This window comes from Tenrec ecaudatus, chromosome 17, assembly GCF_050624435.1.
Source record: "Tenrec ecaudatus isolate mTenEca1 chromosome 17, mTenEca1.hap1, whole genome shotgun sequence".
Taxonomy (NCBI): Eukaryota; Metazoa; Chordata; class Mammalia; order Afrosoricida; family Tenrecidae; genus Tenrec; species Tenrec ecaudatus.
This window is the reverse complement of record NC_134546.1, coordinates 59,059,630-59,203,808: the sequence shown is the minus strand read 5'-3', so window position 1 is coordinate 59,203,808 and position 144,179 is coordinate 59,059,630. Positions and strand designations below refer to the sequence as shown.

At 46.0% G+C, this 144,179-nt stretch overlaps 1 protein-coding gene across 1 annotated transcript; it reads right to left on the bottom strand.

Moving 5' to 3' along the window:
- Nucleotides 1–41,147: 41,147 nt before the first annotated feature.
- Nucleotides 41,148–142,539, bottom strand: UACA (uveal autoantigen with coiled-coil domains and ankyrin repeats). Its single transcript, XM_075535987.1, has 19 exons — nt 142,318–142,539; nt 90,893–91,026; nt 81,196–81,284; nt 76,980–77,044; nt 76,138–76,195; nt 70,697–70,767; nt 70,498–70,604; nt 69,353–69,534; nt 67,866–67,903; nt 64,167–64,235; nt 62,110–62,217; nt 61,229–61,261; nt 60,661–60,759; nt 57,771–57,807; nt 56,681–56,733; nt 52,343–55,015; nt 50,256–50,408; nt 45,645–45,710; nt 41,148–41,348 (listed from the first exon to the last, which is right to left on the bottom strand). Exons 1-19 carry the CDS (start codon nt 142,396–142,398, stop codon nt 41,277–41,279), a joined length of 4,188 nt encoding a protein of 1,395 aa, XP_075392102.1. The 5' UTR covers nt 142,399–142,539; the 3' UTR covers nt 41,148–41,276.
- Between the last annotated feature and the right edge of the window lie 1,640 nt (nt 142,540–144,179).

Sequence of the window (144,179 nt, the reverse complement as noted above, 5' to 3'; positions counted from 1 at the left end):
CGGTTGGCAGTTTGAAACCACCAGCAGTTTCCTGAAAGACAGACTGGGCTTATTACTCCCATAAAAGTGACAGTTTTGGAAACTCACAGGGGGTCGCTGCGAGGCAGCCTGGACTGGAGGGCAGTGAGTTTGCGTTGGTTTGAGATCAACAGACATCCCACCCAACTTTCTTCTGGAAGTGACCACTGAGCGGGTTAGGTGTCGTCGAGTCAGCTCCGACCCATAGCAACCCTGTGCACCACAAAACCAAACACTGCAAATTCCCTCACAATTGTTGCTGTGTCTGAGCCCATTGGTCACGCCACAGACACACAACCCCTCTTGGCTACAAACCTAAAGGTTGGCGGTTTGACTCCACCCAGCTGTGCCTCAGAAGAAAGACCCATCCATTGCCTTCTCAGACACCAGCCACCGAAAGCCCTGTGGGGCTCAGCTCTGCTCCAAGACCCGGGGAAGTGTCTCCTAACAGCGATGGGACATCAGGAGCATCACAAGGGCTCTAGCTGCAGGTCACCTGACCAGGGTAGGGCCCCTGCACCCATGGCTTTTTATCCGACTGAGGTAGGTGGAAGGAGTTCCGGGGTGGCAGTGTCGAAGGACTCCACTGCTAACAGAAAAATAAATACATTTTAAAAGTTGGTTCGAATGCACCAGCTGCTCCGAGGGCGAACGCTGCGGAGTCTGCTTCCATCAGGATTACAGCCTGAGAAGCCCCGTGACTGGCTTTCTCCTCTCTCCGAGGGCTTGCGATGAGTCTGAGTCAGCGTCCTGGCCAAAGGGTGAAGGCAGAGGAGCAAATCCAGGGCAAGTGGGAGGTGACCTTGGGCCTGAGGTAAGAACCCTGGCGGTCTGCGGCCACTGTGCCCTGGCCATTTAGAATACTCTGCAGTGATGTTGTGATTGATTGAGGGCTTCTCTCCCTCCGTGGACAACATGAAAATAAGCAGATGACTAATGAGTTTGGGAGGATAGGGGCCCTCGGAGGCAGCTCCCACAGCAGGAATTAGACGCTGGGCATCCTCCTGGAGCGGCGCAGGGTCATGGCCGGCTCTCCAGAAGGCTGAGCCTCATTTACTTCTTTGGCAGCAAGTGGCTTCTCTCTGCAGACTCAGGGAGGCGTAGGGGGCTGGCGTCTCCCTGTTCCAGAAGTGGCGATGAGATGAGTGTGAACGGACTTAGGGATGACATCCTGGGGAAGAAGGGTCACATTGAACCCTGTGGTGGCTGGCAAGAAAGCCACCCCCACCCCCACCCCCCGGCCAAGGCTTTCTCATGCGTGGGCAGCCGCCCTCCCAGGTCAAGGAGACCCAGCACTCTGCTGTTGAATAGCAAACAGGTCCCACACTGACAGGTCCAGAGCCTCCCTGACCCCCTCGTCCGTGGGTGTGGCCTGTGGCTGGTACAAATGTTTGGCACATTTGGCTGCCAACCAAATGGCTGGAGGTTTGAGTCCCTGCAGAGGAGCTTTGAATGAAAGGCCTGACCATGGGCTTCTGGGAAAGCGGCCCTTGAGTACTGTTTCTTTCTGACGCCCACTGAGTCGCCATGTGGCAGAGGGGAATCACCAGCAGGCGGGATAACCAGGACTAGATGGCTCAGAATTTGGGCGGCCCGACAAGGGCAGCGTGTCCCTGCTCCTCCTTGTGTTGGTGAAGGCTGAAGAGTACTGGGGCTGCCAGGGGACAGGATCAGATGTGGATCAGACGGGGTGGCATTGCCAGGGAGGGTATTGCCCAAAGGACTCTCTATTAAATTGGGGGGGCAGTGTTTCTGGATAAATGTACTCCTTTCTATTTTTGAAAAATCCCTGTTATCAGTTATAACCACACACACACAAAAACCATTTCCCGTAAGCTCAGCTACGTGTATCGATAGACTGAGGAGGCTAACACTCCATGAGAATTGACTTTCTGAGCTTTGGCCGGCGCGCAGCTCCAGCGCTCATTACCACCCAATGGCAGGATGCGCGGCCTCGCGAGGTTCTGTCTGCACGTTTGACAAGCACTTGGCTGTTTCCACTGCTGCCCTTGCGTTTATGGTGGGGGATTTTGTCAAACCGGTTGGAGCTTGAGCTACAATATTGTGATTAATTAGTTTTTCTGAGCCTGTATATGTAACGGCTCTGAGAATAAAGGCATGGAGTTGCAATTCCAGGAGAAGAAGAAGAAAATTGTTCAAGGCTCTGCTTAGTGACCAGGAATGTAGCTCACTGTAGGAAGGCTTTACAGTGGGGAGAGGGAAGGGTTCTTGCTTAGGGGACATTGAGTTCATTTCAATGGTGATGGAACCCTTTGGAGAGGGACATCAATAATGTCTGTACAAAATCAATGGCACTGAATTATACCTGTAGAAATGGTTGAATTGGGGGGCAGTGGGGAGGGAGGGAGAAAATCAGCAGCAGATATTAAGGGCTCAAGTAGAAAGAAAATGTTTTGAAAATGATGATGGCAACAAATGTACAAATGTGCTTGACACAATGGATGGATGGATGGGTGGATTGTGACAAGAATTGTATGAGCCCCCAATAAAATGATTAAAAATAATAATAATAAATAATGTACCAAACTTATATAAAAAAAGAAATTGTTGAATTGGACACTGCTGTGGTGTATATTTTTGCCACAATTAAAAATAATAATTACATAAATAACAATGAGGACGAGGAAGAAGAAATGGTTCTGAAATTGATTGTGGTGATGGTCGGACAACCCTTCTTGATATAAATGTACCACTGAATTGTATGATATACGGATGAAGTGCCGATAAAACTGGTTTTTAAAAGAAAGACTTCACAAGACAACTCTTGTGGTTAGTGTTTATACAATGGAAGAGACATTCCATCTAAGCAATGACCATATTGATCACATATTATCCCATCATGAAAATTCATGATAAACAGTAGTAAGGATTCTGTATGATCCAAGGGAAGTTGGGTGACGCCATGGTCACCACACTAGGTGGCACCAGCCCTTGTGACCTCTCTGCCATAGGAGCCTAGATGGTTTCTCTCACGTGCCTGGGGCTGTGGTGCCATCTGTCAGCAGGGGAGCCTCCACTCTCCTCCTCCTGACTTCTGTGTCCACCAGGCCTCTAGAGCAGTGGCCAGAGCTTCAGCCTCTACACGTCTCCTTCAACAAGACAACTTCATGCATGCGGCAGCTGCGTTTCCGGACCCCAAATGCAAACCACGGGCCTTTTAACTTTGGGCTCAGAATTCACAGGAAGTCCCTTCCCTGAGTTCTCTTGGCCTATGCAAGTTTCCCAGCCAGCTCAGCATCAAGAGGTGAAGTAAGAGCAGTACCTGCAGAGGGGCCATAGCAAAGTCACTGCCAAGATGGCGCAAGAGGGTGTGCTTCACTGAGCAGGAGACAGACTAAGGGAGCTCGGTGACTGTGGAACCTGGGAGGGAAGCAAGAGTGGGCACAGGGAGCTGAGTGAGTCGCAGAGAGACCAGAGAAGCTGTGACCCTAGAACAGTCCCTTAGAGTTTTCCCCAGGTGAGCCAAGATGGTCATACCTATGCACCTGCAACAAAAGATGTGGGCTCTCTGGGAAGGGGACTTGGCCTTGGGTTTTCAACAGCTGAACTTTTGCAAGTAACTTCCCAGAACTTTCTATGGAAGCATCTCCAGGCAAACTCAAACCTCCGACCCTTTGGAGGGTAATTCAAGCACACGAACTGTTCGCTAGCTGTTCAGCCAAGTCCAACCCCTGAGTAGCTCCCTCACCATCTGCCCACCTTCTTCCCCTCCCTGACCTCACCTGGTGTCACTCTGATGTGGGTGACTCAGAGAACCCACTGACCCCCTCTTGCTCTCTCTGCCTTCAGAATGCATGGTCCCAGACAGCCCCGGTGATCATCCTGAAACAGAAATGGTCCAAAAATGGTCTCCTACTTAAAGCCTGTGGTAAACCAGGTTGACTAGAGAAACAAATCCACTGACACCCATCTATGTGTAAGAAAGAGCTTCATGTCAAAGAGTAAGTGGACAGCAAGAAGACATGCCAGCCCAGTTCAGATCAAGACCGTAAGTCCAGTGACGGTCCATAAGTCCAGTACTGGTCCAAAAGCCCCTCTCCAGCCTCCCCCAGGCACATGCAGTGATGCAGGATGCAGGGAGTTGTGTGGATCCAGCAGAGGGCTCTTGCAGGTCTCCCAGTGGCTCTGAGTGACAGCAGGAAGGGAAAGCAGAAAGAGAGGGGGGGGGAATTTCCAGGATCCTCCTTGAGAAGGCCACGCCCACAAGGAGGCACCATCAGGCTGTGCCCTGTAGACAAGCTAGACTCCACCCCTGCACTTATTTATCAGGTTGCCCTGAAATTATGTAACTACCACAAAGCCTTTCTCTGATGCCCCATCGCCCCAGGACCAGATCCCAGTTTCTCAAACAAGCTTCCAAGTCCAAGTGCCCTGTGGCAGCAGCACACGATCCCTTCACATCCCTCCCCCTGGGGCTTCGGCATGTCCTCACTTCTGAGCTGCCGCCCTAGCTGCTCCAGCTCCCCGTCCACGTCTTTCTCTTTCCTGCCTCTCCAGTTCTCCCCACTCACCTGCATCTAGCTTCCACACCAGGTGGCCCTTCCGCCATATCCCCAGATGCCTGGTGGTGTCATCCATCCACTACCTGGAGGTGAGCTCCACAGAGGCCGAGGCACACCAGCCGTGTCCTCTGTGCCCAGCACGTGGGTCACACAGAGCCCTGTACTCTACAAGTGGGTCCCGTGTTCTTCTACTAAGTTGCTCAACTAATCCTAGGAGTAGAGACAAGAAGAAAGGAAGAGAGGCCTACAGTGCGAGGTCGTGAATAAGACTGACAAGCCTCAGGGACTGAATGTTCTCCCCAGGGAAGCCGGGCCTGGTCTGCCAGCTATACTCCACTTCAGAGTGCAGAGGTGGGAAGTTAGAGGATGCCCAGCAAAAACAGACAGCTTGTGGAAGGCACTGCCGCCCTTTAAAACAGCGGTTCTCAACCTGTGGGTTGAGGGGAAGCGAACGGCCCTCTTACAAGGGTCGCCTAGGACCATCGGAACACACATAAACATTTCAGAATATATAATTACATATTGTTTCATGATTAATCACGGTGCTTTAATTATGTTCAATTTTGACAGTGAAAATACATCCTGCGTGTCAGATATTTACATTACGATTTCTAGCAGTAGAAAAATTACAGTTATGAAGTAGCAACAAAAATAATTTTATGGCTGGGGGCCACCACAACATGAGGAACTGTATGAAAGGGTGGCTGCATTAGGAAGGCTGAGAACGCTGCTTTAAACAATATCCAGATTCGTACACCGTGCTGGCTTTCTGTGTTGGCACAGTCTTACCCTGGGATAAAATTCACAGTCTCTCTCTCCTCTCTCTCTCCAAAAAATTCTGCCAACCCCCAGCACAGTGGGATTGCCCATCAAGAATTAAGTAAGCCATTGCTATGAACCACGCCCTGCCCAATGCGCCATCCTGGGATGGCATCTCTGTTTTCCAGGTTAAGAAACAAAGGTTGAGGGACGTTCAATGGCTCCCCCAAAGTCACACAATCAGAGAGCTGCAAATGGAGGAGAGGGGGTATCACAAAGCTTCTGTTTCAAGCCCTTGCAATTCACAGTTCCCCCTGCAAACGGGGCATGTACGAGATTTTTTTTTTTATTGCATTTACAGAGTTGTGCATTCTCTCCATAATTCAGTGGGAGAACATTTCCATCATGCCCAAGAGTCCCCATGTGTGTTTGCAGTCCATCCTCATTGCCACCCGCAGCCCCAGGCAACCACCAACCTGCTTTCTGTCTCTGTAAATCCGCCATTTCCCGGCATGGCATATAAATGGGATCATACAAAACACGGTCTCTTGCCTCCGGCGCCTTTCACAGTGTGTAATGAATTTGAGGTTCATCATGCGGTAGCATGAGTCAGTAGTTTGTTCCTTTTCATTGGTCAGATGTGTTTGTAAAAGACTATGCTGGCTAGAGAATGAAAGACAGAAGGAAGTGAGACTAGAGAGAACAGAGCAGCTAGAGGTCATGCTGGCTTCCAGGCTGAAGGCAAGCAACGTCTGAGCTGGTTGAGTGGCAGGAGGGGTGGAAAGGGAGGGGAAGGACTGGTCCAAGGGCTGAAGGCACAGGGGACTCCAGAGACTTTCCAGAGCTCCTGAGTAGTGCAAATGTTAAAGCACTGGGCTGCTATCTGGAAAGTTGGAAGTTCAAGTTCACTGAGAGGCACTTCAGAAGAGAGGTCTGATGATCTCCTTCTGAGAAAACTCAAACCTTGAAAACCCAATGCTACAAAGGCATGACGTGAGCTGAGAGCACACCTGGGTGGATTCAGACCTGGTTGATGGGGCTCAGTATGAGACAGGACACGCCGGTGGCCTGCTGGTTCCTTTGGTCATTGCAATGAAGACGTTGAGGATGTGTTTGCCAGCTGTGTTGATGTCATAAAGCTGTGTGGGGCATTAAATTTGGGATGGCAAAATTAAAATGCAAGAGGCGTGGCCGTCTTGAATGATGGGCCTTGGCAGCAACCTAGACAATCGCATGATGGTCGGACTGAAAACTGTCCGTGCACTGTGATGTCCTAGAGGCTTGCCAGCCCTCCTAGGATGCTAGGGGGATGCGGGCACTGTTTGCAGAAGGTCATGCTAGCTGCTTACCCTAGAGGCCAGAGCCAGCTCTTCTCAGGAGCCCATAGGGCCAAACTGAAGTGCACAGTAACGATCATCCAAAGAACATGCAAGGACTATATAGAGTCACTGTGTCTGAAAGAATTGGGCCACATCCCGCCCTTTCAGGAATTAATTCTCATATGATTAAGAACTGATGATATTTAAGGGAGGAGTCAAAGTTCAAAAACAAGCAATCAAATTGACGTGAAGGAGCACAGGCAAAGTGGAGACCCAAAATCCCCCTGTAAGACAATTGGACAGTCCCGCACAGAAGGGCCACATGGAAGGGATGATATGTTCATGGTGCAGCATAGCTTTGATGAACCATAACTACCCTCTAGTTCTTTAATATTTTCTCCCCTTATTATTATGACCTTTGTTTTACCTCATTAATCTTGTTAGGCCTGTGTATGTTCATTTGTATAATTAAGAGCATTCAATGTATGAAATCCAGGATAGATAAGCACTTCAGAAAAAGTAATGATTCCCTGAGGGTACAGAAATGGGGGAACAGATTGATAGCAACCATTACTATATAACCCCTCCTCGGGGGGAACGAATACCAGAATGGTCAGTGAATGGCTATATTGGATGGTGTAAGATATGGCAAATAATAATAATAATATACTTATTATGATGATGATATAATAACAAAAGTTTCTGGGGGCAGGGTGGAGGAGAAGAGGTAATAAAGGGAGACTGACCTCAAAGAGTTCAAGAAGAAAGAAATTGTTTTGAAACTGATGGTGGCAGCAATTGTACAATTATGCTTGATCTAATTGAACTATGGATTGTTATAATATCTGGAAGAGCTCCCAATACAATGGAGGAAACAGTAAAAAAATATTTTAATTAAAAAAATAAAAGCTATTGGTGGGGAAAGAAATGGACTCCAGGGGTTGATGGAGCACCAATCGCAATGTTTCATTAAACTGATGCATTCATTCGTCTATGCCAAGAAATTTGGAAGACGGTTGCCTGGCCAACTGACTGGAGGAGATCCATATTGGTGTCCATTCCAAAGGAAGGCGACCCAACAGAATGAGGAAACTATTGAATAGCATCATCAATATTTCATGCAAGTAAATGTTCATTGATGATACTGGTTGCAGAAAAACATTGACAGTGTACTTCCAGAAAGTGAAGCTGGATTCAGAAGAGAACATAGATAAGGGATAACAGATCGATCTTGGATGAAAGCAGAAAATACCAGAAAAATATACCTGTGTTTTACTGAAAGATATCTGACTGTGTAGCTCATAACTAATTATGAATAACACTGTGAGAAATGGGGATCCTGGACCACTCATTGCTCATGCAGAATCTGTACATACAACAAGAGACAGTCAATTGAACAAAGCAAGAGTATCCAGCATGGTTTAAAATGACAAAATGTGTACATCAGAGTTGTATCCTGTCACCATGTTTTTTTCAAATCTGTATGCTGAGCAAATAATTCAAGAAGCTGGACTCGATGGGGACAGCCATGGCATTGTAATCAGGACAAGTCTTATTAAAGCCTGCGATCTGCATATGACATCGCCCTGTTTGCTGAAAGTAAGGACTTGAAGCACTTCACTGACAAAAATCAAAGACTGCAGCCTTCAGTATGGATGACAACTCAACACACGGAAAACAAAACCCCAATACTTGGACCAAAAAACAACATTATGATAAACGAAGAAAAAGCTGATGTTATCAAGGGTTCTAGTTTACTTTGACCCACAATAAGTGCCCGTAAAAGCTGCAGTCAAGAAAGCAAATCACGTATTGGGCAAATCTGCTGCAAAAGATTAAACACATAACTATCCTCCAGTTCTTTAATATCCGCCCCCCCCCCACTATTGTGGCCTTAGTTTTGTCTCACTAATCTCGCTAGACCTGCGTAGACTTGCACCATCAAGATCTTTTGATGCACAGATAGATAAACCCCTCAGAAACAGTAATGGGAGTAACGATTCCCTGAGGGCCCGGGAAGAGGAGGGAAGGGGGAACTGAAAGCAACAAAGACTGTATAACCCCACTCAAGGGGAACAAACAACAGAATTGTAGGTATATGGATATATTGGATGGTGTAAGATATGGCAATAATAATAATATATATTCTATTAAGGGTCCATGGGGGTGGTAGGGTGGGTGGAGAGGATAGAGGGGAGTCGATACCAAAAAGTTCAAGAAGAAAGAAATTGTATTGAAAATGGTAATGGCAGCAATTGTATAATTATGCTTGATCTAATGGGACTATGGATCATAATATTTGTAAGAGCTCCTAATGAAATGTTAAAAAAAAAAAGAGGTCACTTGAGGACTGAGGCACACTTGACCCAAGCCATGGTCTTTTCAACTGCCACGTGCATGTGCAATCTGGTCAATAAATAAGGAACGCCCACAAATTTACACTGTGGCATTTGGAAAGACTACTGAATGGGCTTCCATGTACTTCTACTTCTCGTGTACTTTGGACATGTTATCAGGATGGACCAATCCCTGGGGAAAGACACCGGGATCTTCTACTTTACCGAGTATTACATCATTTTCCAGAAACTAGTCTCTCCTGATAACGTGTCCAAAGTTCATGAGTAGGTGGGGGCTCAGTGACAACAAGGAAAACCTGCAAGGAGCTGGATGGATCCAGCGGCTGCAATACTCGGCTCAAGAATAACAATTGTGAGGATGCTTCAGGCATTGTTTTGTTCTGCTGTCCGTGAGGGTCACTATGAGTCACAATGGACTTAACAGCCCCAAGGGACAATATCGGAAGGGACCCAAAATTCCACTACTCCAGGATGAGGGGACACATGTCTCCACAGCACCTCACATTAGCTCAGGGGCTTTCTTGGTCCACTCTTCCAAAGAGGACCCTTCGTTGGAAAACCAAACTGGCAGTGTGGCCACTCTTGCGTGTCTGTGCTTACTACACTTTAGAGATGGGTCTATTAGTCTCCTGGGACTCAAAACTCCCAGCCATTGAGTCAACTTCAAGTCACAGTGCCCCTGTAGAACCGAGAAGAACTACCCCACAGGGTTTGCAAGACTAACACTTCACACAGCAGACGGCCTCGTCTTCCTGCAGTGGAGAGAAACAGCTAGTGAGTGGCTTTGAATTGTCAACCTGTGGTTAGCTGTCCAACACTTAATCCCCTGCACCACCAGAGCTCCTTATCAGTCTCCTAGAGCTACCATCATAAAATTTGAACTATCGTGTTGGCAAGGAATATTGAAAGTGTCATTGACAACCAAAAGAACAATCATCGGTCAGGAATAGAGTCAGAATGCTCCTTAGAGGCAAAAGTGGTGAGACTTGGTCTCATGTACTTCAGATGTGTTATCCAGAGAGACCAATGGTGGCTGTGGGTCACAATTGACTCAGTGACATGCAACAGCTAATAGTCTACTGGTATTGTGTTTTGTTTTGTTTTTTGAGAACCCTGACAAATACCCCTGGAAATTACATTTTTCTCCTTCTGCCCTTGCTCCTAAGATAAGTGCTAGTTGCCTACTAGGCCATGCACTGAGCTGCTAACCAGCAGGTCAGTGGTTCAAATCCACCAGCCACTCTGCCAGAGGAAGATGAGGTTTCTGCTCCTATGAAGAGTTACAGTCTAGGATACCCAAAGGGTATTCTACCCTGACCTGTAAGGTCACTATGAACAAAATTAACTCGATGGCAGTGGGGCTTTATATTTTGTTTTGGTTGGTTGTTGTTTTGTTTTGTGTTTAACCTTGAAACCTCCGATCTCTCCCTGGTCCTCATGTTGTAGGATGAGGTAGTTAGTTTATTGTGCCAACCTGGCTGATAAACACATGCAGGGTTACTTGAAGGGCGGAGGGATAAATGGCTCAGTGAACCTCACCTTTCTAGTTCTCGGGTCTCTTGCTTTGTGATAGTCGGACTAGGGTGCAACTGCCTTAGCCAGTTCCCTGCTTTAGCTGGCAATACTCACTTCCTGCAAGACATCCCCAAGGAGAAGCCACATGGACCTACCCCGATGCATCCCTGGGTGCTGGAGCAACCGTGTGGAGACCCCTGCCAGTGCTGAGATGCTTACATGTTCACTGATTCAGCTTTCCTACTGCAGTTGGCATCATTGCGTGTGTTTTGTGGGATGGAGGGGGATTTTGTGGATTGGTGTTGTAATATGGGTTAATGGGTTAATGGACTTGTGGGTTTGGCTATTCCGTATGAGTTGGAATCAGAGGGCTTGACGTTGGAATAGACCCAGTGCTGTGCTCACTGGAGCAGAGAGTACATCTATAGAACCTCCTCGCTGCCATCGAGGTAATCCTGACTCTATAGGACAGTGTACAACTGCCCCTGGGAGCTTCCGAGACTAACTCTCCATGGGACTAGAAAGCTCATCTTTCTTCCGAGGTGGGTTTGAACTATTACTGTTAGCAGCCGGAAGGAAACATAACCACGATGCCACCAGGGATATGAATGGGCTTAGCAGATAGTTATGAAGTCCAAATGCTAGGCAAGGCTCTGGGAATGGTTCTAATAGTGTCTGATGGTTTTTAATTCGGTGGTATCCCATGCAAAATAAAGTTGTCATACCAGAAAATCCTTCATATACTGTTGAAAAAGGAATACCAAGACTTGGGAATACTGGAATGGGTTTATAAGGCCCACCCCCCTGTGTTAAACCTAAGAAGTCCCAGAAAGTGCATTCACTGCAAAGACAGAAATACATTGATGGATGAAAGATAGGCCAGAATTTTGATAAGTGCTTTCAAGATGTTACTAGCCTGGACAAGACAGTCAGATATTTTGATTAAAAGGGTTTTCATTGTTATTAGCACTTCCTCTCCCCCAACCTCCCCGCCAGACCCCCAACAAACCATTAATCCATGAGTTAGTTTATTGTGTCAACCTGGTCAATAAACACATGTGGGGTTAATTGAAGGGCGGGGAGATAAATGGCTCGCTGAGCCTCGCCTTTCTAGTTCTCGGGTCTCTTGCTTTCTGATGGTCGGAACAGGGTGCAGCTGCCTTCGCCAGTTCCCTGCTTCAGCTGGCAAGGCTCACTTCCTGCAAGACATCCCAGAGGAGAAGCTGCATGGACCCACCCCGATGCAGCCCTGGGTGCTGGAGCAGCCGTGTGAATACCCCTGCCAGCACTGAGATGTTTACACACTCACTGATTCGGCTTTCCTCCTGCAGTCGGCATCATTGCGTCTGTTTTATGAGATGGAGGAGGACTTTGTGGCTTGGTGTCAGACATATGGGTTCATGTTGGACTTGTGGGCTTGGGCAGTACTGTGTTGGGATTTTTCTTGATGTGCACTTAACCTTTATATAAAACGCTCTCTTACACATATGAGTTTCTGTGGATCTATTTCTGTAAAGGACCCAGACGAACACAATCTAGTTACTGTCTTTGCAGCGCATCCTTTTCATTATCGTGAGTCTTCCCATTAACCTTTCTCAAATGGAACCAGGATAACTTAGCATCATGACTTCACCGAGGAAAGGGAGATGCCCAGGACTTTGGAAATTATTGGACTAGACTCTGTGTTAATATGAATTCCTGGAAGCCCAGAAAGCCACAAGGTGAAAAGTCAAAATAAGCAAAAAGGGGAGGTTTGATCCCAGGTGAGTTAGTTAGTTTATTGTGCCAACCTGGCCAATTAACACCTGTGGGGTTAATTGAAGGGCAGAGAGATAAATGACTCGGGAGCCTCACCTTTCTAGTTCTCCGGTCTCTTGCTTTGTGATGGTTGGACAGGGTGCAGCTGCCTGAGCCAGTTCCCTGCTTTAGCTTTCAAGACTGAATTCCTGTAAGACATCCCTGAGGAGAAACCACATGGATCTACCCCGATGCAGCCCTGGGTACTGGAGCAGCCATGTGGAGACCCCTGCCAGCACTGAGATGTTTACACGTTCACTGATTTGGCTTTCCTCCTGCAGTCGGCATCAGTGCGTCTGTTTTGTGAGATGGAGGAGAACTTTGTGGATTGGTGTCAGACATATGGGTTCATGTTGGACTTGTGGGCTTGGGCAGCACTGGGTTGGGATGTTTTCTTGATGCACACTTAACCTTTATAGAAAACTCTCTCTTATCCATGAGTTTCTGTGGATTTGTTTCTCTAAAGTACCCAGACAAACACATAGGTCTACCTTATGGTTGGCTCAGTGAGCCCTGAATCGGGGTTTCCTCTTGTATGTCTGCTACCATAAAGTCCTGCCATAAGTGAGTGTCCCCCCACCACACACACACAAGGAAACCTTCAAATGAACCACATTGTTTAATTGTGAAGCAAATTGAATAACCGGGTTGAGACTGATGTGGGTTCTCAGGTTCGACTTCATCCGGGTTCTGCTGCCATCTGGTGCCATTTGGGGCAGGTGTCAGCGCTGACTCAAACATCCAGATAGCGAGTCTGCCTTCTGTAGCAGGCAGGGATTCCAGAACAGCTCTCGTGGTTCTAGCATGCTCCTGTTGGGCTCCTGTTTCCCTGTGTTGATGTGGGGTGGATACCAGAGCTGTACGGCCATGCCCTTGACCTTCCATTGAGCGCTACCTGTTGCTGCCCTCCCTGACTTCATCCTCTGCCCACAGCCTTCAGTCCTGGTGCAGAAGACAAGAAAGCAAGCCTGTCTGAGGACAGGGCCCAGTCAGAGGAGAGAAAATGACTCATTGTGTTATCTTCAGGTTAGCATGGTGACCCCGGATGCTATTATAGGGTTTCTTGGTACCAGCAACCTTCCTCCCATCCACCCTCACCTTTAGAAACAGGACATAACAGTAAACCTCCCTCCCAACCCTCTTAGTTAAAAAGCACATTTATCCATCCCCTAAACAGGTTCCCACAGTATTCGCTAAGTACCGTCACCAAGGCCAAGTCTTTGGTGATGCCCAACCGGCCTCTGGTTTCATCACTGTTTTATTTCCCCTCAAAATCCAGCCACCAGAAGCCTGCATTGTAAAGTCAGCTATCTCAAGAGCAGGGAAACCTGGGATGGCAAAGACATGGGCAAACACTTACTAATCTACCCAGAAAGGAGGGAAACGTGGACCACTGCTCAAGCGAGTCTGTCTTTGCAACAAGATCCCAGGCTGGAATCAGTACTGTTTTTCCTGTATAATTTTCAAAATTCTCCTCATCTGCAGCAGGTAGAAGGCTGCTATTTGCTAGCCAGGGAACATGACCCACACCTTCATTTCCAAGGGAGCTGGGCTCTTAATGACCCTTCTCTGTGGGCCTGCTTTCTATCAGTGGGGTGCTGAAGCTGAGCAGGATGGATTACTAGATTTTCAGCCACTCGTTCAAAATGCCACTAATCGAAATGAACTTATATAAACTTATAGTTAAATAAGTTATATTAAAAATAAAAGTAATGAATGCACAGCACATAATACTTCCTAATTATTTTGTTATTACCTTTCTCTTTGCGATGACTTACATCTCTCGCATCTGTACAAACCCAACCCAACCCACTGCCATTGAGTCCATTCCCACAAATGGTGACCCTGCAGGACAGAGTGGAACTGTTCCTTTGGGCTTCCATGACTAAATCTTTACAGGAGCAGACAGCCTCATCTTTCTCCCAGAGTGGTTGGTGGGTTTGAATCGCTGGTCTTACAGCTAGCTGTCCAATCCTTTACCTGTGTAACCCCTGGGGATTCTTTGTATCCATATAGAGCTATAGACAAGGAGTCAATTCGGACTCAGAGAGAACTCATAGGACAGAACAGAGCTGCTTCTTTGGGTTTCTGAGGCTATAAATCTTTATGGGCTCAGATTGCCTCAAATTTCTCCTGTGGAGTGGCTGGGGGGTTTGAACCTCAGACTCTGTGGCTAGCAGTCCAGCACGTACCCAACAGAGCCACTGGGTCTCCTTTGTATGTGTAAAGCAGCAGAGGGAAGAGTGGTTACCATTCAGTCAATGGGTCCATGTGTGTCAGAGTAGAACTGTGGTCCAGGGGCTTCTGAATGGCCTATTTTCAGAAGTAGATCAGCAGACCAACTTCTAAGGCACCTTTGAATGGATTTGACCTGCCAATCCTTTGGGTCAGGAGTTACTTGACCATCTGTGCCACCCAGGGGATCCTGTATCATGCCATGCTACTCTGCAGCCTTTTCTAGTTGCACGTTCAATGGCATCCCATTGGTAGCTTGGCATTATTCCTGGTGAGAGCAATCAGGAAACACATATGGTGTCGGACTCTTCCTTAGTTCTGTAGCTTAAGTTTTCAATAGGGAATTGGTCCTTCTATTAGGCAAGTCGCAGTTGCCTCGGGGTGATTGGGTACACACTAAAGCCAATGAATGAAGCCCATTGACCCACTGTGTTATTTTGCAGAAAAATAGGTTCCCTAGAAGGAAGATTGTATGTGCCAAAGGTGAACCCACAGATGATTATGCTGGTGGAAGAATTATGGGTACGGGAAGCCAGCCTAAATTTGTCTCTGCGAGAACGAAGTAGCCTCCTCTCCATGTGGTGCTATAGGAAATCAGATCAGGCTTTGCTGCCAGCAAGTCGCACATTTCACAGTGGTGGTGGCAGGTCAGCTGTAGCGAAGGGAAATTAATTGCGGAGCGCATGCATGTCTCAATTACTGCCACCATGGCCACTTGGTCTGCAGCCCAGTAAGTAAGCGCTGAGCTGGTGGCAAAAGAGGCTGGCCGACGTCCAGAGTGTGTGCCATATTATTCTCTTGAGTTCCAGATGTTGAAGGGGCTCTTCCATAGGGGACGTTGGGGGAGAGCGCTCACACGGGACACCGATATCCTCACATGCCAGTCCCGTTTCAAACGCCTCCTTCCACCTTGTCCTTGATGGAGTTCCTTTTCATTTCCTCACCTGACACACCGGATTCTGCCAGGGAGTCAGTGTAAGTCCTTACCTAGGGCCATTGTTCCTTCCAAAGAGGATAAGGACATGTTCTACTGTAACTCCTTCTCATTGCCCATACCGCTCACGTGGGCCTTCAGAACTCGCTCTGACCCAGTCATAGATACCATTCCTACATGATGATGTCATTCGTATGACCGTGTCTAAGATCCTCTAGCACCAGATCATAATGGTACACAGTTTATTGGTGCCCCATGGTCGGGCGATCAGCCTTTCCAGGGCATAACAGCAAACTACTCTCAAGAGACCATAGTCACTTGCAAAGGGAACTTGCTTTCTTCAGAACTCTACTAGTCTTTGCCATGATTCATCTGTTGGATGATGTAATAGACTCCACTGGCCAAATATAGAGTTAGATACAGATATAAGAGTAATCTAGCAAACCCATGAATGGTGGTACTAATCTCTAAGAGTCCTTAGCACTAGGGCATTGTTTAAACATTTTTTAAAATTAGCTATTTTGATGAGAAGGTAAGTGCCTACAGATTTCCAAAAACCCCTTCCTGCCACAAAGCTACTCCTATATGGATGAGGGGCCAATGTGAGGGCTGACGGGTTATGACTATATCTACTCCAGGATTGCACTTCAGAGGAGTAAATCTGGGACTTCAGGAGCTATTTGTCTTCTGTTGGATTTTTTGGTTTCCCAGAGCTTGAGCCCATTTATATCATTGGGGAATTCCCACCTGAGGAGCCTTTGGATGAGACTGGGCTGAAGTGCCAGTCCTCACTTTGCAGCCTCCCCTTGGATCAGAATAGAAGCCACCTGGCCTCCTGGGGCAGCCAAGGCAGCATGCATGCCCTGGGCCTGGTGTTCGTTGAAGGCTCGGCGACACTGCTACTGGCTCAATTTTGTGACGAGGTTTGGCCCCAGACCATTCAAACCCCATCTTCCCATCTGCCCAGCATTTCCACAGGCTGCTGGACATGTATTTTTTCTTTGTAAAGAATCCTTGGCACATAATCCACATATCTATCATAACAAGCCAATAGTTCAATTATATCATCACTGCGATCAGTTTTACGACATCTTCCTTGTACTCCTGGTTCTTCACGCCCCCTTGCCTCCCAACCTCTCCTGCCAGACCCCCCAAAAACCATCCAGTTACTGTCTCTATATCTCATATAATTTCAATAAATCACTTTCTTCTTAAGTCAGACAGTGGTTCTTTTATCTTTTTTTAACTGCTTTTATAGTTTAAAACTTTAGATGGTAACTAGATAAGTTGTTACGAAGGGTAAATAAGAATTTCATTTCAATTTTTGGTCATGCGACTTAGGATGACTCACGACGAGACACGGTGAGTACTGGGTCCAACCTGTGGGCCTAATATAATGAGTCCGTTTAAGCCACTATGGGATCCATTTGCTTTTTCCACCTCCAGAGAGCTCTTCAAACTCTCTGCCTTTAATCTCTCCTTCTTTGCAACTCTTTCTCCAGCTCCTACTGTGGAGGCAGGAGAGGAGCGCTGTGTACATGCATCGCTTCCTGATCCCCCTCTGCTTTCCCTCTTGTTGGGGACACCTACACAGCATGAGCGCTGAGGGGCTCACGGGCATGCGCGTAATCACACGGGCACCTCAACTAACCTCCTGTTGGAGAAAAGGCAGTTTAGAAATTCCTATTTCAGAGGCTACAATAAGAACTTCACTGACCCAAATGTCAAGTCAAACCATAAAGCCTGTGGGCGAAGAAGTGCATATGTATTCATCCAAGGATCTATCTCTCTTTTCACTTGGGCCTAGAGATTGGGGTTCAGCTCCCTGCCCAAGGTCACACTGATCATTAAGAGCATACCCAGGAGCCAGAAACAAGTGTCGCCTATATCTTTACAGGTCACAAAGCTTTACCAATCGCCACCCTTCAATTTTTCCTGGGAGAATTCAAAGATATTATTTAATCCTAGTCTAATCTAACACACACACACACACACACACACACACACTCAATCCAGAGAGTAAGTGACTTTCTAGAGCAGTGGTTCTCAACCTGTGGGCTGCAGCCCCTTTGGGGGTCTAACAACACCTTCACAAGGGTCACCCAATTCATAAGAGTAGAAAAATGACAGTCATGAAATAGCAACGAAAATAATTTTATGGTTGGGGGAGGTCACCACACCATGAGGAACTGTATGAAAGGATTGCAGAATTAGGAAGGTTGAGAACAACTGCTCTAGAGAAAGCTAAAAGTCCTCATTTCCAACTCAGCCCAGCAATCATCAGAAGACTCTTCCCATGTGACTCAAAGTGACGTAAAGTTAATTTCTTCCCCAATACAGTACTCACTTCTCCCACAAAGTGCCACAGTGGATGGCTCTCAGCAAGTCTTCGGCTTCAGAAACTTGACTGCACTATTTCCTCACAATGGGCCTGGCTTTCCCTGTGGGCCATCAAAGCCAAAGCATGCAAGAGGCAAGTCTAGCTCTCAAAGACATCCAGATCCCTTTGGTATTGGTTTGGTTGGATTTGGTGGTTGGGTTGGGTTGGGTTCGGTTGGGTTGGGTAGGGTTGGGTTGGGTTGGGTTGGGTTGGGTAGGGTTGGGTTGGGTTGGGTAGGTTTGGGTTGGATTAGGTTGGGTTGGGTTGGGTTGGGTTAGGTTGGGTTGGGTTGGGTTTGTGATCCAAGCACAGATGAGAAAGGCTTGAGGTGGGCAGCTGCTTGGTGTTTTCATTGTAAAACAAAAGCAATTTGTTCACTTAAGACCTAAAGCTGCCGTCCTGTGGATTTGAAGAGAAGCCTGGGGAATCTAGAACACCTTTTCTTTGGTCTCTAGAAAGCTCAGGATCAAAGCTGAGGCCCAAGTTTAGTTATGATCTGAGAGCTATATTGCCGGCTTTATCATAATTCCCTGATTTCCTAGTGTAACTATGTTGAGTTGATTCAGCCCTATAGGACAGAGTTGATTCAGCCCTGGAGGACAGAACTGCTCCCTACCGTTTTCGAGGCTGTCAGTCTTCCAGGGAACAGACTGGCTTGTCTTTCTCCTGAAAAATGCTTGGTGGTTTCAAACTGCTGACCTACTGGTTTGCTGTCAAGGGCCGCCAGGGCTCCTTGCTAATGATGCCTACTATGTCATGCACACAGAGTACCACCTACTGAGAGCCAGCAATGATGTGAGGTAGAAACCTACCAGAGAGGGAAATTGCAAGTATTTCAAAGAAAGTTGTAGAAAAATGGTAAGACCACCCTGTTGGAGATGGAAAACTTGAAGACCCAGAAACACAAGACAGTCTGGCCATGTGACTGAGCCCACAACTCTCACTGTGTGTTAGTCTGGGTACTTCAGAGAAACAAATCCACAGAAACTCATGGATAAGAGAGAGTTTTATATAAAGGTTAAGTGTGCATCAAGAAAACATCCCAACCCAGTGCTGCCCAAGCCCACAAGTCCAACATGAACCCATTAACCCTTGTGTCCAACACCAATCCACAAAGTCCTCCTCCATCTCACAAAACAGACACAATGATGCCAACTGTAGGAGGAAAGCTGAGTCAGTGAATGTGTAAGCATCTCAGCACTGGCAGGGGTCTCCACACAGCTGCTCCAGCACCCAGGGCTGCATCGGGGTAGGTCCGTGTGGCTTCTCCTCGGGGATGTCTTACAGGAAGTGAGCCTTGCCAGCTACAGCAGGAAAGTGGCTAAGGTAGCTGCACCCTGGTCCAATCATCAGAAAGCAAGAGACCCGAGAACTAGAAAGGCGGGGCTCACCGAGCCATTTATCTCTCTGGACTTCAATTAACCCCACATGTGTTTATTGGCCAGGTTGGCACACTGCTTTCCTGCTTGTTACTACGTATTCTTCTGAAGCATAACATGAGTTTTGTTTGTTTTAAAATGTTATTTTGAAATAACTACAAGCCCACACAGGAGGTTGCAAAGGTAATAGTGTGGTCCTATGTACCAATCATCTAGTTCTCCCCCTCAGTTCCATCTCCCATAACTACAGAACGATACCTATGCCAGGAAGCACATTCTAGTATAATGTGGGCGCATAGCCCTATTATTTTATCATGTGTTATGTCTTAGATTGAATTGGGTCTCCCTAAAATGTGCTCCAATTTGAGATGCAACACCCTTAATCCTGTCACAGCCTTAATCCCATGTGAGGCATGTCTCTCTTTCTATAAAAGATGAAAGGAGAGGGAAGCAGTGAGCAAAGATCAGAGGGACCTACCACCACCAAGAAAGAAGAGCAACCTTTGGACCAGGAGTCCTGTGCTCAGAACCTCCTAGACCCAGGGGAGACTGATGCCAAGACACCTGGAGATCTTCAAGGAATGCCGGACCCACAGAAGCTGAAAGACAAGGAATTTCCTCCTAACTGGTGAGCCACCAGAGAGAGAAAAAGGGTTCCTCAGAGGCAGCACCCTGAATTTGGACTTCAAGCCTCTTAAACTGAGAGAATAAATTTGTTTGTTCAAGTCATCCATTTGGGGCATTTCTGTTGTATCAGCAAGTAATAACCAAGGCACTGAAGCTTCCACTGCAATTAAAATACAAAGCTGTTCCATCCCCATCAAACAGCCCTTCATGCTATCCCATTGTAATCACACCCACACCCCCACCACCACCCTGAACCCCTGCCAAACATGACAGGAAACCGCTCTTTTGCATCCCTATCATTTTCTCATTTTAAGGAATGGAATCCTATAGCATGTGAGAGATAGATATGTTTAAATACATTTACTTATTCACTCATCACTTATACTCTAGATCATTTTCATTTACTATTTATAGTCACACTTTCTTCCTTTCAAATGGAAGAGTCTGAGCTGGGCTAGGCCTGCTGGAGGTCTTTGACATTTGCTGTGACCCCCCTGCATTGCCTAGAAGCGTATCCTTCAGTTTGGAGGGTAAAAACCACGGTATACCAGCATGGTAGGCTAAGTGCTTCACGCATTACTGAAGCATGGGGTGCATCATTGCTCCACAACAAGAAGGGCAGTGGCTTCTGACATATGAAAGCCACTCAAGTAATGTCCTTTGAACTTCAGTGGGTTCAGAATAAAAGGGGAAATGTTTCCAGAAGGAAACTCTAGGAAGGCTTCTTGGAAGTAGGCTTTTTGCTGCTCCTTCAATAGTCCATGTAACTAAGGTAGGAGAGAATAAATTGAGAGGTCTTACAAGTAATAAGAATAAGATGTGCAACCCACAGAGCTAGGAAAGCCCTGGCTTGTGGGTGCAGGGCCATGAGACCAGTTTGGCGAGTGAGAAGAGCATCCTCCCTGGGGAGCAGTGGGAGAAGCACTGGTGTGGGAATGCATCGGCTCCTTCTTTATCGGTCCATGCATGCATGGGAACCAGCGGCATCCGGCCAGTGCAGCGAATCCCCAATTTGGGAAACATCTACCGATGGTTATTCTAAGGACTAAGCACAAGCTGCGGAGAAATCCCACCTGGCTCCCTGTAAATCCCTGGCCGAGCACTCATCATGGTCTCCGTTACCATTCTGTGTTGGTCACAAATCCATGCATCAGCCAGCTCAGTGCGCATGCTAACTCACACAGCAAATGGATGCACACACCATCCGTCTTCAAGGTCTTCAACACCCACTCTCCTCCGCGTGTCCACGCAGAACAAGGCAGTCAGTGTAGACAGTTCCCAGGTATGTATGGAGGAGATCGTGACCCGAAGTGTGTCTTAAAGAATGTTTAGGTCAGTCAGAACAGGCACGTTAGCCTTTAGTGCAAGAAAAGCCGTGATTACAAAGCTGCACAGGCAGCCATGAAGGCGCTCAAGAATGTGTGGCAAGTAGGAGGTGGCCCAATGGTTTCAAATCAGGGACGATTTTCATACCATTTAAAGGGCAACTACAAGGTGTCTGTAAATCACAGGTTCTGGATGTGGAGAACCTGGGACTTGCCTTTTCTACTCAGGCTGTGTTAATATCAACACAGGGACAGCATCAGGATCATTAGTGTGTCTGATGTTGAGGATGCAAAGTCTCGACAGGCCTTGTGAATTCTCAAAGGGAAATTACATTCAATAGAGTTGCTTATTGAACCGGAATTGTCCATTGATCTGACCATTCGAGTCCCTGTGTACATTCAAGAGAGCGTGTCCAGGATGGCAATCCCCAACTGCCAGTCTCCAAAAATTCTTTATTGCACAATACCACAAAATGAAGTCCAATAATAATACTGCAAAACACTAGATAAACTATAAATGCATAGGTTGGAAATAACACGCATGATATGACACCAATGCCTAAACCACAAAAAAAAGAGAAATGACAAAGTTGCCTAGATAAAAAACTTTAAACTTCTGAAAGAATGAAATAAAGCAAAGTTAAAGAACAAATAGCAAAACCGGGAGGAGAGATACATTGCAACATATGGTGAAAAACACATGAAAAAATCATTTTATTGGGAGCTCTAACAGATATTATAACCATTCATAATTCAATTAGATCAAGCATAGTTATACAATTGATACCACCATCAATTTCAAAACTTTTTGTTTCTTCTTGAACTTCCCTTTATCCCCTTCCTCCCCTGCCTTTCCCCCTGGAGCCCTGATTATTATATATTATAATTGTTATTGTTGTTTTGTTTTTGTTTTTTTTAGCCATAGCTTACACCATCCAATGTATCCATTCACCTGGAATTCTGTTGTTCATTCCCCTCATGTGGGGTTAGACGGTCATCTTTGCTATCAGTTCCCCCATCCCCCCTCCCTCTTCTCAGGGAATCATTACTTCTGTTACTGTTTCTAAAGGGTTGTCTATCTTGGTTTTCATGCATTGAACAATCTTAATTATACAAATGGACCTACACAGGTCTAACAAGATTAATGAGGCAAAACAAAGATCATAATGGTAAGGGGACGAAATATTAAAGAACTAGAGGATAGTTATGTATTTTGTCAGTTCTATACTGGGCCCTAGATATATCATCCCTTATGTGTGGCCCATTTGCGAGGGACTGTCCAATTATCTTACAAATGGGTTTTGGGTCTCCACTTTGTCGATGCTCCTTCACGTCAATTTTTTCCCTTGTTTTTGAACTTCTGCTTCTTTTTCTTTTCTTTTTTTAGGATATCATTTTATTGGGGGCTCTTACAGCTTTCATAACAATCTAAACATCAATTGGATCAAGCACATGTATATTACATATGTTGCCATCATCATTTTCAAAACATTTTCTTTCTACTTGAGTCCTGGGCATCAGCTCCTCCCTCCCCATCCTCCCACCCTCATGAACCCTTAATAAATTATAAATTATTATTTTCATATCTTACACCATCCACTGTCTCCCTTTACACATGTTTCTGTTGCTCATCCCCCTGATTGGGTGGGGGGTTGTTACATCAATCATGTGATCAGTTCTCCCCTTCTCCCCCCACCTTCCCTCTACCTTCATTGTATCCTTACTCCCATTACTGTTTCTGAGTGGCTTGTCTGTCATGGATTCCATGTGTCAAGAGCTCTTATCTGTACCAGTGTACATGCTCTGGTCTAGCCGGATTTGTAAGGTAGAACTGGGGTCATGATAGTGGGGGTGAAGTGGAGGGAGCATTAAAGAATGAGAGAAATGTTGTGTGTTTCCTTGGTGCTATACTCAGCTCTTCCTTATGAGGGGACGACCAATTGTCTGCGGGTGGCCTTTGGGTCTCCACTCTGCTCTCCCCCTCATTCACATCAATATGATTTTTTATTCTGGGTCTTCTGTCAACACCTCATGATCACACAGGCTGGCGTGCTTCTTCCATATGGACTTTGTTGCTTCCGCTAGAAGGCCATTTGTTTAACTTCAAGGCTCTAAGACCCCAGACACTATATCCTCTAAAAGCTGGACACCATCAGCTTTCTTTACCATATGTGCTTATGCACCTGCTTTGTCTTCACCAATCGTGTCAGGAAGGTGAGCATCACAGAATGCCAGGTTATTAGAACAAAGTGTTCTTGTATTGACCGAGGACTTCGTAGAAACCTAATGCCCATCTTTGTACATAGACCTATATCCCTAAATTATATATTAATATATTTAAATATATACATGCCTATATTTATACCTCTATAAATGTCTTTTGCCTCCTAGTTCTTTCCTCTATTTCCTTTTACTTTCCTCCTGTCCAACTATCATGTTCTGCCTTCATTCGGCTTTCAGTAATTCCTCTCAGCTACATTACTCTTGATCAAACCCCATAAGGCATTCTACCCCTTACTCACCTTCGATTTTAGATCTCTTGTTGTTCCCTTGTCCCTTAGTTTATTGGCTCTCCCCCACCCCCCACTCCATTTCCCCGACCTCCACCTCCCCAGTGTCCCCTGGGAATCACCAGTCTCATTTTCTCCTCGGGTTTGTAAACACTCCTGCCTATCTTATATAGATAGGCATGGTGGGGGTGGGGGGGCTATAAATAGTTCCAGGTCTGTCTGCAGACCCTTATGAATGTTTTCTGATAGGGTGTAATGAGGTGAAGTCTTTTTTCAGGCTTCCTTGGGGGCTTCATTGCTTTGCTGCCCTGCTGCTCTGTTGTGCTCCATTCATGTTTTGTCCCCATGTGGGGGGTCAGACTGGACACGATCATACACTGTGTCTCCAGTACTGGTCCCCATAGCACTATGGGTTATTGAGGGGACATTGTGTTTCATGGGCGGAGGGAATAGCCCTACAGTCCTCTCTGTACTGTGCATTGGCTGCTCCAATTCGGAATGTCATCCTAGAGGCTTGGTGGACCCTGATGAGGTTCTCATTCTCTCTCTCTCTCTCTCTCTCTCTCTCTCTCTCTCTCTCTCTCTCTCTCCCTCCCTCCCTCCCTCTCTCTCTCTCTCCCTCCCTCCCTCTTACTTTGCTTCCATGTGGTCAGGGTAGAACGGCCAACCTCCCTGGGCTATATCTTCAGTGCTGTGCTCTGTAGTGCATTCTTCGGGGGAGGGAGCCAAGGCAGCTGGGAGTGGGGCTGGCTCTGCAGTCCTGTTAGTTTGCTGCTCCATGCCATTATATTGTCCTCAAAGTTTGGCACACTGGGATGAGGTCTGGTCCACGTAGGTGGGTTAGTATCCTGTTCCCCCACTACCCTCATCTTTTTTGTTTTCTTTTCTTTTCCCCGCCTTTTTAGTTAGCTGTCATATGCAACCCTGGGTTGGGTCTGACCCCGGCCAGCACGCCTGGACCTCACCCTGAGAATTTATGTATTTAGTAGCATTTCTCCTTTGCCCAATGTATGCTTACCTCAGTGGACGCATGTTGTACTTGGCCTTTTGTGCTTGGCTTCCTTCACTTAGCATAGTTTCCTCCAACTCTTCCCAATGACACAATGTGCTTCTTGCGTTCACCACTGCTTTTTTAGAGATGCATAGTACTCCATTGTATGTAGATACCAGAGTTTTAAATCCATTGATGGAAATTTAGGTTGTTTCCAACTCATTGTGGTTGTGAACTATGCTGTGACAAACATTGAAGGCCAAATGTTTGGTCCTGGTCTGTTTCTTACTTCTTCTGGATATGTGCCCAGTAGGGGGATTGCTGGGTTGTATGGTAGCTAGATTTCCATTTGTTTTAGGTATCACCAAATCGATTTCCATAATGATTGCACATACCTACAGGTCCACCAGCAGTGGATGAGAGTTCCTATCTCACCACACCTCCGCCAACACCTGTTGCTTTCTGATTTTTTTAACTTGGCTATCTTTCTGGGTGTCGGGTGGTATCTCATAGTTGTTTTGATTTGCATTTCCCTATGGTTGATGATGGGAAACATTTTCTCATATGTTTATTGGCCATTCTCCCTTGTGAAACTTCTGTTCAGGGCTTTTGCCCACCTCCTCAATGAGCTATTTGGTTTTTTTCCTATTGTAGACTAGCAAAGTATTTTAGAATTTAGTAATAAGGCTTTTGTCTAATGCGTCATTGTTAAAGATGTTCCTCCAGTCTGTGGGCTTTCTTAATACTCTCTTGCTGAAGTCTTTCGGTGTACACAGGTGTTTTATCTTCAGTATATCCCACTTGTCAATTTGTGCCTCCTCTGTGTTTGTGTCCTTCCTTATTTCTGATAGCCTATGCATTCTGTGTGCCAGTTCTTAGGTTTGTCCCAATTCCCTCATTAATGTCCCTAATAGTAAGGGGTTTTACATCAAGGTCAGTGATCCACCTTTAATTTATTCTTGTGCATGGAGTGAGGTAAGAGTCTTGCTTAATTTTTCTGCAAGTAGATATCCATTTTTTTCCTGCACCATTTGGGCCCTTATTGAAGATTAGTTGTCTGTGTGCTCATGATTTCATTTCTGGCTTTTCAGTTCTTTTCCATTGGCCTGAGAATCTGTCGTTATACCAGTACCATGCTGTTTTGGCCACTGTGGCTTTATAATAGGTGCTAAAGTCAGGTAAAGCAAGCCCTCTGACTCTGTCCTGCGTAACGAGTTCACTGGTAATTCTGGACTTCTTCCCTCTCCATATGGAGTTGGTAGTCAGTTTTTCCAGTTCCTTGAAGAAAGATGTTGGTATTTGTGTTAAACATATAGTGCAATGGGTAGGACTGACATCTTTACTATATTAAGTCTTCTGATCCACAAGCATGGGACTGTCTTCCATTGTCACTTTTGGTTTCTTGTAGTAGTGTTCTGTAGTTTTCCTCATACAAATCTTTTGGTTTTTTGCTTAAGTGCCATATGTACTCGAGTATAAGTCGACCTGAATATCAGCCTAGGCACCTAATTTTACCACAAAAACAGCATTAAAAATGTGCTGAAAGCTTGGCTTATACATGAGTATATACGGTACAGCTGTAGATATTTCCATTTGTGTTGGCTATTGTGAAGGATACTACCTTTGGGTCTCCTCTTCCATGGTCTTGTCCAATGTATATAGCAACCCGATAGGCTTCTGCCTGTTGATCTCGTATTCTTCCACTCTGCCATATTCCTCTATTGCTTCCAGGACTCCCCTTGTGGATATTTTAGGGTTTTCCATATATCAAATCATATCATCTGCAAATAACGATAATTTCACCTCTTCTTTTCCCAGATGAAGACCTTTTTTGTCTTTCATTTGCCTTATACTGTTAGCTAGGACCTCCATTACAATGTGAAATAAAAGTAGGAACAAGAGGCAACCTTGTCTGGTTCCATTTTTCAGTAGGGTTGTTTTTACATTTTCTCCTTTGACTACCACGTTGGCTGTTGGTGTTTCAGATATAGTTTGTTTTATATTGAAGAATTGTCCTTCCACTCCTATCTTCTTGAGCATCTTAAACAGGAATGGCGTTGGATGTTGCCAAATGCTATTTCTGCATCTATCGATAGTATCATGTGGTTCTTATCAGTTTTCTTGTCAATGTGGCGAACAATGTTGATGGACTTTGGGATGCTGAACCATCCCTGCATTCCTAGGATGAATCCCATTTGGTCGTGGTGAATTATTTGTTTTATATACTTTTGCATTCTATTGGCCAGTATTTTGCTAAGGACTTTTGCATTTATGTTCATTAGAGATATTGGTCTGTATTTCTCAATTCTTGGAGGATCCTTGCCCACTTTAGGTATCAGTGTCACACTATTTTCATAGAATGAGTTCGGAGTTTGCCGTCTTTTTGTATGCTCTGGAAGAGTTTGTGTAGGATTGGTGTCAGTTCTTCCCTGAATGCTTCGTAGAATTCTCCTGTGAAGCCGTCTGGCCCAGGGGCATTGTTAGTTGGCATCCCCTTGATAACCTTGTCTATTGATTTTATTTCTATGGGTCTGTTGTGGTTCTTGACGTCCATCTGGAACAGTCGGGGGAGGGATTGTTTTTCCAAGTATTTGTCCATGTCTTCCAAAGTTGTTGACTTCATTGAATTTATCGGCATACAGGCCTTCTAATTTCATTAGGTTCCATTGTACTATCCCCTGTATCATCCCTCATCCTGGCTATTAATATTTGTTTCTTCCTTTCTTGGGTTAGGTTTGTCAATGGTCTATTGAGTCTACTAATCCTTTCAAATAACCAGCTTTTGGCCCCTGGATTTTTTGCATTTATTTCTTGTTTTCTCTCTCATTTATCTCAGCCCTGATTTTTATTATTTCTTTTATTTTGCGATTAGTAGGATTTTCCTGGTGATTCTGCTTTAATTGATGGAGGATTTGTGTCATTGTATCAGTCATAGAAACTCATATGTATAAGACAGAGTTTTATATAAAGGGTAAGTGCACATCAAGAAAACATCCCAACCCAGTGCTGCCCAAGCCCACAAGTCAATCATTAACCCATTAACCTATATGTCCGACACCAATCCATAAAGTCCTCCTCCATCTCACAAAACACACACTATCATGCCGACTGCAGGAGGAAAGCTGAGTCAGTGAATGCGCAAGGATCTCCACACAGCTGCTTCAGCACCCAGGGCTACATCGGGGTAGGTCCATGTGCCTTCTCCTTGGGGATGTTTAGCAGGAAGTGAGCCTTGCAAGCTGAAGCAGGGAACTGGCTAAGGTAGGTGCGCCCTGGTCTGACCATCGCAAAGCAAGAGACCCGAGAACTCAAAAGGCGAGGTTCATGGAGCCATTTATCCCTCCACCCTTCAATTAACCCAACATGTGTTTATTGGCCAGGTTGGCACAATAAGCAAACTCAATCCACCCCTTGCCAACTTGGCACCTGTACATAATTCTTTAACCTCACAATTACAATTTAGTAACACCTACACCTTAATCGTATGAATATGTTGCCCCACCTATGAAAGTTTGTAAGCCAACCACTTCATGCCTTTATCCCCCCAATTTGGGTATCCAATTTACCTTGTTTGACTGTCTTTCCCATTTGTTGAAGTCTGTCTGGTTGTCCTCGAGATAACTGGTATGGCTCCCCACTTCTAGTCTGTTGGTGAAGTCTGTTAACTTGTTATTTGCTTTTGTTGCCCCGTCCTTTAACTCTTGTATTTCCTTTTGGTGTGTAGCCTTTATCTCTTCTATCATTTTTTCCTGTTTCTTTCTTGCTTCCCTCATATCCTGTTTGACTGCAAGTAGCATTCTGAAGATATCTTTCTGTGGGATATCAACTGCTACTTCTTTTATGCAGGTCCAGGACGTCCTCCGACATTGTTTTTTCTCCTGTTTTATTCATTGAGGTTGTTGTGGCAGGTTGCTGTCTGCCTGTTGTTTGAGGAGCTCAGTGCCATTTTCTGGGGAGTCAAAGCACCCTGGGCTCTCTTTGGGGGGGGTGCTGGTGAGAATGCTTCTGCAGGCTCCCTGTAGCCAACTGAATGGGGGAGGAGCATGTCAGCAAATTGCTTTATCCCACTTGGGGTTTCCGCTCACTCTAGTCTACTAAGATAAACTGTTTGGAGGCCAGATAGTATGGCCCTCTTGGGTAAGGTAACCAGATTTTCACATTGGTAAAGTGGGACACCAGTGGGACACCGTTGATAAAACTCATATCCTGGCAAAATAGCCACATGGCAGCCAAAAACCATATACCCTAGCTTGTCATACATTCTTTCCAAAAATTGGACTTTTAAAAAATGCCGCAGGAAGTGGGCAAAATTGTTAAAAAGCAGGACGTCCGGTCACCTTACTCTGGGGGACACTGCTTGTATGGTTTCAGGCCATGAGGTTGGTTGGCGCTAAGGACCCTGAATGGGCAAGGAGCCACAGTGGTTTCGTGGAGTGCCTTGGGAGGTGGATTGAGGCCAGCAGCAATCAGTAGACCGCTGGTCTGGTCTGGGGAGGGCTGACTGTGTAGCTGTTCGTCCAGAGGCTGCCTGGTGGAGGCGCCACGAGGCCTGGGGTATCCCTGCATGAAAGGTGCAGTGCTGGAGCAGTCCCATGGAGGAACCGCCATATCATGGACCACCCAGCGGGGCAGCCACGGAGCTGGGGCAGGCCTGAAGGTGAGTCAAAGGTTTAGGTGTGGCCTATGGTGGGGGTGGTGGTGCAGGTCTGGGTTGGGCAGGCAGTGGTTTTACAGGACCCATATGGACCTTTGCGGGGAGCTACAGGACTTGTTGTGGCATGGTGAAATGTGGGTGGAGAAGCTGGAGACATGTGGGTGGCCCAGCAGAGGAGCCACCCAACCAGGACAGTAGTCCAGGGGAGCTGTTGGGCTGGGATAAGCCTGGTACGGGAGACTCAAGGCCAAGGCAGTCCCTCAGTGGAGTCTCAGAGCCAGAGGGAAACTGCAGGAGAATGGAAGGCTCATGGAGGGCTGGCAGGGGTGCTGGAAGATACTGGTTGGTCCAGCGGGGCGGGGGGTTTGACTCATTTCCAGGGTGATCTTGCAGTGGGGTTGCAGAGCCAGGTGCAACTGTATTAGAAAGACCGTGCACTGGAAACGAACTAGTTCCAGCCGCTATTAACAGTCTTCTAATGATTCTTTGTCAAGTCCCAAACTGGTCTGCAGCTTTTAGCACCTGTTGGCTTTCCTACTTAATTATGAGAAGCTATGTTAATAAAACAGCTTTGTGGTGGTTTGCATCCAAAGGAACAAAGTATTGGAATGAAAGTAATTTTTAAGGTTTATTTTTTGTTTTTTAAAGGGGTTTGTAGTGTGTCCTGGTATTAGGGCTGTGCCGCTCTGTCCCCCAGGGACAGGGGACCGGATTGGTTGGTTGGTTTGGGGTCCCACTGGATCTGAATTATCCCAGTTGACCTCCTGTATCACTCCTGGTTCTCTCCTGCACAGCTCTATAGGCTGTGCCCCAGGGATCTGTCTTCTGCCTGTTTTGTTTTGTTTTGTTAAAGTTATGTTAATGGACCAGGTTTCTGGTGGCTTACATCAAAGTTACAAAGGAACACAGCCTTGCATTGAAAGTGTTAAGTTTTTGTTTGTTTGTTTTTATAATGGGTTTGTAGGGTACCCTGTTAATGGGGCTGCCCTGCGCTGTCCCAAAGGGAACAGGGGCCAGATAAGCCTTGTGGGTTTGGGGCTCACTGGATCCAAATTTTCCCGGCTACCCTACTGTGTCACTCCTGGCTCTCTTCTGCGCAGCTCCAGGGATCTGCTTTCTGTCACAGATAAATATCCTAGGAGCTCTTCAATTACAGCAAATTTGTGCCTAATTACCTGTCATTACCCACTCTGGCAGGTACGGAGCTGGGCAGAGGGGGAAAGGGGATGGCCACTCTAGTTTGCTCCTGGCCAGGTGGAGGAGATGCAATGCCTGACACTGCAGGAGAAGGGAGGGCAGCAGAGAAGGGACCTTTGGTGTGGGCTCTTGTGGCTAGTTCTTGGAGCTAGTTCTTTAGAGAGCAGTCTGGGGTAATTATATACACACACAAATACACCTATCTTTATATTTTTACATATATACATGTGTACATTAATACCTATATATAATTTTTACTTGTTTCCCCTTTTTCTTTTTTCTTTCATTCTGCCCCACCATCGCTCACCTATCAGTAATTCCTCTTGGATTTGTTTCAATAAATCAGGAATGCTACACCCTCCCCACTGTCAATTTTAGTATCCTGCTGTTCCCATCCCTGTTGTTATTGGCTCACTGCTCCCCTTCCCCTGCCCGCCCCCACGTACCATGTCCCCCCCACTTCAGGATTGTTGACCCCATCACTGTCCCCTGGGCTTGCTTTTTCTGCCTATCTTAAATAGATAAGACACCAAAAGATTAAAAGATCATAGAAATAGTTCCAAGTCTGTTCTCTTGACTCAGAGTAGATGGGTATCTCTCTGTTAGGTAGAGAGAAGGATATGGTTTAAACCATCACTTCAGTCCCCATTTCACTCAGGGTTCCATATCCTGGGACCCGCTTACCCAATAGCATTTACACTCTCTTAGTCCTCAACATTCATGACTGAAAGGTGCACATCCTACTGGTCCCCATTGCTCTTCCTGCAGTCAAGGATGGAGTAGTCTAATGCCTCACCTCTACCCCATTATGCTTTGATTTTCTCTGTGGCCCCCTGTGAGAACCCTCCAGCCAGTTCAGATGAGGTGCCAAGTGCTGCCCATCCCCCGAGTCAGAAGTCTACAGTCAAGATTCCTCAGGGACTTCGTGGATTTGCTCCCATGGCTTATCTGTTGCACTCCCCTCTTGGTTTGGCCCCATGTGAGCAGTCAGACCGGCCATTCTCCCCGAACTCTGTCTTTGGTACTATCCTCTGTAGCGCTGTCATCTAGGGAGGGGGCAGCATGTTTCAAGCTGAGGCTGACCCTGCAGTCCACTCTGTGAATGAACTGCTCTAAGCAAGGACATCGCCCTCAAGGATTGGCGTACCAGAAGGAGCTCTACTCTCTGTCCCATTCCTGTGGGGACATAAACATAACCCTACCCTTGGTTGTCCTTGTCCTCCATTGCTATCTTTTTTCCCCTTCTTCCCCCGCCCCGCCATGGGCCTTGAAGGCATATGGGGGGGGGGGGTGGCGGAAATCACTTTTCAGCACAGGTGCTGTCTGCATTTCTCTTTTTGTCCCCCCGACATCTTTCTGTACATGATTTTGAAGTCCGCTAAAGGGCAACCTCTTTAATTTTTTTCTTCTTATGCCTCTTGTGAATTAAGTAAGCAGTCTTATAAAGACCCTTTCTTGGGTTCTGTATTAGGTTCGTTGGGCAAAGAAAGCCGGCCCATGGCATCCTGTCCACGGGATTCTCCTACCAGACAGGCTCTCTTGGAATGTACTCATCCAATAGTTTTGGAAAAGCCAACCAGCGAAGAGTTGATCCTGACTCTCTGTGACCCTACCCAGGGTTTCCGAGACTGTCCATCTTGACAGGGGTGGGCAGCCTCAATTTTATGCCTTGGAATAGCTCGTGGGTTAGAACCAACATCCTTGGCTTAGCGGTTGACTCCATAGCACTATCAGGGTCCCTCTTACTCCCTGTCATCCATTTGATTCTGACTCGTTCATGACCCTATCCAACAGGGTAGAACTGCCCCTATGAGTTCCTGAGACTAACTCTGGAAGGAAGTGGAATGCCTCACCTGTCTCTCACAGAGCTGGCAGGTGGTTTTGAATTGATGACCTTGCGTTAGCAGCCTAGCTCACAAGTTTTAATAACACCAGGGCTCCTGCCAGGGTCCCCAGTATTGGAAAAGACACACACTAACAATGATTCCCTCTGTATTCAGTGTAATATCCCCCACTGTTTTCTCTGATAGTTAAGGTTTACTGTGCCAACCTGGCCGATAAACACGTGGGATTAATTGAAGGGCAGAGTGATAAATGGATTGGTGAGCCTCGCCTTTCTTGTCCCCTGGTTTCTTGCTCTGATGATCAGACCAGGGTGCAGCTGCCTTAGCTAGTTCTTTGCCTCAGCTGGCAAGGCTCACTTCCTGTGAGACATCCCTGAGGGGAAGCCACGTGGTCCCACCTGCCCTGATGCAGCCCTGGGTGCTGGCAATGTGATGTGGAGACCCCTGCCAGCACTGAGATGCTTTACACACTCACTGATTTAGCTTTCCTCCTACATTCGGCATTATTGTGTGTGTTTTGTGAGTTTAAGGACTTTGTAGATTGGTGTCAGACATATGGGCTAATGCCAGACTTATGGGCTTGGACTGGACTGGGTTGGGATGCTTTCTTAATGTACACTTACCTTTTATATAAAATTCTCTCTTATAAACAGGCGTTTCTGAGGATTTGTTTCTCTAGTCTACCCAGACTAACACATTTTCTAAATGTAATATATTTCATTTTTAGGTTGTGTGAGTGGGTGGGGGCCGAGGGGAGGGGTTGTTTCTATCAGCCTAGTTTCTTAATTGTAAGCCATTGAAACCAACTCTGGATGTTTTAAGCAGCAGATACGGGCTTTATTAAAAATGTATTGAGCCACTCACTGAATTATAGAGAGGGCGAAAAATAAGACTGGAGAGTGAGGAGACAGAAATGCAAGCTTCCAAATCATGCCCCTGAATCTGTGTCTGGTAGGAAAACACAAACATTCAGTGCTGACCTTTGGGCCACCTCCATCTCTGCTCCAGGAACTTGACCTTGGAGTAACTCCAACTCAACTCTCCCTGCCATCAAACAAAAGACCCAAACCACCCGTCTCTGGCTGATGGGCCTGGCTGGGTGAGCCCTTCTCCTGCCGGGGAGGAGTAAGCACTGGGAATGTCCAGCTTTTAAAGCAAGCCGGCGTCTCCTTTGTTTCTTCGTAAGAGCATTCCATAAATTTAGAAAGGCAGTTCATAAACTGGGCAGCTGAGAAGAACAGTAAGGGTCCGTTACGTAATCCTCTAAAAAAGAGATTATTATTTTTAAAACTGTAGAGGAAGGGAAAAGTTGATGAAAAACAACTTTGAAAGGTTGGGAAGAAAGAAATGGGTACAATTCAGGTAGGGGTTCTATGCCTCTACTTGGTGAAAATGGGCTTCCTCTCCTCTTTAAATAAGGACCCCCCACTTCATTTTTTCTTCTTCTCCCCCAAGATTATCTGACAATGAATAGATGACTGGGAATTAAGTATCCTTTTATTTTAAAAATGAAAATGTGTTTGCGATGGCTAATATGTTGTCTGTTATTGTTGAATTAACTTTAGTCTCTGTTTTAACTCCTGCCAGTGGCGACGGCCACCCTGACTCCTCTCTGTGGGTGGCGATGCGGGACAGGGCTGCCAAGGGGAACAGCAGCATTTGGGGCCCAGGGCTGGCCTGGCTACGGAGCTACCAAATGGACAGAGCAGAGGGCTCACAGGAGGCTTAGAGTGAGGGATGCAGGCAAGGACAATGGGGCAGGAAGGCAGGCAGAAAATAGACAAGACAGACGTGTCCTGTGTCCTTGCACATCGTTGCTTGAAATACCTGTGGGCCCCCGGGGGAGGCAAGACGGGAAAAACAGAAGGTTTTTCCTCATGGACGATTATTGTGGTTCAGCTACATCTTAGGGTACAAATTACTCCAACCTTTAAAAAAATCTATTGAAGAATAAATTCATTGTTCTTTTCTTAATGATCAGATCTGGAGCCCTGGTGTCAGTGGTTACATAACGGGCAGTTCAAAACCGCCAGCCGCTCCTCCAGAGAAGGACAGGGCTTTCTACTTCTATAACCAGTTACATCCTCAGAAACTCTTGGAGGCAGTTCTACCCTGCGGGGAAAACGCTGTTTGTTCCTTTGGCAAATGAGACAGGACCACCACCTTTCATGGCCCAAGGTCATGGGAGGATGCTACCAGCTCATCCTGGGGAGCTGGTTGAAATGGCTGTTGGTCTGTCTGTCTGCTTGAAAAATACAGCCATTTTGTCTCCTACACTCTGGCAACAGCTGCAGAAATTAGACACCCACAAACTTATCAGGTTTCTCATGTTCTCAAAGCCTCATCCTCTCATGTCTTTGAAGAGCCTGAACTAGTGCGCGAATACTTCTTTGTGCACCTCTAGTGACCTAGACTATATACGCCTGCCCCCAATCAAGCTGTCGGCTCTGGAGAGCCTATGTTTCAGGGACCCCCATGCCCTAACTTTTGTCTGTCTCCTTTGTATAGGTTTCGTCATTGCAGAGCAAACCCCTCTTGAACTCATTGTACTGTCAGATAAGAGCTGGTCTCAGCATTAGCTTACACTGCCCTGCCCTGAAGAGTCCGTACTGACCCAATGGCAATTGAGTTTGTTTTCTTAACATCCAGTCTGGGGGAAGCACTTTAGGAAAATGGACCATGCTCCTAAAGGCGTGAGTCCTCACTCCTGTGGGGAGCTGAACAAAGCACTCACTAGGCCCGTGGGCAGACAAGCATCAGGACCAGACCTCTCACGTGATGCTGTCACCCTTGCGTGGGCCTGCCAGGAAGTTCAGTGAAAGCAGACTGACTCTAGATGGCCAGCGAGATAATTCAGGGGACGACGAATTACACATTGAGCTGCTACCCACCGGGCTAGCTCTTCGGAACCACCAGCAGCTCCTTGGGAGAAAGGCAGAGACGGGCTCTCTGTTCCCCAGTCAGTCTTGGAAACTCACAGGGCCAGTTCTACCCAGTCCCACCGCATGGCTATGCATGGGCGTCAACTCAATGGCAGTGTTTGGATTAATTTTTTTGGATGGCATGTTTACTGGATCCCAAACTGCTGTTTGCTTTCCTTGCCCCTTTAGTGTCCACCATCTCCCTCCTCCTTGCCCATTTTAAGGGGAAACAAAATCTGCAAGCTGCCCTAAATCCTTTTTTTGTAGTGAGGTAGGGCGAAAATAATAAATATGCATACTGACATTTGCCGGGGAGCCCAGAATGTAAATTCGAGGCACTTGCTCTTTATTCTGGTGAGCCGTCAGATCACAATGAAATCTTCCTCAAATTCTCTGTTGTCCTGGTAACTGCTCTCCACTTGGAGAGCGTGGTGGGTGAGATCGCCCAACTGGGTCTGGAAGCAGAGTGGGCGCTTGGTGACGGCTTCTCTGCTGTGCGCCACCACCCAGCAAGCGGTGCCGGCGCCAGGTTGGAGGAGAGCCGCCTTCGTGGCACCCTAATCGCTGTGATGTATTTTAGGTTGCGCCGCGGTTAAGTGGCTACGTGCATTTGACTAACACGATTGGCTCCGGCACACCAAAAATATTGACAATAAATAGCATTGGGGATGATCAGACTGCAAATCCTCTTAGAAGCATTTTGACTCTCGCAGATACGTTCAAGCTTAGCTCATCGGTAGCCGCCTCTTTTTCTCTTTAAATCGTCACTTGGTGTGAACGAATAAAGATGATTTTTATGAAGTCGTGGGGCTTAGGGATTGAGGCCCACGGCCTAGAACAATGCACTTTAAACAAGGAGGTAAGGGGTGGAAACCTCCCCACTCGGGGCAGGTAGCTCACACCTATCTGATGACGGCAGACACTTTCATCCCCCCACCCCGCCTGATGGACACACTTTCATCCTCCCGACTGACTTCCATGGGCGGCCCAGGGACAGTTCACCTCTTCTCTCCCCGTTGGCTCTGAGAAGAGTGACTTTTAATTGTGCGTTAATGAGACCTTGCAACTCCCAGAAGAAGCGAGGCAATATTTTTTTTTCAAGGCAGCAAACAACAGAGAGGAGGGGGGAAGTTAAAAAAAAAAAGCAAGAAAAAAGAAATAGCAGTCATTTTTTATTTGGGCTTTAACAGATTTCAGCAGAAAAGGCTCTGAATATGAATCAGCTTCATTTTTAAATCCTGAAGAGAATTTCTGAAGCAGCCCACGAGGTGCCACTTCAGCGAGAGGCAGCTCAGAGCAGCCTGGCAAAGGAAGGGGGGGAAGCACACTTGTTTGGACATCGTAGAGCGGGTAGGACACATGGCAAATGCTATTAGCACCATTCCCACACTCTCTTTATTTGCTTCCAGACACCTACCATCCAAGCCTTTGTGGAGGACGGGATGGGGCAGGAGGTAGTGTAAATAGCAAGCAATGTTTATACACATTAGGATATTGCTTGTCATGCTTGAAATCCAACAATGCAAAGCGCATCAGGAGAATTTAACCAGGGCCATGCGGGAGGGCCTCCTCTCCACCGGCAGGTGACCAATTTCAAGGGCCACGTTCCAGTCCCGCGCCGATAATCTGGGCATGACTCGAACAGGTAGCCTGTTAGTATCAGAAGCTTCTCTCTGGGACTTCTTCAAGAAGGCATTTCCACACTTAAATTCTTCTCAAAAGACTGAGACTCTAAATATGCTATAAACTACTAGCAATGCGGCTGCTGGAGGTGAACCAGCAAGAGAGAGCACACAGCTGCTTGGACCTGCTGGAGGTACCCCCTTTAAAGGGGCCCCCACCACCTCCTTCCGGCCCGTAAGAATGCTACTTAATGATGCATGAAACTAATTACTCTAAAATAAGACTGGAGCTGTATGGCAGCTAGTCACAATGTGGAAAATCACACTTTTTCATGGCCTATTTTCTTTTAAAATGTGTGCCCTTTCTCCATCTTTAATGTGCTCTGTACATATAAAATAAATATTCTTCGCAGCAGGACCCTGGCTTGGAGGCCTTAAAATCCAATAAAAGAGTCCTGTAGTTTAATGGTCCTTAAATGCTCAACATCTTTTTCACTTAATGTAAAATCCATCTGATCTAATAGCTGTGACTGAATTATAGATATATAATTTTTTTCTATTAAATGTTAATCTTCTGACTTGGCAGAGCAATAGAAGCTCTAAATTATTAAGAAGGCAATAACCTCCCTAAACTCTTTCCAGAATTCTGAATATTCCCAAGACTACTCTTGGTGGGGGGGAGGTGAAAAAAATTGCAAACCTGCCTGAAATATAAACTAAAACTCGGACCCATTAAGTACAACAATTTGGTTCAAAATATTAATTATAAGAGGTGCTTTTCTTATTGCTGTTGTTTGCATTGTTTTATTTCACTCTAATGGAATCTCACACACACACACGTGTGTGTGGTCCTCACAGTTCTTGCTTTTCCATTCCTGTAGGACATTTTGTAAACCCCCCCCTTCCAGCTGAATGCATTCATCATCGATGTTTGTTCATGCGGGCATAACTAATGAAATATGAAAATGCCCTGATAGAAAAGTGATGCCGGAGCCCAATTATGCAGAACACGAGCACTCCTGCTGCCTGGGGAGGCCGGCTGGGATGTCATCCGGCTGCAGGCTCTAGCTTCTCTTTGTCCGTCTCTCTGACCCACTGGAACCAAGCGCCCACACATGCAGCGTGGCCCCAAGACGCCGTGCTAGGAAGCAGGTTGACATTTGCCTGGAGAGGCTGTGCTAGACAGTCCTGATGCAGAAGCACTGAACAAAACCGGGTTCATTCCTTCTACTGATTCACGGCAGCCCTGTGTGCGTCAGAGTAAAACTCTACTGCACAGCATTTTCAATGGCTGGCTTTTCAGAAGTAGCTCGCCAGGACCTTTCTTCCGAGGTACCCTGGGTGGATTTGAACCAGTCACCTCTGGTTAGCAGCTGAGTGCTTAAAGGTTGGCATCGCCCAGGCACTCCTGAGTTAAGCAGCTGGCTAGGGATACAAACTTAGGGAAACCATGGAAGCCCTGACAAGGAAGTCTCCGGTCCCGCTGGGTGGAGAACCTCGCTGAATGAAAGGAGAGCCCACTGGACTTATTATTTTGTTTTGTATCAGCGCAAACTCGGTTGCAGTTTGCCCGTGGCTTATTTCCCCCTGTGGAAAACGAGTAATATTCAGTGACTGGGAGTGAGCGCTAGCTCTCTCACCCCAGGTGTGCGCAGCCACGTTTCACGTGCGTGTCACAATTCCCCTCCCATGCGTATTTGAAGACCACCACAGGGGTGAAAAGGAAGCCAAAGGGGAAGAGAGTAGTTCCTGTCCTTCCGCCACAAGGAAGCAGCAGTGAAGGAAAGCTTGTAACGGCTGCGACCTGGCATTTGTGTGAGCAGGCTCTTTCAGTACAGAGAGGTCATCGGGGCCCGCCAAACTCACGTCGACCCTCTTGCCACTGCGGCTTTGAAACTAGAGGGCCAGGGATGCTGAGCCAGGCAGGGCACACGTGGGTGAGGGCAGGTTCGTCAAGGTCCTTGTTAGAGGGCTAATTGGTAACACTGGGAGAAAAAGTTTTCAGAGCAGTGATGAGTCAGCAAACACATCTATCACCATGGGAACATTTTAACTAAAAGATCTCGTTCGAGGCAAGAGAAATAAATGGTTTGGAGAAAAGCAAGCATGACAAGGGCGGAGGCAAGCTCACCTGGGTTTTCAGAGCAGAACGGGCGCAGCTAAACGTGACTCACTGCCGCGGGGTGGGGTCTCACTCACCGTGATCCACGAGAGGCCTTCCGAAGCTGCAAATCTTTACCGGAGCACCCAGCCTCAGCTGTCTCCCGAGGGGCGCCTGGTGGGCTCGAACCACCGACCTTTCTGTTAGCTTCACCGGCAGTGCCAAGGCTCAGTCACTGTAAGGTGTTCATTGCTTACATGTGTGACCTTAGATTAGTAGACAATTATTCATAACGCTGACCCTACTGGAATGGGAACATCATCCTGCCTCAGGTTTTATAATCTGTGAGACCAGCACGGCCTGCTGGCAACGTGCTACATGCTCATTAACTTTGAGTGCCGTGTGCACGCTGGCCTTTGAAATCAGGTGAGTTGAACAAAACAATGGATCGATTCCAGGAGGTTACTCGGTGTGTCCCTCAAACCAGCCACATCAAGCAGAATTCTCACAGTCGGTATTGGTGCTTTGGAGCCCTGCCTCCTCTACCCCAGTCTTGGAAGGTGGTACGTGCATTGGCTTAACTTGCAAATCCTGTTTTCACAAGGACATTCGAAATAACACTTCACAGAGCACATTTTATTGATGGTTGAAGACACAGTCAACGACTACAAAGGGCTCCCTTTACCACCCCACCAGGGAAAGACAGCACCGAGCTGTCGGGATTCAGCACTGTACAGAACGTGGTCTCCCCAACGCTGTGACAGGTCACCCAAGACTTGTGAGCAGAACTCCGGCTGACGAACAGCACGTGGAACCCCGAAAGGCACTAAACCCACAGGCCCTTTCACAGTTTGTTCAACACTGAAGAAGCCTGATGACTTGTTCTTTCATAGGAAGAGCGACTTTGAAGGCCCTTTGTCCTTGTGATTGTACAAAAACGGGATTGGAATCTGATTCAAGAGGCCCAGGGCAGATTGCTAAGGCACATTTTGCAATTTAGGTAAACTTGACTTCGTTTTAGAAAACTTGAACAAAAGATCATTTGTCAGTTTATTCGCTGGCAAATTGGCAATTTCTAATCTGCGTAAACATATTAATAAAAAGAACAGAAATAAATATATATGTGTATCCAACTCATTAAAGAAAGTTTATATAAACAGGTTTATATATAAAATTTCTTTAATGAGATGTAGTTAATAAAAATGGTGGGTTAATTAGCATACTTAGTATAAATGACTGAGTTTGTTCATTTCTTGCTATCTGTATTCTTGCCATTTACTGTGTTATTACATTTTGTCTAAAATCTTAGATCTGTTTTCTAAAATACTCTAATGCTCATCTTGCAAGAAAAGTGCATTTCACATTATTAATCTCATTAGTGCAATTTTCCTATAAGTAGGCAGGAAACATTTGGAGGATGCATGTGGAATGAGTGCCTGGTTACTATAGTAGCAAATGTCAACGCAATCCCTAAAAAGGAAAAAAAAAAAAGTCGATGATTTTTGACACTTGGAGAAACCGAGCAAACCATTTATCGGCGTTTTGGAAGAGGGTGGCAAAAAGTCACCACAAGTGAAAACGATACTGCCGTGCGGATAAGGAGACGATGGCATTATACATCCTCGATAATCCCTCCCTGGCTGTGCTTCATCTAAATGTGACTTAGTACGGCAAACCATTTGGGAGGAGAAATGCATGGAAGGAAAACAAGAGAGGGACACAAAAGTCAGGCGTGCTAAGGAGGAGGAGAAACTCTCCAAAGCCAACTCAGTAAGTGACTGCGAGCCAGAGGGCGGGTGGCCAGCCAAGTCCAGGGAACTTCTGGAAACCAACGCGAATGTCACGGCCAAAGGGGATCTGAGAGGTCTCGTTGATCCCCTTGAACATGGCCACCCAGCCAATTACATTCTCTCAGAAGAACCTTCAAGCAACTCGAGCAGCCCGGAGCGTCTTCATCACCAACCTGTTCTGTGCTATTGGGAACTTAAACAATAGCTGAAAATAGTATTGTCAAGTCAAGGCAAAGGGTTATGCTGTTTGCAAACTACAACCTTTGCGTATTTCAAATGTAAGATTTGAACCGATACTGAAAAACTCAGTAGCATACTCATCTAAGTAAAAAAAACAAACAAACCCTACTGATGGAACAAAACATACTTTATTTTCCCATGGGGAGCACACAAGGAGGCCCGGCAGACAGGGCTGTGGATTGCTCACTGAATGTGCAGCACCGGCAGACAGGCAGACGGGGCTGGTCGGCCGGAACTGCTAGCAAACCAGCCCCTGGCGCATCTGTATGATCTGGAGTAAGGCTGCCTGGACGTCTTCATCCATGTGACCCTGGGGAGAGAAGAGAAGGGGACATAGTGATTGTCACCAGCACTCACACAGCACGCTAAAGACAAGGCTGAATACTAAGCATAATCAGCGGCTGTGATTGGTCAAAGGCTAGAGTCTCCCCATCAAGGAGATCTTCTACAGGAACGCTTGCTAAGGGAGGTGCACTCCACAGTGCACACTGAGAAAGTCGGTTTCAACGTCGCTCTTAACACGTCCCATCCGAAAAGATGATGGATAGACAGACTTCGCTCTTCTAATAAAGGCCCTAGTTGGCAGGGTTAGGTCGCCTAAGTCATATATAAGCTGGGTAGACTACAGGGAAACTGGTTTTCTTTTATGTTTATTTGTTTTTTTCCCATTTTGAAAAATAATTAGACAAGTAACTTGTGTGTGTGTGTGGGGGGAAATTCTCTGATGGCGCTCTCAGGTAAGCATTGGCCTGCCCAGAGTCAGATTAGCGACCCCCTGCCCCCAGCTGCTCCTCATGAGCAGGATAAGGCTGGAAGACTGACAGTCTCCAACGCCCCACGTGGGGTGCATGTGCGCTGGAACTGACTCGCAGGCAGTAGGTTAAGTGGGTACATTTTTATATAAGCAAACACGAAACCATGCAGTTGAGTAGATTCCGACCCTTAGCAGTCCTACTAGACAAACAGAGATGTTTCCGAGGGTGTCAGGCACTAGAAGCCTCCTCTTTTTCCCGTGGAACAGCTTGTGGGTTTGAATCGCTGACTTTACGATCAGCAACCTGATGTGTCTTTCACGGCGCCACCAGAGCGGCTCCTATTTTGGTATGAATAGGATCATGTAACATACATACCGCATATACTCGAGTATAAGCCGGCCCGAGTATCAGCCGAGGCACCACATCTGACCACAAAAACTGCACTAAAAAACGTGCTGGAAAAACTCATATATACACGAGTATATACGGTAATGTTTCTGCAACGAGCTTTTTCACTAACTGTCACACAATTTTGCTATATAATAATTTTCACACAATTTTGCTAATAATTTTCAGCTACTGTACAAGATAGTATGGCTGTGTCATCTTTTCTTTTCCCGTTCCCTGGACGACGGTGGACATTCCGAGTGCTTCTGAGTTTTATAGACAGGTGCCTACAAAAGGAATTGCTGGATCCGAAAGTGGGCTCAGCTTTTAACTTCAAACCAATGAAGAGGCCTGGTGAGGCAGGGGGCTGGCACCGGACTGCCAGACAAAAGGCCAGCGGTTCGAACCCACCAGTCTTTCTGCAAGGGAAACACGTGCCATCAGTTGCCCTGAAGATTACAGCCTTGGAAACCACCTGGGGGAAGTCCTGTTTTGTCTTATGAAGTCACTAGGAGCCAGAAATCGACTTGACTGCAGCAGAATTACTACAAAATGATACCAATGTACTCTCCAACCAACATCCACTTCCTGCATTACTCAGGCCAACAGGTTGACTATTTGCCAGCCCCACAGGTGAAAAAGGACCTGCTTGCTTGCTCATCACTGGTGAGGCTGAGCAAGATGACTTCAGCCCACAGCCGCCCTACATAGGGTTTCTGAGCCTGTAAATTTTCACTATAGCAGACAGCCTCATATTTCTCCCATGGATCAGCCAGTGGGTTTGAACCACTGACCCTGGGGTTACTAGTCCAATCTTAGGGTTTTCAAAGCTATGACCTTTGGGAAGCAGATCACCTTTCCAACTTTACTGGGCTCCCTTCGCATGCACCTTGAGCCATGTATATTTAGAAAGAAACATTTTAAACTTTAAGAGAGATGACTAGATGTCGATGAAAGGAAAGATGTCAATATGGTGAGCTTATAAACATCCTTTCTACCCACCTACCCACCCCCTTTTTTGGCTTGAGCATTTGAAATTTTTTTTTTTTTTATGAATAGAAGTTTTGCTTCTAAAATCCCCTTCTTTAAGAGGAGGATGCTTAAATTTCAAACACTAGCCACTGTGACCAAACTGAATTTCTCAGTTACCTTTCTGATGTCAGAGGGCAAGAGTACTTCGGACGCCTCTGGCTCCTGTTAGGTTTCACCAGGCAACAGTGGAGTGGCTTGTTAGTGTGCACTCCCTCCAGTGGCCAATGCCAGGCCCCAGGGAGGCCCTGCGGTCTCATGAAGATCTCTGCTTTCATACTGCTTCCCCTCCTCCACTCCCCATAGGCGTCTGTGTGAGGCACATGAGTAAGCACAGGACTAGGAGCTGAAAGGCTGTCACCTGAAGGTGACTTGGAAGAAAGTCCTGGCGATCTGCTGCCAGTGTCACAGCCTTGAGAACCCCATGGCACGGCTCTACCCGGCCCGCCAGGAGCATCCACTCGCAACAACACGCAAGCTCGCCATGCTGGTGTCCGCCACGGTTTCTCTAAAGGCTACAACAGTCCTCCAAATCCCAGCGCCATTCCATCGACTGATTCCCAACACAGCAGCCATCACACCAGCCATCCTGTCTCATCAGTTCCCGCTCTGATTTCTTCAGAAAAGGCAGGCTTTCTGATGTGAAGATTTTGATGTCATAATATCTTCCTATTTATAATTTTGCCTAGTTGGTTTTTTTAAAAATAAACTTTCTTTGAAGCTTTCTCTCAACCGCTGTCTGTGCCCAACTTGGTTTGGCAGTGTGGCTGTACACTTGGTGTTTTGCCATACTGTAAGAATTTCTACTAAGCCCACATGGAAGAAGCACACCAGCCTGCGTGATCACGAGGTGCCGAAGGGATCGGTTATCAGGCATCAAAGAACAAAAATTCATCATTGTGTGTTCACCTCCATGATCCGATTGCTGAAGACAAATGGGTGCATAAGCAAATGTGGTGAAGAAACCAGATGGTGGCCAGCTATCAAAAGATATAGCATCTAGGGTCTTCAAGGCCTGAAGGTAAACAAGCAGCCATCTAGCTCAGAAGCAACAAAACCCACATGGAAGAAGCACACCAGCCTGTGTCTAAGGGTCTAAGGGATCATGTATCAGGGCATCATCAGAACAAAAAATCTTACCATAGTGAATGAGGGGGTTGGGAGTGTGAAGTGGAGACCCAAGGCCCATTTGTAGGCCACTGGACACCCCATTGCAGAAGGGTCTTGGGGAGGGGACAAGCCAGTCAGGGTGTGATGTAGCAATGATGAAACATACAATTTGCCTCTAGTTCTTTAATGCCTCCCCCCCCCCCCACCACTATCATGATCCCAATTCTACCTTACAAATCTGGCTAGACCAGAGGATGTACACTGGTACAGATAGAAACTGGAAACAGGGAATCCAGGGCAAGATAATCCCTTCAGGACCAGTGGTGAGAGTGGTGATACCGGGAGGGTGGATTGGAAAGGGGCAAGCGATTACAAGGATCTACATATACCCTCCTCCCTGGGGGACAGACAACAGAAAAGTAGGTGAAGGGAAACGTCAGACAGTGCAAGATATGACAAAATAATAATTTATAAATTATCGAGGGTTTATGAAGGAGGGGGGAGCAGGGAGGGATGGGAAAAAATGAGGAGCTGATGCCAGGGGCTTGGGTGGAGAGCGGATGTTTTGAGAATGATGAGGGCAACAAATGTACAAATGCGCTTTACACAATTGATGTATGTCTGGATTGTGATAACAGTTGTATGAGTCCCTAATAAAATGATTTTTTTTAAAAAGAACTTCTACTATGTCATGCCGACTGCTGCAGCATCTGACCCTCTGGTGCATCTTGCTGAAAAATCTATTCCGAGACTTCTGCAGGAGGAAGCCAGAGAGGATCATAGTAACCTCCTCTGCGTATGATGATTTTTAGTGTGAGTGTGTGTCTATTTCTGGTAATAGCTTTCTAACGCACACCCCTGTAGAAGGGGCTTCTCAAGATCCCCACAGAACTGACACTTCCCTCAATTATTACAAGTCCATGCGCATCCTCCTTGTCAGCTTTGGACTTTCAAAGTGCCCTATGTCATCTCACGGACAGAGTCCCGAGTCACCAGGCAACATCAGAAGTCCTCTCTGTCCCCCTCTCGGCTGACAGCCCTGGTGGAAGTCGGGGTGCCGGGCCCTCGGGCAGCGCGTGCTGCCATCAAGCCATCTGCAGTCTGAGTGACAAGCAGATGGAGACAGCACTGGGTGTGTGCCGCTGCCTTGCTGCAGAGCTTTGTGAATTTCTCGGGGAGCTACGCCATCGCGGTGGGAAGGAGTGAAGTTATTTTTAAGTAAGCATATGGGGTACAGTTACTTTAAATATCCATTGGTCTCACATACATTTACTAGGGGGTGGATTGCTAGAATGGTTCTTTCCGCAAGAGGACCCGATCTTTACCTGTGCAGCGCTAAGAAGGTGCGTCCGGTAGATGGCAATCACTTCTTGGTGCTGCCTGTCAGCATCCTGGAAATGAGAAAGGCGAGGCAGGTCAGAACACCAGCACGCTCACCACAACATGAGGAGGCTGAGACGGTGCCATCCCAGCACTGTCACCCAAGGACTCTCACAGCCAACCACTGGGCCCCACCACGAGCAGATTTCCCTCAGACGGCAAGGGAACCCAATTTTTCCAGTGGCTGCACGGGGCCTCCATGGTAAAGCCAATATAATCTGCTCTCCGCACCATGAGATTAGTGCCTCAGGGTTTCATCCAACGGTGAATGCCTGGCACAAGCCCTTCCAAATTTCACTGGGAATGTCACACATGTCCTATTTTATTTCCTCATCGGTAGATTTGACTCCCTCCTATGCTCCCCCGGGAGTCACTCTGGCTCAGAAACCTTGAGCTCCAGGAGTGGCCATCTGATCTGCCTTTTCCTGATGTGGGCCTGCCACAAGCTCACCTCTGGGCGCCCCCTGCAGTGCTGTCTTGTGCCTGGAAGAGCCGATGTTTTCTTTCCGCCACATGTCGGTGGCACTATGGGTTCGCCACCGGGCCACTAGCCGCAAGGTCGGTGCTTCCGACCCACCAACTGCTCTGTGAGAACAATGAGGCGGTCGACGCCCAGACGATGCCCAGTCCTGGAACTGCTACCTCGGGTCGCTATGAGTTGGCATCAACTCGGTGGCAGCGGCTTTGGTTTCACCATATCATCTTCTATCTTGCAAGTTCAGGTTAGATACTCTATTCCTTCTGAGATAAGCTCCCAATATCTGAGGCCCTTCTCCTCCTGGGATCGCATAGCCCTTACGACGACCTGGTCCTACGATCTTGATTCTGCCCGACATCTGTCCTCTCTCCGTACTTTTCAGAGATCCGATTTGGCCTCTCTCACCACCTCCAACTCCTGGGGGCGAAGCACTGTACCCTCTACTTAACCCTGTCACGCTTCGCCCGGGGTCACAAACGTAGATATTTTTAAGTCGGCATTCCTAAATATCAACGGGATATCACACCCTTGGGGTAAAATCCAAATCAGCAAGCTGTCCCCATTCATCTGCAGCCTAGCAGGGCTAAAAACGGAATTATTTTAACAAGTAACTTTCTTCTGTTCGAAAATCAATTCTTACAGCATAGAAAAACACTAGCCACAATGTACTTGTGCTTGAAGCTAAATTTTACTCAGCACATGAAGGCATCCTTTAACAGAAACAGCGCACAAACAAACGCACCATCAGTTCTGACTACCCTGCTGGACAGATGAGGAAGCCGAGGCCCCCAAGTGAAGGGCCGAGCGCTGCCTGTCACTGTCGGTGCTCGGTCAGGCTCGGTACTGACCTCTGAATCCACAGGCTGGCCCTGGACACCACACGTCCAAGGGCAAAGGGCGTTCAGATCACAGAAATGCCTAGTTTTATTCACTAGAGAAACAAACTTCTCCGAAAGCTCCCTTTGTTTAGTGGACCAGTATTGGAGAAGGTGCTGCAGTGGGAAGACGAACCCGGTCCAGGTGTGACTCCCATCCCGAAGATCCCAGACACCGGTATTTGAATGTTGTTGTTTTTTAAGAAGAACAAAACAGAACAGGGAAAGGCTGAAGATCAGGAAATGGGATGAACTTAGACTGGGATGAAGAAAAGAGGACTCAGAGAGACCTTATTACAGGAGAGTAGACCCGCCCTCAGGCTCTGCTGGGCTGTACTCTCCAGGAAGACAGCTGTCACCTCTCCTTCCAAGCAGCTTGTGCGTTCCAGCCAGTAACCTTGCAGTGAGCAGCTGAGTGCTTAATCAATGCACCACCAGGACTTTTGGCATTCAGGGTGTATCTGTGGCCAGGAGCTTCTCGTGGCAGCTACTGCGTCAACCCGTTTCTTTGAGGGCCCTTTGCTGGACATCAGTTTCTCCCGATAACGAGTCCAAAGGACGTGAGACAGTCTTGCCATTCTCACCTCTACGGAGCATTCTGACTGTCCTTCGTCCAAGACAGATTTGCTGGTTCTTCGAGCAGTTCACGATGCCCTCGGTATTCCTGTCCACCTGTCACTTGCATAGGAAGTGACTGAAAACGCCATGGTGTTGGTCAGGCACAGCTTGGTACGCAAAGTGACTTTTTTTGCTCTTTAACATTTTAAAAGGCCTCATGCAGGTGATCTGCCCAATGCAATGCATCATTTGAATTTCTGACTGCTGCTTCCATGAGCACTGGGTATAAATCCCAGTAAAATGAAATACCTGACAACTTCCATCTTTTCTCTGCCTATCGGATTTATCGGTCAGCGGTGGGGATTTCTGTTGTCTTTTCTGAAATGCACTTGTATGTCACAAAAGAACCCACGCCCATTCCAACTGATGCCTCTTCTTTTCACAGGCGCTCAGGCCGGCTTGGGCCTGATGGGCAAGTAGTGGGGAGGGGTTCTAAGGCTATGCCCCTTTTCTCTTAAAATTGTTATAGATATATATCTCCTTTTAGGTGCAATCATTAACAAAGAAAACCATAGTCCCTGTGGCTGCCCTTGCTGCCACCACGGCCGTAACGGTGCCCAGGCCGCCACACTGTAGAGGAGGCCCTTCTTATTTATTTGTCCATTTCTCACTCTGCCTCCACAGGTCCCTGTCCCTCCCCTCTCACCCGCACACCTGCCCCATCCCTGCCCTCATTCTTGTCTCTAAAGTCTGATCTTTTGGCGTGAAAACGATTTTTCTTTTTATTACCCATTATAATAATGGCGTCGTAAAATATTCATCTTTATGAGATCGAGTAACTTTGCTAAGCATAATGTTCTCTAATCTCATCCATTTCTTAAGGTGCTTGACAAGACTCGTCACTATTTTCAAAGACGCATCGTATTCCACTGTATGAACGCAGGCAGTTTGTTTATTCACTCCTCTATGGTAGGAATGTTTTGTTTTTTCCATCTTTTTGCTGTTATAGAAATTGCTGCAATAAACATAGGTGTGTATAGGTCTGCTCATGTTTTGCTCTTCATTTCTTTAGGATGTAATATATCACGTAGAGAGATCGATAATGCGCTGTTGGTATTTGCATTTGCTTAAGGAAGTTTTCCACAGTGGTTGCACAATTCTACAATCCCACCAGCAATATGTGCGCACTCCAATCTCTCCACACCCACTCCAGTGTTTTAATTTGCATTTCTCTTATTGCTAATAAACGCAAACATTTCTCCTTAGCACTGTTGACTGCCTAGTTGTCATCTTTAGTAAGTTGTCTATTCATGTCTTAGGTCCACTGGATTGTGTCTTTCTTTATAAGGTACTGTAGTTTTCTATAGTTTTAAAATCAGTTCTTTATCTGATATATCATTGCTGGGTCTCTATTGCCAATCAGTGGGCTCTTGGGTTCCCTACACTGCGTTGTGACCCACCCCGAAGGCTGCAGACGTTCATCTTCATCAGCAAGCGCTTCACGTCTTCCTGACGCTCAGCAAGGAAGGCTGTGTCATCTGCGTATTGAAAACTGCTAGGAAACCTTCCCCCAATCCCGGTGCTTCATCCTTTTTTATATAGTCCAGCTTCTTGGATGATTTGCTCAGCATCCAGATCAAGTAAGCATGGTGAGAGGATACAACCCTGACACACACCTTTCCTGATTCTCAACCTTGCCTTGTTCAAATGATTGCCCCCTTGGTCTCTGTGCAGGTTCCGCCATAAACATAACGAAGTGTTCTGAAACTATGCATGGTGAGTGATGATCCATCCACACAGCTGAGTGGCTTTGCAGAGTCCACAAAGAACAATTAAGGATCTTTCTGGGATTCTCTGCTTCTAGCCACATCTATGTCCTCTGCTGAATCCAGCTGGAATTTCTAGCAGCCCCTGCGAATGTACTGCTACCGCTGTTGCTGAATCTTCAGCAAAATTTCACTTGCACGCGATATTCGTGAGACTGTTTGATATTTGGTTGGGTCACCTCTCTTTGGAATGAGCACAAGTATGAATCTCTTCCAAGTGGTTGGCCAGTAGCTGTCTTCCAGAGTTCTTGGCTTCACCGGCTTGTTGAAACAGTCTGATTGGCAGTCTGTCAATTCCTGGAACCTATTTTTGTCCCGTGTCTTCAGTATAGCTTGGATTTCTTCCTTCAGGACTATTAGTTCTTGATCCTGAGCGACCCCTTGAAATGGTTGGGCACTGACCCCCGGTGCGGTGCAGTGACTTTCTGTATTCTGTCCATCCTCTTTTGATGCCTCTGACATATTTCAATATTTTGCCCAAAGGACCTATCTTGAAGTACAATGCTATCTGTGATGGGATAATATCTATCTACCTAAAGGGAAGTCTAATTAATACAATAATTCAAATGTACACACCAACTAATTAGGCTAGCCATGAGGAAATTGATGAATCCTACCAATTTCTTCAGTCTGAATCTGATCACACATGCAACCAAGGTGCACTGACAATCACTGACTGACTGGCATACAGCTGACACCAGACGAATGACATTACTCTACCACTACTCTGAGCGCTTTCCGGACGCAGGCACAGGTCAAATCCACGTGTAATAAGCTTTCACGGAGGGAACCACACAGAGAAGGGAACTGGTGACTTACAGCCAGCTGCTGCTGCAGGCATTTCACTTGGTGCTGCAGAGCCTCAATCAGTTGACTCGGTCTCTTGGCGGGACTCCCACTCAGGTAGGTGAGTTGTGAAATGCCGTTGAGGGCCTGTTTGAGTCTTTCCACATCATTCAGCAGCTCCGTTATCTTATTTAAAAAAAAAAAGAAGAAGAAAAAAATCAGAGAAACACATTATTTACTTCTGCGTTTATATGGAACATCTCTACAGAGAAGTCCTTTTCATGGGCCAGAAACTGAGCTATGCATAATCTCAAGATGGCTACAGTGATACATACAACATACACCTCAGCATCTGTCAATCCCTTATAAAGGTATTCCCGCATTAAGAATAAGTATCATTTATGCCCTAAGATTTAAATCTGGCAAGAGTCTTCTTGATTTCGGGGAGACCGTACGTGCCTATGAGGTATATCAACTATCTTCTACATCAGGGCTGGGGCACAGGAGAGTGCACGCACCGTCACGCTTGAAAAGACCTTGGACGGTGTGCGTGCCGCGTCAGCTTCCGTGCTCTGTTCCTTTAAACCTAAGTGCTGCTTTAAACGACCTCGTCTGAAGAGAAATCAGAGAGGCTCTTTCGAGTTGTGGGAGAAGCAGAAGCGTTGAGCGCGCACCAATCTGACATTAGTTGTGCGAATGGGGCTAACGGCTTGGCTTTCTTCAGCCTTTGTTCATGAGTGGAAAGGGCACAACTTTTCCAGTGAAGGTTATCATAGTGCAGGCTCAGTCAACCACAATGGTTGTAAGTAGATATTGTCGTTGGTAGCTCTTGTTATGGTTAGTCGATTCTGATGCTTGGGGATAAGCGTAGAGTCCTGAACTGCTGCACGGTATTTTTAGGTTGTGATTGTTCAGAAGCAGAATGCCAGGTGTCTCTGCCAGAGCCTTTTGGGGAGATTTGAACCACTGACCTTGGAGGTAGTAGCTGAGCAGTCAATCACGGGTACCACCCCGGAACTCCGAGTAGGTAAGAGTATCTAGCTGTTATCATCCGACACTATCCTCTCCACAACCACCTTCCACACAAGCTAAGCACAGTTACATTCTGGGACATAGGACAAGTCAGACTTTGCACCCTCCACGAAGAAGCGCCGAGGATGGGGCTGGCTCTATTCATCACCGTGTCATCTACCTGCCTTATAGGACACATTTAATAATTACGCAACAACAATTTGTACGCTCTTTCATAGTATACACTTTCTATAACTACATGTAAATACTGCAACTATGAAAAACATTGTTGATGCTGCACCAATTCTCTGCTGTAAAGTCGCTTGGGCACTGAGTTTCTGCTGATGGTGGTGGAGTCATGGGGAGCAGACGGTGGTGATGGCTACACAGTATGGTGGATGGAACCAATGCTCCTGAATCGCCTGTGTGCACAGTGTTGAACTGCTTTGTTGTATTTATATAGGTAGAGTGTTGCCACAATAAAAACAATTATTAAAAAAAACAGCTGGGCAAGTAGATCACAGAGATCTAACAGAGTGACACCAATGTTTTCTGTAGATGGCAAAGTCCAAAGTGAGCCACTCATTACATACTTTAGAAGGGGAGCCACTTGCTGTACTTCTCCCATTCATTTAGAAAGCAAGAGAAAGCTTGAGCCTCTCCATCTTTCCTGAATCCGACTGTGCCCGCAGAGGGGGCAGACAAAAGAACATCACTGATTGTGGTATGTGTAAGTTTACAATTATTGTTGTGCACCAGTATCCAAACGGGAAAGGCGGCATTTGGTGGTTTCTGCTAGTACTTTTGAAAACTGCAGTACCGTGGGAAAAGAGCCAAGCCCTGGAGTCAATGCCATCTCCGAGACCATACGGGACGGAGGACTGCCTCATGGTGGTGACAAGGCTATCATCTCTACAGAAGCCAACGGTCACGCCTCCCTCTCACAAAGGGACGGGTGGTTTGGAACCTTTGGGTTAGCTATCCAGCACATCAACAGTGAGTGCTGCCAGGTGCCTTAATATTCTAACAGAGTCCTTTTGCCCTTCTACCGGGCCGTTTGGCTTTGGGTTTCCCAACCCCTGGCCAAGCAGACTACAAAGGTACCTTACCTTATTATCTTTCGCTTCGATCTGTTTCGCGGACTCCTGTATCCTCCTCTGTAACTCTGTGATCGTGGTCAGGGACTTATCGCATCGCTCTTTCTGGTCTTTGATTTCTTGCTCGATGCTAAAACGGCGCGGTTCCTTCTCTTTGGCAGGGGCGTCCCTCTTGGCGTGCAGAACCTCCTCGCACGCGTCCTCGTACTTCCGAGTCAGCGTGGCCAGTTTTTCATTTAAGTTGGAAATCTGCGTCTCCAGGTCGCTTTTCATGGCTTTGAATTTGCACACATCAACCACCTCTCTGGCCTCGAGCTTCTGGAGTGCTTGCTTGGTGCTGCGAACCTCCGACTGGAGTCGGGAGACCTCTGAGCTCCTGTGCTGGCTCTCCGCTTCCTTGTCTTTCAGCCCGGCTCTCAGCAGCGCCGCTTCTTTCTCCAGGGCCTCCTTCATCTGCACATGCTCCCCCAGGGGCACGGAGGAGTTCTTTTGGTTCTGCAACCTCTGCTGCAGCTGAGCCACCGTCTGCTGCTCCGCCTCGTGACACCTTTGCTTCGTCTTCAGCTCCGCCTGTAGCTGCTCAATGGTGCCTTGCAGAGAGCTCTTCAGCGCCTCCACCTGCTCCAGGGGGACAGGCTGCTTCTGCAAAAGCGTTTGTGCTGCGAGGACCTCGGCAGCCCGTTGGGCCTTTTCTTGGGCGAGCTGCTCTTTCTGCTGCCTCACCTCTGCGTGCTTCCGTGCCAGGTCCTGCAGCTCTCTGTCCAGGTCATCGGCTCTCCTGCCGGACGTTCGCGCCACTTCCTGAGCATTCTCCAGGAGAACGGCCTTCTCCTTCAGGTCTTTCTGCAAGGAGAGGATCTCCTTCTGCAGCCTGGCAATCTCTTGCTTGCTGCTCTTGGCCTCTTCTTCCTGGACACTCTCCCTCCGGGTCTGCTCCGACAGCCGCTCCTTCAGCTCCCTCTCCACGGCCTTCCGCCGCCGCTCGCTCTCTTCAAGGCTGGCCATCGGAGCGTACTGTTGCTTAATGCACTCCTGGATGGTGTCCAGTTCCTTCCTCTGGGCTCCGATTTCCGCGTGCAGCCTCGCGATCTCTTCCTGGCCCGCCCGGGAGTTGGCCAGCAGCTTCTCCTCGTGCGCTTGCAGGCTGATGTGCTCGGTGCGCATCCGGAGCTGCGTGCTCTCCAGATCGCGCCTCAGCGCCTCGTTCTCGCGCGTGACCTTCAGCAAGTCCTGCGCCTTGTCTTCCAGTCTCTTCTTGGCGTCTGACAACTCGCGGTTCGTCTTGTCCAGCGTGCTGCTCAGGGCGGTTTTCACCTCCTCGTGGGTTTTCACTGGCACGTACTGATGGCTGAGGGTCTTCTTCAAGTTTGCGTTCTCGGACACGAGCGCGTGCACTTGGTCTCGGTCTTCACCGCATTTCTTGTTGAGCCCCGAAAGCTGTTTCTCCAGTTGGGCGACGGTGGATTTCAGCGCCGCCGTCTCCTTTTCATGTTTCTCAGGAGGAATGCACGCGGACTCCAGGCGGCCGACGTGCTTAGTGAGGCGGTGGTTCTCCACCTGCAACTGCTCCGCCTCCAGCTTCTTGTCGGAATACTGCTGTGTCATCTCCGAAAGCCTTTTGTTCAAATCGTCCACGAGGGCGCCGTGCGCCCTCTGCATGTCCTCACTTGCTTTTAAGGGCACATAGTGGCTTTTCATTTCCAGGGTTAAGTTGTGCACTTGCTGGGCCAGGAGCTTCTTGTCCAGCAGCGCCTTCTCCATTTCCTTCTGCAGGGCCTGATTGCTCAAGGTCAAGTCGGCGACCCTCTTCCCCAGCTCCTCTGACCTCTGCTCTAGCCTGCTCTTGACCGCCTCGTGCTCCTCGGGCGACACCTGCTGAGCCAGCTGGGCCTTCAGGTGCTCACGCTCTCGCTTCAGCTGCCGCACGTCGCCGCGGGATTTCTCCGAGTCTCTCTCCATCTCGGCGAGTTTCTTGGCTTTCTCGTTCACTTCGTTCGCAAAAACGCTCTTCATGGTTTCGAACCGCTCCGTGGGAACAGAGAGGGCGAGCTGTGCTGCCAGCTCTCTGAGCTGCCCCTCCAGCTCCGTGACCTTGCTGCCTTTCTTCTCTCGCTCCCCTTCAGACAGGCTGTGCTCCTTCTGCAGCCGCCGGTTTTCTTCCCGCAGCTTGCCTTCTGCCCTCTTCGACTCCTCCACCAACATCTCGCTTTGCTTCATTTGGTTCCTTAATTGGCCCACTTCCGCGGACGCGCCTTCGTATTTCGCTTTCATGTCTTTCAGCTGGTCCTTCAGCTCCTCGGCCAGCCTGGCACTGCCCGCCGCCGCCGCCTCCCCTGCCAGGTGCTCCTTGAGGGCGAGGAAATGGGTCTGCATCTGCTTCACTTTGCCCTCGGACTCAAACATTCGCTTCTGCACATCCTTCAAGGCGTCCTCCAGCTGCTGGATCTGCTCGTCCGAGTCCTCCTTGACCCGCTCACACTCCAGCGCCAAGGCCTGGCACTCGGCCGCCTTGTGAGCCAGTTCGTGTTGGAGCTGGAGCCTGTCTTGCTTGGCGGACTCACAGAAGGTTCGCAGGGCGTCCAGCTCCTGCTTTAAGAGCTCACTCTCCGCGCGGGAGGGCTGTGTGGGCTGGGAGAACTCCAGCGGCCTCCACATGGATCTGCTCTGCCCAGGGGCCGGAGGACCCTGAGAAGGGAAGAAGAAATGGGCACAAGTCACAAGAGCCTCGCGGGACGCACCGAGACACACTCATGTTCCAAACCTATGGCAGGTCCCACACACTCTGTAGCTACCGAAGCGTCTGATGCACGTCGCAGAAAGACACAGAATAAAACAGACCGGGCTCCGTTTGCTTTCACATGCTCTAAGTGATGCGATTTTGAGAGTTCTGTTCATTTAAGTCCATTTCTAACAGAACCAAGAAAGGAAGTATCTGTCACCATCGGTCACAATTTCCACCCCAGTCGTAATTCCTACCCACATATGGACATCACATCTTATGAAAGCATGCTGATTATCTGTTGTATGGCACATAGGTACTTAACAGTGTGAATTCTGAAGGAAGCGATTAGAACACTGAGTAAAAGCAAGGCCTGCCATTTTAAACTCCTCACCATCTTCACAGACTAGATCTTTTCACTGCTCTAAAGTGTCGGACTTGTATGGGCACCCTCAGTGTTAACCCCAATGAGATGCGAGTTCACTGATAAAAAACGCCACGACATTAAACACAGCTGGGAGGAGAGGTGTCAACAGAAGCTTACTCAGCTCATACAGGAGACAAGATGTTTTTCGCCCAAGTAGGAAGAGGAGTGAGCAGTTAACTCATGATCTTAGTATATGATTTGGTTAACATTTTTTTCCTGTTAAGTTCCAACAGCAACAAAGAGAAATATGATTAAACTTCTCAGTGAAATGGTTTCCCCAAATCTGAAAGTCCAGTCATAAGAGACAAAGTTGAACTATTGTTGATTTCCCCCCAAATTGCCTGTTTAAGAAGAAGGGTCTTTAGAATGACGAGCTCACCGATAAAGCCACCTGTGCGGTGAGTGCCCGATCGTCCTGCTGAATAAGCACGCTTCCTGTTGTCCCTTAGATCTGAACTGCCTTGCACTGGTTCAAGAGCTATAACACTGGCAGCACATCGATCTTTCCAAGCCTCAGTCTGCTTCTAAATTACCGCTCCTCTTATCAATTGTCTTTACATTAAGACTACCACCATTCGCCAACATAGGATTGTCTTGCTTTCCAGTGCCAACGCTTCTTTTGTTGCAGTCAACTACTGTACAGTTACTACCTGGTCTCTCAATTTTGAATCTTAAGATGTTGCCATCTTGAAGAGCTCTCAGACTGCCATCTGGATTAACTCAACCTTCCTAAAGATGAGGGTATGTAAAAGAGCCCTGAGCAAGTCAACTATTTATCAATTAACAACTAAAGGCAAAGAGCAGGAAAAAAATGGGGAACCAAATCAGCCAATCGCCTACCTTGTGGAGGACTTGTTCATTCTGAGGTGAAGGTCCCAGACTCTGAATACGTAGGTCTTTAAGGCCAGGACAAAGTACATGTCAAAGCCCCAAGCAATTACTTTTCTATTACTCATGCCTGTGTTTCCAGCTATGGGAGAGTATCAAGGGTTAACGGAGTGCCGTCAAGGAAACAACTCAAAGACTACGGAAGAAGCGAAGAGCCAGTCTCTTCTTTAGCCACTGTTCTGATTCAGCAGTCGAGCAGCCGTTATGCTTTGATACGAAAACCTCACTAAATGCATCTGCACTTGATGAATACACAGCGCTGTTTACATCTTCATATTAAGACACACGCTTAGAAAACCTAACTTGAAGGGATTACCTGTGAGTCTGCCACATATACTTGACCTTGTTTCAGCAGCGCGTCTTCTTTACCTGCGTGGACACAAATACATGGCGTTCCACACGGACATCTCTACCCCGATAGGCTACACTTCGCTCTGGTTTATTACCGCTCCGTTAGCACACAGACCAAAGCCAAGGCTGATTTACAGAAGAAAAAGGCTTTGCTCTGTGGCTGTGGGGTGTTGTCCAGTTGATTCCCGCTCCCTGTGGCCCGTATGACAGTGTAGAGCCACCCCAGGGGCTTTTCCAGGCTGGAATCCGTATGGGGACAGATTGCCAGGTTTGTCTGCCACCACTGGGTGGGACTGGACTGCCCATTTTGAGATAGGGAAATGCATCAGGGCACCTTATGCCTGCTGTAAAATACTCGCATTTTTCCTTGTTATTTCGATAAACCTAAGGAATGCATCTCAAATCTACTGGGTATTAGGTGCTGAGTTGTTTTTAAAACTGTCAGACTGCCAGGGTACGTACTTGGCTATTATAGGGAATGTATGTTACAGACAAAGTAAAGCTCGTATTCCTTGTAATGTATAAGCCCCATCTTTCTACTATACTTAGAGGATTAAACAGTGGGAAGGGAAGTAACGATTTTCGGTACCAACTGTTTTAAATTGGAGAACAATACACAAAAATAAAGCTTAATCATGTACAGTTTCTAAATAATTAGTAAATAATTGTTTAAGGAGTCTCTACATTTTAAATGCTCACTTGCATCGAGAATGGTCTCACTCAGAAAATTGTGCTAATAGTTTTTTTACACCCCCCCCCCACACAAAAAACAGGTCCCAGGTATCACAAGATAAATGTCTATGAATACAGGCAAATTTGGTCATTGATAGCATATGCAATATAAAAATAAAGGTTGTTAAGAAAAAAGGAGAGCCTCCTTGATGGCCAGATTAATTTATGTCGGAGGCTACAGTACTCATGTTCACCAGCACCTAGCTCATCGCCCAGGTACAGCCGGCATGTCATCTACAATTAGACAAAATCAAAAACCATGGATGGACATTCTTCTCTGCTAGAACTGGCTGAACCACAATGACCGGTACTTTTATACTTACGGCTACTGAAGTGGCTTCCTGATGCTAAATGATCACTCTGAAATCAGAAGGATAAATGAAGACCCATCAGGGAAGGCTGCTCCGTTGGGCACTTTTGTGTCTATTTTAGCTCTCAAAGATCCAGTCATCAGGAGTGTATCTTTGACCGCCCCTCACTCCTCTGAAGGATTATTCCACTTGAACCCACAAGAGATGATTGGAGAGATCAGTTGGGCATAACTGCTCACTACGCAGTTTAATAAAAGTAACCAAGTGCTTCAAGGAAACACTTTACTGCTCAAACGAATGTGCGCACGCGCACATGCGTGTGTGTGCTTGTGTGTGTGTGTGTGTGTAAAGACCCCCAAAGGAACGGAAATCACTTTGAAAACACAATGTGTGCCGCTCTTTACCGCTCTCAGAAGTCAGCGCCACATTCCCATCAAGGAGTCGTTTGCACTTTACCACTGCTGGGAGTGAGAACCCTCCCACACGACGATGAGACATCAGTACCCGCCCTCCTTCACAATTTCTCAAACAGCCATTGTGCTTTAAGCCAAGGGAGATAAAAAGAAAGGCTCGGTAAAGCCGAAGCAAGGACATATTCAGAGTTATTAATAAATCCATTCATCTATCAGTTAGGCAAGGGAGAAGGAACAGTCGAGAAAAAGTTCAGATTTCTGAATAGACTTGGATTACTCCTTTCCCCAAGTTACGTCCAGGCAACATATGGAACCCCCACATTCTAATATCATACCAGGGGGCTTCGCAAAGTGCGTGGGAACACGTGATGGAAAGTTAGTGGGAGTCTCTGCCGCTTTCTTGACACCTACTTCAAGAGGAAGGAGCTATGCATCTCTCTCGGTTGTGTTTGTATATTTGTGTACATCACACTCTGTTCTTTAACTAAATGACTGCTACCGCCACTGATCCTTCCCGTCCCAAGGGCCTGGGCGATGCCTGTAAACATAGCCACGCTCACCTTTGTTCTCTGCACTATCTACATGGGCTCAAATAGGCACATACATGAGAGGGACTGCCCCACCCAGTCCCCTGGTTAGGAGCACAAGGGAGCCACACTGCCGGGGTCAAGTCCGATCTCTGCCACGATGTGGGAAACACCTGTCTGTCTTTGTTCTGTCTTAAAATACTTCCCTTTGCCTCACTTTCCTCACACATGAAGCGGAGACAATAATAAAACCCACAATATTCGGTTGATGTGTTTATGAAATGCTAGGGGGTTTGTTACTCTTAGTTTCTATATGAAGCTTTAAACAAGCTTCCAGTGTGGAAAAGGTAGAAGCCTCTAGACTCCATTATTCGTTAGCACATAAAATGTCATTTTTTTATAATGCTGGCCCTAGAAGTAGGTCTACAGATGTATAGACATGCATTTGGGTGGGGGAGAGGGGGGGGCTTTATTTAAGAAAATGGATCAGGGCATAACTCATCTGAACCTAAAGTATCACCAATATCCAATGCCAAGTTCACCACATTTTAGCTTCTGTGGACCTGGCTACTCACAGCTCAAATCAGAATAGAGGACGGTTCTGACACCCCCACAAGCTTTGTCACGGCCTCCTTGTCCGCCCTCTCATCGCAGCAGGGCCTCTGTTCGTATCTCTACCGCGGTGGGCTAGTTTTGCCTGTTTGGAGGCAGCGTGGGTTCTGTAGCCAGTTGCTAATCCCAGGTAGAAACCACCAGCCACTCTGTGGGAGAAAAGTGAGGCTTTCTACTCCCATAAAGAGTGACAGCCTTGGAAACCCACAGGGCCAGTTCTACTCTGTCCTACAGGGCCACCAGGAGTCAATCCGAATTGATGGCAGCGAGGGAGAGGCACTGCATAACAACGGACTCCCGACAGCAACTATGCCCTGTTCATTTGCATTTTTAAGTTACTTTACAGAATCGTATATGTTTTTATTTACAACAACAGAATTACTTTTGTTATGCACTTTGGGATTGTGCACCCCAGTGGAGATAAAAGATTCACATTGAATTCACCCACCACCCTTCCAGCAACTTCCTAGTGGTGGCCCACCACCCACTGCCGCTGTGTTGGTTCCGACTCATTCGGACCCGGACCATGCAGAACTGCTTCGTTTCCCCGTGGAGAGGAGCAGCCACTGGGTTTGAATTGCCAACCTTGTGGTTGGGAGCCCATCACTTAAAGCACGGTGTCACCAGCCCTCCCCGCATGGCACGTGTAAAATGTTCACGCCTAGCAACATGACCCTCAGTCCTGAGAGTAACCCAGGTGTAGGAAGGTGAGGGTGGGGTGACGGTGACCCAGGCTTCTGGGTACCAGTAATGTTCTGTTTCTTGCTCTGGGTGGGACTGGAATTATAGAAAGTGACTAGCACAATTAAACGCATATGGCTTAGTTTTTTTTTTTTTAAAAAAGGACATTACGTCTCATTGGGGAGGGGTAAGAAACTAATTGACCTAGCCAAACAGTGAGGATTTCATCTGGGGTTTGTTACCGCGAACCCCTCTGGTCCAGTGAAGCTCCTGGGCACGCCCAGCCCTGCAGTGCCCTGTGCACCCACTCCTATGGTGCTTCCCTCAACACTCTGGTGGCCGGCCGCCCTCACAGGTGCACAGCCATGAAGTGGTACCAAGGGAGAGAGGGACAAAGATAAAGGTGGGGGCCGAGAGCTCTTGTGGAACTAAATGTCAGTCGCATGTGACTACATTTCAATAGTCTCGTTTGCCCTTTCCAACACGTCAGTGGGGGGAAAGTGACCATCACCCCAACTAGGTTGCTCGGGCCATAAGCTCAGACTTCAAATAGAAGACCTGGGGCCACGTTACACAGGAAAGCACCAGCAGTCACCCTCCTCCAGCCCCCAGCCCATGCCCACTGCCCACTCCGAGCTACAGGAAATCACTTAACGACGTTTTCTCTACCTCGAAATATTTAAATCTGTTTTTCAGAGCTTCGATCGTTCTTAAGCTTTCCTCGTGTTGCTTTTCTTTAGTTACCAAGAGCGACTTCAGCTTTTCTTTCTAGAATGGGAAGAAATCACAGCAAAATCAGCCCACTTAAAAATTTGGGTTAGTTGTACATTTTAGAGAATGTGAACTGGAAGTAGTTTAAGGATTAGAATTAACAATGAATTCCCTCGCCTTGTTGGTAGGGTTAACAACGTCTACCAAGAGATCGGTAAAACTACAATATATATAACAGGTCATGAAAATTTTAATGTTTCTGTTGTTTGAAATTGCCTTCTTTTCAGACTAATTCTTGTCATGTTCAGCAGTTCATCTATTTTCATGAAAAGATTCATGGAAAAAGAAATCATTCAAAAGCCTTCGACAACCCCATTGCACTACACTTAGAAAGATCCTTTGCTGCCGTGTAGCTGTCATGTAGAAGGTTTACTTTCCTTAACCAGACACAAAGCACTGCTTTCACCTCGACCCGGATCTGAAAACCTTTGACAAGTCAATGTATAAAACAGAATGAGGATCCTACCTCACTTTCCAGATCATCAGCAACCATGACTTCCTGAATTGAAAAACGAGAAAGGCCTTTTAATTCTGGGAGGTTTATTTGGAAAGGCCCATGCCTGTACAGCTAAGAGCAAAGATGTGAGAAGAAAACGAGGTCTGCGTACTCCCACACCTGCTGGCTGAGTTGTTGGGGCCCTTGTCACCAGCCGGCCTCAGAAGTCCCTCTGCTTCCTCGGGGCACCCGCCCGCCACCCAGTCCCCGCTGTGCCTCTAGACACCCACCACCGACTCGCTCCTCACCGCTTCCCGAGCCCCACATAGAATTCAGGGCTTGCTTCTCGTCACGCCCCTCAAATGCTGACACACCCCTACATCTTGCTGACTAACCTTCTGACTTTAACATGACTACATATGCAGGGGCTCCAAAATGTTCACGGGAAAACTGCATGGAAAGATCACAGAATGTGTCCATGAACTTGTTGAAGGCCCTCACTTGAAACATTGTATTGAACGAGTCATGTAATGTAATGACCCGCGGCGCTACTAACCTTATGTACTGGAAGGGAATGCATACTCTGTCTCTCTAATCCAGGGTTAAGTATACATGATTTTAGAATGGAATCATTAATTTTGTTGTTCAATTGATTGGTCATGAGCCCCCCACCCCCCAATTTGTCTCGGTGTACAAAGTCCTGGTCCCGAGTAAGACAGAGCTTCTCAAAGTGCGATACAACTGCCTGCTCTCACCCAGCTGACCTCCTTCAGCACCCAGGACCACGGGCTGGCCGGGACCCATCCTGCTGCTGCGGGTTTATTGCCACTGCCAGCACACTGCGCCATCCCGATCGACCGGGGTGCCGGCGGGAAACCAGCTTGTAGCTCTTTGGCCTACGGTGCATTTACCTCATTCAGCTGTAGTTGTAAACCATTGACTTTGTCCACCAATATCCTTTGCTCCTGTTGGATCTTTCTCAACCTCTCTTTCAAATCTTCATTTTCAATCTCCAGGTCCTTAAAAACGAAAGATCACATGTACTAGGTCCATCCAAAGGTAGTTTTCTGTCACATGTTGATAGATGCACATATAAAACGTTTTTTTTCGAAAATCAGGCACAATAAAAAACATTCACATAATTGAAAATCTAGAGATCAGAAACAGTTGAGAAAATTCCTGTTGTAATAGATTTTTTGTTGTTGTTGGGTGCCACTGAGACAGCGTCTCCCCCTTGGGCCCCCACAACCCGAGGACTGGCATACCTGCACCCAGGGGCTTCTCCGGGTTCTACCCTTCATAGGAGCACATTGACAGGTTTGGCTTGTTTGTTTCACAAAGGGGCAGTGAAGTACTGTGTTTCCCCGAAAGTAAGACAGCCCCCGAAAATAAGACCTACTCACAGTTTTGCCTCTCGCTGAAATATAAGGCATCCCCGAAAATAAGACCTCCCCAATAATAAGGGCCCCCGATGCCACCATAACTCTGGACTCTGGACCATAGCGGTGGGTGCCACCGTGCAGAACTGTTGGCCACAGCACAGCCAGAACGCGCGAGTAAATGCACCATCGATTGTGAGTAAATGTACCATAGATTGTTGTACATGGAAATGATGGTAGTAACAAGAAATTCTTGATACTGTAGGATTCACAGTTTTTCTGGTTATGCTGGTTTGTGATGACAACTACTACCGTACCATATACAGGTAATACATTTCCTTTTTGGTTGTTCAACACTAAATGTATACCGTATTACTCTTCATGGAAAAATAAGATATGCCCTGAAAATAAGACCTAGTGCATCTTTGGGAGCAAAAATTAATATAAGACACTGTCTTATTTTCGGGGAAACGGGGTAGTTAACTAGTGCTCCATCAAGGTTTTTTCTATAATATCTAGTAAGTACAATCATGACCGGGAGAACAAATCATGATGCATCCAACAAATAAAAATACAAGTCTCATCTGGGAATAGGAAACTCTCAGAATGCATCGTTTTAAACTTGGCTCAAAACTTTGAGATCCTTGCTTAATACACCTTCCACATGGATGGGCCGATTAGAGCTGTGTCAGAGCGATGGGCATGCCAGTGCCGATAGGACACTGGAGACAACACAGGACGGTGCTATCTTCATTCCCTGAACTCCCCGGCAAGCTGGGGCCCAAGCATGAAAAGGGACTTAAATGCTTTTGCCCTGTCACATGGAAAGCAGCCATTGGATTTTTATTTCATGGGTGCTTCCGTCGTAAAATTTCATTTTGTATCTTCTTCAACACAAGCCACCTAATTACGAGTTCTTTTGACAACTTGGACCAGCACGAAAGGTAAACACTACTGTGTGGTTAACGTACAGATTAGTTTTCTTAATCAAAATAAATACTTCAATAAAAAGTTCAGATTGCATGTATAGGCACTAATTGGACAGGCTTTCAGGGAGCCCTGGCGGATGGGGAAGGGCGGCTAGGTGCACGGCCAGCAGGTCAAACCAGCAGCTCTCCTGCGGCAGGAAGACCTGGGGGGGTGGGGGTGGCTGCAGCCCAGGGGGCCACACGGCCCCGACTACGCTGTCCTATAGGCTCTCTATGAGCTGGGAATGGGTGGACAACACTCAACAGCAAACCTTCGCTTTTACTACCATGACTAATAATTTCCCCACACAAACACGTGGTTTCCATCATAAAACAGACACAGCTAGAGGTGTGAACGCTGACGTGTCGTTTAACTTGCATTCTTTATTTCCAAGGCATGTTTGACAGCCCGGGGCCAACGCTACCTGTATCGCATATTGACTCCAGTGTTTACATTAAAAACCAGCTCCTTACGGAAGGCGCCGGTCAAGACAACAAGATCTCAAGTCGTAGCAACGTGCTCCCCTTTCCCCATCCAGCTCCCCAACTGCTTCACTCCCGCCTCCTCCTCTCCCTGCCCAGGCAGTCACCACCGCCCTCCTTTAGGCTTCCCCTTTGTACCTGCAAGGTCTGGTGCTCCCTCTGATGTGACTTTGTGCTGACTTCTTCTTGCAGCTGTGTCACATGCCACTTGGGGAAACCAGAGGAAACGCAGGTTAGCAACAACAAGCAGTGGTTTTCTGCTGAGCTGATACGAGTGCTGCTGCAGGGACCACAAGGTGGCAGCACTGCCTTTCAAACACCAAGTGCAAAGCGTCTTCGAGTAGGTGGCATCTGACTAATCAAGCATAATTTATGCTTAAATAATAAATGAGAACAAGTGGAAAATACTGATTGTTGAGGATTTATTTTTTTAACTAAACTCACTAGGTTGTAAAAAGGAGAATTCGTCCTAGACGCAAATTTCACTATAAAGCGTCACGACCGACTCCAAAGCAGCTGGTGGGAGACAGAGAGTTAAATGAGTGTTGAAAGAAACAGAGAAACGGTTTACTTCTCTGAGCACAGCTGAACCGAAATATGCAGGGGAGTGGCGAGGGAGCTGAACAGCAGGCCCCAGTCTCTTGGCTGGGTGTGTAAGGGTAAGTGACAGAGGATGGCTACGGGAGGGCCTCGGGAGAAAAAGAAGGCTTTCTGCTCCGGCCAAGATTTGGGGCAGTTCTACTCTGTCCTATAAGGCTGCCGTGAGTCACAGCCAACTCCACGGCAGTGCGGCACTGAGTGAGTGCGTGCGTGCGTGCGTGCGTGCATGAGTGAGTGAGTGAGTGAATGAGTGGGTGGGTGCGTGCGTGGGTGGGTGGGTGGGTGGGTGGGTGAGTGAGTGAGTGCGTGCGTGAGTGAGTGGGTGCATGCGTGCGTGCGGGAGTGAGTAGTGGGTGGGTGGGTGAGTGAGTGAGTGAGTGAGTGAGTGAGTGGGTGAGTGGGTGAGTGAGTGGGTGGGTGAGTGAGTGGGTTGTGGGTGGGTGAGTGAGTGAGTGCAGTGTGTGAGTGACCAGGGGTCCAGTCCACACATGAAGAGTCTAAACGTGTCTCTGTAATCGGTGGATGGCTGCAGACAAGTTCTCCCAGCCTCCTTCGGGCGCCTTCCAAGGGGCCCAATCCAGGCAGTGGTTTTGAGGAGCCGTGCTGGGCTAGTGCAGCCAAGGTCAGCCCAGACGGTTATGGCAACTGTTGTTTAATATTTTCAGGATTCCCAAGGGCTCTTCTTGCTCAATTTTTTTTTTCAAAGGCACAAGATGATCACGGGGAGGTTATAAGGGGGAAGGCTGAAGAAAATGGAAAACAGAATAATGGAAACAAGGCCAGGAAAACCGCACTAAGGAAATGTTTCCCCGTCATGACAATTCTCTAGGCGTGGTGAGGGCCGGCGCATGAGAACTTCATGAGGAAACCTTACCCAATCCACCCTTCATCTTTAGGCCTCATCCTAAATCCATCAGTCCTTTAAACACCCATCTTTTGGATGAAGCTTCAGTTCGCTACCACCGTCTCTTCTGCCCCTTCGGAATCCGTGTAGCGGTGATGACTTGATATCCGCCCGTCTCCTACTACTAATTCTCCTCGGATGTGCCTGTAGAGGCCTTAGCACACAAGGCCCCCCGCAATCTGCCAGTTACTTCCGCTGACACCACCTGCTGGGCACACCCACTCCTGCCACTCTGGGCTTCCCCTGCCCTGTGGACAGGCATCCTCATCAGAGGCTCGGCACTGCCCCCATCTTTCCCTTAAGGCTTCTTCCACACAGCCCCCGGTTCCCTGACTCCCTGCAGACGTCTACTCATTGGTCACTTCTGCAGAGCAGTCCTGGCTAACTGATCAACCCAAAGTAGCCTCTCACCTCTACTCCCCTGCCTCCCAACTCCGCATCCCCTACTCTTAGCTTTTTTGTGCAGCATCTGCTGAGAAGCTGAATATTCATGTGCTTACTATACATCCCTGTCTGCGACTGGAGGCCCCATGAGGGCAAGGGCTGCCTTGTGTACAACAGGCTACCCTCAGCACTTAGAACACCAAGTGGTGTCTACAGGAGCACAATAGGTGAAGGTTAAACAAATCACCCAGTAAGTCTCATTTCCATGACAACACTGGGCCTCTTGATAACAGGAAGCTATGTCCCTTCGGTTAAGAACAAACGCTAAAAGATTCTCAATACCGATATGCAGTGGGCAATGGGGACAACAGAATGGAAAGCCACGAGTCTCGCTTCTGAGTAGGTTACCCACTCCTTGTGTGCATGCAGATACTTCCTACCAGGCTGAGCACAGGGCCCTTCCTCTGTCAATATTCAAGAGGAATTAATTTCCATGATCTCTGTAGCTCTAAACGCCTTTCTCTCTGAGCCCATGAGACAGTGGTCGCAGATCCAACAGTGTCTGCTTCATTTCGGGCCCCAGCCCAGGGCCCTGAGGAAGGCGGGAGACACTGGGGCAGGTGCTGCGCACCGAGACCTGACAGCAGGCAGACGACATGCGTGAATGTGCTACTTCATTCGGACGGATGAGGAAGGAAAGCATGCTTTCATGCAGCTGGCGGCTGCAGGTGCAGCAGAGAAATGACACGGGATGGTGGTCCGATGGCTCAGAAGGTACCTGATTGCTCTCTCTCCAGGGTGTGGAAGGGCTTGGGGTCCTCTCACTAGAGAAAAGACGAGCGCCTGGAAGGGAACAGCCAGCAGAAGAGGCGAGCTGCCGAAAACTAGCTTTTGCGCAAGACGGAAAGAGTGCTGGAGCCCCCCGCCCCCCCAACAAGAGAGCATTCCATCCGCGGGGTTGGAAACCCAGGTCCAACTATGATTTGACAAAAAGGTCCCAACAGCGGGCTATGAGTGACTTCCTGTAACATGTTGCTTTCATGTCAAGTCCTCAGTGGGGTACAGCAATCCCCAGATTAAGAGCAAGCTCCATTCCTAAGCCTGTCTTCAAGTAGCATTTACACATAAGTGAGGCACGGTTTGTATTTTACGATACGGAATTGTAATCCGTTGGTCATAGATTTGTCCTTGTATGTAGTGTGGCCTTCTATGCATTAAAAAACCCTAAAAATATTGCTAGAAAAACCGAAACATCTTTCAAATAATAATACAGTTATAATACTAATATTCTGATGCATAACACAAAGTACCGTCCATTTGTTATTAACAGCCACTGGGTATTTCTCAACATTTTAATACTCTAGGCTTACAGGATTTGTGTATAACTATGGTGTGTCCATAAGTCAGATAGATATTCGTCAGCCAGGGACTGCCTACTCCTACCATTTAACCAGTCAGTATACACGTACACACACGTACACACACACACGAAATAACAATGTTACGTGGCACTGCAATCATAATGCGCAATCCGTGTTTAAACGGTCTTTTTATTTTGCCTGCTGCTGGAAGCACTCCCACTCATGGCAAACATTGGACTCTCAGTATTACAGACTAGGGCGAAGCAATCGATGTCTGACACACGACAGCCCATCATTTAAGAATCTCGATGACACATAACATCTGATACTCGAGGATTAGATGGAGGGTCAAGGCCAACGGTAAGGAGGGGCCATGCATTTGCCCTGGGCCTCAAGCTAAGGGAGCGGATCTTGTCAGGGTCTTGGGACCCGAATAGCTAGGAGCTAGATCTTGATGAGCATGACTCACTGAAGGGAAAGACACGCACGCACTCACACTCAAACAGGTGTGCAAAGTCACTAGCCAGTGTGCCCAAGAACTTCACTTCACCTTTGCAATACGTATCAAAAATTAAAATTAAAAGCTACCTGTTTCACAGCTGGCGCTTTCGTCCAGAGCTCTCTCCCTAGAGACGAGAGAAAGCGGAATGGTGAGATAGTAAGTCACGCGGGTGGATATGATTCCAACTCTCCGAGAGGTCAACATTAAAGAAAGGAAATTTAAAGTCTCCCTTCATAATTACTATTTGACAGGCGTATCTCGAAAATCAGGGTTAGAAAAAGAGTGAGACAGCGCTGCTGCCTATCAAACTGGCAGTTATTTTGATAGGACAGTATACAGATAGAGTATGAAAAATACAAGGGTGGGGAGGCAGATGAAAAATGGGAAATGTAAAACACTCCTAAATTGGGTAACATATCAAAAGATTTTTTTAAATGTACAAACCCTGTAATGTGATTAAATTTCTAGGAATTGACCCAAAAGGGATAATAAAAACATGATAAAATGTTTACATACGAGGACGTTTACAATATTGTTGTTTTTTAACAGTGGAAAACTGTAAGCAGTTTAAATACCACCCAAAACCTACACACACACACACACACACACAAGTGGTTTTCACTGTAAAAAATAATTCAGTAGCTGTTGTTATGAGGTGCGGAGTCGATTCCGATGGAGAAACCCCGCCCCGGGGGACAGAGTCTAACTGTCCCACAGCGTTTCCCAGACTGAAATCTGAAGCAGGCTCTCGAGCCCCGGTGCCGCAGTGGGTTACTATATGAGCAAGGTTAGCAGTTCAAAGCCTCCAGTCTCTCTGCAGGAGAGTCGACTCGAGGGAAGTAGTTTTTAATGTTGTTTTGTTCTGATTTCTGAGTCCTTTTTCAATGTCAAATAAAGGAAATTGTATGCATCAACGAAAATCACCAAGATTAAAAAAAAATGGTGAGAACCAAGCCTTTCACGTGTAGTAAGTGGGCAAGGCAAGCCACAGAACAACATTGTAGGCGACCTCAATTTTCGGCATGCAGGAAGGACTACAAGGACATGTCCCGAGAGGTTCCCCAGGCTCAGCAGTAGGGCGGTGACATGTGACTGGGCGCACTGTTCAGAATGTCCGAGTTCTCTTTAATGCACAGCCATTCAGCAAACATTGCTGGCTCACACTTTTCCAGCATTTAAACAAATAGTTCTTCCTTTAACATTTCCTCAGTATAAGAATCAAGAGCCTCACACTCTTTCCTGGTACAAATGTTTGTGCACGCGGTATGTGTTTGTGCGTGTGTGCGTTCGCACAGGAGGGTGTGCATAAAACCCTGATTTGGCGCTCTTTCACCAATCTTAAAATTACTTGAGAGTACCAAGGTTTGTTTCTCCATAAACTAGATAACATATGCCACACACACTGCTTCAAAACAATGGCTGTGATCTAAATAAGCAAACCCGTGGGAGAAGGTGGTGAAGGAAACGCCAGTCCCTAAGAATGCTTGGGTGTTTCTTGTAGTTCTCTTATCTGAGCCTGTACACGTCGCAGCCCACCACCCAGACTTGTCTAATCAGAGCAAACTGCTGGTACCTTTGCTGGTATTTCCCGATGCAGCCTTCAGCAAGGTGAGAATGTCCAGGTTGTCACCGATTCTTGCGTAGTAAGGGCTGTCGTGGCCCAGCGAGTCCAGCAAGCTCACGTCGGCACCGTTTTTAATCAAGACTTCGACGGCATCTTTGCAGCCATACTCACAACCCAGCATCAGAGCCGTTCTGGGGGAGAACGCGGAAGAAGACCACACCGAGCAGTTGAAGGGGACATTTCAGAAACAGTCTGCCAGAGCCGCTGCTCAGAGAACAGGTGCTGCTTTGAAAACAGACTGGAGTTTTCCCTCCGGGTTTGAACACCCTCCTGTATGAAAGCCTCTGCTTTGTGCCTGCCGCAGAGCTGAAATTTCACATCACTTTGCATACCTTTCATGACAACCTCTACCAAATTAACCTCCTTTACCCCAACCCTTCGCTTCCCTTGAAAAGCCAGCATAAAAATCTCTCACAATGGCTAATTTCACCCCATTAGTGCTCTGCTCAAAACCCGAACAATAACCCAAATTATTTAGGACCATTCATGAACCTCCCCAGCAAATCCCTTATATTCCGAAACAAGAACCATATTCCTATTCCTGATTTCCTGATTCCTACTCCTGATTTCCACTTGTTTCTTATAACTGGATATTTTAACATTTTCAGACTAAACTTAAAATTTGCTTCCTCAAAAACACCTTCCTCAACTTGCCCCATGTTACCCCAGCCCTTTGATTTATTTGACAGTCCAATGAATTAATACAGCCTTTCTAGCCAAAGTCTCCGTGACTCCCATATGGTGAGCTGATGGAACTATGTGAGTCTACCGGGAGAACTGAGCAGCCTACCATGGATGCAGATAAGGGCATGGAACCCTGGTGGGGGTGGGAGCTTCAAAGATATACAGAACCCTACAGCAAGAAGACTGACCAGTTTTACCATCTGCTAGGTACAATGAGTCACCCCAGAGGTGGGAAGGTGAGACTTCGCTCCATGCTCTTCAGCAGGCTGGGGAAAGCGAGAAGAGGGAGCCAGCCCCCAGGAAGAGCAGGCCAAGGGCGAGCAGACGCACGGTGGGTGAAAAGGCTAAGGTAGAGCGGCAGAGTTTCATGTGCCTCCAACGGGTCTCTAGAGAGCCATGATGAAACATACCGGTTTTGTTTGTCTCTGGAATTGATATCTGCTCCTCTGTCTATCAGCAGTTGGCATATTGTTGGCCGACACATCTGAGTAGCCAGGACCAGTGGTGTCCGCCCATCCTGAGCCACAAGAAAAGCGAGACAGCATTAAATACACAACAGACCTCCCACGCGGAAGTGAGGAGCGTGAGGCTACTTGAACATGGACTTACTACATCTCTGGCATCCACCGAGGCCCCGTGGTCACACAGCAGCTGGATGCTGGAAGCACAATCGGCCATAGCTTTGGAGAGCAAAGGAAAAGGAGAGTCGGTGAGCAGAGGCTGCTGAGACACGTGCTCTTCGGTAAGATCCAGACAAGGCGTGAGTTTCTGAACGCCGAAGCTACCACGCTACATACTCTTCACTCCGCTGAGCATTGTAAGCATCAAACTTCCCTCCGGCCGTGGGTTTGATGAGCTCGCTCTATCAGGGCTGTGTACTTCACGATGGCCAACGGCTATGGTCATCCGTGTAGAAGCCAACAACACACTACTAGTTCAAGAATAAGCATCAACAGAAGTCAAATTTGAATGCTCTATTTCCCTTGTCTACCTCTCATCTATCTATCTATCAAATTTGACAGATATTGATAGAGCTATTAATCAGCGGAAGGCAGTCTAGAAGCTGGAGATAGAACAGAAAACAGCCTGACTAAACTTACAGCTATGGGTTTTTACATTTTAGTGACTAATAAAGCCGGGTAAATGACATAAGGGAGAAATATTAGTTGGGTTAGTCATTCCATCTGCTGTCACAAACAGAGGGGAGCCCGGGTGGCATCGTGGGTTACGAGTTGGGCTGCAACTGCAAGGTCAGCAGTTTGAATCTAGCAGCCACTCCTGGGGAAAAGATGAGGTTTTCTGTTCCTGTAATTAGTTATGCTCTCAGAAACCCACAGGGACAGTTCTGTCAGATAGGGTCGCTATGAGGTGGAATAGACTCAGTGGCAGTTTTTGATGTTGGTAGCAAACAGCCCTCACCAATCTCAATGCTCCATTGTTTTTCGGAACCGTTTTCTTGGGCTACAATGAACACGCAGGCCATTCAACATTTGAGTTGTGGTGGGAAGGCTGGTGTGGTCATGGCCACACTCAATTCTGGAACACTGCCTTCCTTCCTACACCGACTGGTGTTGATTCACCATTTGTTTTAAGCACGCCTATTAAGTGACTTGGTTTTTGAACAGTTGGCTGTCCTTGTTTTACGTCCCTAAAGAATCATACTCGTTTTTTAATAAATAGCCTCAGTGGCTGAAGTGTCACACACAATCCATCTCTCTTTTACGAGTAGATATTTCAGTGCCTGTCCTTAGTGATGCTTTAAAAAAAAAAAGTTCTTATAAAACCAAACTATGCTTCTCCTTTAACCAACACTTGTATTGGGGTGGGGGGGATCATAAAATAGGATTGTCTCCCTCTCCATGAATTTTTAAAAGTGATATGAGTTGAAATAGATTATCGGCTCAGCTATTATTGACCAAGTCAGGATTCCTTCTTTCAAAAAAAACTACAGGAGAAAGTCACTAGTATTTTTAAAGAAGCAAAGGCTTTTATCTAACCAAATCAATAAATGGGCCTCAACTCAGTGATTTAGGAACTGCTGAATTCACAAGCATTCAGGTCCAATAAATGAGAATGAAAATGTGGAAGCCGTGACAAACTCCAGCGATGTAAAGACATGGACCACACACCAGTCAGTCCGAGCCCTGCCCTTTCTCAGGGCCGCATGTCGATTACAGGGGAGGAGATGGGCTTTCTACTCCTGTAAGGAGCTACCGTCTTAGAAAGCCATGGGGGTGGCTCTCACCTGCCGTACACGGTTGCTATGCGTTGGGATTGCCTTGGTGGCAGGATCTGGTTGGTCTTCTGGGAGTGGTCCCATGAGTTAGATAGTTCAGCCAAGGAAATACGGCAGCGGACCCAGGTGCTATGTCCTAGTCCAGGCCGTCAAAGAACTGGTTGGTAAGTGTCCCTCCATGCTCTCTCCCTGCCCCGTGAGCAGGAACTTAGGCCTGCTACCAGTGCCTACCTTCCAGACGAGCACAGTGCTCTAGGAGCTAGAGTCAGAACTCAAACACAAACTCCCCCCAGGAGCCAGTGCCACCTCACAGCGACCCCACGGGACAGGCGCGAACTACCCCTGTGGGTTTCCGAGACTGTAACTCTCTGCAGTTAGAAAGCCCCCTTTCTCCGATGGAGTGGCTGGCGGATTTAAACTGCCGACCTTGCAGTGCTCAGGAACCCAATGCAATGCCACTGCACCACCGGGCTCCTTCTAGGACCCAGTAAAGAAGCAAAAGGGGAGATGGAGCAGAGGCACAGCCAACTGGAACATCGGGGCTGTAACACGAAGGAACGAAATTCTATATTCTTTAAGCCTGTTATCTTAGGGTCTCCTTATTAGAGGAGCCGAGCCTTGATCCTGACTAATGAAGGCAGAACTGCTATCAAGGATGCGATGCCACTGTTACAGGCACCTCAAACGGAGGTTGGGAGGCTGGTTGCACGTGCACACGGTTCGGGCTGGTAGTCTGGCGGTTGTTGGCAGGCAGTGGCAAACATCTGGTAGCGCTGCCGCCTGGGATCACTGGGGTGGCACCGCATATGCTGTAGAGCACAGAGCCGGGACATCAGTGCACAATAGCAGCTGCTGACTGCTGTGGGTGAGACATCACCAGCCAGCGATGAGTTTGGGCAAGCAAGAGCCAGTCTGTGAAAAACGATGGAGTGAAGAAATAAAGGATGCGTCTAGAGACTTGAGAACTCACAGGCTTTTCCGAAACAAGCAGCAAGAGAGCAGACTTTTGTGGTTCCCATCTTTCTCAATCAGTAAGTAAGTAAACCAGGGGGCCGGGGAGTCCAGGCCTGAAGTCAGGGTCAGATCGAGGCTGTTGCCTTCTCATGCAGGACTACTTTCTCCAGTGGTCAGGCGGGAGCAAGGATGAGAAAGAGGTGGGGACTCAAGAGCGGAGAAACACAGCTAGGAAATAAAGCAGTTACGAGCCCCGTGGATGTAATTCCTTGTTTTGTCAGAGTCAAAGGAAAACGTTGCCTTGTTTATACTCTACAATACACGCAAAAACCTTTCTTGATAACCTAGAATTGAAAATTCGTTCTGAATTTCACATGAAATGTATGGATCTTTAAACTTTCCCAGATTAATTCAAATAACCATAGTGATCAAAGCCTGCAGGTAGCCTAATAAAGCAGTTGTAAAATCTCCTGTCTTGGGAAAAATGGAGCTTAAGAGATGTTCACTGGCACACAGAAGTGGTTGGCAACTAATCGTCCAGAAACTGACCAGGGCGTTTTTAGAAAATGATGGCAACATGAGCAAATATGCTTGAGACAATTTATGTATGGAATGTTATAAGAGCTGTAAGAGCCCCCAATAAAATGATTTTAAAATACCCCAAATTTACCAGGAGTTTAAGAGAACGATAGTGCGCAAAACCCCAAAGCCTAGTTTGCTAGCTCAGGATTTTTCCAGCCCTTAAGCAGCCTCCTCTAGTACCCATTTATCGATGGCCATGTAGGAACCTTTGAGAAGGCGAAGCCAAGGGTCACAGAGGAAAAAAAATCAAGAGTTTCTCCCAGAAGGCAGAACCAGGGGGACCATGCAAACAAGCTAAGCAAGGTCGTCAGCAGCAGGATCTGGTCCTGGCCTCACTCACTAAGGTAGGGGCACAGATGCTTCTTCTGAGCTTACACACTGCTGGACCCTAAGGCGTCTTATCAGAGCACCAAAGGGAAACATATAACCCATTCAGAAACCGTGGACTTGGAGCTAGATGCAGTAACTGGACGGGACGACAGCGTCGCTCCCTGGGCAGAGAGTGACATGTTCTTTCTTGGGAAGTAGGAGGAGCAGGAATATCTGCCATCTGCCACAGGTCGGAAGGTTGGGCAGCAGCAGAGAATGTAATTTGTTACCACAATCTCTTCCCTCCTTGACCTTGCAGTAGCTGGGGCAGAGCCAGTCACCGAGAGATTATCTTCCAGCGCCTCCTTGCAGATGCATCTAGCCAAGTGGCTTTGCTCTTGTCAATGGCACGTGAGATGGGCTACCCCCATCCTAATTCCAGGACAATGTGGTTGAGCAGGCGGTCGCTCTCTGCAGGCTACAACACAGAGATAACCACCACCTTGCTTCAACCACAGGTAATGAACGAAGACACTCAGGGGAACCGCAAGAATGCCGGTTCATGGGTGACCACGAATCACCTAGATTCCTCATCACCTGATAGATAGATAGATAGATTACCCCTGATAGTAGAGCTGTTCTGTTACAGCAACGTAGCCTTTATCCTACTAACCTAATTGAACAGTATTTCAAATTTTATCAGCTTTAAATACCAAACCCCTCCCCCACCAACCCAAAACAAAACAAACCCTCATGACCATCAAGCCACTTCTGACTCATGGTGACGCTAAAGGACAGGGCAGAACTGCCCTTGTGGGTTTCCAAGACTGGAAGTCTGTCCCGGGGTAGAAAGCCTGTTCGTTCCTCTGCGGAACAGCTGGTGGTTTTGAACTGCTGACCTTGTGGTTAGCAACCCAACGCCACCAGGGTTCCCGTTTTAAATGTATAGTAAACCTCACATGATAATATATATGAAAGCACTTTTTCTAAACTGTTGTGTAAAAATACTATCATCCTATAAAAAAACAAAAGCACTCTATTCAAAAATAGAAGGGAAAAATAGATTATCTAAGAAATTAAGCTCTCATAAAAGCATGTAGGAGGAGAAAAAAGAAAACAACTAAAGAAAATTAAGGCATACACATGAAGGAAATTTGAAGTATAATACATTTTTCAGCGATCACGTTCTCTACTGCAGAAAGTCTTTGCTTTTCTGGTGTGTGGGTTTTGGGTGTTTTTTTTTTTTCATCCTTTCTTTTAACCTTCTAAATAAACTAGGAATTTCAGACTAGGAAGACAGAATCAGCATCAAGGGGTCAGACGTTTCTGATCTCCCCCAAATATTTAAATGTCTAAATGTTTTCAAAGTATTTTCTTCAAAGTACCTACAAAACGACACGGGACAATGTGGATATTTAAGTATGCTCAATAAGAGCTTATAAACAAATTTTTTAAATCTTTCCCAAAATTTCACATTATCGTACAATAACACTGAGCACTGACAACTCTTTATCAAAATATTAACTGAGAAATTAATGAAAGACCGCTAAGTGTCCGACACTATCTAGCATCTAACTCTAGGCACCACCTGCAGCAGTACTGTACCTGTCATGTCATTTCACAGATGAGAAAAACAAACCTCAGAAACATTAGGTAAATCAAGTTTCTAAGAAAGAAAAATCCTTCTCCTTCCGATGTCTCCCAATCAATTTCCGAACGTAAACATAAGCCCACACGCAGTCTTCCCTGAGAGGAGGAGGATGGTCTTCGAGTCTTCAGCATGTAGCACACTAACTGTCCTGGAAACAATGACTGCTAAGACATTTTACCATGAATTTCGAGCTTGAGTAGATAAAATACAATAGTCTTTGTTTCTCTGTGAATTAAACAAGTGTGGTGAAACTTGGAAATGGAACGTCTGGACATTTAAACAAACGCTTGCGTGCATCCACCTGAGCGCTGTGCGTACCTGCATCATGAAGTGCGGTTCTCCCCTGCAGGTCTACGTGTTCAGTGGGGCAGTTGTACTAGGAAAACACAGAAAGTCACTCATGTGGGCGTTTTACTTTAAAACGAACCATCTCTCCTCAAACCAACAGCTGTTCCTGAATCTAAAAACATTCCATTTATCAAAGAAATGAAAGGCTGCTAGACAATCCACTAAATATTTTGACATGAAATGAATATAATAAATTATACTGTAAATTTAACATTATTTCACCCAACAAGAAATCATGTTATATTACAATAGCAAAGAATATAAAAATATGCTATTGTTTGTTTTCAGCAAGAATTAAAATTTGCTCTCCTGAATCAGAAAAACATATGAACTCTGTTGTGAAACTTAATGTTAGGAATGTTTTGGCTGGAGCTGAAAATTTACTCCGCCAACTAGTTGACAGAATCCTGAAGCTGCCTGAATCAATATTTAACTAATGATCTTAAAATGACATAGTCTGTTATCTACGTTTATATAGAAAACTATAAATCCTATGTTATAACATTTTATCGTATATCATATATGAGACAATGGAAAAGTCTAGTCTCCAGCTAATGTCAACAGGAAGGTCAAGTCTTTGTTATTTATTTTTAATACTCGGAGTTACACAATTCACTTCCTCCGGAATGTTTGCTCTTTATTGTTCACATTCCTTCATAAATGATGGAAAAAAGACTATGTAAGCTAGTGGTCAAAGTTAGTCTACCAAGCTCTTTGATCTCAAATTCCAAAAACACATTGAAAAATCATCTGTTATGTTCTATCCAAATAATAAAAGTCCACATAGGAACTGCTTCAAGTAGAAAAGTTACCTGTAGAAGTTTTTGGAGGCACAATGCATGTCCATATTTTGCAGCCAGATGAAGTGCATTTCTCCCTGGAAAAGAAACCATTTAAGAGGTGACATGTAAAGTTTTATTTTCCTCAGACGGTAAATGTTCTATAGAAAGGTGAACCATTTCCCCAAAATTCAGTTGACAGGATACTTTTTTTTTTGTAAACCTGGCTTCTGTTTATAAGGTGATTTACCTAATTTGACTTTTAAATAATAGTTCAATGCACACGCCAAAACAAGGAAGGCGGAAGAAAAACTCAACACACAGGCGCACAAAGAGCAGAAAGTCTGCCTTCCCTTACCATTCGATCCATCTCCAGTCCCCAGAGTTGAACATCAACACAGAGAGGGTGGGAAGGAGATGCCAAGGAAGTAAAAGGAAATGAGAGGGTGGGAAGGAGAAATTCCTAGATCTCACTAAACAATAGCATGGGCGCTGGACGTGGTAAACGGTAAAAGCGACAGCCCAAAGAAAGGGCATTTTCTTCACAATTATTTGTGCTTCATCTGAAATTCACAGCACATTGAGAGATCGGTGCCTTTGAAAACAAAATGACTTGCTCAAATACAATGTGCATTCAAATGAGCCACTATAAAACAACAACAAAACACTCTCGCCGCCACAGAGTGGATGCTGACTTATAATTTTAGATAAAGAGGTTACCAAACAAGCTGATGGATTCACTTTGAGAACGAGGAAATGCCAACCCGCAGAGAACTTTCTACTGCCAAACATGAGTTCTCCTCCTTACAGGAGTGTGTACCTGCAGCTCCCGCGGATGGTGAAGGATGCTCACAGGCTTCCAATCTTTAATGTTCCTAACTTTCTTCTCCTCTCACCAAACCTGACACATAAATTAATTTCCCAAGGTCCTTCAGCTAGAAAAGAAAGAACTTTTGTCTCTTCACCATGTGGAAATAGTCTCACACGGGGTCACACCAGCAGTCTTGTGTCTGCTTGTTTATGAGTAGCTTCCTAAATAGGTTTTGGACCAAGAAGCAGGAAGCGCTGGTTTTAGCATAACTACAGAGAGCAGCATATTCAGCCACACACACAGATTACAAACAAGTCAGATAGGATCCTTTCACATTTAAATTCACAAAGAGCCCATGGCCAGTGGGCTACACACTGAGTTGCTAAACCCAAGGTCAACAGTTCACAGCCACAAGCTACTCCGTGGGAGAAAGATAGGGTTTTCTGCTCCCGTGAAGACTTGTAGCCTTAGGAACCCACAGAGGCAGTTCAACTCTGTCCTACAGGGTAACTATGAGTCAAAGTCCACTTGGTGGCCACTGAGTTCGGTGTTCTTGGGGACATTCATGAACAGGTTTCCTAGAAACCTTGTACCCAGCCAAGGGAGACAGTGCATGGGGAGTAAAAGCACTGGATGGAGATGGGGGGCTGGCATGGTGGTGGATGTCTCCAGTGTTCAACGAGATGCTCCCAGAAACGTGGCCACCTCCAATTGTCAAGGCAGGGCTATGTAAGTACCACACCAGTCACTTGATAGGTGGCCGTAAGACACAGCAGTTCTAAAGTATACCAACCTAGTGACACCAGAGGTAAGACACCTGGTAAATGACAGCAGGGGAGGCCTGGCCCCCAATCCTCCACGGCTACCCCAACTTGAAACCTGGCCGTTTTCAATATACTTGCTTACTGCTAACAAATGAGAGAGGTAAGATAAAATAAACAGTTTTTTAACCAAACATCCAAGGATCCACATCTGGATTATAACAGATAGTACCGAAGGTCCTTGCCCTACAGGGAGGACAACCCTAAATGACAATATACACAGGTAATGGCAAGGGGGAAAGACATACAAAGAGCTAGGTCTGTGAAATACTAACTGCTGAGCTTGGGAAAGTAGTAGAGCCTGACCTGCACTGATGGAGGGGGGCCAAAGTCATGACATTAGTCACCAGGCAAAAAGGCCCTGACAGATAAGATACTCCTTGAATCTGAATCAGAGTAACAAATAAATAAATTTCTTCTATTAATTGCACTGATCTCACTACAAACAGTACCAACAACGGCCACGTAATTCTTCTTTTTGCACATAGACCTACAGGGTCGACTGAAGTTTCATGCGAATAAGTATAATCGAACAAGGTCCCTAATAGAGCAAGTCTGCCTAAGCCATAAAGCATTCACGATGTAAAGTAAAATATGCCATTACTTTTTTTATCATCTGACATTCTACTAAACAACAAAATTTATAGGGACATTGTGCAATAAACAGCTCTCAAGAGATTCAATCAGTCTAAATCTTCTATAAGCAAGTACCCCCCCCCCAACATACATCAATAGCAAGCATAAATAAGCATAAACATGCTTCTTTGTCCATTCAGGGGTGGCACACAGATTGAGTTCGGTTCTCAATTTAGAATACGATGAATCAAAAGATTTTCCTCACTAACTCAACAACTGTGGTCTCCATCACTCTTTCTTTTCCCCATTTCTAAACACAAAGCTCGTTGACGGCATGTACTCATGTGGTGAAACATGGTGACAGCATACAAGAAGAGAGCTGTTAAGAAAATTCTCCTTTATGCTCAAGCCTGTGTTTAATTTAATAATAAAACAGAAGGAAACTGCAAAACAATTGGGTTCACAGAAATACCACAGAACTGAGAGGTACCCTGCTGCTGAAGAGAAAACGAGAGACAAAAGGGAGAAGCCATAGCTCTACGGTGTGGCCGGAGGCCTGGTGGGGCAGTGGGTTATGCACTGCGTTGCGAACCGTGAGGTCAGCAGTTTGAAACCATGGGAGGAAGAAGAGGCGCTCTGCTCCCATACAAAGTTCGTGCCCGGGAACCCCCAGGGGCAGTTCTACCCTGTCCTATAGGGTCACTCGCAGTCAGAACTGACCTGATGCAGGGGGTGTTCAGTTACATTTAATTGATGACATGCAAACAAACTGATGGCAGAGATCTATGCAGGACTAAGTAAAGAGAGACCACCAGGCAACATGCAGATTTCACTTGTCTCAAGAATCTGTATTTTCTGCTTTTATGAACATGGCTAACCAAATACAAACTGCGTTTCCTTATGAGACGGATGGTGAAGGGCAGACTCTGACCTCTGCTTCTTTAAAGAAAGGCCTTGGGTGAGTTACTTCATGGCTCAGTGCCTCAACGCCTTGTTGGGTTTATGTGAGAATACAATTAGTTCACACATGTGAAATACTTCCAGAGCACTAATGTCCGTGTTAACAGCACTGTATTGTCATGACTACTGTCGTGAGGAGGCAGTTAGCTGCTCTTCATAAGAGATGGACAACCAATGATTTCATGACATGGTGAGCAGTGAACCAATTTAAACTAAATGGCTCTTAGTGCTTCCTCAGAATCTGAGGTTTCAAGACTCTGTGAGAACGAGATTTCAGGACTCCATCTATTGGTCAGACCAGTAAAGCCTTCGACAAAATTCCCTGTAACTTGACTTCTTCTCACAATGAAACCTTAGAAGTAACTCTTTTGTCACGTATTTCCAAACAAAAAATTTACCATATATACTCGTGTATAAGCTGAGTTTTTCAGCAAAAAAAAAGTGCTGAAAAACTGGGGTTCGGTTTATGCATGGGTCAGTGGTACCCCAGCAAGGTGTAACATCTCGCGGGTGATTGTAACATCTCCGCTGTTCATTCAAAGCCCCGCTGACACTGCAGGGATTTCAATGTTTGTTTACTCACATCTAACCAATCAGAGCCATCCTATGACGTGGACGGCTCCAAATCGCAGAAGCACCCATAGTGATTCACTTACGCTGGCAGCTGAACTGGTAAGGATGTGTCTGTGGCTGCGCTCCGTCTCTCCCCTCTGGCCTCTGTGTTAATTCACATCCTGCATTTCCCACCCTAGGCTTATACTCGAGTCAATCAGTTTTTCTGGTTTCCCAGGTAATAATTAGGGACCTCGGCTTATACTCGGGTCGGCTTATATTCGAGTATATACGGTAAGTGTTTCTCTTTGTCGATCGCACTTGGGTCAGAGTAAGAACGGTAACGCACAGGTGTCAAGTCAAGCTGCTCCGCGGGGTTTCAGAGGTCAGACATCTTGGCAGAAGCAGGCTGCCTCATCTGTCTCCTGCAACATTTAGGACCTTCCAGTGCTTAAGACAAAGAAGATTAGCACTGTAATTAAGTCGGTATGTCTTTATGTTCTGTAATTGCCTATGGAGGCCAACGTACCTGCTGTGTCACTGGTTGTGATATCAACTCCATGTACAAGGATGGCATTCAAGCACTCAAGGTTCCCTTTGGAAGCCACCACATGGAAGCTATACCAAAAGAAAATATTCGTCATGTTGGAGAAATGACCAATTGTCAACTTAAGTGCTACATTAAAGTTACACTTAAAACAGCACCTGTCTGCACTTGTGCATGCACATTCCAAAGGCTAGATTAGAATGTCCTTATATTCAACACAACCCAAAATAAATCTGTTCCATATTACTTAAAACTCATTTTAATATAAAATTTTATAAGGAGATGATACTTTTTAGAAACACCTCCTTAGAACCAAGGAAATATTCTAATGTTCAGTAGCCTAATAACAATAGAATATCTGCATTATGGTGTTATTAACAAATTCAATACCAAAACCACTGTGTTCAGGGCATAAAAATGCTTCAAATAAGAGCTATCAGCTATTTTGACTTCAAATATATTCAAATTGTCAGAACAAGCTAAAGAAACATCAAAATACCTTTCCCTCCACTTTAGAATCACTACACTGCAAGTGACGGGGGGGGGGGGGACTCTGGAAAATAAGCAAGTCCCACTGAACAGCACCAAGTGCCACTTAACACTTCCATTTGCTTATAGAGCTGCATAACGGATTCAACTTCATATAAACAGACATAATTGAACAGGGTCATTGGTAAGCCAAGTCACGTCGCCTTAAAGTTTAAACCATCAAGCATTTGAAATGCAAGATAAAATAGCCCATCATTCAGCATTTTGGTGAACAAGAAACATTTACAGAAATATGTTGTGTGTGATAAAAACTGACATTGGCTACCAGTCTACCACATCCAAGACGTTCAACTCAGTAGGGATTATTGGCAAAGGATGTTGAGCGGGGTTCCAGGAGAAGTGAGCCCCTCAAAGAAGGACCTTCTTCCCTCTCCACCTGCTCGGAAGTCAAGGATGGGAAGCCCTCGCCAATGGACCGGACATTCCATGTGATACCACTTGAAAGTTATGTGTTGTTCCCAGCCCCTGAATTTTCACCACTCCCAGTTCCTCATCCCTGCCTTTATCAGTCTATCTGAAACATAAAATGTCCAATATACAGTTGTGTTCTCTATTTGCTTTATAGTCTATCAATTTCCTCCCGTGTTACTGTAAACCCAACAAAAGCAGGAATGTTTCCTACACTATTTCTCATTCAATCTCCAAGACCTATAAAAGTATCAGATAGGTGATAGGGTCCCAAATATTTGGGAAAAAATGAATGCTTGGAGTCATATCTGAAGAGAGTATCCAAGCGCAGTCTTAGATCATAATAGACCGTTGTACACCTCTGTTCACATTGACAGATGTAAATGCAAACCACTATCAGGTAATGGAAGTTGGTATTCAATTTGAGTTAGGGAGAAAGAAATTTTCCTGGTAAAAGGAGTATATTGTTCTTAAAATTCAGGCAGGTTCTCATTATAGTAGAATCAATTGTTATTTGGCTGTGGATATTACTAAATCTCTCTGTGTGGCAGTTACATAATCTCCTGTCAACTTGAGTGAAGTGGTGGAGTCTAGCCTGTCAATCAGGTCGCAGCCTGATGACTTCATCTGGAGGCACAAAGGAGATAAATAGCTCATTGGAGGTCAGACCCAGTCTCTCTCTGCCTTCCCTTTCCCGCTGTTGAGACACTCAGAGAGCTGGAGGAGACACGTGGAGACCCGCGGCAGAGTTGAGATGTTTCCACCGCCACTGGACCCACAAGACTTTCCACCCCCTGGCCTGCGATCTTCCTGCACTCGGCATCACTGCATGTGCTGTGTGAGTCTGAAGAGGGCTTTATGGACGAGTATCGGACATATGGGCTAATATCGAACTTGTTGACTTGATCTGCACTGGGCTGGGATGGTTTCTCAGTATTCAATTGCTCTTTTATATAAAGCTCTTTCTTATGTACACGAGTGTTTGTCTAGTCAACTCTGCAACACCACAGGGGAATGACGCTGCGCACAGCACCGCTCCAACGTTGAGGAACGCTGAATTCCTTCATCCAAACGTACAGTCTTCTCAACATGCTGAGATACAGAGTTTCTTTGTTTCCATTTTTTAGCTCACAAGACTTAGGGGACCTCTTTCTTCAAGATCAACCCACATGATAGTAATGACATATGAAGGGCAGAAACCAAGGCAACCTGGCAAGGCATTATCAAGACGGTGTGCTATAAATGGCACCGCTGCTTCAGAAAGCGAAAGCTCAATCGTTAACATGCATGACAAGAGTGATGGAAGAAGGCTGAAACGGGCCTGAGAGAAAATCTTTTACAACTGAAAAAACCTACTTAATCTAGCCACTTTTTAAGTGTTGCATATGATTTGTGTTTATGTGTGCGTGTGTAAGAGAGAGAGAGTATGAGTGAGTGAGAGAGAGAGAGAGAGAGAGAGAGAGAGAGAATGCATTTTGACTTGTTTCCCCTTTTAAAACAAGATATGAGCTTCTGCTTCCATAGTGGGAGATTTGGGCAACTTGGACAAACGTCACCTCCAAGGACAACTAGAGAATTAACAAGACACAGAACAATTACAAGTCCATGATGCAGTCAAGGTCAGAGGTGCAGGGAGGTGACCTGGTATTCGAGGCCACTTCATTCTAGGAGCATTTCCTGTAGGAGCAGCTGGGAGGCTGACTATGACTTTTGGCAGCCTGAGGGCTGGGGGGATGGAAGCAGAGTGCAGGGCTCTCCCAGCGGCAGTGGGAGACCCTTGGTGAACTTACTTCATTTGGGGTTGGGACCCTAAGGAGCTGCACCTTAAGGCAGAGGTGACAGGAGCTTGCAGTCACTACAGAAAGGCTTCACATCTTGAAACTGTACTGAGGTTGAAACTCACTTTCCATGCCATTGAGTCAGTGGTGACTCATGGTGACTCCTGTGGGTTTCCAAGACTATAAGTATTCATGGGAGTAGAAAGCCCCGGCTTCCTCCGTGGTTTTGAACTGCCGACCAGGCCGACTGCAGCCCAGCGAGTCAGCATGACACCACCAGGGATCCATATGCGGTTGAGAAGCACAAGTTATTTCTGTCTTAAATTTAAAAATTAACTCCCCACCCCCCAAAAAATAAAACTGTAAATAAGACTGCTTTCCGTTACATAAAACAGAAAATATATTTACAGCATGTCCTTTAATTACAAAAGAATAGAGTTGGGGGCATTAAAAAAGGGGGGGAAATAAATCCTGGGAAATAATTATATTTCCTACCTCGAATCCTCAAAGACTAACAGTACAGAAATATTTTCTCAAACCGAGTTCAAAATTCATAACATCCCAGCAATCTTGAATAACTCTGATCATTAATGTAGATAATAATCTCACTCAAAACTAACCCTTAGTCTCGGGGCTCTGGCCCATCATCTCCGGGGCCTGCTCAGTCCACTGGCACAGCACTGTTCCCAAGGACAATGTCGTACGTGCTGCTCTGGGGAGCTCCCTGACCAGTGAGAGAGCGTGATAAAAACCATATGGCAATAACTAGTCCGATGGACCAGTGGGTGACACACAGAGCCCGGGCTGCCACTCCCAGCTGCTCTAAAAGGGTCCCACCAGAAGTCCGGCACAGAGAGGGAGGAAAATATGGAACAGAACTCGAATTCATAAAAGAGGCCAGGCTTCCTGATGGAAGAGAAACTGCTGGACTCCCTAAGACCATAGGCCTTCGTCACCCTCAGATCGGGACCTCACCCTCCTGTTGGAATAATCAGCTCTTTATGTCCGAGAGGGTACCACAAAGGACAGAGGACTGAGAAAGGAGAAGGGATGGAAACAGGACAGGCTGTCAGAAAGTGGCCCGAGTAACAGTACATGAGCTGAACGAGTTGGAACAAAATGTGTACCCGTTGCTGCGTGTAAAATGCATTATATGCTCTATAAACTTTCACGTAAATCACAACAAAGTTTTGTTGTTGTTGTTTAATCTAAGCACCCATTCCTTCTAAACATCCAATCTAGGGATCAGCAAAACTGAAGAAGAAAAAAGCTTTCACTGAAAAATTTCATCCTCCCCCCAAAAGAACATTCCTCATCTTTTCATATCCTAAGATTGCAAAGAAAAGAAAAAAAAAAAGCAAAAAGAAAACCAATAAAAATAAGTTACTGGTTAAAAATTAAATTTTTTACTACTTACACTCTAAAAACCATAAATAGCTTAAAATATAGTAAAAATAGAAGACAGGACTCAAAATAACCAGTTTGATTTTTTGGGAAGCTAACAAATCGCCTACCTGATAAAATTATAGCAACATAAACTTGAGACATTTCCAACTTCATTGCTCCTAAAAAAAACCCTTATAACCATGCTCTATCTTTCTAGCATTCCAAGGTAGTGACCCACATCAAAAGTTAACTGTTCATTTCCTAATATTCATTTCTATATTTAGCAATCTGGTTTCCAGTTATCATACTCTAACTAAAGTCATATCAGTATAAAACCAAGAGGATTTTTAATAAATGAGACATTCCACTTGGATGTAACTTTGGAAAGTTTCCCTGATAAGATTTTGTTTTTGTTTTTGAAACATTTTCCTGTGCTTTGGGTAAAAGTTTACAAAGAAAATCAGTTTTCCACTTCAATAGTTCCTACACGAACTGCATGCACCGCAACCTTGTCCACGATGTTCCAGCACTCTTTCCATTTCAACCCTGGGTTCATTGTTTCCATTCGTTTTCCTGCCCCCTCCTGTCTTTTCATCTTGCTTGGGGTCAAGGCTACCCCTTGGTCTCCTGCTGTTCTACGGAGCACATTCCCCATGGGCCCCCTTTGGGGCACATGATTTGGCTGAGCGCTGAGTGCAGAGAGCAGCTCCAGTTCCACCTCAGAAGTGCTGTGGGCTCGGGAGTTTTGCGGTCTCTAGCAGGCCAGTAAGTCTGTGTTTTGTTTTGTTTTGTGTGGGTTTGACTTTTGTTCTCTATTTTTCCTCCATTGTACTCAGGATCTTCTATTTTGTTCCCAGTTAGAGAGCAGTCAAGGGATAACTGGGCGCCACCTAGTTCTTCTTGTCTCAAGCTACAGGAGTCTGATCCATGTGGGTCGTGAGTCCTGTGGACTGATCTCCTGTGGACTGATCGCTTCTTGGAATCTTTGGTTCTCTCCATTCTCCTTCGTTGTATCTGAGATGGACGCTCAAAAGCTTTCAAACCCCACACATTACTCACCTCAGCAACAGACAGAACATTATTATCATACGGAACTAATCTAGATCCCCCAGCAAGAGACTCTGGTCCTTTGTCTTCAAGACCTATTATTATCTCAGTCCTGTAAGGTATTTGGGAATGTCTGAAAAGTTTCCGTAACTTTGTCCCCTAATTGGCTCTAATATATATATGACTATACCTGCAGTACATAATTATGTATGTAGAAATATTCACAACTATATCTATATCAACTACTGATAAATTTTTATTGCTGTTGCATGTTGATATATGCTATAATATTTACCACAAAAAGCAAACCAAACTCACACTCTTCAAGTGGATTCCAACTCACAGTTGTCCCTAGATGGGGCTTCTGAGGCGGCAAATCTTTCCGTGAGTAGACAGCTCCATCTTTCTCCCAAGTGTTTCCCATAGTTGCCCTTTATTTCTATGGTCCTGTGTCTTCCTTTGCTTCAGTCACGTGGTACTCACATGACCTACCTATGCCCGCCACCCCCACCCCCCAAACCGGAAAACCTCCGCTGGGTGGAGCTTTTATAGTATGTATTTTTCCTGCTGGGCAAGCATCCTGACACTGGCTCTGAGTTAGTGCACCCAGCGGCATTGCCTGGTAAGGTCCTCTCCGGTCACAGTGAGTTTTTTTGTGAAAGCAGTTTTGCGCGAACCTCGCTTTTTTGCGATGACCGATTTAAGAGAACTGCGTGCAGCTGTGAAATTTTGTTTCCTGCTCAGGAAAAATGCCGCAGAAACTGCTGCAATGCTGAACACAGCTTACAAGCACAGCACTCTGGGAAAAACTCAAGTGTACGAGCGGTTTTCTCGTTTCTCGAATGAGAAGGGTCGCTGCAAAAGTTGTGCCTTGGGTTCTGTCTGACCAGGAAAAAGCGTGTTGAGGGGGAACGTGTGCTTTGAAAGAACAGCTCTGACCCCGACTTTTTCCCAAGGTCATTACTGGGGACAAGGATTGGTGCTATTCTTATGACCCTGACAGCAAATATCAATCGACCCAGTGGAAGACACCATGGTCACTGCACCCAAAAAAGCTTGTCAAGTAAAAGCGAAGCTCAAGACGATACCCATTTGTTTTCTGATGTGAGGGGAACAGCGCATTTGGAGTTCATGCCACCAGATCAGACTATTAAACACGCTTTCTATTTAGAGGCTCTGAAAAGATAGCAGTGTGTGACAAAATGGCCTGATTTGTGGCGGACAGGGGACTGGTTTTGCCACCACAACAATGTACCTGCTCACGCAGCCATCTCAGTGCGCCAGTTTTTGGCAATAAACAGTGTGTCTCTCTTGCCCCACACACCTTACTCACCTGACCTTGCTCTGTGTGACTTCTTTTTGTTTCCGAGAATGCAGTGACATGAAAGGACAGTGATTTTACAGAGTGGAGGAGGTGAAAGAAAAAAATGAGGGAGGTGCTGTCGGCCATCCAAACAGATGAGTTTGAAGAATGTTTCCAAGAATGGAATCACAGATTTTACCAATGTCTTATAATGGAGAGTACTTTGAAGGTGGTAAGATTGTTTAGTAAAATAATTTAAATGCATGGCTTTGAAAAAAATATTCTGGGTTTCTTTTTGGGGGGGACGTCCTCAAATACTATACATTACTTTTCCCTTCACCAAAATGAACTTGCTTCCTGTCAGACTGATGATTCTCCCTCACCCCCTCTGAACCATGAAAATATGGTATTTTTCTTAATGTGTAAATCTTTTAAAAATTTACAATGCTGGTCTCATACAATATTTTTCCTTTTGTGATTGAGTTATTTCACTCATCATAATATGCTTCCAATTGATCCATATTATGAAATGTCTTGTTAATTCCCTGCTATTCATTTCTCACCGCATTAGTCTTTCATGTGTATGTAGCAATGTGTTTACCCAGCACTGATGGGCACTTAAGGCAGAGTAGGTTATACATTGGGATGCTAATCGCAAGGTCAGCAGTTTGAATTCACCCAGAGCTGCAAAGGAGAAAGATGAGGCTTCGACCCCGGGAAAGATTTACAATTTCGGAGACCCCAGGGGTAAATCTTCTGTGTCCTCCAAGGTTGCTGTCAATCAGAATCGACTGGATGACAGTGAATTTTTTTTGGGGGGGGTTGTTCTTTTGTTAAGTTTGCTATCGTGAATAATGCTGCACTGAACAGGGGTGTGTGTGCCTGTCTATTGCTGTCACAGCTCTTTATTTCTCTAGGACAGCGGTTCTCAACCTTCTGCATGCTGCGACCCCTTAAAACAATTTCTTATGTTGTGGTGACCCCCCGAACCATAAAATGATTTTCGTTGCTACTTCATAACTGCAATTTTACTACTGTTATGAATCAGGCAACCTCTATGAAAGGGCCATTCGACCCCCAAAGGGGTCACGACCCACAGTTTGAGAACCACTGCTCTAGGGTATCCTAGGCATGAAATTGTTGGGTCATGAGGAATTTCCATTTCCAGCTTAAAAGGAAGCATTTCCCATAATGGCTGTGCTGTATTACAACGGCACCAGCAGTAGATGAGCGTCCCAATACCCTCCACCCCTCCCTCATCAGTCTTTGGTGTTTTCTGTTTGATGTCATTTTTGCAGGGGGAGATGGTATCTCCTTGTAGTTTCGGCTTGCATCTAACGACCGACAAGATGGACTGACAGCGTGGTTACAACAATGAGCTCCGTCGTAATTACCATTGTGATGATGGCACAGGACCAGACAGCTGTGTTTTGTTGTGCGCTGGGTCACAGTGAGTCGGAAACAACTCGATCATGGCCAATGAGATCGAGCCTCTCTTCGTGTGCTTGCGAGCCACCTAAGTGCCTCCTTTGGTGAAGTGTTTGTTCATGTCCTCTGCCCATTTTTGATGGAGTTGCTTGTTTTTCAGGTATTGAGGTTTTCTATGAATTACAGAGATCAGGCACTTTTTAACTGTATTTGCAAAAGAAAAACACCCCTAGTCCACGGGTCCTCTTCCGTTCTTTTTAGGGGTCTCAGTCATGGAGTCTATATTCTGCTGCCTGTGTATTTTTAGTTGTCTGATAGTCTATTTATGCCACAAATCAGGGCCACTGGCTTTCTCATTATGTATCTCCCATGAACTTCACAGTTTTAGGTTGTACATTCAGGTCGACTTCTGACCTATTTTCAGTTTGTTTCTGTGCATCGTGTGAGGTATGGATCCTATTTCATTTCACAAATGGATATCCACTTTGCCAGTATCATTTGTCAGAGACCACCTCTTCCCTCACTTAATCTTCAGCCCTTTGTCAAAGACCAGCTGTCCATCGATGGGATGGGTGGATTCACTTTGGGTTCTCAATTTTGTTCCATTAGCCTATGTGTCTGCCATTGGACCAGCATCGGGCTGTCCTGACTACCATGGCTATGCAATAGGTCCTGAGATCAGGAACGTAAGTTTTACTATTGTGTTCCCTTTCTGCAGTGATGCTTTATTTATCTAGGGCTTTTCTCCTTGCCACTTAAAGTTATAAATTCGTTTTTCCATCTCGTTAAGGAGCATTGTCAAGAGTTTTGTCCCTGGATTGGGTTTGCATTATTATCTGTAGATTATTTTTGGGTAACGTTGATATTTTCACAATGTTAAATCTTCTTATCCACGAGCATGGCATGTTTTTCCGTTTATGGAGGTCTTGTTTGGTTTCTCACAGTAGTGTTCTGTAGCTTCATTTGTATGAGTCTTTTATGTCCACAATGAGATTTATTCCTAAGTATTTGATAGAAGATGGAAAGGTGGGGGGTGGGGAGGGAAGTACATTGACAATGGTATTTTTTCCTTATTTCTTTTTTTTTTTTGAAGTTTCCCTTCCTAGGATAGAGGGATCCAACAGGTTTGTATATCTTGCTCTTGCACCCTTTCCCAGATAAGAGTTAACAGAGTCATAGGAAAACCTAGATTTATCCTGGAACCCAACTTCCCCATCCTCAACAGTAATAAAAGTGATGAAAACATGAGAGGGATGGGAGAGACGTTATAGTCGTAGCTCAAAGCCACACAGACAAGTCAGGAGTCCTCCTCAGTGACGCAAGAATAAACGGGTGGAATCGCCACTGTGCATCCCGACCTACGCCACATTACTTACCAGGCTCTCCTCTGGCTGGCATTTAAACTCAACTGCCCAAACTTTGTGCCCAAGAATAGACCAAATTATTTCATCTGTAACTTTTTTCCCTAATTCTTTTATGAGGCTGCTGTAAGGACCAAACAGGATTAGGAACGTGGAAAAGCTTTCTAAAGACACGAAGGGCAACTAATGGTCACAGGGCTTAAACAAGGAGACTACTAGGTGGTACTTTCATATGTTCTCCCTAGATGGGAAGTCTCTCCAACAGACAATTCGTCTAGGATGTTTGAAAACAGACTGCTGAAGAGAAACGCATTCTTCTTTAAAAGTTGATAACCACAATTTAACAAATACCATTTGTACCCAAGGGTCTACCCACATTCCCTCCAGCTGCACTCGAGTTACGCATTGGTCATACTTACGCAGACCGGCCTTCAACATCTAGTTTGCCTGGATTGACCCCCTTCTTAGCAAGGATTGAAGCCACTTTGTCTCCATCTCCCCTTTCTGCCGCTTTCATCAACCGGTCGTCATATTTACTCCAGTCGGGCGCACGCTGCAAAGACAGGGGGGACACACATGGCACGCTACGTTAGCCAGGCTTCAAAAGGGGAGAAACCGCAGGACTGCACGATGCTCTTGCTCCCATTCGCATCCTGGATCCCTTCCTCCTCCTTGGGCTAATATTACTAGAATGGCAGGAGTTATGAAATCTCTCCAGAGTGTTTATAAAATGTTAAGAGAGCCATTTTTAGTTAGAAGCGTTGGTGACGTAGTGGCCTACGCATTACAACCTGGGCCGTTCAAATCCAACAGCTGCTGTCCACTTCCAATAAAGTTCCCAAGTCTTGGAAACCCACGGTGAGTCCTCCTGTCCTAGAAGGTTCATGATGAGAACCTGAGTGATCAGAAGTGACTCCACGGCACAAGTGAAAGAACGGTGTTTAATCTTAGCGCTGAGAAATGTCACTTTTCTCATGTGCTCTTTTGACACAGACTGAGAACTACGACTAATCGTTTGCACACATATTCAATACATCTCATGGCAAAGGAAGTGAGAACAGTGGTAGCAGAACTTATCCCACGCCAGGTATGAATTTCTTAAAAACCCAAGAAAACGAAAATTATCATTCCCATATAACAGATGAAAATCAGGACACTAAATGTCTTCAAGAAGTCTGAAATGTCTGAAAGAATTCTGAAGAGGCCAAGCATCATGTCTCTACTTGCCTATTTCGTACGCTTTTCATGGCCCCTGACCTATGTTCTCACACTTGCCTCTGATGCTAGAGTTCCCCAGGCCCTTTTATGCAGTAGAAATTTGTATATGTTTAAAATTGTCCTCTTTTAATTGAAAAGATGCATTGATAAAAATACAAGGGTAGGTAAAAAATATTGCTGTGACAGAAGACGATGGAAGATATGAAAATAATAATCTATAATTTATCAAGGGCTCAAAAGGGAGGGAGGGCTGGTGGGTGAGGGAGGGGGGAAATGAGGAGCTAATATCAAGAGCTCAAGTAGGAAAAAAATGCTTAGAAAATGACGATGGCAGCATATGTGCAAATGTGCTCGACACAATGGATGAACGTGTGCATTGTGATAAGAGACGTAAGAGGCCCCAATAAAAGTAATTTTAAAAATTATGCTGCAACTATAATCGATAGATTTAAGAATTTAAATGACAAGATGAAACGTTTCATCTGGACCCAAAAGCTTCAATGTTTTAAATGAGAACATCCGAATAACGATGATTTCAAATAAATATAAAGTGCGCCCTTAAAAAACATGTTGCTATAAAATCATAGACAGCTGTATGCTTCTGACGGTGGCCTTCCATCTCCCTAGCCCTTCCCTGAAGAACTCTGCACTGTCTGAGTTACAACCAGGCAAATCCTCCTCAAAGTCTGCCCTTTGGAAATGTTCTTGGAGCTTAGGGAACAAAAGAAAGGCAGAACTTTTGGGGGCTGCAGGGGTAGGGTTTCCAAGCAAAATTCTCACAGGACAGTCCTGTTACCCTTGAAGACTGAGCAGGTACCCTGTCGGGGGCGGGGGGCCAGGGGAGCAATTCCTCAGCGTAGCCTTCCTGGCCTTTTCCAGACCCATCTAGCTTCCCACTGCCTTAAAATGCTTCCCAAGAATCCCCATGGATCATCCTCTAGTCTTTGAGAACACGGATCAAGATTGGCCCCTTAGAGCACCCCCACTCGCCACCTCCCGCAAAGCCGTCTCCACACGGCTGGGAGCAGAGCTCTGGGGTTTGAATGTCACTGGTCCCGCAGACCCTGTCAGAAGTCAATGTGCAGACTGAGGTGTATTTCTGAAGGCAGCCTAACAAGAGAAAGACAGGTGCACGACCGGGAGACCGTGTCGATGGCCATGCCGTGATCACAGAGATGTGTTTAACAAACTCTGGTCGGAATAAACCTGTGTGTGTGTGTGTGTGTGTGTGTGTGTGTGTGTGTGTGTGTGTGTGTGTGAACGTGGCACATTAGTTGCAATGCTTGTTGATTTAGGGCTGTGCACTTCAAGAGGAAAACTAACTATTTTCGTCTGTGCACATAAGTCAACATGGAAAGCAATCCATTACGCCTGTACCAAACCAAACTCACTGCCATCAAGTCCGTTCCAATACGCAGTGACCATAGGGGATTAGGGCAGAAATGCCCGGGGGGGTGGGGGTGCCCACGACTGTAAACCCTGTCTTTCTCCCAAAGAGCAGCTGGGGGTTTCAAACCGCTGACCTTGCAGTAAGCCGGCCACCATGTAATCACCATGCCACCACGCCTCGTGGACTTTTCACAGCCCCCTCACATTGCTTTTGTTGAAAGGAGAAAACAAAACCCAGCAACTTTGTAATTCTAACAAAATTCCATGTGCGTGTATTTGAAAGGGAAGCTCAAAAGCAGCATTTTTCAAGTGTACATCACACATAGTTTAATGGCATCGAGGTGCTGCTTACTCTGGGAAAATATTTTCAAGGCAATGATTCTGCTCTCTTCTTAGTAAAGAGAAATATCAAAAGATAGACCTGAACATGTGCTCTCTCAACAAGAAGAGTTTTAACCTTTCAAACTATTATTAGTTTAAATAACTTAAGTAAGCTTAAATAACCTACTGCTAAATTCTGGGCTAATTCCAGTAATCTTTCTAAAACAACAACAATGAAAGGATTTACATACTTTTTACTTAGTGTATACAGCAAATCCTGCACCCAGAGATCTCTGAATGAAAAGAAAACAAATCTCTTATGTGATCATATTCCAGCTTTCTATGTGATTATTTTCTATCTGATCCTTGCCAAACAGAAGAAGTCATTGCTACCAATATTCTTGGTAAACACAAAATGTACTCATTAACAAACTAAAGCTCCATATAAAAATTAAATATGAAAAAAATTAAAATGATAACTCGTTACTGAAAGTTACTACTTTCATGGAGCTTTTCAAATACATGCACAGATTTCAGAGTTGTTGTTTCTTAGATAGTCAAATGTGAGGCTCAACTCACCTCTCCTAACTTGAAAAGTTCATGGGGCAACAATGAGTAGACAGCAGTCCCTATCTATTGGCTCCAAGTTCGGATTACATTGGAGACATTACCTTTCTTTAGCATTGGAACAAAACAAACAGCTCGGTGCCCCTACAATGGGGAGGGTGCTGGAAGTGGCTTAAACGGCATTGTGGGTTCAAATGCCTCAGGGATCAAATCATGGTCTAGCACACAATCGACTAGTTTATCTTTGTCATTAAAACAATGAACAAACTTGGGGGTGGAGGGCTTCAACTTAGCACAAAAAGTTATAAAGTTAAAAACAGTTATAAAGTCCCAAATTAAGGTTTTTCGAAAGATAATTAAGCATAATAAAAATCGCCTATGATCGCATGATCTTCTGTTCGCCACCACATACTGCTTTCAATGGGGGCGGGGGGGGGGGCACTGGCAGTTAACAGTAATACTGCCCCATTAGGAAGGTTCCATCCGGTGCTTTTTAAACCCAGAAAAGGCAGCCCCAACTCTTGTTTTCTATCACTAACTGCAGCCTGCTCAGCAAATAAGTCAGAAAGAAAACAATCCATGGAAAGCGCTCAGAGCATCAGAGTACATTTTCAAAGGGCACAGGGCGGTCCAGCTGGGATACCTACTGGGCTTTGAGCAGGAGCACAGGAGACCCAGCACTTCATCACAGATGGCTCCTTTCCCTGGCTCACAGCAAACCACTTGGCAGTGACTCGCGAAGCCCGCCCGCAGAGCAACTCCCAGGGAGTGACTCAGACCCTCTCCATCCAACTTGCCCTGCTCAGCTTGCACCGCTCAGGGCACCGCCTTCATCTCCAGCCTCCTTCTCCGCCTTCATAATGCTTGGGAATGTGCGCCGCACAGCCCCACGCCAGGTCTTGCAACTCCTGCCGGTGCTTATCCTGGAAAAGGTGTCTTGCAGGCCCGTCCCTTGAGGGGACTCCACAGACCAAAGAGTCAACACTACATCCTGCTGCCTCCGCACCGACTGCGGTGCAGAAAACCCGCCCACATCCCCCTGGGCTCCTGGGCAGCGTGCAGGCGGCCTCCCATTGGCCGGCTTCTATTTCAGATTCCAGAGGACTTGATAGCTGAGTGACAGGACGGCGCAGCTAAGAATATATTGCAAATGCCTGCTTTTCTCCTGAGTAATGAAGTTCAGGTCGGGGGGGGGGAGGGGGGAGGGAAGGGGCTCAAGCGCATTGTAAAGCGACGGATTGGGTTATTCCACAGAACGGATCTGAAGCCAGTTTCCGTTTTAGCGCCGTCGATCCTGCCGTCGGAATAGCTTTGACAGACAATGTAAAAGGCTATTTTAAGGAGACGCGTCACATTTTTAACGGTGAGGAAACACACAGAGAGTTACCCGTGCAAGTGTTCTCTGATCTGTCTCGTTCTGGGAACAGACAGGTTTCAGTTTTCAACTGCTGCCAGTCTGTCTCCTGAAATGTCCAAAAAGAAGAGCCAAGGGATTGCCAAGACAGGAAATAGACTACATCATGCTGAGACTTCTCCGCCAATGGTAAATTTAACTCAGGACTCTTCATCTCTAAGTTAAGCACCCTGTCTGATAGGACAAGTAAATATTTTCTCGGTGGAAAGTCAAGTTATCTGAATTCCATGGATAAATACGTAAATAAAGTCGCTTACTAAGTCCTAACAAAGGGGACATTGGCATTGAACCCTGAGCTGGCCAGTACATAAAACTCTCTTTGGGGACACATTCTCTGGGACAGCACACTCGGACCAACATTCTTTGGATTACTAAGGACCTTAACCAACACGGGATGCTGTTTCTCTGCCAAGTTCAGTTTACCACAATAGCATGAGGGTAACCGACACTTCCTCCAAAAAGACAGATTTGGGGATTTATTTTTCATGGGAATGTAGACCATTACAACACAAACGAGCGTTTAGAGGAAGGAGGAAACTGCTAAGCTACAGATCATGCTGCCAGTTAAAAACTCTTTTCAACTTCAGAAAGAAATCCATTTCCTGTTACTCAAATTTACAATAGCAGGTCCTACTGCTGACATTTAAATATATAAGAGTATATACATACTACAGTGTATTGTGTTTGAAACAATGATTTTCCCTCCAAAAACCACATTCAATATTACGATGGATTTATTTGGCAAGACCTACTCTCAGAAAACCACAGGGCCAATTCTACCCTGTCCATAGGGCCGCACTGACTTGGCCATGGCAGTGAGTTTGGTTTCTTTCGATAGGGCCGCTCGCTATAGGTTGGAATTGGCCCAATGGTAGTGTGCGTCTACAGGCAGTTCCCAAGGGAACAACATCGGCTTTCATGCAACTGCCAATTAGAAATCAACCCCAAAGTGAATGTTACAAGCTACACTCCAGGTCCAGATTGAGCTCAGAAATAACAGTAGCCAATCACATTGTACGCCATGAGTTTGGAGCCTGTAACAAAAACCCCAAACCCTCTGCCATGGAGCCAATGCTGACTCCTATAGAACCTATAGGATAGGGTCAAGAGACCCACCCCTGTGAGTTTCCCAAACTGTTAACTCTTTACAGGGGTAAAACGCTCTGTCTTTCTCCCGAGGAACGAATAGTTTCAAACGGAGAACCTTGCATTTAACAGCCTGACACGTAAGTACTCTATCTCCACAGAGTGGCGGAGGCTGTGGACGCTTACAGACGTAGCCTGCCTCCTCTTTCACCCTCGGAACAGATGGTGGCCTGGGCACGCCAACATCTGCATGGGTAGGTCCAAGCCTCCACGCACCACACTCCTAGGGCTCCTTGCTGTTGGTACCGAAATCCCCAATCACACTTGCTGTCATGGGGTTGATTTCAACCCAGAGACCCCACAGGACAGAGGAGAAGTGGCCCTGCACGCTTCCCAGGCTGTCCATGTTAAGGGGAACAGAAAGCCTCATTGTTCTCCCTCAGCGCAGCTGGTGGGTTCAAACTGCCAACCTTGCCGTTAGCGACCCAACTTGTAACCCATTACCCTTTTCAGGGATCCTTCTTCTGTTGATGCAATGCCCCCATACACTTAAATAATGCATGGGTTTTAAATTGCATTCCATGTTTTCATGCTTGGTAGCAGAAGTACAGTATTTAATTTGATCTTTTGTAACTAACAAGACAGTTTTGTATTTTACATATTGCTCTAGTATAAGTCCTACTAGAAGAGTGGGCAATAACTCACTTGTTGATTAAAACAAAAATTTTAACTAACTTAATGAGCAGCTCTGTGCAAAGAGATATAATCATTAAATCACTCAAAACTCACATTTGTATGTGGCAGGCCCCAGTGGGTGCTGGATATACTGGCAGACAACGAAACAGACATTTTATTCCCATAGTAATAAAATCTGTCGTTCTCTCCAACTGACCTCACAATATAATAAGGGAAGCAGGTACGTTTGTAAATAAGCATAGTATTCACAACATATTATAATAAAGCCATAATTCCTACCTATAAGATTTAGAGGTAGCTCAAAAAGGGAGAAAATTTGAGAAAGAAGATACCAAAGACATGTACTTTTCAAAACGCACTGCCATGGAGTTGATGCCATAACAACCCTCGAGGACAAGGCCGAATCACCCAGTGTGTTTCTTAGACTGTAAATCTTACAGGGACAGACCCATCAACCCTGTGGTTAACAACCCAACGCATAAGCCACCAGAGCTTCCTGATACTGTTAAAAGCTGGGCAGAAGACCGCCAGGTTTGAAACAGCATCACAAAAGAGTAACGACAAACACAGCAATTTGTAGCCCCTCCTGCTGAACAAAGTATTTTATATTCATGGCACAGCAACTAAAATCTGTGTATGAGTGACTCATAAACACATGGGCAACTCAAGCTGATCTAAGCTCCAGGGCCACGCATGCAAATGTCTCCTTAACAATTCCTCATGGGTGTCTTAAAAGTACTTCAATATCGCAAATGAAAAACATCCTCTTCCTCTTTAGGCCTCACGCAAAGAGCAAATGATACACTGGTCCATATAGTTGTGCAATACGGAAACCTAGAAATCAATCTTAGCAGCTTCCTTTCTTTGATCCCTTATTACCAAATCTATTGATTTCACCTGTTTGATACTACGCCCATCCACCCATTGGTCTCTTAGCCTGCTACTCCACTCCAGCTTACCACAGTCCTTAGCCAGAGTGCGCATATGCACGTCCACATTCACCCCGGGCCCCTCGGTTCACCACGCCATAGCTAGAGCGACAGTTTCGTCATCACCAACCCCGGCACATGCTCCGTCCCAGCTCGTTTCAAACAACGATTCTTAAACTGTTGGCCGCAACCCTTTTGGAGGTACATTGACTGTGGGGGTCATGGGAAATACGGCAACAACCAAAACTTAATTCAAAATCACACACAGAATGAATCCAAGGTGTTTCTGGCAGTGCCTGCCCGGGCTGTTGATTTTTCAGGCAAAAGGCGGTGGTCTGGGAATGGGAAGAGTGAGAAGTCCTGACTCAACAGAGGTCAGCCCTCAAGTGACGTCAACAAAAATAACAGATCAAGGAATCCCAGTCTTCCTTCCCATGAAAACTGCAATGAAAAAATGGGCGGAACATATCACAGTGTATCCTAGGGGAACGCTGACAATTAGCCAAAGGATTCAAACAACTCAGAAAACACCTGTACACAATCAACCACAGCTGATTCTCAGTGCGAACAGTGAACTCATGAAGCTTTCATTCACCCTGGTCCCACCCCACACTCTGAAGCTCAGACACAGGGAGGAAAGGTAGCTGGGAAAATTACAGCTCACATTCCCAGAACCACACCAGGTAAAGACGCAGACAGCACTGGCCAACCATGGCCATGAATTGTTTCCTCTGTCTGGTCCCTGGAAGGCCAACTCCAAAGACCTGTCTTTACATTACCTGACTCGGAGATGACCCAGTACTGAAGCTGCCTCACAGGTTACAGTCTTAGTGACTGCAACCTGAGCCAATATATGGCAGCTGGATCAAGCAATACAGTAAGTCCTGGGGTTAAGAACATCCAATTAACAGACAACTAGGTACTTTAAGAAGAGTCTGCCCAGGCCCTGGGCCTCGGCTCATACCTTCCTCAACACAATAACACTTTGTTCTAACAAACTGGCATTCTGTGATGCTCAACTCCCCTCCCTGCCACATGATGGCTGAAGATAAAATGGGTGCATAAGCAGATGTGGTGAAGAGAGAGGACGGTGCCCAGCTATTAAAAGATATAGTGTCTGGGGTCTTAAAGGCTTAAAGTCAAACAAGAGACCACCCAACAGTGAAGCAACAAGCCCACATGGAAGAAGCACACCAGCTGGTGTGATCGTGAGGTGTCATCGAGACCAGGCAACAGGCATCAGAAGATTCACAACAGACAGTAAACAAACAAACAAATGCATTGGTGAGGATGGAGATGGGTTAGAGCGAAGACCCGAAGCCCATCTGTGGACGATGGAACATCCCGCCCCCCCCCAAGAGGGGTCGCAGGGAGGGGATGAGTCCATCAGGGTGCAGTAGAGCACCCATGGATCACGCAATATACCTCTGATCCCTTGAGGCCTCCTCACCCCCCACTGTCATGGCCCCAGTACCGCTTCCCGCTCTGGACTAGACGGGAGCATGGACATAGGTATAGGCAAGAGAAAAAACTCACAACACATGGAACTCAGGAACGGGAATGGGGATAGAGGTACCAAAAGGATAAAGGGAAGGGGGGGAGAGAAGGGGCACCGATCGCAATGAATGGCACCTAACCACACACCCCCATCCAGGGGGAAGAACAACCGAAACCAGAGGGGAAGGGAGACGGCAGTCGGTGTGAGATTTGAAAATAATTAACAATCTACAATCCATCGAGGGGCCAAGAGGGAAAAAGAAAAAAGAGGAGCTGACCCCAACGGCTCAATGGAAAGTAAATGTCTAAAACAGAATGATGGAATACAAGTAGTACTAATATGGTGGATACAAGTGATATATGGATTGTAACAAGAGTTGTAAGAGCCCCCAATAAAATGATCTAAAAAAATAGTCTTCCATACAAGCCTCGTGGATTAAAAATCCGAGTTCCATATACGAGTGTGTAGTAATGAATGCACACGGCACTCTGCACAGTCAGGGGTTACTGGGTCAGAGGGAGGAGGACACCATCTGCCTTTTAAGTCAAAAGCTGCCCCATTAACCCTGCTCTGAGTGTACAGCTCTGCATGTGGCTTCCCTTTCCTCCTATTTACACTTGGAACGATGGCTCCAGAGCCCAAAGCCAGTTCACGTGCTGGAGATGCGTCAAGGACCACGAGTGACTGCGAAGTGGAAATAATACAGTAACGGGAACGAGGCGACATACCACCGGTTATCAGAAGACCGTCCGCTACCGTCAGTTAACACTGGGGACAACTTTAAAGGGTGAAGTGTGAGGAAGGGGCACGTGGAAGGCTCTGCCCCAATGACAGCTACCATTCTTGCTAAGCAATGCGGTGGTTCAAATAGATAACCTGGTCAGATGGTACTTAGGGGCTGGGTCAGTCATTTCAAAGTGAGGACACATCAAACCGTGAAGTACAGCTAGCGTTCATGGGCTTAAGTGTTGTTCTATATGCATAAATAAGTAAGGTATATACTATATATTAAGGTAAACATTTGACTATCAAATTGATAAATAAAAACGGTATGCACCTTTCCCGACATAGTTACAAATTCACCTTAAGCACAGCCTTAGGAACAGACTCGGCTTGTAGCCTAGGGACTGGCTGTAAATGAACACAACAGCTCGGAAGAAGAGGCTGGGGAATGAGGCTTCCTGAGATTTTGTCAAGCTCCAGCATATTCCTAGGGCACCAGAAGACCGCACGTGTCTTACGCGGAATGAGCAATGCAGTACGCCCTGGAGTCGAGAGCGTCCAGGTCACAGATAACTCGGACTGTGAGAGCAGGCTCGCCTCAGGAAAGACCTGCAGAGGCCCTAGCCTCCTGCCTCTGGCTGCCCATCAGGTTCTAGGCGAAGGAGAAAGGACGACTTGGCTGAGTGTGGAAAGCAAGTAAGCATACTCCCAGTTTCTATGCAGAGCTCCTTAGACAAAGAAAGACTGGGAGATATTTTTGGTTCCAGGACAGAAAACCTCTGTCCACTAAGCTATCAGAAAGACATATGTAACAAATAATACCAACTTGACGGAAATTGTTCCGAAAAGGCACTACAGAAACAACTACCATAAGCAGCAGCAACAACAACTGTTAGGAGGAATTTAATGATGGGAATTCTCACCAGACTAGTTACAGATAAGGATTAAGGAGGGGGAGGGGGGAACAGGGTCTTCTGGTCCAGCCCTCAGCAGGGCACATTTTCAGCCTGCATCTGGCTTGCCTCTGTTTGATTTCTGTCTAATCTCTGATTTCAAGACCTAGTGGATGAGAGGAATCCTTCAGAGAGAGGTATTAACTTCAGATTTGGGACTTCCCAGCACCCCAAGCACATGAGCCATGCCCTTGATGCTTTGAGGTTCCGTGAGCTGGTGCGACAAATTGCCGAACCTGGAGAGGTGAGTGGATGGACTATGGGGATGGCTGGGGGCTGATTAATCTTTAATCTCTACTTCCTTGGGGCTAGTCTTCTATGAATCTTTCTAAAAGAAATTATTTTTACAAAGGGGAAATCATATTTCTAGAATTGCCACGTTGATATTAAAAATGTCCAGTTTCCTACAAATATCTGCAAAGTGCACAGAGGAAACAAGAAAGTACAGCCCATCCATGCAAGCAAATAAGTAAAAGTGTGCCAGAGGAAGCCCATGGTGGACTTTTTTTAGATAGACATTAAGTATATTCAACGAGCCAACAGACACCATAAAGAATTGCAGCGAAGTATGTGAACGATATTTCACCAAATAAATAATATCAACAAAGGGCTGGGAATTACAAAAAAGAATCTAAAAGAAATTTTGTGGCTGAAATTTCACTAGAGGAGCCCAATGGATTTCAACAATGAACTTGAACATAGACCAATGGAGATTAGCCAATCTTTGGAAACGAAGGAAGTCTTGAAGAAATAATGGCTGGGGGAAAAATCCCAAGTTTAATAAAAGTCATAAAAGAGATCCATACTAAGACATTATCATCAAATCATTATCATCAATGTCTCTTCTAATGGAACCTGAAGTTCTCATAGGAAAGCGCACATAAAAACAACAACAAACAAAACTAGGGAAAACAAGGAAATAGGAGGAGAAAATATGACAGGAATGCTCGAAAATGACAATGATAATGAGATTTAAATGGCAGGAAAGAGCCAGAACTGTTAGCACTGACATCCTGGCACAGAGAACGGGTGGGAGGAGGCTGTGATGGCAAAGGCAGACCCACGTGGGTGGCTCACAAGGAGGAAGCGCTACTGCAGCATGAGACGAGGGGCAGGAGGTGACAAGCACCGTCAAGCCTAAAATCTGGGATTTCCCCACTTAAGTGTAACCGTTCTTCAAAAGACACTTCTTCGGGATTAAGACAACTTCATTTTCATTGGATCTTTGAGCCACTTTAGAATCAAGTCTAAAAAATAATACATCCTGACCTAGTAATAGCCTTTCACGTCCAAGAATTTATATTGAGCAATTACAGCTAGACCTGAACTTGTCTTGAAATATTTGTGAGAGTAACCAAAAACTTTTACACAACATAGCTCATCCTCCTCAGGCCTAGAAACCTAAATAGCTTCTCAATGAACTGTACTGAAAAAATACGACAAAAGAAAACTAAAAGACGAACTCACTGCGATCGAGTTGATGCTGACTCACAGTGACCCTAGAGGACAAGGTAGACCTGCCCCTGTGCATTTCCGAGGCTGGAACTGTTTACAGTAGAGAGTCCCATCTGTCACCCACAGAGCAAGCTGGAGGCTTTGCATCGCCGACCTTGAAGACTGCAGCCCAACTCCGACCCAAACAAAAACCAGCACCACAAAAAGTAAGAAGTTTGCTATCACATCATCGGGACCCTGCTCTGCAGGAAAGGGGCGTCACCTCAGCCACCAAGAGGCAATCCAAGCGGAAAATGGGCAAAGGGCACACAGCCACTCACCGATGAGGGCCCTGGAAGCAGCCCACATGACAAGATGTCATCAGAGACGCTATTCAAAACGACAGAGAAATAGCCTCCAACCCCAACAAGAATGACAACCAGTAAACAACTATAAATGCTGGCTAAGTTATTGGGGTCCCGGGCACCATAACTTGCTGGTGGGATTGTAAAAATGGTAGCTCCATTACAGAAAACAATGTGGCGCGCCTTCAAAATGCTAAAAGTACTTTACTACCCAGCAATCTTGCTCCTAGGTATACAGCCTAAGAGTGGTGACACAGCAAATCTATGCCCCCTGAGTTCATCTCTTTACTATTCACCAAAGGACACACAACTGTGATAGTTAGTAGGTTTATTGTGCCAACCTGGCCGATGAACACACGTGGGATTAATTGAAGGGCAGGTCAATTGAAGGGCAGAGAGATTAATGGCTTGGCTAGGCTCGCCGTTTTTGTCCCTTGCTCTCCGAAGGTCGGACCAGTTGCGGCTGCCTTAGCTAGTTCTTTGCCTCAGCTGGCAAGGCTCAATTCCTGCAAGACATCCCTGAGAAGCCACATGGACCTACCCTGATGCAGCCCTGGGTGCTGGAGCAGCCGTGTGGAGACCCCTGCCAGAACTGAGATGCTGACACATTCACTGACTCGGCTTTCCTCCTGCAGTCGGCGTCATTACGTGTTTTGTGAGATGGAGGAGGACTTTGTGGATTGGTGTCGGACATATAGGCTAATGTAGGACTTATGGGCTTGCTTGGGCGCGGTTAAGATCTTTAATGTGCAATTACCCTTTATATAAAACACTCTCATAAAATATGAGTGTTTGTCAATTTTGTTTCTCTAATCGACCCAGACTAACTCCATAACCTACATGTTCATTAATGAATGAATGGACAAACTAGTGCATACATATGATGTCATAGTGTGTGACTACAAAGACTACTGAGTAGTTCACACAGTATCGTTTAACATGGATGAATCTACATGAGTTCCATTATGCCGAGTGTGAAATAAGTCAATCACACACAAAAATTATACAGCCTCAAAAAAAAATTATACAGTCTCACTGTTCTAAAAAGGTCAAGAGTACATAGACACACTGAAAGCAAAGTATTTGTATGGTTACTAGGAAGGAGAGAAGAGGGGACTCACTTACTCGATCGTCCACTCTTGTTACTTACTGGGAAAGACGAGAGCAGATGCAGCTGAAGTCACCATAATATCATCAGGTCAATCAAGACACTAAGAGGAATATGAAAATAAGGGCCAAGTACAGCAAAGGCTTTAAAATCCAAAACCAAATTCACTGACGTGAAATCCACTCCCATTCACAGCAACCGTACAGGCCAGAGTAGAAATGCCCCGCGGGGTTCTGAGACGGTAACTTGATGGGAATAGGAAGCCTCATCTTTCTGCATCAATAGTGAACACAGCCAAAAGCTTTACATGGTAACATAGGTGGATATAATTGCATATATGTGTATAGAAAGGCATGCATTATCTATAGGCAAACGATATACATTTTTATGTACTGCATATAAATCGCCATATAAAACAAACCACACAGAGGCAGTTATGCAGGCTTCCCAGGCATATCCAAAAAAAAAAAACGCTCGGTATTGTTTGGTTTACAGGTTCAAGGGTCTTGGGACTATAGCCTCGGGGGACAACACAGTCAGTGGGCATAACAAAGATCATGCTTGACATCCGTATTTGGGGAGTAGCATGTGGAGGCTTCCAAGCTTGTAAATGGTCCTCTAAGACACAAAGATTGGTCTCTACTCAAATGGAGCAAAAGAGGACCATGGAAATCAAGGGACCAAAGAAGACCCAATCCCAGTAAACCACCACCTTTTCACACCTGACACCAGATGTTAGTCAGCCACTCTAACCTGGGATGCAATAGAAGCTCCTGTGTGAAAAAAAATCATACCCCTTTAAGAAGTCAGACCAGTCGGCCCCAAAGAGACTAGAGAACACCATTGCTGCCCTTTGAACAGGAAATTGAAACTAATTCTGTAAGTCTCCCTGCGGCCAAAGAACATGGTTCTCCCTCCAACAATGCATTCTGGGAAACCACACTGTCAGCAGAAGCGCTGACAGACAGGTGAGAAGGCAAAGAGGGGAGGGGACACTAGATCAGAGGGACAAAAGGAACAGAAGAGAAAGCATGAATGGTAACCACGGGCACGGGGCGGTCTGTATGAGAATTGTTAAAGGGGAACCTAATTTGCCGGGCAAACTTTCTCCTGAAAAACAATAAATCATTATTGCTTTTAAAAGAACACTGAGGCAACCATATGTCTTCTCCAACAGGGAAAAACAATTTCCTAAATAAAGACTAAACGGCATAAAGGTGGAAGTAAATTCCCCGAACGACCTAATGGAACCCAGCTACACAGAGTAACGTACCAGTGACCAACACTACCCGTCGCTAACCCCAGGGCGGCTCTGCCACAATTCGGAATTCAGCAAAGGGTAGAAAGCAAAGCGAGGCGACACAATTAAAAGCCGCGCTACAGTGGTGAGAGTTAAAAACGCCCATGTACACACACTCCATTTAGGCGAAAGGTGGGTGATTTCTCCTCATGTGACAGCCAGCAAGGCTGGATACCGGAGAAGGAGACGGCAAAGCATGGAGACCCACTGAAGGTCCCGCCTCGCTCGGTGACCACGGCATGCTTCCCTTTGCTCAGTGATGCCCGCCCAGCCTCCTGTCACAGCCAACGGCTTGACATGAGTGTAGGTCCTTAAGTCTCAATAGGAAAAAAAGAGGAAAGGGAAAATTATATCAATTATTTTTTAAAAATCACAGGTCTAATCTTGCTTTACTAGATTTCCTCTCTAAAAATGTCATGTACAGAAAGACAATAATATAAATATAGATGACGATGACAGAGGGGGAAATTTTAACTTATTTTAGGGCTTGAGGTGACTATGGAAAGGAAAATAAAAAGAAATGTTTAAAAATTGTGAAAAAAAATCCTCAGAAATCACTGCTTTGCCACGATCGCCTACCACCCAGTTTGGTTCTACACTAGCCTGTGGGATAGCTCCCCTTCCCTGATGCAGGTCTGTCGCTACATTAGAACTGCCTACACCTTGGCACGCTGGCCTGGCACCGTGGCTGCAAGAAGGGCTCAAACACAGCGCGGGCTGTGCGCTGGCACAGGGCCGGGCAGGGCTTCCTCCTGTTCACACGGGCCTGAGTCAGCGTGGCCTGACAGCATCTACTACCACAGGCACTAAAGGGCAGGTGCAGAATGGGGACCCAGTGGCTGAGACTTGCTGAGGGTGGGGCTCACCTGAGGCTGCCCTTTCCCCCTAGGTGTCTAGTACGATGGGCCCCTTTGATGAACTGGTGAAACTCTCATATGTGCTTGGCATGGTGACTAGGCATTGGGCTGCTGACTGCAAGGTCAGCACTTCAAGACCACCAGCCCGCTCCTTGGAGAAAGACGGGGCTTTCTACTCCAGTAAAGACGGTCTTGGAAACACACAGGGGCAGTTCCCCCCTGTCCCCTAGGGTCGCTCTGAGTCAGCACGGACGCCACGACAGTGAGTTTGGTGGTTGGCTCGTCTGCTTTCAGGTCCCCCAAATTTGCCATCCTTTCTGGACTATGCATCTTAGTGGGAAGAAACTCTTCTTTGAAGTTGGTTCTTATGCTTCGAAGTTCCAGATGACGGATGACACCAGTTCATTTCAAACAGAAGTTTTAAACTGTTCCTGAGAGGCCCTGGGGTCTGGCGGGGGTTGGGGGGGTCCAAATGCTACATTGGACGCGCAGGCTGGCTGGTCTTACTGACCGCGGCTGCCAGTTGAGGAGAACTGTACCCCTAAAAGTGTTTAGTGGTTTTCAAGCAGGAGGACAATGCCCCGCATTGCTCTGGGGGAGTGAGGAGGTGGAGAATGTGGAACGGACCCTTTTCTCTGGCCCCTGCTAAATGCCACTGGCTTTGTAAGACTGAGGATGAGCCCAGGAAGGATGGACTAAACAGAGACACTTATTTATCTCCCCAAAATAATCAATTAAAAAATAAAAATGCAGATGGAAAATGGCTCTCTCCTCAGTCACTTGGCAATATTATACTTTCACTTTGTCTCAAGAGGCAATAAGCTCCACAGTAAACAAATACATCGAAAGTAAACAGAGTAAACAGCACACAGTCTACCACACAGAGCTCGCTGGCTATTAGAAGGTTTGAATTAATGCTGCCCCACAACATGCATTGTGGTTATTTCATTCCAGCAACTTCAGAGAAAATGGACACAAATCAGAGTTCTCTGCAAGCCAGACATGCTATGAGTGAAACTTTAAAATATAAAAGTGAAAACTGAGGGGAGTTTATTAACATTTCTCCTACCCCCACCGCCCTGGAAAATATAAAGAGCAGTATAAAAAAATAAAGGAAAATAGCGCCGGGCACTGTCCAACACAATATAAATGAATTGCCTTTCCTTTCATTTTTAAAATACTTGTACACAAGTGCCTAACTCTTCCCACACAGCTATTTTAACACGGCATTTCCTTCCAATGTTTCCTATATTTGAAATGCTGTTGTGTGCTGTTAAGTCCGTTTTACAGAGGGGTCTGCCCATCTGCAGGTCCAGCCGCCGAGAGCGCTCCGGGATGCGTGTGAATTACCAGCCTGTCAATTAGCAGCAAGTTCTTACCCGCTGAACCACCAGCTCCGTGCTCAGTGCCATCCAGCCGATTCTGACGGCCTCGGGCCTACGGGACAGAGGAGAACCGTCGCAGCGGGTTTCTGAGACAGTGACTCTTCACGGGAACACACCCTCCTCTGTGCACCCTGGAGCGGCTGGTGGTTTCAAGCTTACGACCTTGCCGTTAACAGCCCAAGGTGTAACCACTTGCCACCAGGGCTTCTTATTAAGAATTACTATTCCTATCCACGTAGCTAGTCAAGGTAACTGATCATGAATGGTTTCTCTCATGATATTTAGGTCTATAATAGAAACCAAACCCACTGAGATATGTATGGATTCACAGCAACCAAATGTAGGGTTTCTCAGGCTGTAAATCTTTCTGAGAGCAATGGCCTCCCCCTTCTCTGGCAGAGTGGTTGATGGGTTTGCCCTGCCCTCTTTGAGGTTAACAAGGCCCTCAGAGCTGCTGAGTACTTAAAATTAGAATTCAGCTTCAAAACTGTTCAAGAAATCTCTAAGTGCTTAGTGCACATGATTGTTAGAGATGAACCTTTCCAGTAAAAACACACTGTTATTTCTACTTTCCAAGTGGGCCCTAGAGACACTAGGTTATCTCCTGGTGGTAGAGATAAATCCATCGTATTGCCAGGCCTCCCATGAAGACATGGCGTTTAACTGCTGCCCTTTGGTATGAGCCAGACTTGTGTTCTGACAAAAAGGAATGTGACAGAGCTGTGACCTTGAATGACTTTTGAGCCTAGAAAGATCTTGCAGCTTCTCACTCTCTGGGATGCTGTCATTGCAATGGGAACAAACTCACTTCCCTCCTTGAGTGAGATGAGAGATCATTAGAGAGGTAGAGCCCAGTCACCTGTCATGCCAGGTAGCACCAACCAGCAGACAGTTCAGGGAGGCCATCTTAGAGCATCCAGCCCTAGTCGATGCTGCGTGGGTAAGCCCAGACCAGCCCGGCAGCCGTCATGTAGCACAGCCTAGTCCAAATTGCTGAGCCACAGGCTCATGAGCAAACACATGTAAAAACGGCTGGTCTAAGTCACTACATATAAATCCAGGATGATCTGGTTCCAGAGACTAGACTATTCACTAATTAAAGCTGCAACTTACTCTGTGCTTGAGAAACAAATAAGAGTCTAATTCAACTTTATAGGGATTATTTGAGTGGACCAAATAAAGAGGAATAACATTACATTTTTATTATTTAAAAAGAGATGGGTTAGGTAAAGAAATAGATCTTTTGTCCTATTAAAAAGAAGGAAAATAGATATGCACATAAAAACCAACACAGGTAACCCCCAATTTATGATAGTTTCTGTTCTAACAATTCCCTAAGTCAGTGAGTTGAATACAGTTTCTTCTTTTTTGATTTTCATTGTTGTAGACTTTTGTTATCAGAATATTTATAAACCCAGTCTGTATTTGTCTTTGGGGGGGTGGCATAATAATTATAACGTCAGCAAATTATGTGCTACAACACGGTCTGTAGTACCTGTTACCAACAAGATGCACAGAAGTAGAAACACACACAGTCTCTTTAAGTCGGGGACCACTAGTAAATATAGTAATATTTCATTGCCAAAATCTTATTAAAAAGTATTTTCACTTTCCCCCAACTATTCAAGTCTTCACTTAAAACCTAACAATGTTAACATGTATTTGATTCATAAGAGTGGCATTTAGCAGATCGTCTCAAAGTCATATGAATAGCTGTGTGGTAAATAAATAATTATAAAGTAGTCTTTTTTTAAAATCATTTTATTGGGAGCTCTTACAACAATCCGCAGTTCATTTAGATCAAGCATATTTGTACAATTGCTGCCACCATCAGTTTCAACACATTTTTTCTTGAAATCTTTTATATGAGCTCCCCTTTATCCCCTCCCTCCCCCACCCTATCCCCCCAGGAACCCTTATTTTATAGATATTTGCTGTATCTTACACTAGCTAATGTATCCATTCACTTAAAGCCTGTTATTTGTTCCCCCCGAGTGGGGTTATACAGTTATCATTGCTATGGGTTCCCCTCTCTCCCCTCCCCTTCCTGCACCTTCAGGGCACCATTACTCCCCTTACTGTTTCTGAAGGGTTATCTGTCTTGGATTTAATGCATCGAATGAGCTTAATTATACACATGAACCTATGCATGTCTAACAAGATTAATGAGGTAAAACTAAGACCATAATAGCAAGGGGAGGAAATATTAAAGAACTAGAGGATAATTATGTGTTTTATCAGGGCTATACTGCACCCTGGATATATCATCCCTTCCGTGTGGCCCTTCTGTGAGGGTCTGACCAGTTATCTTATGGACAGGTTTTGGATTTCCACTCTGTCTACGTTCTTTCACATCAATTTGACTGCTTGTCTTTAACTTTGGATACCTATTCCCATGGACATCTCATGATCACACAGGCTGGTGTGCTTTTCCCATGTGGGCTTTGTTGCCTCCCTTTGTTTAACCTCAAACCTTTAAGAACCCAGACACCATATCTTTTAGTAGCTGGGCACCATCGTCTTTCTTCACCACATTTTCTTATGCACCCGCTTTGCCTTCAGCGAGTGTTGGAAAGGTATCATACGTCGCCCCATTATTAGAACAAGGCATTCTTGTACTGAGGTAAGATTTAAGTAGAGGCCCCAAATCCATCTGCTTCCTTAGTGTATTCACACACACACACACACACCCCTATCTTTATGTATCTACATATTTACATATCTATATTTATACTTATATATAATTTTTACTTTCTTATTCATTCATTTTTTCCTTCTTTTAAATTTCTTTCTCTTTTTCTTTTCTCCTATCCCACTATCATGTTTACCCATCATTCACCTATCAGTAATTCCTCTTGGATACATTTGAAATGATCAAACATGACCAGGAACACCGTCAATTTTAGATTCCCTCCGACGCCCCTGTCCCTGTCATTGGCTCACTGCTTCCCAAGCCCCGGCTCCTCCTCTCTCATCCCCCCACCCCAACCCTGAACTGTTGCTGTCTTCTTGGGATTGCTTACCCTGCCTACCTTATATAGATAGGGTAAGAAATGGGGGGGGGGGGAGGAAGGAAAGAAGGGAGAAAAAAGAAAGGGGGGGAGGAAGAGAGTACATACAAATAGCTCCAAGTCTAACTGCTGTCCTGAGCCAGAGGAGATGAGTGGCCCTCTGTTATCATCTCTCAGCCCAATCCCCTTTCCTTTCAGGGACCCATATCCCGCTCCCGCCTACCCAACAGCACTTACGCCAACAGCAACTCTATAAGACCGAGCAGAACTGTTCCCGTGGGTGTCCAAGACTCACTTTTTATAGGACTAGAAAGCCTCATCATTCTCTCTCTCTTTTTTTTTAAGTAGGGCTACAGTAAATAGTTAAGGCTTTGTGGGCCATGTACTCGTGATTGCAATGACTGACACATATGTAACAAATGACAAGCTACATAGTAATTAAATGTGGCTGGATTCCAGTGAAATGTAATTTTCAAAAATAGTCAGTTGGCTATTCTGTCAACCCAATTTTAGGTTATCAATGACCTTTAGCCACGTATGCCTGTTTTCTTAGCTGTGATCAAGCTCATCTGCTGCTGTTTCAGCACAAAGACTACCAGAAAGTTCTCTCTACCTTCAGCTGCTAGGGAAACATGGGGCAACCGTGCAAGGCACATTACGGTCAAAAGTCTACCTCCACCACCATCACCCAGACAACGAGGCAACTGCTATTGGAGACTGAGAAAAAATAAATAAATGGCAAGCCATGTAATGCAGCATTAAAAATATTTAGTAAACTGTTACTTGTAAACACGCAGCTCGCTTGGTGAAAAGCTTATAAAATGAAAGTTGTGCCTTGGCCGTCCCTAACTGTACTTGATAAGGTGCCCTAAGAAATATGACAAGGTGGCCTATGTAAGGGCGGAAAGGGTCTGCTTGCAAGTAAGTGTGTGTATAAAGGAAAGAGAGAACCCCAAATTCCTCAGCTTGCCCGGTAAAAAGTTCAAACTACTTCCCACCTCCACAAGCCAGTGAACGCAAACTCAGGGGAAAGCCCCAAAGCAAAGACGTGGCCTTCACCTCACTTACACGTCTGAACTAGCGCTGCCCCAGTAAGCGCCTTCAGCCGGAGCCTTCACCCACCACCACTGAAGGGAAAGCCCAAGAAAGTGGCCCCACAGCCGACCACACGTGGCTCAGGACACCTGTGCTTATGTCTCGAGAGAGACGCACAGCTCAGAGAATAGAGTGTGTGGCTCCTGGCCTGAGCAGAAATCAGATCAAAAGACAACTGCCCAAACCACCTGGCCTGAGCGGAGAGACTACGACCTTTGGGCTCCTAAGTTCTGCAGGCAGAGCAAGCTGCTCAAGCCTTGGCCTGCTCCCCAGACAAGGAGGGCCTGTTCTCCGGCCCAATGTTCAAATGCAGCCGAGCGTGATCCAGAAAAGGCGCACAGTGTGCACAGTCCAGAGGCATGGGCAACCGTGGGCAAGGGAGCCGCTGTCAGGAGAGAAACAAGGGTCCTGTGAAGGCGAATATGCCCCGGTGCTGAGAAAGAAGCCTTCCTGACAAGTACCCAGCGAGACTGTGGGCACTGCCGGGACTGGCGATTGCCCCTCAAGGCCATTCCCCCCTTTCTTCAGGGGGGTTCTGACGGCAACATCCGCACCCCTGATCCACAGTCTATTTTGGAGGTAAGGGAGGTTGAAGATAAGTAACTGGTCTGTAAGTACATTGTTATCTGGAGCAATAAAATCCAAACACATAAATTATGTAGACATGCTGAGATTGTGAGTGCCGGGACTGGTGGCACTGGAAGAGACATCCCTGGGGTGTTTACCTTAAGAACAGCAGGAGAGAGAGAGAGCAAGGCTTCCAACTGGTTCCTTCTGGTTTGACACGCCCACCCCCACCCACCAAACTTTCATTCCCACTTCAGTAAACATGCAGTTTAACATGATCCCTGGAGGATTCTTCTAGATTCCCAGGTGATTTTGATGTATCCCATGGACTTGGGATCTGGTTAAAATGCAGATCCTGACTCCATCTATGTGTGGGAGAAATGCACATTCCTAGCAGAGGGTTGAGCCCGAATGTGGGCGGGTTCAAAGCCCTGTTTCAAGCAGCACATCCATCATTTCACAGCCACCGTAATTCTCCAATAAACTAGCAAAGCTATTTCTATTTCACAGATTAATGATAGAAGCAGTACAAATGGGCGGCTTTTTGTTAAAAAGAAAAGCAAGAGGTACAGTAAAAGGAAAACACAACTAACAAAATCACCCTCAAGAGTGAATAATATGTATGGATTGCGATAAGAGTTGTATGAGTCCCTAATAAAATGTTTTTAAAAATGCACTTAAAAAAAAGAGTGAATAATAACTTTATTTGGGATTATAGGTCTTCCCGGGCCTTTTCAATACTTGGATGCACATTTAACGTTTAAATAAAAATGCACATAGAATGCCCACATTTCATTTAAAGCATTATTCTTCATATAAATTCACTAACAGAACTGTTGCTTATAAAGGTGTATTCCAAGCTTGAAGCACTCCGAAGCTTATTAAAATATCAATCATTCTGGCTCCCCCTGGCGGCAACTCAAAGAAGCTTTCATCCTTCCCCTTCAGTCTGACCTAAAATTGTAAGTGGCTCAACTCACAGAGAAGCGCCTGTTTATCAAAACATCTTTAAAACCCTGTACACATATCTAATTGGGCTAGGAGGCATCCAGAGGACACGTGCTGGGTGGATTCCTATTAGCCAAGATAGTACAACGCACGCAGCATAGGGCTTAGCAGCTGAAGAACCTGCACTGAGTTCTCAGCTTGACCTGCTTTTTTATTTAGATTCCCCAAACTCCAAATTCACTACCATCCAGTCAATTCCAACGGAGAGCGGGTGGAACTGCCCGCGTGGGTTTCTGAGACTGTAACTCGTAGGAGGAGAAAGCCTCATCTTTCACCAGCGGGGCTGTTAGCTGATGCCGGTATTGTCATGCTAGCCCGCCACTTCAGTGGACAGCCATCCGCAGGGATTTCTGGGCAGCAATCCTAACAGAAACGGACTGTATCTGGGCTCCGTAGGTCCAAACCCCCCATCTTTAGTTGGTAGTTGAGCACCAAGTTGCCTGAGCCACCCTGGCCCCACTGCATCATCTTTCTGTGTTTCGTCTGTCAAAGGCAGTATCCATCGCCTCACGATAAGCACTGCCGTTGAGTTGCTTCTGACTCAGGGACAGAGTGGCACTGCACCCGGGGGATCCGACAGCTGGGCTTCTCCATGGACGCAGACGACACCGCTCTCCTGCAGAGCAGCAGGTGGCTTACACGCACTGTCCACGCAGGGAGCAGCTGAGCGCTTTAACCGCTGTGTCGTCAGTCACAAACGCTAGAGTTACTGGATTTGACGTTTGGGTCGTGACGCAGACTACACGCTGTACCAGTGGCAGGTCAGGAGGAGTACTCCATTCCATCACCAGCACCAGGAAGCTCTTGGCTGAGTTTGGGTTCACTAATGTTAGCTTCCTAAAGGGAATTGACATGAGACTATTCCATCGGAATGGATGGCCGTTTTAAATGTAAATATATATATATATTTACACTCTTTACCTAGTTTCCCATGCTCTCGGTTAAGACTCTGTGTGACCTGCCCCTCGCTCACACTCTGTCATTGAATCGGAGCCCACTCACTGCAACCCAGCAGGAGTGGGGAGAACCGTCCCTGTGCGTTTCTGAGAGTGTAATTCTTTGCCAGAGTAGAAAACCCCGCCTTTCTCCCTCGGAGCTGCAGGTGCTGCCCAAGGTCTCTACTGACCTCAAAGTGCAATCTTGGAGTCTCCACCTGGCCCTCCAACCTCCATTCACAGTGAGGCTCTTCACCAGTAGTGGGTACTCAAAACCCACTTGCTACTTCACCCCAACTCCTTTTGTCGATCTCGGCTCAATGGTTACTTTTCAGAGAAACTTGCTCTGACTTCCCACACTGTCAAATACTCCCTAGTATATCCTCATATGCTTTATCATATATATATATACATATACATATATATATATACACACACACACATATGCATTAGATTCTCCTTCACAGAGGGAGACAGATAACATAGACCTGCACCTACACACGTGCATTTCACTGGCAGCACTGTAACACTGTCTCTCCACTATCTATCTATGGCAGTTTCTCCCAACGTGGGCGATACCTCCCTCTGGAGGGTGCAGGGATGATGGATTGGGGGGCCGGGGGGTGCAAAAGCATATACCCATACTTTATCCTGGATTACAGGTCATAGTAACAAACGTTTTTAATGGCAAGGGGACACTGAGTAATTTTTTTTTTCTGAAAAGGGGGTGGTAAGCCAAATAAATCTGGGGACCGATGGTGTACAGGTACCTGGGGAGCAGCATGTGTTTGCTTCCCGCCCTGTCCCCAGAACTGAGTCACTTGCCTGCACCCACCAGGCATGGCTCGAATATTTGCTGAGTGACCGGAAAAAGTGGAAATTTAACAAATAACTGAAATGAAAAAATTATTTCTAAATCTGGCTTCTTCATATAGAACGTGGGCAAATAAACGGAATAATGTTCCAAATATTTTATTTCGTACTGCATCTCAGCGAGCTGGTGTGCATAAAGGCTGGCAGACATCAGTACTGACAGAGAAGGGGGGAGTATTTGAAGAAAAGTAAAAAGTTGTTTTGAAATATGGTGTTTAAAAATCTGGGTTTAACTGTACTGGGGAGTCTTTACTTTTCAAGGAAACCTCTGGAAAATGAATTGGCCGCACTGGCAATTACAGCTGAGGGCTATGCTTTGTGGATTTTTGGAGAGCTGAGTACACTGTACTCTATGAACCGGAGGCTTGCCTACAATTGCCCTGAGGCATTTGCGACCTTTCTAACAGCAAATATTCCCAAGTATATAGTACAAACTTGACCCTGGAGGACTTTTTCCTGTATTCATTTACACCACGATAGGGGAGAAAAAAATCTGCCTCCCCCACCCCTGGCCAAAAAACAAACAAACAGGGTTTCAAACACATCTATTGGTAGAAAATCATTCATTTGATAGGATACATTTTCTTTTACCAAATCCTATAACTGCAAAATAATAATTATGATTGATTCTCCACAAGCAACAATATGATGTACTCTACTGAAAATGGACAAATTAGTATCTTCTCTTGTCATGTTCAAGAAAAAACAATTCTTTAACAATATAGCACATATTTATAACAGAAGCAAGCCCTTGGAGTCACCCAGGACAGGAACGGAACCATTTGGATGGCCACTTCCACAGTGAATTTGGATAAATCATTCTTAGCATTCCTTCCTTTTGACCAAGATGAGCCACAGACGCCCCTGGTCCCTGAACACCAGGCTGTAGTCAACAGTGGAGGTCAAAAAATAGTCCTTTCCGTTGTCTCAGATGATATGACTAGTGGTGTGAAGAGAGGAAGCCGACAACTTCAGGTGACGGCTTCCCTCCTTTCTGTGAGAAGAGGAAATCTCACAATGTTCCCATTCTCCAATCTTAACCTCTCGTGGTGGACCATCAAACCCAGAGATGCAGGGACTGCGGTCGGATCCATACATGAGGCTAAGTCAACAAGTGTTCCTGCTCGTATCTGCATGAATTTATTCCCAACAGAAAATGCCTAAACATGTCTCTGCAACCAGAGGCAGGCAGTTATCTTAGTAATACACGTCTTTGTATCATGAAGGTAGCTTAATTAAATATAATAATAATAAAAAGGATGTTTTCTACATGGAAAAAAATCATTTTTGGTTCAGAGTTAATAGCAAACGTCTACCAAGACTCAAGTAGGCTCCTTCCCAAGTCACAAAAGCTTTGCAGGTGGATGAGAAGGCTGCCCGTGTAAAGCAGCAGCTGTCAGACCGATCAAGCATCTCAAAGGCGGCCGGGAACACCTCCATGACAGTGCAAGAGACGAAGCTCGCCAGCTCAACAAACGGACAGCGTGTGACTGAATCCAGAAACCAGTGGAAGGAGGCTGTAGAGCAACCACTGACGTGGCCACTAGGAAAGGAGGGCTCTCACAGGTTTAGCATTTTCGATTTTAAGCAGACATCTTGGCTTCTCCAACTTCCAGTTTGATCAGGTAGCTCAAAAAGGCTGATCTGTCTCTCAGTCTTTTAAAGCAAAATAGGAACTGAGGAAGATGATCTTGGGGAATGAATCGCAAAGGGGGAAAGCCTTCGATTTCCCAACACAATCAAGAGAGCAAAGTCCAACCTAAATAAAGACTTCCACTGGATGCTGCTGGGCCAACTCCATCCACAGCAGAGAAGTCAGCTCACACGGTGGTGTTGACTGTTCCAGGGTACCCACAGGGACAATCTTGACAGATTTTATCCACGGATACAGAATGACCATGCGGGTTTTGTTAGGAAGATGTTTTAATAAGTGGAGAGCTGCCTTGGTGAGAAAAAGGACACCGAAGGAGTATAGAGAATTTTTCCCCATCACAATAATGCACCCAACCATACATTCTTCAAGCGTAGCAAGAGGGCTGTCCTGTAAGCCTTCCGTTGGAAAACCCTTCCTCACCCATCCTACACACTTGACCTTGCCTTTTCAGTCTTTTCTGGCGCCCCAAATTCAAGGACCATTTAAAAGGAATAAGATTTAAGTTCCTCAGGGTGCAAAAAAGCTACCACTGTGACGGGCTGTAAATGGAAGAGTGCAGAATTTGGGGGGAGTTACAAGATGGCAACCCATCTCCTGTCTGTTCAGACGTGTACTGATTGAGATGGAGGTTGTGTCAAGAAGCAATGGCTTCACACATTGATGTTTTTAAATAAAGGCGTCTGTGCTTTCTGGCAGTATCTTTTTACTTGGCTCTACGCGTCTCCCACGTTAGTGTTTAGCCAAGAGCGAGCAGCCCTGAGTGGGGGCAGCGTGCCTCAGAGGGACATTTAAAAGGAAGGTCTTTCAGGAATGAAGCACAAGAGCAAATTCCGGTTGGTGTTGACCATGGAGGGACATTTGAACCTTGGTCATCTCCTTTGGTTTGTTTTACCTTTACCAGGCAAGCGTCTAAGAAACTCACTTCCCTACAGGGAGAGACCGGGCGCAAGCGTGCCACTCACTAGTCAACTATTTAATTCCCCTTATACATTAACAAGATGACATTTAATGCAGCAGTGAACTGTCAGTGCAACTTAGGATCCACGAATCCAACCAAGACTGAATTCCTGCTTCCATAAGCGCAAGGCAAGTACATAAAGGTGCCAGGCCTTCCCCTGCCAACAGCAAACTGGGTCTCCCCTAAGAAAACCTGCAACTCAGACTTTTCCTGCTGTGCAGTATCTGGGCGGCACAGAGGAGACTGTCAAGATAACTAACGGCACTGATTTTTTTCCTCACTCGCTTAGAAGCCTAGTCTTTGTTTTCCTGTTCATAACGAAATTAGATCTCGCTAAAATCCAGGTCTTAAGAGCAAATATTATCTGCTTTTTCCAATCACTTGGCTTTACTTTGACTTTCCTCTGAAATAAAAAATACAGTCACTGAGCTCAGCAGAGTCTAAGGGTGTGCAAATATTCATCGGAGTTGTACAATCACAATTTTAAGAAATAAACACATAAAAAATAGAACACACAATGGATGGATGGATGGATGGATGGATGAATGGATTGTGATAAGAGCTGTACGAGCCCCCAATAAAATGATTGTAAAATAGAACAAAATAATCAAGAAAGCTGTTAACAGTAGTTAACTTTAAAAGACCATGGTTAGCTATGTAACTACAGATATTATATTTTCTTAATTTTCTACAGTTAGTATTGTTCTGGCCAGGCTTCTTTATTTGCAAGAGAATAATACCCGTTCAGATTACTTTACAAAAAGTAGCTCTGCTCTGCACACATGGGGGCCCTTGGAGTCAGAATCGACTAGACGGCAGCTAGTCCAACAACATCATCATAAAGACACGTGTGGCAAGCCGTGAGCACACTCTCACGGGAAACAAGGGGCCCTCACGGAGCAGAGCCCCACAAAGGCTGAAGCTACATGAGATCCTCTGGACATTCGTTCTCAGCTTCCATTTTATACTCCAAGATTCTTTCAGTTTAAGACTGTGGTTGAGGGATGAAAGGTTAGAAAAAGTTTAAATTTTAAAAGAGAAGGGTAAGATTAGGAAAGGACTACATGGGTATGTTTGTAAGAAGCTGGAACAGCACCGGAAGGGGATATAATGACAGGGAGACGTTCTTTCTCCACCCCCGGCTTTTCTTCCTTCGGAGGAGGTAATCTATGACAGAAATGTTTATACTGCTTTTTATTTCCAAATTTATAAAATGCGATTTTTAAAACTACAGTATCCTATCGCTTATTTTTCATTTTTATTACAAAACAATGACAAAGCACAAGATTCTAAAGAAAAAATAGGTCACTTTCACATTATTTTAAATCCTATAAGCACGGTAAGACCTTTACAATTGGCTGAATTCTGAATAGATGTTTTTCCATCTGCCTTTTTAGAGTTCACAAAATAGATCAGCTTATATTGGTCACCCTTTTATATAAACCCACTGTATTAGTGCAGGTGGACTAGAGAAACGCGTATGTGTATAAGAGAGAGTTTTATATAAAGGGTAATTGTACATTAAGTAAGCATATAGCTTCTGGGGTCTTAAAGGCTTGAAGATCAACAAGCGGTTATCTAGCACAGAAGCAACCAAGCCCACATGGAAGAAGCACACCAGCCTGTGCGATCACGAGGTGTCGAAGGGATCAGCTATCAGGCATCAAAGAAGAAAAAATAATCGTATCATTGGAATGAGGGTGATTGTGGAGTGGGGACCCAAAGCCCATCTGTAGGCAACTGGACATCCCCTTACAGAAGGGTCTCAGGGAGGGGACAAGCCACTCAGGGTGCAGTGTAGCAACAATGATACATACTAATTTCCACTAGTTCTTTAATGTTTCTCCCCCCCCCCCAGTATCATGATCCCAATTCTACCTTACAAATCTGTCTAGACCAGATGATGTACACTGGTACAGATAGGAACTGGAAGCACAGGGAATCTAGGGCAGATGATCCCTTCAGGACCAGTGGTGTGAGTGGTGATAGCGGGAGGGTGGAGTAGAAAGAGGGAACCGATTACAAGAATCTACATATAACCCCCTCCCTGGGGGATGAAAAACAGAAAAATGGGTGAAAGGAGACAACGGACAGTGTAAGATATGACAAAATAATAATAACATAAATTATCATGGATTCATGAGGGAAGTGGGGCGGGGGAGGGAGTGGGAGAAAGAGGAGCTGATTCCAAGGGCTCAAGTAGAAAGCAAATGTTTTGAGAATGATGATGGCAATAAATGTATAAATGTGCTTGACACAATGGATGGATTGTGATAAGAGTTGTATGAGCCCCCAAGAAAATTATTTTTAAAAATAAAATTTTAAAAATGAAAGCATCCCAACCCAGTCTAGTCTAAGCCCATAAGTCCGATATTAGCCCATATGTCCGATACTGATCTATAAAGTCCTTTTCAGACTCACAAACCACATGCAACATGCTGAATGCAGGACAATCACAGGGCAGTGGGTACAGTGTCTTTGGATCCAGTGGCGCTGTAAGCATGTCAGTGCTGGTAGGGGTCTCCAGGTGGCTGCTCCAGGTCCAGGTTTCTGGCTGCACCAGGGTTGGTCCATCTGGCTTCTCCTCAGGGATGTCACGCAGGGAGTGAACCTTGTCAGTAGAAAATTTCCAAGGGAGTGAGCCCAGAGCGAGAGAAGCATGTCTCCCACCTCCAAGGAGGAAAATTCAGCAGTTGCAGAATTCTCAGGAGAAGGCCATGCCCACACAGATGTCTCATTGGCTATTTCCAGATTGACAGGCTAGACTCCACCCCTACACTCTTGATCCTCAAATTGACATCAGATTATGTAACTACCACACCCACACGCCTCCCACAACACCTGAGAGTAATGCTTAGTGGCTCGAACATTTGAAACCCAGTGAGCTGAACTCGAAAAAAGTTACACACAATGGTGAGCCTTACCATCACCAGAGGTGCTGAGTTTCAATCAGCCAAGATGAACATAATTATGATCACACAGGATGGTGTGTTCTTCCATGTGAGCTTTGTTGCTTCTGAGCTAGATGGCCGCTTGTTTACCTTCAAGCCTTTAAGACCCCAGACGCTATAACTTTTGATAGCCGGGCACCATCAGCTTTCTTCACCACATTTGCTTATGCACCCGCTTTGTCTTCAGTGGTTGTGTCGGTAAGGTGATCATAGAATGGTAATTTAATAGAATAAAGTATTCTTGCATTGAGGGAGTACCTGAGTGGAGGCCCAATGTCCTTCTGCTACCTTAATACTAAACCGGTCACGAGGTGTCGAAGGGATCAGGTATCAGGCACCATCAGAACAAAAAAATTCATCATAGTGAATGACGGGGGGAGTGCGGAGTGGAGACCCAAAGCCCCTTTGTAGGCCACTGGATATCCCCTTACAGAAAGGTCTCGGAGAGTTGATGAGCCAGTCAGGGTGCGATGTAACAATGATAAAAAATACAACTTTCCTCGAGTTCCTAAATGCTTCCTCCTCCCCCACTATCATGATCCCAATTCTACCTTGCAAGTCTGGCTAGACCAGAGGATGTACACTGGTACAGATAGGAACTGGAAACACAGGGAATCCAGGACGAATGATTCCTTCAGGACCAGTGGTGAGAGTGGTGATACTGGGAGGGGAGAGAGAGTGGGTGGGTTGGAAAGGGGGAACCAATTACAAGGATCTGCATGTCACATCCTCCCTGGGGGACAGACAATAGAAAAGTAGGTGAAGGGAGACGTTGGACAGGGCAAGATATGAAAAAATAATAATTTATAAATTATCAAGGGTTCATGAGGGAGGAGAGAAGGGGGAGGGACATGGAAAATGAGGACCTGATGCCAGGGGCTTAAGTGGAGAGCAAATGTTTTGAGAATGATGAGGGCAACGAATGTATAAGTGTGCTTTACATAATTGAAATATGTAATGGACTGTGGTAAGAGTTGCATGAGCCCCTAATAAAAAGATAAAAAATAAAATAATAATAATAAACTTAAAAAAAAGAATTGTGAATGTGCTAAACACTAAAAACACACCAAGTAAATATAAGAGATTAAGGTTTAAGGCAATAACAATTGAGCACTCTCAAACTGTCCTAGAACGTAATGTGGATATTGATCTTTGAAGGTGGTTACAAACCTTTTTCATTTCCAAACTTCTTTAGAGACCTGCAAATCTGAAACACAAAGGGGAACGAGGAGGGCGTTGCTCTGAAAACAGAGACCCATTAGCACCTGTTCCCCTAAGATTTGTCTACACAGCAGCTCAGATAAAGCATAGTAGTAGTAGGCAAATCATTTACCTCTTACAAGTATGGCACAATTTTTGTTCACATGCCGCTCCACTGAAGTCGCTCCACTGAAGTCACTCCACATCTTCTATATCGGTCTTTTAAAAGCGTCTTCCCGAACCCCTCAACACCAGCGGCGGGAGTGGCGACACCAGGAGGGAAGGGGGTGTAGAAAGGGAGAACCGATCTCGGAGATCTATGTGTAACCTCCTCTCTGGGAGATGGGCAAGGGGGAGGCAGGTGAGGGGAGACGCTGGGGTGTGTAAGATAAAATAATTATTTATAAACTATCAAGGGACCAGGGGTGGGATCGGGGAGGGAGGGGGAGGGGGGGGGAAGGGAAACAGAGCTGATTCCAGGAACCCAAGTGGAAGATGAATTATGAGAATGACGAGTGCAATGAATGTATAAGGGTGCTTTGCTCAATTGATGTATGTACAGACTGTGATAAGAGCTTTATGAGCCCCAATAAAAAGATTTTTTTTAAAAAGCGTCTTCCAGGAACACGTCTGAGAACTCCAACAGTTTTTAATATTTGTCTCCACTAACAAAATTGGAATCATACTAATAGACTGTCCTCCGGCTTGTTTGCACTTAATAAATTCAGCTTAACAACTTGAATCTAGGTAATTCTGGAGAATTTTAGATAATCGTTTCAAATTTTCAAAATTTTGAAAGAGAGAGAGAGAATTGTAAAGGAGAGACGACAACGTTTTGGTTTTACTATTTCCGTGTCGCATAATAAACTGATTTGGAATTTAAGGTTAAGAATGGTAATACCCATACTGTGCTGGCTGATATCATTTTCTGGTGGCACCGTGGTTACACGTTGGCTGCAATTTGAAACCACCAGCCGCTCCCGGGGAAAGAAGGGGCCTTGTACTCCCGTCAAGAGTCAGTCTTGGAGCCCAAGGCGCTTCTACACTGTTCTATGGGGTCAGTAGGAGTCGGCATCGACTGGACCGCTGTTGAGTTTTTGAGTCACTATGTCCATGGGAAACACCCTTCAAATGCGCCAGGCCACTCCCGGAAGAAATAGGCGGCCATCTGATTCACACAGGTTTACAGCCTAGGAATGGACAGGGCAGTCCTACTGTCCCATACGGGAGCTGTGAGCGGTCAACACCACCACAGCATACCCTAGCTGCTCGCTGGGGGTTCAGATGACCAGATTCACAAATTGGCTGGTTTTTGTTGTTGTTAGGTGCTATTGAACCAACTCTGTAGGATTCTCAGGGCTCTACTCTGTGCAGGCAGGGGTAGATGACTGGCCTTTCTCCTTCTGAATGTCTGGGTGGGTTCAAACCACCCATCTTTCGGGGTTAATAACAAAGCGCTTCACCTGAGCCCACCAAGGCTCCTTGAGTCAGTGTTAGTATATTGGAAATATTTGATAATATTTGAAAGCACCTTTGAATGCTGTGCACATCAGCAATATGTGAAGAATAACTTGAATTTCACATGAAGCAATAAGTAGTTTCCATGTAAATCAGTGTGCTTTGAGTATGCCGTCTACGCAATGAGATTATTTATCAGAGTTGCCATGAATGAGAACCAACTTGAAGGCATTGAGTTCGGATTCTTAGGGGGGGGTGTTTCTAAACACTGTATTTTGTTATACAATTGGAGTAAAATATTTTAAAATTGATTTTAAAAGCTGCTGAAGTACTCAACACGTTTTCAAAGAGTACTTTCTATACTTCAGAAATAATTGAGCTCAGCTAAAGTCCCACATCTTTATGATCATATTAAGAGCAAGATTACAGTTATTTATATTGAGGTGATATCTTAACAGTAATAAATGCTTATGATTTTAACCTCTTAGCTGACGGTGACAGGACCATTAGCTCATAACCCTTGCAAATGGCAGGCCTCGGCACTAACTTACTTAAGAGTTCAAGTTCACTGGTTCTCAAATTTGTGAGATACCGGTGACTCTCTTGCGTGTTGAGGGAAATGATTATTCTGAATATTAATGATGTAGAGATGTGCTTAATAATGAGTCGATCTGCGATGTTTTCAAATGGGTACTGCTCCAAGCTGGTAGCCTAACTTGAATAAAAGGCTGTTAGGAGCGCGGAGAGCTTAAGGCAGATTGAGCTTCCTTTTGAATGCAGTATTCTAGGTGGGAATCACTCATAGCTTTACGAGCCCTGTGGCACAGGGGGTTATGTGCCGGGCTGTGACCCACAAGGTCAGCAGTTTGATACCACTAGCCACTTATGGGGAGAAAGATGGAGCTTTCTGCCTTCAGAAAGAGTTAGGGTCTCGGAAACTCACAGGGCACTTCCTCTAGGGTCACTTTGAGTCAGCTGTGAGCTTGGCAGTGAGTTTGGTTTTGGTTTTTCGGTGGCACAGTGGTGACTCTTTAGGCTGCTAGCCGATGCGTTTCTGCTCCTGTAAAGATTGACAGCCCCAAGACCCACAGGGGCAGTTCTACTCTGCCCTGGGATTTGGAATTGTTTAATAGCACTGTATTTTTCCCATATATTTGAACAGATTAAGGGATATTTCATCCAGACAAGTAAAAATATGTATTTTAAAATAAATAAAAACTCACATTGTTTTCCTTGAGGTCAAATTCTTAGATTTTATGTTATGGTCTAGGATAATAAGTTTGATCTGCATAGTGTTTTTCTATTATTTAAAAATACTTACTTGTTATCTATTTGTTTTTATGTCTTTGTGCACTATAATTAAGATGTTTAGCTCTTTATACATAGATATAAAGAATACGTTTTGTGCTTCAATCACAGCCTGATAGCTAAAATGAAAGCACTTTCTTTAAAAGGGGCAGTGCCCAGCAAGTAGACTATCAGCCACAGCACCTAAACAGAAGCCAAACCACATTTTAAGGGACATTCCTATAATTTGTTATGTACTTCCAACCTTTGCTGGACTTTCTGATCAAGTTTTAGAGGAAAGATGAGGTTGTATATAGACCCAAGAGTACATCATTTTAAAAGGCCTGTAAAAAAATTTATTTCTCAAGTGAGAGTCAATCAGAAACATAAAAGAAAGTTTTTCATATAAAAATAGAAAATTAATTTAGATGAATCAATAATAAGAACTACTGTAGACGTGTTCTTTTGTGTTTCCTCTGGATTCTGCATCCTGCACCGTTAAAATAGTCTACTCGTTGGTTTTCCTGCTTCTCCCCTAGGCCCCCTCCACACTGCAATCAAGATGTTTGCTAAAAAAACAAATCAGACCATGTCTGCCACTCCTTTGTTTAAAACCCTCTTGTGGTTAGAAATCTACAATAAACATTTCACTTAAATCTCAACTGTAGGATCTTCTAAAATAAAATGACACAAAGGCGCCTGCAAAGTTGCTCTGGGCCTTTTAGATCAGAATGCAAATATAATCCCTAATCCTTACCCATAATGCCCTAGTCAGTCTGGACTCCAAGAACTCAGTTTATGTAAACAACTTCCATTCTACCCTGCTTGCTCACTTCATTCTACTTGAGGTAGCTAGTTTATTGTGCCAACCTGGTGGATAAACACATGTGGGGTTAATTGAAGGGCAGAGGGACAAATGGCTCGCTGAGCCTCGCCTTTCTAGTTCTCAAGTCTCTTGCTTTGTGATGGTCGGACCAGGGTGCAGCTGCCTTAGCCAGTTCCCTGTTTCAGCTGGCAAGGCTCACTTCCTGCAAGACATCCCTGAGGAGAAGATGTATGGACCTACCCCGATGCAGCCCTGGGTGCTGGAGCAGCTGTGTGGAGACTCCTGCCAGTGCTGAGATGCTTACACATTCACTGACTCGGCTTTCCTCCTACAGTCAGCAATATTGCATCTGTTTTGTGAGATGGAGGAGGACTCGGTGGATTGATGATGGACATATGGGTTAATGGGTTAATGTTGGACTTGTGGGCTTGGGCAGCACTGGGTTGGGATGTTTTCTTGATGCGTACTTAACCTTTATATAAAACTCTCTCTTATCCATGAGTTTCTGTGGATTTATTTCTCTAAAGTACCCAGACTAACACACCAATCTTATTGTCCTCCTCTTCCCATTTTAAAAATATGTAACTATAAAGACAATCCCATGTGTGGCCTTCGTAACGTGTAATTTTCTCTATCTGAAACTGACCCCTGGGGGCATGTTGTGTAAAAGCTCAGCAGTTAACTGAAAAATCTGCAGGTTGAACCCACCAGCTGGTCTGTCTGCAAGAGAAAAGACCTCAGATCGCTCCCATAAAGACTGCCGACTTGGAATCCCATTTATTACATCTCATGATCTACAGGTCAAATGTGCAATTCCACTGAGCGGGGCCAGCCCTGGTTATCTCAGCTTCTGCAGTCACAGGGCAAGCTGGGCGGGGGCGAGCTGATCCAGGCTGATCTCTTCCCCACATAGCTTGATCAGCTTGCTCTCTCAGCTGGAGCAACAAGGTCAACGGGTACCCAAGAGGCCAGCCAGGCTAGCATGGGCTTGTTTGCGAGAGAGAACAGGGAGATGTGAGACCTTTTGAAGCCTAGGCTCGGCATATAGCTCCAAATACATTCTATCATCCCAAACAAGCCACAAGTTCAACTAAGACTCAGGGACCGGGGAAAGCAGACACACTGCAGTACGGGTTCAGGAAAAGCGAAGGATTCAGGCTGTTTTTGTAATCAATCTACTGCAGACCATGACTAGGGCATTCTTTATTTGTACGTACTTTGTATTTTTTTTTTAAAGGATGACATAAACTCTACTTTGTTATGAATCCTGGAAGACTTGCTTCCTCAGCGTTGGCTTCCCTGAGCCAGAGTGCGGGCGGTCCTATGCCTGCTGCATGTCTCGCGGCATGCCTGGCCCCTGCCCACTACATGCCAATAGAATGCCCTCGGTTGGAACCATCACCGGTAAAGTGTCTCCAAACATTGCCAAATGTCTCGTAGGAAGCAAACTGTCCCTGGTAAGAAACACTGCTGCAAAGGAACAAGTTAATATCACGATGCCTTGGTCTATAAACGAACTTCCCTTTAAATGATGGTGCCAACAATTCCAAAATATAACATTTCTTTAACGATCTAAAGCTGTAACACAAATTTGTAGCAGTCTACATATTAATTTTTTTGCTAATCCACCGCTACTAATCCACAACGGAACCTAACACTTCCTGGTCTTGGGCGCCCCCTCACTTTGCGGTTCCGTTTGAGCCCATGATTGCATCTACTACTGAGAGCCTTCCTCCTTGCCGCTGCCCATCAGGCTACAGGAGTAGAGTGAATTAACAAAACATACGATGAAGAAGAATGAGCGGAAGGGGAGGAGGTAAGCAATTGAAAAGAAATCAGAATGTTCCTTGGGAATATTTTTTAAACACCGAAGAGTGTAAACATAGAAAGTAGTCTAGTCATAAAAAAATATTGATCTAAACTATTTTCACAATATTTGTTCCTGAAATGCTCTATAAATCACACCACCTCCAATGCCGACGGAATTCTGTCGTGTGTCTTTGCAAACCAAACTTTCTTTCACTTACTTTCTGTACAAACCTGTGAAGACACACAACGGGGCTTCAGCAAGTTCATGGGGAAATTTCATGGGGAACTTTCACTCCATCTTGCCACGATGTCTTTGAAACCCACTCACACAGAGACTTGTTCTCAAGTCTCTAGGAGAAAAATAAGAGTGTCAGAAAAAAACCAAAAGGGAACAAGGGGGCTAATTTAGCCTTCTGATGGCATAGTGGTTTACAAGTGAGGCTGCTTATCTCAGGTCAACAGTGAAAACGCATCCGCTTTGCTGCGGGAGGAAGAGGAGGCTGGCTTCTCCCATAGAGCGGTACAGCCTCCGAAACCCACGGGCCTTTCTGTTCTGTCTGCCAGGGTCCCTCTGAGTCAGAATTGGCTGGATGGCACCGAGTTGTAGGGAGGGGGGAATTGTTTTAGATGGTGTACCAAAGAGCAGACCTGGACTGGGGAGAGGCAAGTGAGGGGGCTCGATGTGAAGGCCACACAATGAGCCCAAAGGGGGCAAGAGCCTGCAGTTTACCTCGCCTCCAACCCAGCAGAAATCGCACCGAAACAGTGGGCAAGCCACAGACCATCCTGCTCTCCCCGACCCCAAAGGGTAGTAAACCCGGGCCTGTAACACCATTGTCATCTGCATCCTACATCTGCTGCAGCGATGGAACTGAGCAGAAAACCAATGAGCCAGGCGGAAAGAGAGGGTCTCACAGGCACACAATCAGGACACTGAAAACTGGCCATTAGGAAGCTAGAGGAAAGGAGCTCTCCAGGAAGTTTCTAAATCTCGGACTTCTGTACGGCTGGGTTTGTGTTTAAAGTCATTTATAAGTTTTACACATATATATTCTTACTTTCAGTGGGAATGTAATCCATCTCTTTTCCTATTTAAAGGAATGAATGGACTCGCCGGGGAACAGTGCAGAGCAAAAGTACACTGTGCACGAGGCGCGTTCGTTTCAACATGTACGTGTCATGCTACAGAGGACTACAGAATGGGGAGTCGTCTGTATCGCACAGCCAGAGTATTCCTTCCTTCCCATCGGCTCTGCGAGGGGCCTCTTCAGTGCTAAGCAGTCAGGAGCAATCGAGGAACGTGGACGTCCGTGATTAGAAGCACACAGAGTGGAAAGTACATAACAGTCCCATTGCATTCACTGAGACATGTGTCTCAGGAGCGCATGCATGGGCGCGCATGCGCGTGAGCACACAGTGGATTTTATAGCAGGTCTACGTGCAGGTCCTTCCTCCTCTGTGACTCACAGTTCAACAGCAGGAACGCAATCAGATCTAAGCAATTAGGAAGCCTGTTGTTTCCGCCACCTTATACAAAGCTCTAGTTACGAAACCTTAACTCGCAGCACCACCAGGACTAGCAGTCCCGGACTCTGTGTGACGCTGGCAAGTCACAGTGGCACTGGGCCTTCTGTGTGCCTCCTCTCCAATCCTGCCAGCACTGGGATGCCCTATCAGCCCTGGCCTGTGCTATTCTACCTGAGCTCTCGGGGCACAGGGCATGACAGTTACGGTCTGATCGTTAGCCGCACAGCACACTACCCACTACACTACCAGGGCTGTGCTCCTGCCCGTTCTACAGGGCTGGTCTGAGCCTACAGCGAGTTGCTATCATAACTGATCCAACCAACTCCAGGTTTGACCCCCTCAGATCGACCCTGAACAGATCCATCCTACCACAGTAATACATCAACAAATCAGTCCATGGGATTCCCTGATTCTGGATCCACAGGGCAAAGACCAACACTTTGAATGGCATATTTTAAGCCATTTAAAAAAACCCAGCCTCTCCAGCCTAACTCCAACACAATAACTCCCTTGCCTGTTCTTCTAGGAGTCAACAACAGTGCACTGACATCTAACGGCTCCCCCCAATTCTATGATCCCCCCCCCCCCCCGCAAACCCCGCCACCCCATGCCTTTGCTCTTACTGTGGCTTCTGAACAGAATTGCGTCCCTACTGGCTCACTCCCACCTGCTTCTTTTAAGCCTCAGATTGAAGAGCTCACTCTTCAAAAAAACAGCCCTTCGCTGACATTCATGACTCAGCCCGGCGGGATCACTGACGTCCTCTAACACAGCAGTCATCTATGTGTCGATATGGCTTCCTCAGGTCCCATGAGTCTTTGTCATGTTTGCATCCTCCAGGGTTTGGCCCAGGACAGTGAACATCCTCAAGAGCACGTGGTACATAACGGACATGCCGCTCGTCGACCTTGGATGCTGCTGCTGGGGCAGCAGACGAGCTCCTCAATGCGTGGCTCATCGCGACCCCCTGTGGTTTGCAGAGACGGGAACTGTTTACAGGAGTGGAAAGCCCCGTCTGTCTCCTGAGGAGCTGCTGGTGGTTTCGAACTGCTGACCATGCCGATCGCAGCCCAACTTGCAACCACTGCACCAACAGGGCTAAAAGAAGGATGCCCAGTACTGCCCTCATGTCCACCCCAACTCACCGTGACCCTAAACAGAATTTCCAAGGCTGCAAATCTTTACAGGATCGGAGAGTTGCATCTTTCTCCCAAGCAGCCGCTGTTGGGTTTAAACCCCGGCTTCTTAAGAAAAGTAGGTTTAGTGCTGGAGGGTCGTTTAATGGCAGAAGTCTCACTTCCCACGTGGGAGGCCTGCTTTGATTCACAGCCAGTGGGCACCAGGGCAGTCAGGACCATCTGTCATCACAGGCTCAGGTGTTGCTCGGACGCCCTGCAGGTCTCAGGGAGCTTTCTGACGAAGGCAAGCAGGAATAGAGTCTGGGACCCGACTTCTGAAACGTCAGCCAGTGAAAGCATGAGGGGTCACAGTGGCCGGGTCCCATCTCGCGCGGGGTCCCCATTAGCTAGGGGCAAACGGGACAAAGGATTGCACTGCATGATGAAGGTAACCAATCTCACTAAGTTTTTACGTAAACACTGTTGGATTGGCCAATGTTTTGTCATGATATTTCTTACCACAAATACGAACAAAGAAGCAAGCCAATAGAGCAGCGGTTCTCAGCCTTCCTCATGCCGCGACCCTTTCATACAGTTCCTCATGTGGTGGTGACTCCCCAACCAGAACATGATTTTTGTTGCTACTTCATCACTGTCATTTTGCTACTGTGATGAATGGGGCGACCCCTGTGAAAGGGTCGTTCGGCTCTCAAAGGAATTGCGACCCACAGGTTGAGCACCACTGCAATGAAGCTATGACAGCATGCATTAATTGGGAAGAGAATAATCAGGAAGAATGCTATTCATCTGATTATAAAGCGGGGAAGGGAGTGACCTCTGGTGAGCTTGTTAGAACACTAACTGAGTTCTATCTGATGGAGTCCCCGGGGTTGCCAACAGTTCACACACCAGGCACTTAACCAATGGAGGTGAAGTTCACACAGCAACACCCGGGGAGAAAGGCCAAACCAGCTACTCAGTTCTACGGATACACGTGGAAGTGGAAGTGACTGGGTTGCTATGAGATAGGCAATGGGCCAAGTCAACCCTGATATCATCCCATTTTCCAAGTGAGGAGACAAACACATTGAAGTCATCTCCCTAAGGTCCCAGCACTGGTAAGCAGAGCACCAGGACTCAAGCCCCAGTCACCCAGACTGCACAGCTCAGCCCTGTGTGCCACACACACTGCTCCACTTAACCATTCCAAGAGCTACAGGGGGCATTCTTTGGCCGCTTCTAAGGTAAAGAGGATCCCTGGTGATGTGGGGGTGAGGTGCCCAGTTACTAACCAAAGGACAACAGTTCAAACCTACCAACTGCTCCTAAAAGAGAAGATGTGAGGGTCAGACTCTGGAAATTTACACAGCCTTGGAAACTCTTTGGGGAGAGTCGTACTCTGTCCTATGAGATCCCTGTTAGTCAGATTATCTACTTTGAATGCCGTGGGTATTACTTACCACATACACTAAAATATAAGCCAACCATGCTATCAATCAAGGCACCTAATTTTACCACAAAAACTGCATAGTGTTCTGAAAAATTCCGCTTATACATGAGTATGTATAGTATTTTAATAAAAGCTTTTTAATATATGAAAAGAGTATCATGGTTAAAAATAAATAAATAGAGCGAAGTCACTGAAAAGACCGCTCATGAAAAAGGCTTCTCACATACAAATCAGTAAGTGTCTGGCCAAGTTCACAGAACCCATACCCACAAAGCTTCCAGAGTGGAGGCTCATTTTCAAAGCACCCCTACCTTTGCACCTACTGATAAGAAGCAGCACAAAACAAGGACAGAGGGACAATCAGACACTCTTGCTTACTTCAGAAAGCATGGTATCATGTGTAGTCTTCCTGTTTTAATTTTAAAATAATCACCTTGACAGAGGGTTTAAGGGGATATTGTTGTGGATTTCCTTTAAGATGGGCTGTGTAAATATGTACAGTGTGCGTCTTTAAAAACACACAAAAATCCCTCCAGATTCCTTACCCCTTGGACCTCAACACCGGTAGATAAAAGAAGGAAAATAGATCTGAGATGGACTTGAAGTCTAGTCGTTAGTGACAAACAAGTTCAAATATATTGGGGGGCGGCAAAATATCACAATCCAGCATGACAGAAAATGAACCCAATCATTGAGATTTCAAAAACAAAAAGCTATTCGCGCAGCTGAAAGCAAAAACCTGACTCACAGAGATCACGTCAATGCATTCTACAGTAGAAACGGGACACCCCTCTAAAACGTGGGTGCTCTTTTAGATACAAACATGCACACACACACACACACACACACACACACATATTGTTGTAAACCAAACAGTATTTAGTTCTACAGAATTCTCAGAATATTTAAAACAACAAAACCTCACGACTTTTCAAGATAACAGCTACACATAAGGGCCCTTTAGGACAGGCTAGAACTGGCCCGGTGGGTTTCCAAGACGGACTCTTTCTGGCACAGAAAGCCACAGGTTCCCCGTGGTTTCAAACTGCTGACCTTGCAGTTAGGATCACTAAGCACCAAGGTTTCCAGTTCTCAGAGTCCATATGCTCTTACGTAGCGAGAACTAAAATCAAGGATGGTAGGACAACATCTCCTCTACCTAACGGGTTGATTTACTCATATTTGATTACAATAAACTTTGAACTTGAACCTTACAAGTAATTGGAATTATTGGAGGAGATGCAAATGTCTAATTAGCAGCAGCCAACATTTACCGAGTGTAGGTTGTCCAGGCACTGATGTAGGGGTTTTGCATGGATTAACTCACTTGATCCTCATAGCAACCCAGTGGGTACCATTCCCGCCGTTTTACAGGTGGCTGGCTGTTAAGTAACTTACCTGGCCAAGGTTCTAGAGACAGTAAGTCGACAGAGGCAGTCCTGAGCCGCTGTAAGCAGATGTCACGTCAAATGTGAAAGTATATGGTTTGTATCAGTTATATAATACAAAATTGTTGTTCCAGGGCTTCTGAGGGTCAGGGGAACCTTTCCTAATGTGCAAAATCAATCTGTCCTCCCTCCAGCAGGGAAGGAATGGATGACTAGTCACACACAGAAGCAAAAAGGCAGAAGGGACACCATGACAGTATTACCATCAAACGATGTAGAATTCAAGACGAAATGAAATGAACTAGAGACTTCAGTATCTCTACACGAGGGGGGCTCAATCTGTCGATCGAGATCTACTAGTCGATCACAAATGTAGGGTGGGTAGATCGCATGGCATTAAAAAAATAGACATAAGCCTATCATCAATCTCATCACTTAACTGATATAGAGCGCAGCCAATCAGATGCAATCTTAGATGTCAAGCACATGAACAAACAACTGACAAAGCTAAGCTATCGCCAATTGTTAGACCTTGGTTTTTCTCTCTTAAAAGTAAGAAAGGGCACTAAAATGAGTGGGGGAGCTGGACCAAGTAAGAAGACAAAAATGTATTACTTTCATATGGATGGGAGATGTTGACACTACAAGCCGACATTCAGCTGAAGCCCAGAGTGCATGCGCAGTTCTGGAACTTACTGGCAGAGGTACCCAAACATGAGAACATGTGCTCCCTCCCTGACTGCATGATTCACCTCTACTTATTTACTTGAATCCGCCTTTTCCCCCATAAAGCTCATTAAGTCCACGTCCCATTCCACCATGACTGATGATCATTTGGAAGTGTGCTTGAGGCTGGCTGTCGGCAGCTACTGTCCGGACTATGCATCCCTGGCTCATTCCATTCAGTGCAAATCATCAGAGTAAACTCAGGTAATGAAAAAAAATGTGCATAGTTAATGGTGTTGTATAATATGGACTCATGCAGTTATGCAAGGTACCTAAGCATACATTGTACATAGAAATAATTCTCAATGCGCTTATGAGTCAATGTAATAAATAAAAATAAATATATGTTTGCATTTTTGTAGTAGGTAGATCACTTTGACTTGATCATTTTATAAGGAGTTCGCCTGCTGAAACAGTGTGAGCGCCCTGGTCTACAATGACTACGAAGCCATCTTAAAGTACACATTATCACAAAATTAACTATAAAACGTAATTTACGATTGTCACCCTCCAGTAGATCCCAACTCCTACAGATCCTGTGGGTCGGAGGAGACTGGCCCCAGAAGGTCCCCAAGCCTGGACTCTTTAGGGAAGGGACAGCAACATCGTTCGCCAGCTGAGCGGCCAGTGGGTCAGTAGCAAGCGCTCAGCCACTGGGCCGCCGGGGCTCCCTATGTAAACACAATCGCTCTGAAATGGGGTAACAACACAGCTGTACTGAGACAGACACACAATGTTCTCAATGAGCCAACAGTCCAAGTAGCAAAAGGAAAGGTGGAAAGCTCAATATTTTTAGCATTATTTTAAAAATCATCAACAGGAAAAAAAATCGAGTGACAAATCCTAAAGCAAGAAATCAAAGAGGCCAATAAGCACAGAAGTATATTCAGACTCCCTAGAAATAAAAAGCACGGATTAAAGCAATAGTGATGTCTTTCCTTATCAGGTTGACAAATACATTTAAATAACAGGATCCATGATTGGAAGGAAGTCTTCGGAGAATGCAATAATTTCATCCTCCATTGAAGGGATGCACACTGGTTTTCTGCATACCGAAAACAACTTTGCCTTCAAAAAATCCCTTCAGCATTATGTTGTAGTGTATGTGGATTACGGTGTAAACCCCACACTTTGACATTTGAAATGGATCTGTTCAAACTGTTAAGGACGTGGGCTCCAAAGCCAGACTCCCTAGCTCTCTCCTTGCTAGCTACAGAAGCTTGGCAAGTTAAGGTACTTCATATCATCCATCTGCACAATGGTGGGGCCGCCCCCTCCCCCTGGGGCTGCTGTGAGACCTACATGAGCTAGTCAGTCTACATGAAGCACTCTAAAGTACTCAGAACAGTGCCTGAAAACACACGCTCCATAAGCGTCAGCTATTAGCACTAAATCGCTTATAAAACTCAAGGGTTTTTTGGTTTTGTTGTTGTTTTGGGGTTTCACTGAATACTATTACTAAGACATATGCATGCCCTCAAATCACTTCAAATTATGCACATGGTTTAAGTATAAAACTTAGTAGAATCAAATGTGAGTCAAAATAGTACGTAGTAACCATTGTTATGAAGGAGCCCTGGTAGCGTAGTGGGTAACAACCAGTTGGGCTGTGACCCACAAGGGCGGCAGTTTGAAACCACCAGGTGCTCCGAGGGAGAAAGGTGGGCTCTGTGTTTCTGTAAACGATCTCGGGGAGCCCTAGAGGGCGCGATGAGGGGGTATGGACTCAGTGCAAGGCGTTCGGGTTTTACCCTGGTGATGGGATCGAGATCTCACACAAAGGTGGTCTGGGACCTTTCAGAGGAGCATCCCCCATGACGGAGGGCAGGTGGGTGATGGCTGCAGACTTCATCTTCGACTATGGTTTGTCTTCTACTACGGACATGGATTCCCTTTGCGAAGGGGGGGGGGGGTGTCTTTTAAAACACCGGTCGGCCATGTCCCATAAACGGCTCAGTTATGCGCCTGCTTTCCCTCAAGGGCACCTGCCAGACCTGATTCCATTATATAATTAGGGCACAGTCCATCCTGTGCACTATCACTCACTGTAAAACCCAAGTCAACGTCCACGCCTGGTGTGCTCTCCAGAGGCTCTGCCAGCGCCACACCGCCCACCGCCTGGCTCTTCTCCTGCCTGGAAAGCCTTCATCCTGTCTTTCCTCGGGTCCAGCTTCGCAGATCACCTTTCCGCCTTTTTCCCTTGATCACACCCTACACCTCCGTGTCCCCGCAGCAATTACAGCTCTTCAACACACTGTGTTAGTTTCCTAGTTTGGTTTTCTTCTAATTCTCATAAGATGTTTGCAAGCCGGGACTATATCATAGAAACACTAGCATCATGAAACACGCAGTTACAATCATTAACTCATAGCCCAGACTATGTCAGCTCCACCCCCCCACTCACTCCTCCCACCCACACATCCACCCTAGTAACGCGCTTCTGAAAGAACCTCTGTAGGATCGACCCTATAAACACAGCCAGTGCTTTTCAAATATTCCGTCTGCAAGAGCGTCGAGTATCAGGTTGGTATTTATATTTCCTTAGCTGAATTAAAGCGTTTATCTTTTCATAACTCATTCAAGGCTAAATGAAGTCTACGAGCCCCGGCAGCACGGGAGTTACCAGTTGAATTGCTAACCACAAGGTCAGCAGTTCCAAACCACCAGCTGCTCCTCAGGAGAAACCTGGGGCTTTCTACTCCGTCAGAGGCACAGGAAGAACTCACAGGGGTTCTATCCTGCCCCACTGGGTTGCTATGAGTCAGCATCGACTCGATGGCAGTCAGGTTGGTTTTGGAAAATGATGCCACCAACTGATATTTTGATTCACATGGTTCCCAAGTCTTTTAATCTCTAGGTTTCCACTCCTTTTTCTTCTGCTTAGACTGTTGGCTTTTGAAGGAAACCAATCCATGTATTCTACAGTTTTCCCAGATTTACATCCCCGTGCCCCGGCCTCTTCCATAAATGAAGGATAGATAGAGATGCCTGGTCGTATCCAGGTTAATTCTGCTGGCAAGGTTATTAATAGGGAGTCACTAATATTTCCATCTGGAGATGAACAACGTCCAATTATCTTTCTTTCTGAGGCTTTAGTAATCACTGATGGCAAACATCTAGCTATAAAACCATGATCTATTCATTTCCTCCTTCATCTACTAGCTGGCATAAAACATTTGCTATAAAGAGCAATTTCCGTCACCAACTATTTGGCCCCTGAAATTTCACTTAAGAAAAGCATGACAGATGTTGAATTATTTCCCTTATTTTCCAAATCTCAAAAGAACGTATCAGCTACTAGCACCCTCCAAAATCAAGGTTTGTCTGCTTGCTTGTGGTTTTGTCGTCGTTGGTTGAAGTCATTATTACAGAGTCATGAGTGTCAAGCTTTCAATCTACTACAATTTAATCTTTGCTGGTACACTCTCCCATCTTTGGCTAGGTGGGGGCTCCGGAAAAGTCACCCCAGGGCCCTAGGCTTTGAGAGCCTCCTGGCCTTCTGGTGTGGTAACGTAGCCCAGGCATACTCTGTACCTTGCCCACTCCCGATGCGGACTTGTCTATTTTTCAAAAGGAAATCTAATTATTAATTCATTCTTGAGCCTCACTAAGAGGACCACAAATGTTTCAGAAACTAAATAAGGCAACTGATGAGCAAAAGCCAATTCCTGGATGAATAATTTTTAATTTTAAATATGTGTACAATGTATGATGGATAAATACACATAATCATCACCCCACCCTTAATCTTTACAGTAATTAAAATCTTTATTACTCATCACTTAAGTTCTGGGATTATTATGTACCAAAAGACCTAACCAAAGCAACCTGACTGCTTTGCTTTGGCCTTGCAGTAAAACTCTGCAATTCAAATCAGCATGATGCTCTGGACAAAACCGCCGCTGTGTGCAAGGAGAATAAAAGAGGGCTTCTTTATTCTGATTGTTCTTCAAAATCCTGAAGACATTCCAGGCTGGGATAATTTTGGAAACCGGATGAATAGAGTTTGAATTAAGGTAAGAGGTTTTAATTAAGTTAATGAGTAAACAGTTCTGAATTAAGTTGTATGAGTTTAAACTAAATGTAACAATTTGTGCTTTTAATTATTCACATTACTCAAAATCATTGTTATAACAATAACATTAACATCTTTTCAAACATACTCCTGGCCCTGAATGGAAAACCAAGGTCCTAACTCTGGAAATAACAATGAAAACAAAACCACAGCTCATCTCCTACGCTTTCTAGAACATTCTCAAACTTCTGTGCCTCGTGGGAACCAGAGGACGCTTTTTGAAGCATTTTTTTCAGTTGCTATAATTATAACTCTAAATTCTTTTACAGATAGCAGTGTTTTTGCGGAGTGCTGGGGCATGAGCAAGATGCTTTATGAAATATTTGATTGCTGGTTTATAAAAGCCATTGTCCTATTGGAATAGCCGCCTAGAAAGAGGGCAGCGAAAATATTCATCATAGAACTCTCCCAGGTAAGAGTTTATTGTCACAGTCAAGAATGCACGCAGCTACAAAAGCTGAGCGGATGCTTAAGTGGAACCTCTTTTCTAAATATCTGCTTATAATATGTTTTCGTTTGCAGTACTTCTAAATATGCACCTCGTCCATCTTTGGACACAATGGATTTATTTTTACTAGCTCTGGAATGATGTGAGTTGTCCTGGTAGCGTAGTGGTTACCTGTGGAACTGCTAACTGCAAGGTGCCAGTTTGAAACTACCAGTTGCTAACAAGAAGAAAGATGAGGTTTTCTACTCCTGTAAAGAGTAGTTCCCCACAGGGGAACTTCTGCCCTGTCCTATAGGGTCACCATGAGTCAGAATTGACTCGATGGCTGCGAATTGGGTATTATTACTATTACCAATGAGTCACATCATGATAAACGGAGAAAATATTGACGTCAAGGATTTCATTTTACTTGGACCCACAATCAATGAATGCTCCAGGAAGTACAAGTCAAAACTCAAGCCGGACCAATCAACTGTAAAAGCCTTCTTTGAAATGCTAAATAGCAAAGATACCACCTTGAGGACTAAAGTGCCTCTAACCTAAGTGACAGTATTTTCAGTCACCTCATACACAAGTGCAAGTTGGACAAAGAACACAGGATGGTCAGAGAAGAATTGGTGCTTGGTGGTGTTGGCGAAGAATACAGTAAATACCATGGCTGCCAAAGGAACACACAGATCTGTCTTGGAAGAAGTACAACCAGAACACTCTTAGAAACGAGGATGTCGGGACTTCATCGCACATAAGGTTATCAGGAGGGACAATCCCTGAAGAAGGATAATCATGCTTGGTCGACTAGAGGGTCATAGCAACAGAAGACGACCCGCAATAAAGTAGATTGCCCCAGGGGCTGCATCTACGGGCTCAAACCTCGCCACATGGTGCGTGCAGATGGGGAGGGATTAGGTGGTTTCCTTCTACTGGACGTGGGTCCCTGAGTGGGAACTGAGGCAATGGCACCCACAGCCACCACAACCCTAATCACCTCCAACTTCCTCCTCGGCAGGGCGAGGTGAAAGGGAACAAAAGTAGCCTCGCTGTATAGGTAATTGACGGTACGTATCACTGACTCCATCTGAAGTAGCATGTGTATTCATCTCATCACCCCTTTCAGCAGACATCTGAAGCTCCAATTCAGTGAGACACTAAAAATCAAAGCAATTGCTGGTAGCGCCGCATGTTGAAAGCAATTAATGCCACTGAATTGTACCTTTCAAAATGGTCCAAATGTCAACCTTTTGGTTACATGTATCTTTTCCCACAATACAATGACAATTTTTAAAAGGCAATGTAACAGCAAAAAGAGTTTATGGTTTTGCTAGAATACAAATATCTTCAGATTTGGCAAGCACACAACTAATTCAAACATCTCTTAGGCACAATGAGTTGTGAACATTACGTTATTGCTATGGTGACCCTAGAGCAGAACGGCTCCACCCTTTAGGAGGCAGGTGGTCAGGCGGTCTTCTAAGAGGTCTCCAGGTGGGTTCTGGCTATCCTTTGGCTGGTGGTAAAGCTCTTTAAACCATGCCCAGCCACCTCACTGTGACCTACCCTTACTTATATGCTTGCAAAACCCAAAGCAAGCCCACCGCATGGCACTGATTTCAAATCACAGTGGCCCAATATAGGGTTTTCAGACAGCCTCACCTCTCTCCCACGGAGCAGCTGATGGCTTTGAACTTCCAACCTTGAGGGTAGCAGTCCAATGTCTAAGCCACAGTATTACCAGGATTCCTTAGGTGTACGCACACTTAAAACATATTCAAGCTTATCCATCGTAGTACGGTCTACGATAGCTCTGGATGCACCAGGATTGTTACTTGGGGGGTCTGGGAGGGGGGAGGCAAGAGGCCAAACTGCTAGCCGTGTGCTTCTATTTCTAAATGATGGGTGAATACCTAAATTCATATAGATGCTGTCACTGAGCTGATGCTGACTCACAGTCATCCTGTAGGCCAGGGCAGACTGCCCCTGTGAGTTTCCAAGACTGTAACTCTTCCTGGGAATACAAAGTCCCATCTTTCTCCTGCAGAGCGGCTGGTGGTTACAAACTGCTGACCTTGTGGGAAGCAGTCACCAGAGCTCCTAAGTTGTGTGTGGAGTGACAGACACAATGGCATTTGATAACACTGGTGACATGTGAGGTTGGGTGTGGGGTGACTGAAGGGCAGGGGTGGGAAAGGAACTTTTTGCTGTAAACAATGGTGTCCATTTCCAATTTTAAACCATACTATTTATTCAAAAGTAAATGCATTTTTAAAATACTTTTAAAGGCAAAAAATTAGTTTGCTTTTCAAGGAACTCAATCATATTAATACACAAACCACCATATGTAACGTCGGGGATTTTAGTTTATGAATTGAGAAGCATAAAGAACCTATTTCTCAACACATTTATTCTCTTTTATCAATACTTATTTGGTTTTATTACTTACCATACTCGTTTGCTTTAGTTTTTTTTAATTATAAAATGTGTTCCAATATTTAACTTAAAAATAAGAGGGCCACTTTTTCTAAGCACATCTGTTCTTTAACAGCACGTGTTCACTTTGTTTTTATAGAAAAGATTCCAGTTTAGAGAGATGCACTCACTTCTTCACTCTACAAGTACATAAAATGTAAGCTGGCGGACTGATAATACGAATAACCACTCAAGATTCCACAGTTTTAAAAGGAAAATAGTTAAGGTCAACAGACTTCTACTGAATGGTGTGAATCTCTGGCACAAACCAATCCAAAAGAGGAAATAAAGCTAATAAACGTACAAAAACAGTATAAAACTGCAAACACACTCTGTACTACAAAGAAGGTGCACTGTGGAACTGAAAATACCATTGCCCTTACTAGTTTAGTAAAATTGTTTAAAATAATGTCAAAAACAAAACCACCAAAAACCTCACTGCCATCGAATTGATTCTGACTCACTCACAGCGACCCTATAGGACAGGGTAGCGCGGCCGCTGTGGGTTTCCGAGCCTGTAATTCACTACAGGAAGTTGACTTTAAACTGCAGACCTTGGGGTTAGCTGGCCACCAAAACCCACTCTGCCACCAGGGCTCCTACAAAAACAATAGAAAGCAATCTCTTTTTCTATGCGCTTGTAGAATTCATTAGTTAGACATCTTAAAATCCCATGTCTTCCAAATCTAGTCTCTTTTTCAAAATTGGGAATTAAAAAGCCTAGTTTTCACACCGTTTCCCTTTATAAAGGAAAAATCACCAGAGATACAAATCTGATTTAAGTCCAAAGCAAAGACGGATAAGACATAATCAGCATTCTCACAAACAGCGTCTAGTCATTTACATCTATGTCAAGTGACAAAGGTCCATTTTAATGACCGCGAGTGAGCAACCTGGCGATCTGAGGACTGCATCTCCTTCCGTTTCTAAGTTTCAGGACTCTTTTTAAGTAGCATTTTATTTTCATAATAAAGCGTTCGGATGGCCTTGCCATTTTCCACATGATCTCAACCCCAACATCTGGAAGCAGGCTGTTTTTAAGCTTTCTGTTCTCCTGCCAATTTATGAGAGTCCGCCACCATTTACTTCTTCGCGTGCACCCTGAAGTCTGGCGGATCAACGTCAAGGGGTGTCCAGGCGGGGTCTGCACCCACGGCCCGCCAGGCCACCCACCTCCCCAGTTTCTCATGCTCAGGGCGCAGCACCCACGGCCAACTCGCGTTACAACCCTCCCGATCCCATCTGCCCCACTCAAATCAAAGCCCTACTAGGGTGACCTCAGCATGGCCAGCCCACCACCACCCCGCAGCCAGCAGGGCTCAGGGGTCCACACCCGGGGTCACGGGAGAAAGGAGGCGCCCGGGACCCTTTGGGGGGCCTCACCCCCAAGCAGGGGACTCCGCCTGCGGCCCGGGGCCCGGAGTCTCGGTGACCGAGGCGCCCACGTCTGGCTCGGGGAGGGGGGGGGCAGCCGAGGCGGCCAGACGTGGGGAGCAGGGGCACCCTCGGAGGCAGGGAGCCACCGGGGGAGGGACGGCCCAGGAACGGAGGTTTCCGCTTCTTCCCGAAGTTGGGAAAGTCGGGAGGGAGTGCCGGAGAAGGGTCCCCCTACGAGGCCCGGGTGCGGAGACCGGCAGCGGCAGGGCGGGTCCCCGCGATCGCGGGACTGGAGCGGGGCCGCCGGCTTGCGGAGGAGCCCGGAGCGCACGCGGCGCCCGGGCCGGTGGCGCGGGGCTCGCGGGGGGCGCGCCGGGAAGCGGGGCCGCGGACTCACCGCGCTGGCAGCGGCCGGGGCGCCGGGCGACGCGGGGCTGGGCACGTCCTGCCTCCGCAGGCGGGACTTGAGGCTCTTCATGGCCAAGGCCGGGCAGTCCCGCTCCGGGCGGGCACGCCGGCCCCGCGCGCGGACCTGGACGCCTGCGGGCGGCGAGCGCGGGAGGACGGGCGGCGGCGCGGGCGCTACCGGCCCCACCTGCCACCGCGGGGCCGCGGGCGGCCGTGGACTCCAGGTCTGCGCGGGGCGCCCCTCCCGCAGCCAATCCGCCCGCGGCCCTGCCAGAGGTGGGGCGGGCGCTGGCCAATCGGAATCCGGGAAGAGGGCGGGACTTCCCTTTTAAATTCCATAACTCCCTTCCTCTCCCGGCTGCTGGAAAGTTTAGGGTCTCCTGCGCAGGGCGTCGATCCCGGGCGTGGAGGGCCGCGCGGGGCTCCTCTCCCAGCTACGGAAGACCACCTACTTGGGTGCCAGGGCTCAGGGTCTCAAGCGAACACTGGGGTTCAGCCCACCCCTGCTTTCAGCATCCCGGACTCCTCCCCACGTGCGCTTTCACAAGCACAGTTCCCTGGCTTCCAGAAATGACTCTGGGTCACTTGGTACCCGCACAATAATCTACCAGAAACAGCACGTTCCCTTTCCTCTCCCACGGTTGGACTCCACCTGAAGTCTCCGTACCTGGGAGCGAGCGTCCAACACTCGAAATGCTCAGCAGCCTCTGAGGGAAAAGTGGGCTGTACAGGACGTGCAGTTAAAAAGGAGGGAGATGAGATTCTGGAAGACATTCACATCAGACCACATGTAATATGCCCCGATAGGATTTGTTGAGTGAAGAACCCACTACTTTGGAGGGAAAGAAGCAGAACTGGGGGCAATGAAAAGGGTCCACACAAGCAAAAAACCAGTAAGTTGTCAGAGGGGGAAAAAAATAAAGCCTTTCCTTTAAAAAGAGAAAGAAAGCTGTAGAAATGCATTGCACATATACAGTGAAATTAATTTGTTCATACGACCCCCAAATCTGGATTAGTACAAAGTATTTAAAGGAAAGCTGGACAAACAGCCAGGCAGCAACACGCCGCCATTTGCTCTTCATGTGGCATCCTCAGAAGTCTTCCTTAGGTATTTAAGACTGTATGTCATGGACAGCATGGTCAATTGACATAACAGTTCACAAAAATTGGGATCTGCAGCCTAGTTGCAATATTCTGGCCAGGATTATCGGTGCTTTGTCAGATAAATCTAGTAATCACCAATGTACTTACATAATTAGGAGAAGCCGCCAGCCTGGCATCTGACCCAGGGACTTGGAATGTGCCCAACTTTGTAACTATGTAAACCATTTCTTTGATTAATTCCTGTGTGTGTGCCCAACTTAAGAAACTAGTTAGATAATGACTGGGGTCTTAAAAGCTTATGAGCAACAATGTAAGACAGAACCAACCACAGGTCTCTACTTGTCTAGATGCAACACAGTAAAAAGGTAACTAAAACTCAGCTGCGACAAGCTCATCTGTCCTGAAACTAGAAGTACTAGATGGTGCCTGGCTAACACTACTGACCACACTACTAGGTCCCAGGCAGAATGGGGGAAAAAATATGGAACAGAACTCAAATTCTTAATTTTTAAAAAAGCAGATAAATTGGAACAATACAGGACTCCCTGAGACTATTGTCCTGCAATGCTCCTTCAACCTAGAACTGAGTCTATCCACTGAGGTCACCTCCCAGTAAAATAGTAGACGGGCACACCACCTAAAGGAACTAGCCTATAACATGGGTGCCTTACTAATAGGAGACCAGAAGGTCCACAGCTACACAAAAGCAAAGATGAGAAGATTAGGGGTTAGGGAAATGGAGCTATA

What these genes read in the sequence shown, in the direction of transcription:
- UACA (XM_075535987.1), bottom strand. Translation starts at nt 142,398, where the DNA reads ATGAAGAGCCTCAAGTCCCGCCTGCGGAGGCAGGACGTGCCCAGCCCC. An exon ending in ACAGATTTAAATATTTCGAG is followed by an intron (nt 57,808 to 60,660) that starts GTAGAGAAAACG and finishes TTCTGATTTCAG; the next exon opens with AGTGATCATTTAGCATCAGG. An exon ending in ACCTTCTTAGCGCTGCACAG is followed by an intron (nt 41,349 to 45,644) that starts GTAAAGATCGGG and finishes TTCTCTCCCCAG; the next exon opens with GGTCACATGGATGAAGACGT.